General features: G+C 40.8%; 4 protein-coding genes, 2 non-coding genes and 1 pseudogene across 19 annotated transcripts in view; 3 read left to right on the forward strand and 4 right to left on the reverse strand.

Annotated features, from left to right (window-relative positions):
- Positions 1-1338, forward strand: part of NDRG4 (NDRG family member 4) — a 77275-nt gene extending 75937 nt beyond the window's left edge. For all 7 annotated transcript variants that reach the window (XM_027857874.1, XM_027857876.1, XM_027857875.1 and 4 more), the window contains one exon: positions 1-1338. This exon is cut by the window's left edge and continues 1673 nt beyond it. The gene's annotated coding sequence lies outside the window, so the exon portion shown is untranslated.
- A 2853-nt stretch (positions 1339-4191) lies between these two features.
- SETD6 (SET domain containing 6, protein lysine methyltransferase) lies at positions 4192-10128 on the forward strand. Its single transcript, XM_027857912.1, has 10 exons — positions 4192-4304; positions 4406-4614; positions 4769-4855; positions 5088-5249; positions 5344-5485; positions 6636-6830; positions 7403-7523; positions 8505-8685; positions 8848-8990; positions 9132-10128. The coding sequence occupies exons 1-10, from the start codon at positions 4192-4194 to the stop codon at positions 9444-9446; spliced, it is 1668 nt and encodes a 555-aa protein (XP_027713713.1). The 3' UTR covers positions 9447-10128.
- Positions 10129-10677: 549 nt separating this feature from the next.
- Positions 10678-108760, reverse strand: CNOT1 (CCR4-NOT transcription complex subunit 1). Of its 8 annotated transcripts, none has more exons than XM_027857907.1 (49): positions 108554-108760; positions 93366-93640; positions 78071-78178; positions 77137-77235; positions 76043-76111; positions 75904-75958; positions 74425-74628; positions 71764-71932; positions 70096-70222; positions 69855-69965; positions 68005-68175; positions 67439-67566; positions 65152-65392; positions 62897-63016; positions 61866-61988; positions 61474-61625; positions 48933-49083; positions 47571-47772; positions 46258-46386; positions 44735-44859; positions 44145-44431; positions 43509-43587; positions 39660-39896; positions 39420-39560; positions 37825-38004; positions 35329-35445; positions 34656-34766; positions 34152-34229; positions 33738-33915; positions 32750-32880; positions 29725-30021; positions 29108-29248; positions 28901-29005; positions 28021-28140; positions 24553-24744; positions 23078-23220; positions 22154-22262; positions 21872-22041; positions 21303-21534; positions 18630-18878; positions 17679-17842; positions 17314-17431; positions 15300-15401; positions 14769-14942; positions 14327-14476; positions 13425-13605; positions 12656-12788; positions 12158-12292; positions 10678-11805 (listed from the first exon to the last, which is right to left on the reverse strand). In XM_027857907.1, exons 2-49 carry the CDS (start codon positions 93465-93467, stop codon positions 11727-11729), a joined length of 7119 nt encoding a protein of 2372 aa, XP_027713708.1. In that variant the 5' UTR covers positions 93468-93640; positions 108554-108760; the 3' UTR covers positions 10678-11726. The 8 variants fall into 8 exon arrangements, with proteins under 8 accessions (XP_027713708.1, XP_027713704.1, XP_027713706.1 ...); XM_027857903.1 differs by having other exon boundaries at positions 21282-21534; XM_027857905.1 differs by having other exon boundaries at positions 46243-46386.
- On the reverse strand, positions 36090-36231 carry LOC114039981. Its single transcript, XR_003568722.1, has one exon. It is a non-coding gene; the product is annotated as a small nucleolar RNA SNORA46 (small nucleolar RNA).
- Positions 48513-48648, reverse strand: LOC114039982. The gene has a single exon (XR_003568723.1). It is a non-coding gene; the product is annotated as a small nucleolar RNA SNORA50 (small nucleolar RNA).
- A 5669-nt stretch (positions 108761-114429) lies between the features above and the next one.
- LOC114039958 lies at positions 114430-114924 on the forward strand (annotated as a pseudogene).
- A 12821-nt stretch (positions 114925-127745) lies between these two features.
- Positions 127746-143013, reverse strand: LOC114039935 (lysosomal protective protein-like). Its single transcript, XM_027857864.1, is given in 12 exon segments — positions 127746-127878; positions 128897-128999; positions 131462-131551; positions 132005-132167; positions 133513-133643; positions 136084-136233; positions 136769-136853; positions 139119-139210; positions 140701-140850; positions 141372-141506; positions 141651-141762; positions 142844-143013. Coding segments are annotated over 11 exon segments (1365 nt in total). The 3' UTR covers positions 127746-127878; positions 128897-128912.
- Between the last annotated feature and the right edge of the window lie 1166 nt (positions 143014-144179).

Consider the following 144179-nt stretch of genomic DNA (forward strand, 5'->3'; position numbering starts at 1 on the left):
GAACAGTAAGCACTGAAAAGATTACTCTTTTGCCCAGGTCATACCACGATTAGGGAGGATCTTGAGGGAAGGATCCCGGTGAACAGTCTTTCACCACCTGCCTAATGATCAGTTTTGGGCCAGGTGTCCCCTAAGGGACATGCAGTCTTTGTCTCTGGACAGCTCTTCTCCCCTATGCTATTCAGAGACTGAGAAGGCTCTGACCAGGATTCCACGGAGGTGGAGGATGGGGTCAGTGTATGGTAAAGAGACCCTTTTTGTCTTACACCAAGTAGGTCACCCTAGAGTTATGTCCTCTCATAGAAGGGCATCAGGAAGGATGTGCTTTTTGCACAAGATGAGTAATTTTTCTCAATACCCCTTTATCCTATGTCTGGCTAGTGATAGGACTGTGACGTCTGTCTGCAGCTGGCCCAAGCTCTTGAGGTCATGACCCCACATCTTATCCAAACTCCCAGAGTTGGTCCAGGTGGATGGCTTGTGTCATGGAAACAGGAACGGCAAAGGAGTGGTTTCTGAGTGGAATAAGGAAGGGGGGAGATGGAGCTTGGTAATGGGCAGTTTCTTTGCCAGCTCTTGAAGCTGGTGGCCTGAGGTCTCCCTTAGCAGGAGGGCAGCAGAAAGGGGAGCTAAAAACTTAAGCTCGTTTTACTGGAAGCCTAAGGAAATGACGCTCAGGATCCCACAAGCCATTAAGAGTGAGAGGAGACAGGAGACGGTAGTGAAAACAAGAGGGCCTTGGATCCTGGGGCTCTCCCATAGTTCTAGGAGAGCCAGGGTTTGTGTGCATTAGAAAGCACACAGCCAGTTCCACTTTACACACAATCTGGTTTAAATAACGTTAAGCCATCTTCATAACCATCCTAGAAACTGCGAGTATGCTACTTTGTTCCCAGCTCTCCTCCCATGTGCTTCCTTTGAACATTAAATGTGAATGTTTGAAAAGCTGGTAGAAATAATCCTTTTTACTGTAGATAGTGCTGCAATTTTCCTTGGGTTTTTGGTGTGTTCTTTAAGACAAGATATCTATAAATATCTATACATATTATATATACATATATATATATTGGGTGTCTATGTGTGGCTATCTGTTGGAGGTGGTCTGATTATATCTGTTAGTTTGCTTCCTCCCCCCCTCTTTGGTTGAGGTAAAATTTAATGGACTTCCTACTTCTCTGTACGGTGAAAAACCTATTTTTGTGCATTATGGTGATTGATGCTAATATCTGCATTGATGCCATGAGACTCTGAGACGACCACAAATGTAAAATGAATACAAATCCTTGTTGTAGAAAGAATTAACTGTGTTGAAAAACTAATAAACTAAGAAGAGTGTGAGTGTGGTTGTGCCCACGTGCCCCAGGCCAGCGTGCCTTTCGGACGGTCCCCACTGAGGCAGTGTTTACTGCCGGTCCCCAGCGTGGGTGACAGAGATGCATCTCCAGCCCCGGACCTGCGGTGCTGTTCTGGATGGTTTACTCTTGTGCAGAAACACTCAAGGCTCAAAATGGGGCCGATGTATGTGATATCACATCTGCCAGGGCTGACTCACTGTCGGGATCCAGGGAATGCCCAGCCACATTCCCAAACTCTCCAGGTAGCCACAGCCGAAGGCCCAAAATGTTTCTTCAAGATCCACAAGGATAGGGGGCAGCTAGGTGGCGCAGTAGACAGAGCATCGGCCCTGGAGTCAGGAGGACCTGAGTTCAAATCCAGTCTCAGACCAGACACTTGACACCTACTAGCTGTATCACCCTGGGCAATTCACTTAACTCCAATTGCCTAGAAAAAAAAAAGATGCCCACACAACCCCAGCTCTCTCTCTCACACATACACAGCATTAACACAATCCTACTACACTTGCACACCCATTAACCTACATCACAATAGACTGCCATCACACTCGGGAGCTGGTTCTGATCCTGCCTACTCCATCAATTAGGAGTATCAGGAAAACGTCTGGAAGCTTTCTTATAGTCCAGGCATAATTTGCTGTCATGGGTAGCAGAGAACCCTCCTCACTTTGTCTCTCTTTGTATCCCCAGCACTTAGGACAGTCTCTGGCACATAGCAGGCGCTTAATAAGTTTTACGATTAGCCTACCAATAGGGGCAGCTTATCAGGGAAGCCACTTTTCCCAGAGTTGGTGGGTATGAGAAGACTCACAGAACATGTGATGTTAGAACTGATGGCACCTCCTCCCAGGGAGGCCCGGACCAGAAATTACTTAAGATCACGTAACTGGCGAGGAGAACGTGGTAACTTATGTCCCGACCCTCAAGACAGTCTCCTTCCTTCCCCAGTGAGACATAAGTGCCTGGCTCACAGTCTCTTGAACAGAGATAAAAACACCTCAAACACCTAACTTCCCGGTTCCTCAGTTTACCCATTTCTCGTGACCTCCTGTTCACAGGCTGCTGAACCAAGGTTACATAATCTCAGAAAGAACTCATATGTCTATAGTGCTTAAGGTTTGTAAGATCAGTGCAGATGGAGAAACTGAGGCTGAGAGGTTGTGATTTGTGATGGGCCATTCCTGGGGAAGTGAGGCAGTCCGGTGGATAGAGCACCAGGCCTGCAGTCAGGAAGACTCGAGTTCAAATAAGCCTCAGACACAAGCTATGGGACCCTGGGCAATTCACAAAACCTGTCAGTTTCCTCACCTGTAAAATGGGGATAATAATAGCACCTACTGGCAGGATCGTTATGAGGACCAACTGAGTTAATAATTGTAAAGCACTTAGCACAGGCCCTGACACACAGTAGGTGCTATATGAATGCTTATTCCCTTCCTCCACATAACTAGTCGCTGTCTGAGGCAGGATGTGCCCCAAGGTCAGCCCTCATTGTCTGCCTGGTGACCCACCCGCCTTCCAACGAGGCCTTCACTGCTGCAAGATGATGCTTTTACACCTGCCTCACTGACTCACTATACTGACTCACTTTACAAACCTCCCACGGCTCCCCTTCTGTCTGCCTTTCCGCTGAGGCCCTCGCCTCAATATTTCACTGAAAAAACCCCTCCTCCCCTGCTCCTCATGTCACCTCACCCCCACCCCTTCTGACACACCTGTCTCCCATGAAGACCTGGCCCTTCTCTCTGCCACGGCAAACCCCTCTACGTGCACAAGGGACCCCGAGCCCTCCTATCTATCATCCCCACTCACTAATCTTCCCATCTCTCCCTGCTGCCTACAAAGATGCTTGTGTCTCCCCATCCTTAAAAAATATAGGCAGAGGGGCAGTGGGTAGAGCTGTGGCCTTGGAGTCAGGAGGACCTGAGTTCAAATAGGCCTCAGATACTTGACATTCACTAGCTGTGTGACCCTGGGCAAGTCACTTAACCCCACTGCCTCACCAAAAAGCAAATAATAATAATAATAATATTTTATATAGAGAGGCAGATAGATGGTGCAGTGCATAGAGTGCTGGACCCGGAGTCAGGAAGACCTGAGTTTGAATCTTGCCTCCTACACTAGTTGTGTGACCCTGGGTAAGTCACTTAATCCATGTTAACCTATTGCCTCACTTTCCTCATCCATAAAATAAGGATAATAATTGCACCTACCTCCCAGGGTTGTTATAAGATAACGCCTAAAGTGCTTTGCAAACCTCCAAGTTAAATAGTCAAGGTAGAAAGAGTCAAAACTATAAAGGCAAGAAAATCACGGAGAGGACTAAAAGAGGGAGGGACCGAAGGCCTGGAGATTCAGCTGAAGATCCCAGGGGCGGCTCCGCTCCCGGCGGTCTAGGAGGGAAGTCAAGGCACCCGGCCGGGCGGAACACAGGTAAATAATGGTGGCTCGCATCCATACAGGGCTCCGCTGTCCTTCGGTAGTGTCCGGCTCTCAGGGACCCCACTGGGGGTTTCTTGGCAGAGTTACTGGAGGGGTTTGCCAAGAACTTCTCCAGCTCATTTTACAGATGAGCAAAGTGAGGCAAACAGGGGGAAGTGACTTGCCCAGGGTCACACTGCTAGTGCGTCTAAATGCCCAATTTGAATATGTATGTATATATAGAATTATATAAAAATATTTCATGTTATGTAACAATGTTGTATATAACAATATTTAATATTACATGTAATTTATACACATATGTATCTACATACTGATACATCTACACCTACGTACGTATACATATGTGTGTACATACGTGCACACACATAATTTGAGGGGGCTGTGGCCAGCCATGAGGCGAGGTCCTCTAGCCGGCTGCACTGGGAGTGGGGGCAGGGGGACCCACGAGGGGCTCTTGGCAGCCAGTGAGATGAAGCTCTTTGCGCAGATCGAGGTACACAGTAGGCGCTTAATCGGTGCTTGTTGTCCCACCCTGCCCCGCCTTTCCGGGGCACGGGGAGGCCCACGAGCCTCCCATTCTGCCTGGGCGGCCCCGCCCTGAGCAGGCGCAAAACAAGGACGGGCGGGGGAGGGACAGGCGTGGCACGACGAGCGCGCTCAGGAGTTCGCTTTTGGCCCTCTCCGGTCCCCGTACCTGGGGAGGTCCGAGGCCCCTTTAAGAAGGGGCCGGGCCTCGAAGGGAGGAAACCCGGCGGGAGCGCGGCGGCCTCGCGCAGCCACAACAATGGCGGCGGCGGCGGCGAAGCGGCCGAGGGTGAGGAACTGGGCGCTCGGAGCTGGGAGGGGCAGGGAGGGAGCGTCCCTTCCCTCATCTGCGAGAACCCAGGGCCGGACTGGCACGCGCCAGAGGCCGAGGCCTCCGTGCCCGAAGGAATCTGGGAATTCGAGCCCTGGCGCTCTCTCGTTAGGTGGAGGGAGCCTCCGGAGGCGGAGACAGCCCCGTCCCTGCCTTCCTAAACTGGTGCCGCACGGTCGGCCTGGAGCTGAGTCCCAAGGTGAGCCCGAATGGGGCGGGATTCCGGGCGGAGACGTGTGTCTCCATTGGTACTTTAACGAGGGGGCGGGGCCTATGACCCACGAGGCTCAGGTCTCCGAGCGGACCATTGGCTGCTGAGGGAGGGGCTGGGCTCAGGACGCATGTGGCTATTGGAAGCTGCGGGAAGGGGCGGGACCCGAGTGGTGGTGGAAGGGGCGAGGGGGGTGGAGCCTCTGATCCTCGGGTCCCAGAGTCTGGCGGGCTTCAGGTTTCCGTGAGCCGGGAAGGCACCGTGTCCGGCTACGGGATGGTGGCCCTGGAGGACGTGCAGCGCGGGGAGCTGCTCTTCGTGGTGCCTCGGGCTGTGCTTCTGTCCCAAAAAACCAGCACCATCCGGGGCCTCCTGGAGAAAGGTAGGGAGCCTGGGGAGAGACGGGGAGAAGGCTCCCTGCTGGGGCCGGGGGTCCCCAGCGCCCTAGGGTGACCGGGGTCCTGGTTGTCGTGCAGAGCACGGGGCCCTGCAGAGCCAGTCGGGCTGGGTGCCCCTTCTCCTGGCCCTCCTCTACGAGTACCTGGCGGAGGACTCCCCCTGGAGATGCTATTTCTCCCTCTGGCCGGACCTGGGCAACCTGCAGCACCCCATGTTCTGGTGAGAGCGGGGACCAAGCCAGAAGCACCGGTGGGGAGGGGAGTGGGATTCCATTCCATCGTTCCAGAGCCCCTGAAAGTGCCAAGACCTCCCGGTGTGAAGAGCTGGTCTTGCCTGCCGTACACCATCCCTTTCTCCGTCTCATCCTGTCTCTCCTCTCTCCCCCTTCCTGTCTCCTCTCTCCATCTCTCTCCCTAATCTTTCTCACTCTGCCTCTCCTCTCTCTCTCTCCCCCCCTCTCCTCTTCTCTTTTCCTTTCTTGCCCTCCCCCTCCTGCTCCTCTTCTCTTGTTTTCACGATTGTATTTTTCTGGTAAAAGTAACTCTTGGTGAGAGGTGACCAAAGAATATTAAAACTGGAAAAGACCTTGGAGCTCATTCAATCCAACAGTATTTAATAGAGAATGAGATGGAGGCTCAGAGGGGAAGGAAGCCCATAGACCCTCACTACTGCAATTAGCGTATAATACAGTCTGTTTCTCTGTGGCTTATTCTTCTGTTAGATTGTAAGCTCCATGAGGGTCAAGGGCCTGGTCCTTAGCCAGACTTTGTGCTTGCTCTGTGCTCTGCTTGCATTCAGTGATCAGTGTTTGTTGTATTACTGTGGAGAGCAGCCTGCTTTTAAACACTGCTACTTTCCATGCCCCTGATTCTTCATAAAGCAGTGTTTTGCCCTAATGTTTGGCGGAAGGGGACCAAGCACATTGTAGCTGGTTGGCCACTCTGGAGAAACAAGCCCATACCCTCTAATACTTGGAGCCGAGAAACAGGATCACAGATTTAGAGGTTTTAGAGAACTTTTAGAAGTCATTTGGTTCAGTGATCTTCATGTTTATAGATGTGGCAATTGAAGCCCTGAGAGGTTAATTTTCCTGAGCATACACAGGTACTAAGTGGCAGAAACATAATTTTAACCTAGGACTTCCAACCCCAAGTCTGCTACTTTTTCCACTGTACCATGCTGTAAGTATAGCTAAGTTAGTTTGTGACCTGGGGCAAGGCACTTGCTCGTTTTGGGCCCATTTGCCAGTCTGCAAAATAAGGGGCTTGACTCCATGACCTCCAAAGACCCTTGGAGGGCTGCCATGCTATACTGTTCATAGTGGGTGCCTGGGGGCCTAAGGTGTGACCTTGACCCATTCTCCCCTTAGGTCTGAGGGAGAACGGAAACAGCTCCTACAGGGTACTGGTGTGCCTGAAGCTGTGGGAAAGGACCTGGCCAATATCAGCCATGAGTATAGTACCATCGTTCTGCCCTTCTTGGAGGCCCATCCAGATATCTTTCCCCTCCACGCCCGGTCTCTGGAGCTCTACCGCCAACTTGTGGCAATGGTCATGGCCTACAGGTGATCAGCATTCTGGGGAGCTCAAGCTTTGGGGATCCATATGGGATTGGGCCATAAAGATATCTGGGAGACTCCATCCTTGATAGCCACCCACAATAGAATGTAAACTTCATGGAATTAAGGATTATTTAAAATTTTTCTTTTCTTCAGTGTCTAGCACTTAATGCTTGTTGACTGACCTTGGGCTCAGCCTGTATCCTAGAAGTTGTTACCTTAGGGTCAGCAAACCTGCTTAATGATTTTATAACTATTTTGGTATAATTAGTTTCCTTTGTGCTCTTATAGATCTTATGCATTTACAAACATGATTCTGAGAAGGGGTCCATACACTTCACCAGACTGCCTGCCAAAGGGGTCCATAATAAAAAGGTTACAATCTCCTTGTCCAGGCTGAAGCCAAGAAGTTGACTGGGGCTAGCCTCTCTTCATAAGGATAAGATCTCGTGTCTCTTCTGCCCTAGAGGTGATGGGAACAATAGCTCATCTTCCTGTTCCCCATCAAAAATTTGGAGTAGGCCTGTGCTTCACCTTCCTTTGTGGCAACTTTCTTAGCTCTTCTTTCTTTGTGGTAGTTTTCAGGAGCCCCTCGAAGAAGAGGAGGATGAAAAGGAGCCCAATCCCCCTATGATGGTACCAGCTGCTGATATACTGAACCATGTGGCCAACCACAATGCCAATCTGGAATACTCCCCAGTGAGTGGGAACATTTTAGACTAGATAGGCCAACCTAATTAGCGTTCTTGTGCACACTAGCAGTCCTTAGGCTTCAAGGCCGAAATTCTGACTTTCTTTGTAGTAGAGAAGACCCAAGGAATAGGACAGCCTGTCTTACAGAGGCATCACGACTTTAGTGGTCAACAAAACAGCACTGAAATGTAGAATCACAACCACTGGCTTGTCTGGGGATTTCAGAGGACAGGAAGAGAAGGCTCAGAAACGTCAGGCACAATCACGACTTTCCTGGGCTTCATCTTCCTTCCAGCTGGTGTAGGATGCTTTTTGACTTGGGATTCAAGTGAAACGCTGGCTGTCCAAAGTGTGATACAGAACCTGTGTTCCTAGGGCTAGTACGTCCCATTGCGGTTTCTTGCTGTATCCAATTTGACGGATACTGGGGTAGCTGGGGGCGCCACAGTGCACACAGCACGGGACCTTCAGCCAACAAGATGCAATGCCTGTTTGTAAAACACTTAGCACAGTGCCTGGCCCAGTAGGCACTATATAAACGGGAGCTGTTATTTCTATAGCACCTTTCTTAGAAAACGTATAAATGGGCTGCCTGGCCTCCCATTCTATTGGTCACTGTATTCCTCCTGTTGGGTCATTTCTTGCTGTGCTGTGTTTCATTCCTCTTTTGTCCAGCTCATGTTTTTTAAAGGCTGAGAAGCTTCTTTCAAGCATTAGCAAACAACCACCGAAGCAAACTGAACTTTAATCCTAAAACTGTCAAAGTGCCGTTTATCCAAAACCCTGTCTGGCAAGTAGCACCTCGACTTTCCAACTCCAATTTTTACCCTTCCCCATTACTGCTTCTTGCTATCAAATCTTGGGAATAGTTAAATTGACATTTTCCTCGAGATTAACAGAATTAGTAGAGGAACAGAATCGAGCTACCATCAGAAGAGGGAGGTGATGGAACAGGTATGGACCCTCAGCTCTCTGCTTCTTCTGCAGGAATATTTAAGAATGGTAGCTACCCAGCCAATCCCCAAAGGCCAAGAGATCTTCAACACCTATGGCCAGATGGCTAACTGGCAATTGGTCCATATGTATGGCTTTGCTGAACCATATCCTGGGAACACAGATGATACAGCTGACATTCAGATGACGACAGTGCGTGCAGCAGCCCTGCAGGGTATGTACCCCTTCTGGGAACAAAGGGGCTAGGCTACAGGGATTCCCACTTCCCAGAGGCATCACGACTTTAGCGGTCAACAAAATAGCACTGAAATGTAGATTGTAACCTTCCCAAGGAAGAAAGGGATCTGAGAAAATACTCTCTCTACTTTCTATGTAGGAGCCACAACTGAGGCAGAGAGACGCCTGGTGTGTGAGCGCTGGGATTTCTTGTGCCAGCTGGAGATGGTGGGTGAGGAAGGGGCATTTGTAATTGGCAGAGAAGAGGTGCTTACTGAGGAGGAGCTGTCTGCTACACTCAAGGTGAAACCTACAACTGGTCAAACTTGATAACCCAAAAATTTTGAAGTGAACTTGCCTTCTAGTAATTTTAGGAATCTAAAAACCAAGTACGGTTCTTAAGTTGGAAGGAATCCAAATTAACTTTCTATACTCCAATTACAGGTGCTTTGCATGCCAGCTGAGGAATTCAGGGAACTTAAGGAACAAGATGGCTGGGAGGAAGATGATGATGAGGAGGACAGCTTAACACTGACAAATAAGACTATCCCCAAACTTAAAGCTTCGTGGAAGACACTCCTCCGAAACAGTGCTCTGCTGACCCTGCAGGCCTATGCCACAGACTTAAAAAGTGACCAAGAACTACTTCGAAACAAGGAGACCAGGGCCAAACTCAGCTGGAGGGAAGAGCAAGCCTTGCAGGTGCGCTACGGACAGAAGAGGATCTTGCATCAGTTGTTGGAACTGACCAGCTCCTAACCTCTGGCCTCAAACCAGGGAAGCAGATGAGCAAAAATGGCTTCTCACTCGGTTGCTGGGGTCTGCTGGGTCCAACTGCCCAAGTATGGACTTTTATTGCTCTGTTTTTTGTTATCTGTGCTACATAAACTTCCTGAGTTCATGTAATGACTCCACTCTTACTTGGGGGAATGAGGAAGAAGTGCTGTGCTATAGAAAACAAGAAATTACAAGGGGATCATACTACCTACTTTACAGGGTTGGTATGCAAAAAGTGCTTTCTCTGCAGGTGATTGTTAACTGCCTTTAGTGAAAGTGACTGCTTGGAATTCAAGCTGAAGTCAGGGGTTGGCTTCACCCCCCCAGACTTAATGCTTCCGGTCAGAGAATCGGACCTTAGAGGGTCTTAAATCTCGAGCTGAAATAAGTCAGGGGCCATCCAGTTCAACCCCTTCCCTTCATTTTATAGACAAGAAAAATTAGGTCTAGCAACGTTGAGTGATTTGTCCTTGGTAGTCACATAGGTAGTTAAGGGTCAGCAGCAGGAGTTGAGTCCAGGTCTTCTGACTCTCCAGCCAATCTTAATTTTCCTAGGTCATGTCTACCTTAATCTCCCAATTCTAGACCATGAAGTAATGGAATATGTTTATGGCACTGTTTGTTTGTTTTTTAGATTTGCAGGAATAAACTTTTATTCACAGTTGCCCTCGACTTCCAACTATTATAAAGGTAGAGGACCTCTTAATGTCTAGATGGTAGCATAATCGGCTCACAAACATTTTATGTAAGGCCTAAGACTAAATTTTTTCCCCTTCTTACAATGTCCTGCAATGAATCCATCCATACCTAAGGCTGTTAAGGTGGGTGAAGATGTGCAGACACAACGTTGAGGGCTAGTGGACCATCTGGTCTTTTCTGGATACCGAAAGGCACAGTAGCACTGCGCTGAGCATGTCAAGGAGCTTTGCCAGAGTAAAAGCTTTTTTTAAAGAAAAAAAAAAAAAGACTATACATTACCTCTCTGTTCAGTGTCACTATTTGTGGTGACAAATAATGGATACAGGGAGACACTAACTTGAAAATGATTGCTCACTTGAGGTTATCAGTCTTAAAATTTCTAAAATGAAACATAGAGCCAGGGTCCTATTCTAAATACGCCTTATCCTGTGCCGTGTGGCTATTCGGGGCAGGGACTGTCTGTTTTTAATCCTTGCCACAAGCACTGACCACTATTGAGAAAGCCACAGTGGACTAGAGTGCATGTCATGACTTTTAATGTATAACTACAGTGTGCATATACATACAAGAAGTGGGAAAACTAAAGCCCAGGAACTATAAAGGCTACAAAATACAACACATGGACCAATACATTTACAAAACATTCAAAATCCTTACAAAATGGGCTGTATTGGTCCTTTGTTCTTTTTACAAACTGAGACTGTGTGGCCATTGGGGGTGAGGTGGAGGTGGGGGGGCAGTTCATAGATTTGTTTCCCTTCCCATTCCCCCACAATTTACAAGTGTCAGGAAGTAGGGGGAAAATGCTATAGACCTGGTCTGGTTTCTCTTGATAAAGAGCTGACCCTGTCCCATAGGGCCCAAAGTATGTCTTCTCCAGAAGAACCCGGAAGCTATTCCAACTGTTGTGTTCCCTGCTGTCAGCTTTAGGTGGAAAGGGGGAGGGGGGGAAGGAAGAGAGAAAATATAAAGAAAAGAGGGGGGAAAACTGGACCTTAATCCCAAACCCGCCCCCCCACCCCCATTCCACAGCACCCCATATTCCAACACATCCACATTTTTAACAACTTAGTGATTTTAAAGGTCCCCTGTCCACATAAAGAAAAAATAAGTTACATAATATTAAACTGGCTTTTCAATATTCTTTGGGAGTCCGGGAATGTCAGGACAAGGAGATCTGCCCTAGACAAGTGCTTGGCATCAGCAGCTGCCCCTTTATTACAAGCTGAACAGGCGCCAGTTTATCCACCTGCCTTTAACACAATTTGCACAAACCCAAAAAGTCCAGACAAAGGTTTCGGTTCCATGTATTTACACTAGTTCAAAATGATATTCACAGCATCTTCTAAATTTTGGCCAAGAGTCAAAAAAAAAAAAATGTGTTTAAACTTTGGAACGTGCCCACAAAGATGGGAGACTTCCCCGAGGCCAGGGTAGACACCCAAAAACCAAGGGGGCTGGAAAGGTCAGGAAGAGCCAAAAGGATTCTTCAGTCAGTCTGTGAAACTCGGTGGCATGGGGCCCTCCAGGCTGGCACGCTTACAATGCAAGAAGCAGCCCAACTTAACTGGCACCGGTCCCTTCCATCACTTGCTGAGCCTGCTTCTGTCCCATGCAGCACTGTGCGACTGACTGGAACAACCTAAAGGAAGAGGGACAAAACGTCAAGAGAAGTGAGGTCCCTAAGGCACCCAGAGCTACCAAGGAGTCCTGGCACATGTCCCCTCAGCCCCAGCGCGAATGTCTTAGAGCCTGAATGCTGCTTTGTACAACAGGGTGTGGTAAGAGAAATCTCAGTCCTGGTTTATTTACTTCTCCAAGGTTTGAAAACATATGTAATTAATGTTGAGAACTTCCCAATGGGGGCATGAACCCTCCCCGCTCAACCCCAAATACCCAAACCAAGTCAAGTCCAGCAGAGGATGTCTACTGTTCTGCTCCATTCCTGAGTTTTCCCTTCCCAGTTCGGAAATCACACCACACAAGCAACTCACTTTTCAATTTCTGGGGCACAGTGAACAAACTCGTGGTTCCAGAACTTAAATGCTGGATTTTTAATCAGCTCGATGAAGGTAATGAGAAGACCCCAAGGATGTGGCCTATTTACAATCAACCGTTCCAAGAGAACCCTGTAACAGAAGATGGGGGTGAGCGCAGATGTTACAGAACCAAAAGAGAGCACATAGATTCATTCAACTTTTCTACATTACCATTTCTACAACTTGAGTCATTTAAGACTTAATCTGCACTTTCACACAGCAGGGGATCAGGGCTGAGGGTGCGGGATGATGGTCTAGAAGAGAGATTCTGAACCTTGTGTTACAGAACTGTCTGGCAGTCTGGCAAAGCCTACAGACCTCTCAAAATAAAAGATTTTTAAATAACTGGAAGTTAAAGATGTAATTTTTCTCCTATCCAAGTTTATTGATCCCTGTGGACACCCATGGGCCTCAAGTCAAAAACCCAGCCTAGAAGCTTGCACCGAGTTTCACCTGGTGATCTGTTCCTGGATAGCTTCAGTATTGGCCTCTGCAAAGAGGTACAGCATGGTACAACTGAAGTAGTGAGTGTGGCTGTTTGGATACCGCAGCTGATTGGCAATTGCATTCAAGAAGAGGTACCGACCTGGAAACAAGAAGATGTAAGACTCTACGCGCTAACCAAAGGGCCGAGGAGGGGACAACAGGCGCACTGGCAGCTGGTCTTCTGATTTCACTTTATAGAAAGCTTTCAAAGAAACCAGCTAAAATTTGAATCCACAGGCAGAACCGTGGCAGGAAATGAAAAGGGCACTGCATTAGTGAAAGCCTTGATTTGAGCTACAGTTCCAGCATTTACGAGTTATGTGACCATAACTAAGACAACGTGCCAGGGCCTCAGTCTTCCTCTGTAGAACTGGGACAACACGTCACATTACCCATCCTTAGGGAATTGTTGTGAGGAAAGCTCTCAAACTTTGTAAGTGCCTGATCAATGAAGGTGCTAAATAAATTATTATTCACAACAAATGGGCCTAACTTTCTTTTCCATCTGCCTCCTTGCATGTACTGGGAAGGGACAGAGGCTCAGACACCTGAAGGGCTGTTGTCTTCTACAAGTCAACAATGCTTGATTAAAGAAGAATGTTTCCTAAGGAAACCTACACATACCCACATTAGAATTCTGAGTTTCCTCACAGACACATGAAGCCCATTTCCATACTGCCTAACGGTCATCAGTGACTAGAATGGTGACTGACTCTCTCACCCACCATTGACTTACCTTCTGTGTCTAGGTCCACAGCCAAGTTCTGGAAGATGTCCATGTGCGCCGAGTGAGTGATGGTGCTCATGGACGGCGTGCTGCCTTTGTTGTGGATGTGGGCGATGGCCTGAGTACCGACATAGAGCACCAGTGCGTTTATCAGCTGGATGTTGTAGCGATTGCCAGGTTCGTTTGATACCTAGTAAGCAAAACCAGACTTAAGCCTTCACAAAGTATTCTCATTAGGCCACTTTGTGGCGAAAATTTCCAAATCTCTCTTTATTTTTGAGGCATATAGGGAAAGGGGCCACATGATCAAAGCTCTATCCCTGAACAATGTTATTCATTCAAGACTAAGCCACAACAGAATTAAGGGGACATTAACATTCCAAATGCTGGCATCAACCCCTAAAAGGGGGGGAGAAGACACAAAGGAAGGGTTCCAGGAGACAGGAGACAAGAGTCAAGGTATCCCATTTAGCAAATTAGAGTGTCCTCACAAAGCTGGAAGGCAGGCACTGAATGCTGGTATATTACTGGTATAGTGCCTCCTCCACTCCTATGGAGCTAGTACAAATGCTTAAATAGGCATAATGCTCACGTACATTTCATCTGACCAACACTGAAAATAAATCTAATCAGTCTTTCTAATCAAGGCCAAAAGGGGAATGAACTGTCTCCAGGACCAAGGGGGTTCCCCACCTCCTGATTAGGGGCAAAGTTAGGATGATCACTTGTTATAGGGGGGGCTTTTGGTTCAAATATGACTGGGATTAGGTGGCTTCTAGGTCTCTGCAAACTTCAGATTGGATGATTCTGTGAAAGTACTGATTTAAAAGTAAACGCACCAATTATGATCACTGCATGGTATAGTCACTGAGGAGTGAATGGAATACACTGAAGAATTGTGCAAATCTAACCTGTAGGTTACTGCGCAAATCTGACAGGAAAGTGACTGGCGATCGAGTTTTCAGATAGGAATCCAAATCCTTTTTGAACTGAGGAGGCATCACTCCAGTGAAATTAGTGAGGATCCGAGGAGCAATGTTGATTTCACTCAACATGTCCACCTGTTGAGGACAAAGGCAACAAGACCAAATGCTGACATCTTAGCTATAAAGAAAAACAAAGCAGTTCTAAAATGGACCCATTTTAACAGTTAAACTCTTAAAAATTACTGCTGTCTGTGGACACTGAGTACAAAGAGCCTCCCACCACACAGCACTCCCAGAGTGGGAGGACTCATGGACTTGCAATCCAGCATCTTTCACTCATTCATTGAGCACCTGGCTCCAAATGTGGCAGAAGAGTTAAGAGGTGCCTCTTCCCTACTTGTGAGCTGCCACCATTACAGCTTTTTACCTTCAGGTTGGGAGTGAATGGGTCTGGTAGCCTCATGTTTCGTGGAAAGGCACTCAGGATCAGATTCCTTAACTGGATGCAATTGGGTGGGATTACATCACAGAATCCATAGTGGTAGTCACAAAGAAATTCTGGGAAATCATGCAGGAGGACCAGCAGCACTCGTAAAGTACCCTGTATAGTTAGAAAAGGATTTGGGAGAGGAAAAAGTGAAAAAGGTCAGCAGCTTCAGCACCAGGCATTACGGAGAGAGCCACAGGCATGAGCACACAGAAACATTTATTCCTATTCCAAGTTTGATTCAGATGAAAGAATGAGAGCTTACAATCTCACTCAAAAGAGATGAATAATAATTGAGACATATTACTGCTTGCTACCAAGTCGATGACATGTTCAGAACACATCTAGAAATCATTAAAAAGAGGTTGCTCTTTCAAGTTCATCTTGAAGATTCTCCATTTCTATAGGTCCCACTGGCTAAACCAAGTCTTTAGAAGATTCAAAAGTATTTGACAAATCAAAATAAATTACCTTATAGAGGATTTGCATAGGTTTGCTGAGTTCCACATTTCTAAGAAAGGGAGCTAAATACTTGAATAAATCAATCAACAGCTGTGCATACATAGGCCAGCCCTAGGAGACAAGATAAAGACAAGGAGTGATTAACTATGTAAAGCCAAAGCACCCACTTGACTAGACAGCTTTATTAGCATTATAAAGGGATTCTCAAACTATAAATGGATTACTCAAAGGCTAACCATTATTTGATTTGTTTGTCTATCATAAACTATTAGCTTGCCTCCATAACTTAATCCATAATCCCTACTCTGAAAGAAAAAGGTGATTCCAACAAGGGTCTCAAGAAATCCTACTTACAATCTCTGTTCTTTAAAGAAATCTAGCATATAGCTTAAAAGCCTTGGTCAACCAAGTGACTGACCTTTAACTAAGGACTAGTGAGATACTGAAAATTCTTCTTAAGAACAAAAGTTAGACTATCTTAAGCAACTTTCCAATCCCAGTCCCATTTCCCCCTAATACTACGGGGCAACTCTCTCACCTTCGAACCTCTCAATCTAGGCTGTCAGCGCCATTTTCTCTTGGGCCAAGCTCCAGGAGCTAGCATCTTGATTTTCTCTCACTATTTCATCATGAGGACTCCCCTCTCTTCATAGACTGCCTTTATTTACATGTCTCCCTTGATCTTGTTTAAAAAACAAACCAACTAGAAACCTGACTTTACCTACCACACTAGGCTAACAATTTGGTGCTATTCTGTTTGTGGCAAAAGGAAATAGGGCTTATTTCCTTTTGTCTAGTCTTGCATTTTTATCTATTTCCTTACCACTCTGCACATCAAAACTACTAGGCTGATGTTCTGAAGTAAACCAATGACGTCAAGTCAAGGTCCTTCTGGTCTAACCATTGATGATCTCCTAGGTTTGAAGTGGCATAATAGTTTCTCCAAGACCATCCTGATTTTTCTGCCACCACTTCGTCAGTCTCAGTTCCCTAAACATCGACATTCCCTCCCCTCACAAACCGGCTAATTCATAGTCACAACTTCTGTTACTATGCACCTTACTCTCAAGCCCAGATAATTCTTCTAATCTCTTAAAACAGTTATCTCTGTCAGTCTAACTAGGCATTTCCACTTCAATGTCTTATAACTTGAAATGAAATATATTTAAACCTCCAATCCTATCAACATCATCCTAGTCACCTCCTTAGCCAGACTTAAATCTGACTTCTTCTTCTATACAGTATACAATACATTCAGGTAAATGCTTTGGGCTCTCCCTTTATGTTTCACCCACACAACATACTCCTCCCAGCCACCCCCAAAGTCCGACCCTAATTTTTGACTGCCACGCCTCCCTTGCTCAGGTCACACCCCCTTAAACAGAATGGACATGGCATTGGATCTCTAACATCCTCTCTAATTCTAAAAATCCTACGGTCCCAGGACAGAAACTTCATCCTTCTTCAATCTTCATTACGAAGCCACATTTCTATGAACTTGAACACTTCATGAGTGACTTAGCACGAAGTCCCATTCCGCCTTGTACTTTTATTTATCTTAACTGTTTTCGTGTCTCCCCAACTAATTCAGTTTTCCAAAGGCAGAGTCCCTGTCCTATCCAACTACTTTGCATCTACCAAAAAGGCCTTGTCGAACAGAGGAGGTATACAATTTTCTGTTCAAAGAGAACTAAGGGCCAGTAACAATATGATGAAAAGAGCTAAGCTTGGAGATAGAAAAACTGTTCCAATCTGATAATTGCTATGAGTGAATTTGGGTTAAAGTCACCATCTTTCAGCCTCCATTTCTTCATCTGTAAAATATAAATACTACTCCTACATAGACTACATTAAGTTTAATGCAATGAAATAAAATGAAAACCACTTAATTCTACCAACAACCCTTTCAAAGAAAAATCTGCCAACACTACCCCCAACCAGCTAGCTAAGAGAAATCTGTACTAAGTCCTGGCCCCATAATTGATTACTGTCTTCATCTGTAGGAGACAGACTACAGCCACACCTTCTGCTGTGGTGTGTGCGCCAGCATTCTTGCAATAAATATCCGATGTGAGATCAGTTCAAGCCAGGCATACACAAAGCCTGGGGCTTTAGTAGGCCTCAAGATGTGGAATGTATTACTAGAAGAAAAAAGATAAATTCATTAACACACCTTCGCTACAAGCACAGTTTGTAAAAAGTTCAAAATAAATTTTGCAGTGGTACTCTCAAAAGTTAATTTCAGAATATCCGCTAATACGGAAAAGTGGTTTCACCTCTTTACAAGTTATCTATGACAAACTACCAAGATAAATACTACAAAAAAAAACTTACAAAAGTAGTGACATAACCGAAAGGATCTATTAAACATTATGATCAAGCACCTACCAGAAAGCTGTCAGTGTCTGGAAATTAATGGTTTCCAACACATGTTCAGGAGCGTTTAGTTCTAAGAGCAGCATGATGAAAATTCGGTGGTATGGAAGTTGCTGAAACTCATTTTGTCGAACATCGTGATCCTGCAGAAGGACGCCCACTACTATACCAAGAACCTAAAGATGACAAGCACATAAGTACATTATCTCAGAACAAGTCTCCTCCATATAGTTTTCCCCTAGAGCCAGTTTTTTTTAAACTTACATTCTTGAACTTGCACTCCACAGGGGGTGGGGGGGGAGGGGAGAAACTTGGTTAAGTTTCAACTAAACAGCTTGCCATATATTCCTCACGAATAGCGAGCACCTATTAAACAACTTGATTTTGCCTAAACTCTCTGTAGATGCAAAAAACAAAACAAAACACTGGCTCACTGACATGTGACTACCTTGGTTTTATATACTAGTAACAACCTATGAAATTAAATGCAACAGGACGGATTTTACTTCAGGATACAGATTTCTATCTGGCTAAACACACTTAACACTGTTTGAGCTAATGAACCTACATTCATTAACTATATAACCAGTAAGGTCAAGAGCCACACAGAATTCTTAAACCTAGCCTCTGTGAAATGGGAATCAAACGTTCGATACATATTGAGTCTAATAATTTCCAATCTAGAAGCAAAACTTGAAATCTGAACTTTCAGAGATCAGTTTCCCACTATAAATGCCTCATTTTTAAGGAATATCTGTCTATTCACTTAAGGGTTTGACTATTATTGGACAACAAGTGAAATTATTAAAAGCTGGGAAATGATCGAATCCATCAGAAATTATACACTTTCCTTATGGTAACTGTCAGATGACTACCATAACATTCATTAACTAGCCAAAGATAAAGTACATTTTCCATAGCAAACAGTATATGTGAACTGACGGGCCAAGAAGGACAGACAACCTTGTTTAATAGATTGATCTTGGTGACTGTGTTAGTGGCCTCCCCTGAGTGCTTGACCAGCAGTGCAATGAGCCGTACAAATGCATCCAGGTTATGGTAACACTTGGCCCGTATCATCGTGGGGTTGGCAGCAGGATTGTGCTGCTGCTCAGCCTGAGCCCGGTAGCTGATTTCAACACACATTTCAGTGCACAGACGAAAAAACCTTGTTATGAGGTCATCAGTCTTCAGGATTCCTTGCTGGTGCATCTGTTATGGAGACAAGAAACAAGACCTAAATACAAGACAACACAATCCAAAAAGCAGCTTTTTAAACTGCTTCAACATTTCAAAAAAGTCTGATGACTCAACCCACAGATGACAATCACAAGCTCTCTGACTCTCCATAAACTCTCTCCAATAGTTGAGGTGGCCTGTGTTCATCACCTGGAGGCCAGCCTGAGTTTAGCTAGAGAGCCCTTTGTCAGTATTACTGGGAGCCTCCATAAACTGGCTGGACCTGCCAGAAAGTAAGCCCCCTGACACAGAGAATCCAAGGTCACCTCTGCACCACAATTCCAAACACTGGAATGACTTCAGATTTATAGTTTTCAAAACTAAGAAATGTCATTTCTTCTTACATAAAAACCCCCAACTTCAGTTAGTATCAGATTCCACAAGGGAAAGGTTTTTCCACCTGGAATACCCAAGTTACCACTCTTCTAGCTACTAGCCCAAACTTAATGGAGCACAGAAAATATAGAAATTAAAGAGTAGGCAAATATGGCATCTTTAGAATGACAGTTACCTGCCCAACAGGTTATGTAAATTACCAGAAATCAACTTTTAATAGCTTATTAAATCAAGTCCTGTCATCCTGGGAGGATTACAGGAATTTCAGATTAATAGTATAAACTTCTTAGAGATTATTACTGATTTATCATCAAAATGCCTTAGTTGGCAACAATTTTTAGGAACCTCACAAAGTTTAATTTCAAAATGACCTAGTAGGAGGCACCAATGGAAAAAAGTTCATTTTTAAAATTGCATTAATACAACTAGATACATACAATCACAAGAACATAATACAAGCTAAAATAAAAAAGAAGAAAGAAAAATCTAACTGACTCAAACAAGAAAAGGGGCTTGCAAATTATATGGCACACAGGCTAGAGGTGAGGCAGGATCAGATTAAATTAATTCAGTCAATAAAGGACAACTTTTGCCCCAAGCAATACAGCTACAACAAAGAAAAACCCCAGGGACTGGATTTTGTTTTTAATATATTTCAAATGGATAAGCAAGAAAATTGAATAAAGGCAGATGTCAAAGTACCATTCTGCAACTTAACCACGTAAGAAGGCAGGTAACATAAAATGTAGTGTTTGGTTCTGTGTATATTTTGTTTGGAGGGAGGCAGAGAAAGTAGAGTGTTTTGGAAGAAGATACTATTGCTAAAATTAAAGGAACAAAGTAAACAGGAAATGACATTGAAAGAATTTAAATGCAACAGGTGTTGTCTTTTTGAAAAAGAGGACAAGTCAGTGCAAACATGTGATAGGTGCCATATTCATGAAATATAACAAAGGAAATGGATTCTCAGTGCTTCTATCCATACTGAAAGCCATAAACTTGGCAACAACAGCTTCTCATGGGATCCATTTTATTCATCCCCTGGAGGGGGGGAAATTTTATACACGATCCCTTCCTGTGGTCTGAAGAAAAAGTTTACTACAAAGTAGTATTGGCACATAACCTTGTAAAATAAATTACATTTTTAATATATCAAAAAATAAAGCTACATGCTTTATCAATAATCAACACGTGGCCTCATCTGACCTCTACCTGATAGTGTGATTTCTTAACTTGGGAAGTAGAACAAGAAGCCAGAAAGGAAGCTGACAGTTCTATTCCAGAACCTGCAGGGATCTCTCAGCAAAGGGATCCTTCTTAACAAACAGTTACTGGGCAACATAATTAACATGAAGGCTGAGAACACTAACTTGGCAGTTAGACCCCTTGGGGAAAAAAAATGTTAGAAGTACACCACAAGGATAAACAACATGGAAACTTATGTTGTTACGCTGTGGTAATAAAATGAACGGCATTTCTCCTTTTCACTGGTCACTGTCACTCAATCATCAATCAGTCTGCTAACCCCGCCCTCAGCCAGTGCCTATTCTTGACACCTCCAGTTAAAAGCCCCAATTTAGAACATATCTGAATGACATGATCAAAAATCATTCCCTAAAACTAATCTGCTTAAATTTAGTGTGGAATAAGCTAGTTAATTTGCGTGCTTAAAAGTAAATGCACTGCCAATCTTAAGCATTTTGGTTTTGTTTTATTGAGTGCACAGGTTAAGGTTTTGCTTTGGAAAATTTTAACTCAGAAAATTAAAATTAGCCCATAACCCCATTAAGTGCCCTATTTTCCTCACGTGCTCAGGGGCTGCTAAGGATCACACAATAAAGCACACCAGTGGCTAGATTTACTCAGCAGTCTCATTAGCCAGAATTTGATTAGTCATATCTTACCCCTAACAAACTAGGACAATGCTGAAAGTATCCCCACAAACAGAAAAATATCAACATTCCTTGACTACACTAGCTGTTTCCTGGCCATCAGTGACATCGGAAGAGCCACACCCCACTTATGCCGAATAAAAAGCACCTTTCTCTCCAAAAGCTCTACCTGTCCAACAAACGCAGAGAAGGCTTTGGTGCTATCTCGGCCAGCCGCTGCAGAGTGGTAGAGGTTCACCCACTCCCGCAGCAGGTATTCTGCCTTCTCCCGGAGGCCTGGGGGGTCGTCATACTCAGAGGCCTGTGAGATGCCCGAGTGCATCATGAAGTTGGGACCCCCGTGTGCACGGTCGATCATAGCCTCGTAGTTTGACCGCACCACTTCCATCAGCTGGGGCAACCTGGGGCAAGAAATGCAGAGTGAGGGTTGTAGGAAGCATTTCTGATCCCACAAGCACAGCGCCCCAAAGGCAGCAGCCATCTCTTTTCCAATACATTGATCATCAGCATAGTTCTTCCACATTATTGCCTCTATGTTCTCTGGGTGGTCACACACTGGTGAGACTAGCCCCACCACTTAGGCTCAGTTATGCCACTGAGATCAGGGACCGATATAAGGCACAAAGTCTGTCTGGCAACAAGGTTCTCCCGCTTGAAATATGGATCCCTTGCTCTGAAGCCTCCTAAATGTAAACAATGCAGCATAACATAATCAAAAGCCAACTGTGTGGTCCTCACCCTTCTGGGGCATTTCCTCGAGAGTGAGCATTGATCCTCATAAGCGTCTCAATGGTATGAAACAGATCCGCCTCAGTCACGTGGGCCACACTCCTTTCATCCACTAACAGTATCTTCACCAACTGCATAGCAAATGCCACAGCCATGTAGTTCAAACCATTCTCCATTGACTGGTAATAAGGAAACCACAAAAATCAGCAGGGCAGCAGTCTGGGCAGAGAGGCTTCCCAAGAAACAAATTCTCCAGCTTAGTTCAGGTAAGACACACCCCCCCCCCTTTACCTGAGCCAGGTGAAGATCATATTGCTGCATGTTAACTAGATGATTGCGAATCAACAGCTCCACTGCTTCCACATTATACTTATACTCATCCCGACACTCAATCAGGCACCTAAAAAGTTAAATTTGTTTTTAATGACCTGGGATTAGAATACTTGATGGTAAAAAAAAAAAAGAGGCGAAATGAGGACCTCTTTTAGACCTAAAAGGAAACATGTTCCAAATTCAAGAAACTTGGGGTACCAGCAAGTCAACAATGACCATTTTTCAGGCATCTCAGTATAACCACAACAGACTCAGGCCACCTCTGCTCCCACTGGTCTCTGTACCAGGAACAGCTCCCTTCATCTGTTGGGCTCCTCTCTAACCTTTAAACTCCACCTCAAACACTACTTCCTTAATGAATTCTTTGATCCCACCTGGGGTGGAGGGGACAGGCCACAGAATATTTACAAAACCATGTGCTAATTCATTTACCTTGCTTATTTTTCCCCTGTGACAGGTATCATAAAGGAAAGGAGGACAGTGCCTCAATTAACCTTTGTATCTCTCTTTCCACCCCTAGAACCTAACAAACCTCTACCCATGGTAAGAAAAGGAATCTTTGTTCAAAGAATGACTTTACACCAAGACCTGTATACCAGAAGTTTCTGCATAAAATTATTTAAATGCGGAATGCTACAGTCAAAGCATTTGTTCATTCTTAAACAAGCTACAATGTGCTCCCTGTGTGAAAATGTCTATTTTTCCCCCTTTCCATAAGAAACTTAAAAAATTAAATGATTAAATAATTTTCAGCATTTCTGAAAGAGAAGCCAATAATTAATCTGTAGACTGTTCCATTTCACCCGGTACCAAAAGGCTGTCTAGAGGACACATGAAGATCAAGTGCAGTTCAAACTCTTCTCCTGCAATCTGGCTACTGACCTTGTGATCTGTTTGTTACACCATGGAGACCCATACGCACGGCCGTCCTGTAACGCTTTCAGTACAAGGAGGTGACACTCCCGGTAACGGAGCAGCAGGTCAGCATCTGCACCACTCGTGGCATCCAGCAAGCCCTCTACAGCCTATGGAACAGGAATAAAATCAGCACCCATCTACTTAGATCCAGAAACATACCCTCCCCTCAAACCACAATTCATTCCAATGGCTTGTCTATCAGGGAGTCACAAGTTTCTCCCTAACTCCCTTTTGCATGCCTTCTGTTTTACCTTTAAATACTGTTTCCAGCCGGATCAATTTAAACAATATTTGCCTCATAACCTGTGCCTTGCATCTTGTGCCCAAACCCACACATCTTTTCTGTCAAAAAGCACCACCATCTTTCCACAACCTTAGAATCTTTCTTGACTCCTCACTCGCTTACCAATTGTATCCACACGGTTGCCAAATCTTGCTGTTTCTTCCTCCATATCTTCTCTCTATTCATACAGCTACCACTTGGACTGAAGCCCTCACTACCACTTCCCTGGATTGTTGCAACAGCCTCTTAATTGAGTATCATCTGTCTCAAGTCTCTCCCTAGTCCAATCCAACCGAAACATTGCTGCCAAAGTAGTTTCCCTTTTGAGCAGATCTAACTCTGTCAATGATTCCCTCCCACCACTCAGATAAAATCCAATTCCTCTATTTGGTTTTTAAAGCCCTTCACAACTTGGCCCCAACCTATCTGTCCAGACTGATCAAATACTCTCTCCCCTCTTATTCCCTTGTGATCCAGCCAAACTGGACTGTTCCTCAGACACAACACTCCATATATTTGTCTCATCTCTTTGACTTTTGCACTGGCTGCCCCCCGAAACACATTTCTTCTCACCTCCACCCCACAAATGGTTGTGCTTGAGCTGGGATCTGAAGGAAAAGAGGAATCCTGTGTGAAGCCTCTCCTGAACCCCCAACTGCTGCAGCCCTCCTCCCTCCCTACTCTGTATTCTCTTTATATTGGGCATCCATTTAGAGATGTATTTGTTTCCCTGTGAGAAAGGAAGCACCTTAGTGTAAGGCTTATTTCTTTGTGCTTATATCCTTGGCCCCTAGTACACAGTAGCTCCCCAATAACTCTGTAGATTAATTTCATTCCAGTCAGAAAGCCATTTGTCCTCTGTCCTGGTCTAAATTCTCTCATGCCTAAGGCTCTGGCCAAATTATTGACTAACTAATCCCTCCTTATGTATACCCCACAAATCTTCCTAAAGAGAAGATTTTGAAGTCCCTAACTGTACCAATATATCTCCAAAGCTTACCTCTACTTTAAAAATCGATATGGAATGCTTAATGCTTGACTTTATACAGGAGGAAAACTTCAAGAATCGAATTCAAATGTGTGACCACTATTAAGTCAATAACCAGGAAAAGTTTTCATTAGGACAAAGCCTATCTGACTACACCAAGTAGCTGACCTTCTGCAGCAAGCCCAGGGCGGCAATGGCATCCCGAGAGTTGCGCGACATTACAACAGCGTCCAGAAGGCTCCGGAGAGTCTGAGACTGGGGGTTCATGCCTAAGGCTGGAGGGATGGCATGCAGGTGCTGCTCCAATTCCGTGATACACTTTTCATAGATCTGTGCTACATCATCGGTAGCCCAAGCTTGCTGTTATATAAGAAAAGCAGGAAACCTTCATGAATGACAGTGCCCTAACTGTACAATAGTCCCACCAGACACATATCTGCTGCCTTAACACCTATTTTTAAAGGTGGTTTGTCATACTAATATCTAATTAGAAAGAAAAATACTGTTTTATGACCAGAAATAACAGCAGTTTACATTTATGAGGCACTTTCCTCAGAAAGTACTGACAGTAGGTGAGTAATACTACCTACAGTTCCCATTCTACAGATAAAAAGTCCAGGGCACACAGAAGTTAGCTTATCAGGACAAAGTCAGAAAGCTGGTCAAGAGTTGAAGGCTAGGCTCATTTCACAAATATATAAAGAGAACCGCATCAAATGTATAAGAATGTTAAGTCATTCCCCAATAAATAAAATGGTCAAAGGAATCAGAGCTATCCACAGTCATATGAAAAAATGCTCTAAATAACTAGTGATCAGAGAAATGCAAATTAAAACCATTCTGAGGTACCACCCCACACCTATCAGATTAGCTAATATGATAGAAGAAGAAAATGACAAATGTTGGAGGGGATATGGGAAAACTGGGACACTGATGCACTGTTGGTAAAGTTCTAAACTGATCCAACCATTCCTGAGAGCAATTTGGAACTATGCCCAAAAGGCTATAAAATCATGCATACCCTTTGACCCAGTAATACCACTACTAAGTGTGTATCCCAAAGAGATTTAAAAGTTAAAATTTAAAAAAAGATGAACCTATTTGTATAAAAATATTATTGTGATGACACTGAATTAGAAATTGAGGGGATATGATTGGGATGGAATGCTATTGTGCTATAAGAAAAGGCCAGCAGGTATCCCAAAGAGATCATAAAAATGGGTAAAGGACCCATATGTACAAAAATATTTATAGCAGCTCTTTTTGTGGTAGCCAAGAATTGGAAAATGAGGGGATGCCTATCAACTGGGGGAATGTAATAGAATACTATTGTTCCATAAGAAATGATGAACAGACTTCAGAAAAACCTGGAAAGGTTTGTGTGGACTGATGCGGAGTGAAGTGAGCAGAACCAGGAGAACATTGTACACAGTAACAGCCATATTGTGCAATGACTAACTTTGAGAGACTTCGCCCTTCTCAGCAATGCAATAACCTAAGACATCTCCCAAAGGTCTCATGATGGAAAATGCTATCCACATCCAAAGAAAGAACTATGGCGTTTGAATACAGATCAAACCATACTATTTGCCATTTTTTTCTTCTGTTTTGTTTCCTCCTATTGGTTCTAATTCTTCCTTACAACATGACTAAAATGAAAATATGTTTAATAGGAATGTATATGTAAATCCCGTATCAGATTGCATGCTATCTTGGGGAGGTAGCGAAGGGGAGAAAAATTTTAAACTCAAAAGCTTATGGAAGTGATTGTCGATAAATCAAAATAAATTAATAAAAAATTTAAAAACAAAAGAAAGAAAAGATCAGCAGGATGGTTTCAGAAAAACCTTGAAAGACTTACCTGAACTGATGTAAAGTGAAAAGATCAGGAAAACACTGTACACAGTAACAGCAATACTGCACAATAATCAACTGTGAATGACTTAGCTATTCTCAGCAATACAATATTTTAACAATTCTGAAGCACTGCTATCTCCACCTCCAAAGAAGAACTGATGGCATCTGAATGCAGACTGAAGCATACCTTTTTTAGTTTCTTTATTCTTCTTGGTTTTTTTTTTTTGGGGGGGGGGGGGTGTCCTGTGTTTTCTTTCACAATATGACTAATACAGAAATGTTTTACATAATTGTACATGTATAACCTATATTAAGTTGCTTGCCATCTTAAAGAAAGGAGGGGGGAGGAGGAGGAGGAGGAAAAAAAATTTGGAACTCAAAATTTTGAAAAATGAACGTTAAAAAAATTTTAATTAAAGAATACATATGTCAACAAAACTTAATTAAAAAAAAGTTGGTAGCCAGGACTTGAAAGTATGAATTATAACTTCAAGTCCAGTGATACATCCATTACTTTCAGATTAGAAACATTAACTTCTGATGTGGGAAAATTGGAACATTAATGAATCGTTGGTGGAGTTGTGAACTGATCCAACCATTTTGGAGAGCAATTTGGAACTATGCCTAAACGGCTACAAAAATGTGCATACCCTCTGACCCAGCAATACCACTTCGAGGGCTGTATCCCAAAGAGATCATACAAATGGGAAAAGGACCCACATGTACAAAAATATTTATAGCAGCTCTATATGCGATGGCCAAGAATTGGAAATTGAGGGGATGCCTATCAACTGGGGAATGGCTGAACAAGCTGCGGCATATGAATGTAATAGAATACTATTATGCTATAAGAAATGAAGAGCAAGCATACTTCAGAAAAACCTAGAAAGACTTGTATGGACTGATGCTGAGCAAAATGATAGAACCAGGAGAACACTGTACACGCTAATAGCCACATTGTGCAATGACTAAATTTGATAGACTTAGCCCCTCTCAGCAATGCAAGGATCTAAGACATCTCTAAAAGTCTCAGGATGGAAAATGCTACCTACATCCAGAGAAAGAACTATGCAATTTGAATGCAGATCGAAGCGTACTATTTGCTCTTTTTCTTCTGTTTTCTTTTGTTTCTTCTTTCTTGTGGTTCCTCCTATTGGTTCTAATTCTTCTTTACAACATGAATAACAGGAAAATATGTTTAATAGGAATGTATTAGAAGAGCCTATATCACACTGCATGCTGTCTTGGGGAGGGGGAGAAAATTTAAAAGTCAAAAGCTTAGGGAAGCGAATGTTGAAAACTAAAAAGAAATTAATATTAAAAAAAAAAAAAAAGAAACACTAACTTCCTTTATCTAAATCCAAACCCAGGAAAATCATTGAACTAGTGATGGAAAGGGTGGCTAGGTGGTACAATGGATAGTACAGGCTTGAAGTCACCATTTTCTTGAGTTCAAATCTGGCCTCCAAGACACTTGCTACCTGTGTGACCCTGGGCAAATCACTTCACCCTGGTTGCCTCAGTTTCCTCATTTGTAAAATAAGCTGAAGAAGGAAATGGCAAACCTCTCCAGTACCTCTGCCAGGAAAACCCCCAAAAAGAGGTCACGAAGAGTCAGACACTACTGAACCGACTCGACCGCGACAAAGTGATGGAAAAGAAATTTCTTTATCATCAAAATTAAGGTTCCAGAACCCAAGTAATCCAAGAACTAGCTAATGGAATATATTAATATTGACAATGATTAAAGTTTCAGTTCAAGTGAAGTCAACAACTTACCTTCATAGGCTGAGCTAAAAATCCTGTAGGCTGAGTTAAATCATTGGTAGGCAAGAAGCCAGGAACATTACGTGCAAACTCTTCATAAACAGCCAGCTGTTTTGGGTCTACACCACCAACCTTTTTGGAAAAAATAATAATGAAGATAATGATAAACACATCTTCATAAGATGGAAAGCATTCTCAGTCAGGAAAATTACAAAAGTAAAATCTAAAACTGTTACCATTTGAAAAAATAAAGATTCCGCATCTGAGTCACCTACCTATCCACAAATTTAACAAATGGTTATACCAAAGGAAAAGCCTTTATTGGGAATATAAGCAGTAAATCTACTCTGGTGATAGTGGGGGAAAACAATTTGTTTAAAGTCACCAGATTCTCACCTTCCTATCAGGACTAACAGGGAACTAGCACTAAAAACACATGAACACTAGAAGACATGATTAGAGGGAGACAAAAGTAGGAATAAACCAGAAGATAAATTCTAAAAGGTGGGTGACTGGGCAGCTAGGTGGCTCATTGGATACAGCACCAGCCCTGAAGTCAGGAGGACCTGAGTTCAAATCTGACCTCAGACCAAACACTTGACACTTACTAGCTATGTGACCCTGGGCAAGTCACTTAACCCCAACTGCCTTAAAAAACAAACAAATAAAAGGTGGGTGACTTAAAAACTTCAACATTCTTCTAATCATGAGAGGACTTAGGTCAATATCTTCCAAAGCTGCCAACAGTTAAGTCCTTTACAAATAACTTGGGCACAGTAGATGATTCAAGTTAAAAGAGGGCCATTTAACTCCCCTCTCCCATTCCAAATTACCATTCTACTTCTACAAGAAAAGTGTGGGAGGGGAAAGAGACACGGCTATGAATTCTGACCTTCAGTCTGATCTGCTCTGGCATCCGCTCAGCCTGGTACGTCAAAACAACAGGATCACAGTACCTGCGCCCCTCTTGCCTCGCATGTTTTCGAAGTTCAAATTCCTATAAACAAAAGTCTTACTAGGTTAGTTTTGTTAGAAGGTTCTTTTTAGGAAGTACTGCCTCATAGAGAGCTCTTAAAAAGGCAGATGCCAAAGCACTTACAGTTGCTAGCCTCTTGTCCATTTCTGGGCCTGCTTTTTCAACTGCGGTCTTCTGAATAAAGCAGCATGCCAATTCACAATTGTCCTGAGCTAGCTGTGCTGCTGCTTGCTCCATCATTTCCCTCTGCTGGGGGGACGCAGCCTACAAGAAAAGGATAAAACCGTTTTCTTGGTATTTTTCCCACTGAACGTAGAAATTGTTCGAGTAACTGAGTCAAAGCATTTATGTTACTTATATTTTTAAAAAAGTTACTTTATACTAAGAAAATAGTTTAAAACTAAAAATCCTCAACTGTCAATTAAGCAATATTTTAAACAGTAAAAAGAAACTTTCATGAAGAAATCCAGCATCAAAGTTGCAATTGCCAACAGTAAATTTCAAGATCATTAGTTGAAGCTGACTGCTAAATAAGTCAAGACACAGCCGAGACCCCCCCCAGCCTTGCAGCCCCAAAACTAGTCTTCAACATGTAATAAAGAAAAGAATCGATTGTGAAACATAAAACGAAACCTTTTTAAAAAGAAAATGAATCTCAATTTAGATTTAAAGAGAAGTCTTACTTCTCCAACATTAAGATTACTCATTATTAACTTTTATAATCTTATTTCTACACTTACCCGTAGTGCTGTGGCAAAGCTGTTTTTCAAGTTGGTAGCTATGCTCATGAGTAAAGGTTCCCTGCAAGTTATCATAGCCATGCCAGCTGTCAGGTTCCTCATCATGTGATGAGCCGCTATCCGCATTCGCGACTCCTCAGAATCCAGTGCAAAGTCTTTCCTGACAATCTGTTCGCAAGTAGTCATGGCAATCTTAATTGACCGATCCACTACTGGATGTACGAGTTCTTGGACAGCACGTTCAATCGCTTGACGTACACACTGCTTCAACTGGGGATGAGCCTGAAACAATGGAATCTGGAACGAAGAAACATTAAATCAACTCCTAGTTAACTAAAATCAAACCCTATTTACAAATAACTGTAACTCATTCTTTGAATTATTATTTTCAAAGTTAAATTTATCAAATTAACAAATACCAAACAGCAACTGAAAATACTTGTAACTAAAATCACTGGTATACTTCTACATCAAACTACACATTAGGAATCATCTGAAAATACTTGAGTTGTTAGTAACCAAAAAACCCAAAACAAAACAAAAAACAGTTCTCTCTTGGTATGCCATAGTTACAAGTCTTCATTTAAACCAAATTCCAATTATAATGAGGCAAATTTGAACTCACATAAAGCAACTTTTTCTACCTTTTGGTTTTACTGAAATTTGGGACTTGACAAGTAGGATTTTTTTTCTTTCTTTTTTTAAACAAAAGGCAAAGCAGAAAACAGTTGTCTCTTCTTTTTGGGACCATCACACTTTATTAGCCTTACAATAGATAGACAATCCTTTTAAGAGAACAAACGTACCAAGCACCAAAGCTTCTATTTTAAGCCTTTTGCATCATTACCTGAAAGCTCACTCTCAAACCGTAATAATTCAAATTTGGCCCCCTTTATTAAATTTTTGCTTGCTCATGAAAGTCATTTTCAATTTAGTACTGTAACAAACACATAAATACCCACACATTCTGGAAATGATGTAGAAGAATTCAACCTATGAGACAGTCAAGAGCACTGAATTAAAAGTCAGGTGACCTGAGCTCTATCTTGTCCTGCTCTGCTATTAACTAGCTGTGTGACATTAGATAAGTCCCTTAACCTTTCTGGGGCTATTTCCAATTCTGTAAAATAAGATTAAACTAGCCGATCTTGAAGGTTCTACATACAACCCTAAGTATGGCCCCTGGGGGAAAGGGGAATGATATATTTTAAGTACAATTTATTCAAACTGCTCCTTACATTGGGAACATTTTTATTTCCCCATGATGATTAGGACAACTCCGTATAGTATAATCAGAAAAATAAGTACTTTTTACCATAATATGGCAATATCTATGAAGCAATTAAGGGTGTGTATGCATGGGTGCATGAGCATGAGGAAAGGGGTGAACAGAACATGACCATAAGCTTGTGTGACTGTCCTAATCTACAGATTGCCTACCAAACAAACTTTACATTTAGGATTCCAGCTAGAAGCTGAAATCACTAACCCCTACCTCAAAATGAGGATGAAAATTTTAAGGTGAATATATACAAAGATAAGCTCAGTTCCAGGTATCTGCCAGAAGAGGTAGAGACTTAAGACCAGGCTCAGAAGACCTTCTGATTTGGCTTGCCAAGAAGAGCCAAGTGGGAGAGGAGAACCTAAGAACCAACATTAAGTAATCATTTAATTCATCCTGGGGCTCACCTTTGCAAAAAGCATTTAAAATGCCACAATCCATGTTAACTACTCGTTAAATTTTAAAGTACGGAAATGTAAAAGAATTTGTGCTAAAAAGCAGCACAAGGACATAGAATGATTTCCAACTCTGAACTTTAGCTGATGAGACTGAAGTAAGCTGACTGAACATTCACAGGCTATGCCAAGAGCTAAAACACTTCTGGTAGAGCAGTGCAAAGGAAATGGAAGTAGACAGAAACCAGATTTACTGAAAAGCTAGTTACCCAAACATACACAAAAGAACAGATTTAGTTTAGTGTCTTAAATTTATAATGGCTTTTAAAAAAACTGTTCTGGTTGTTCTGTATTTCAGCAGATTACAAATTAAGGTAGAAAAGGAGAGGAAAATTGCATTTAAGCTAATAATACTACCATACTATGCCTCTTGGGGAAAAAAAAGTCTTTTTTTTTTTTTTTAAAAGAAATTCTCATGGTTCTCAATTTAATTCTCTTAAGGAACAAGTTGACAGGGTCACTAAAGGTCACACAATTGCTGGTGCCTCTCAAACTCCTTAAGTGTAGAGACAGATAATATACAACTATTCACACCGGTGACTCAAAAAGAACATGGCCTACCTTACCCACCAGTTTTCTGCCCAAACCAGCCTCCCAATTCAATCTTGCTCCTTGGACTCCTCTTTAACAGATCTGACCTTTTCCTGAATCAGAGGTGAATGACCTAGCATTCTGACCCTTCGGGGTACTCACCAAGGTAACAAGAAAAATAACAAGAGAATATAAATACTTCAGAGACTACTGAGCAAACTGGTCTCCCCCTACCTTCCATTTCCTTTAAGCCCCATCTCTCTTTTCCCATCTCTAAGTTCTACATCTTTCTCCTTCACTCCCCCAAAATGTCTTGGACCATGATAGGGTTGGAAAGGGAAAAACAGAGCAGATGAATTAGGTTGTCCTAAGTACCTTTTGTGCTGACAAGGAAAGGAGGTGGGATAGGAGGGAAACAAAATGGCCTGCCTATGCCCCCTCCCCCAAATAAATTAATCCCTAGCCTCCTATTAACATTATCAAAACTTACAGCATCCCTCCACACTCTGCAGTTCTTCAGCCCTATCGGCAGATAGTACTAAAAGAGAAATTCAGGGAGGAAAGGGTAAAAGAGAAGACTAAAGAGAGGAGGACACTGAACAATATTGTTATGTTTCCAAAGACCTTTATTTTTCTGTTTTGTTTATTGGGGGGGGGGGAGGCCCACACAACAGGGGAGGAGAGAAAAATGCATGGGGAGGGGAGAAAGGGAAGAAAGACCTTTAAAATGCAAAGAAGGGTAATGCTGGCAACTTACCGTAGGATTTAGAGTAATGTGTGGTGCCAGACCTCCCAGTGAATAGACATTGATGTCATGGTAGCTGTACTGAGGCTGTGGAGGAACAGTAGCTGTACAAGTGGTACTGGTAGCAGGTGTGGTAGAAGTAGCTTGATATAAAAAGGGATAAAAACTAAAATTAGAGCTACTTAGAAAACACATCAAGTGTTTTACAGAAGTTCAGTAGCTCCGGATTTGAACAGTCAGAGTAAATTAATTAGCTGGATTGCTAATCTGGAAAAAAGCCATAAAATATCATTAAATCTAGTCAATCTGCCTCCAGAGTATTGACCCACTCTCAGGAATCCTGCCTCCTACACACAAACAGGTGCCTAGATTTAGATGCCCCTCAGGAGACCACTCATAACTTCACCAGAAGAGTTCAAGGCCCTGTAGTCACATTACATCAAGCCACATGGTTAAGCCCCAGGGCTGAGAGGCTGGACAAGGACACAGAGTTGAAGAGCTTTGAGTTACACTGGGAATAATGATATTCTCTCCAAGGAGTCCCCAGACCCCCAGGGGATACCCAATCTGTCTTGCCCGCTAGAACCATCCTAACCCAGAAACAAACCACTTTTGTTCACTGTAGGATGGAGTAAGGGCCCCAGTTAGTTTGAGGAATAACACAGATCCACTTATGACTTTTAAATTCTTATAGACAGTAAACTCTAATTCAACACAGTATTAGGTTTTCTAGTCAGTCAAGTATTTTAGATTGTTGCCGTATGTATACACATGCATAAGTACACATGCATATGTTTTCAACTTTTGGTGGAAAAAAGCAAAAGAAATCTATAGAATCAACACAATTGAATCTTTCCATGAATATTCAGGAAGGCCCATCAGGATTTCAGGATACCCTGAATATCACTATCAATACAATGGATCACTGGGCTTCAGCTATAAAGACTATCCTAACTAGTATAAAAAGCAGGAAAACTCTGCTTTCACTAACTATACTCACTGGTGGTTGTGATGGGAGGAAGTGCCTCCGGCTGCTTGACGTCCTTTTTGGGGGCAGAAAGCTGTTCTTCTAAGTTTTTCAGTCTGTCCTTGTCCTTCAGGAGGCTCCCAGGTTTTAGCTCATTGATGTCCAGGGCAAGATTCTTGCAGAGAACCTCAATCTCAAACTTCAAGTTTAGCTGCATCATTACAGTTGAATTAGATTTCAAACGTCTAAAGTCCAGCTTCACTCACTACCCACTAATTTGTTTCCCCTCTTACAGAGCTTGCAGACTGCCTTCAGAAGCAGGGCTGCACACCACAAAACAATGGATTTTATTCACCTTTATGTACACAATACACAAAAGCATCTGTTTCTTGCATAATGTCCCAAGAGAACAATAGTTTGCAATATAATGATAATAAATACATTTACCTTTAAATCATGTTCTTGGTGAAGCTCAGCTAGTACATTCATAATTGCCATTGTCCAAGGATTTGGTGGCCTGAAAACCTAAAGAAAAAGCAGTAAGTTGACCAAAAAAACCTTATTTTAAAATATCTACCCTGTTGTACACGTGCATCTAAAAGTCCTAATTATATGCAAAGTCTCCAAGTCCTCTTTATATCATAAAAAGAACAGAATATGAAAAAATAAGGAAACTTACCATTGCCTAGGTCTAAGCTCTCAATTATAAGACAGAGGAGAGACCTGAGGGCCAGATCAGAAGTTATTTGCCTAAAGTCATACACCTTCTGTCAAGTATAGGACATATACCCAGACCACCTGATTATCGAGTCTAGTGTTCTTACTAGCATACTGGATACTAAAAAGATACTGAAAGAGAATCAACTCTGATGTCAGTAGCACCTAAAGTTGCAAGGTGGTAATGACTATGATTGTAGCTAATTCCACTAAAAAATATAAAGTTCTTCTTACCACACTCCGAACACTGGATTCTAAGACTTTGGCAACAAAGGGCACCACATACAGCAATTCCTGCTGTCCTTTAACATAAGCTTCCAACAGCAAAGATTTCACATCTAAGTCCTGGAACAAACAGGAAAATAATATTTAAAAGCCTAAAGATACTTCACATGTAAGTAATTTTAAGTATGCATCCAGCACACACATAGCTGAAAGACATCAACAGGAACCCGTAGGAAATAGATGGGGTGAACTTTTTCTACATCTATTACAACCTACTGGTGTTCTTTCCAGAAGAGAACATAACCACGGGATAAAACTGCATTGCAGCCTCACCTACTATAATGTGGAATACTAAGAAGCATGGGGCAGAGATTGTTAGCACATGCCCAGATCTTGAAATTCCAAATGTCTCCTTGCCCCAGAAACCCGCCAATAAACCATAATTCAGACTAAAAAGTTACTGGCAGCAGTTTAGTCAGTAGACTCACATGATATAACATCAAAGGACATCTGGCAATCATTTAGGTGAATTCCACCTTTTCATGAGGTGAGAAAGGCAAATTAACTCTCTTGGGGTCCTATACTCAGAGGGTAGGAGAGAGGGGACTTGATTCCCAGGATAAAGCCTCTATGCCCAAGCTTGAGTAGCAAGTGCTAGACACAGTTTTTAATGGAAACTCACTGTATGTAAGATGGGTTTGTTTTTGGCTAGTGTGATCATCCCCAGCCAGTGGCCCAGGTTCTTCAGCAAGGAGCGGTCTGAGAAGTTGGCTGCTGCTTTATCTGATGTCAGAAGCACCTAAAACATTTTTTTTAAAAAAAGAATTGAGATAGATTTGAAGATGAAACATGGAGTAATGAGAACAATTAATTACTTCTTTACCCTAAAAGACCTTTCAGAACTTAGCCTTATAGGCTCCAAGTGAAATAAAGAATTAGGGTTTCAGATAATCCACCCCCCCAAATCAAGTTCTCTACCACGTAATAATTTTACACAGCATCAGGGAAACATTTCCTTCTTTCAAGAGGAAAATCGTATGCTCTGAAAACTTTCCAGAATTGTTACAGTGACCTGACTTCAAATCTATTTTGAAGAACCAAAGCCAACTCTCCTGAACACAGAGTGGTGCCAACAAAACCTCCTGAGTAACATGTGGGGGAAAAAAATGAATACAGAAAAACTTAACTAGAACAATGCCATTTCAAGTTATCCAGGACATTCTACTGTTCTCCAGAGATCCTGACAATCTCCCTCAACAGTGAGGATTTTATACAACAAAGTGCATAGCTGCTCACCCTGTGCCCATCCTTTCCCCAACCCCTGCAGCTGTGACCTATCTGCCATGATCAAAGCTCCTAGTGGCTTCAGACTTGTCTACTTTGTTCTTTATCTGGGTGTTTCACTGAACCAAATCACACCTGCTTTGAAGCTGCATGCAGCAGTCATGTTCCTTGACACCATCGCCAAAGCACAAGCTGAATGGGCAATTAGCTGTGCTAGGACAGGCACCAAGGGATTTCTCTGGCACTACAGCGTAACCTAAGGTGGTGAAAATTTCCATCAATAGGTTTAAAAAATAGTGCGTTAAGACTGACAAAAGCACCCTCAAAGAAGAAATGAAGTAAACAGACTTGTGTTTTGTGAGCAATACTGATAAGCTGAAACCTTCCTCACACTCTCACACTATTTTCTAATTAAAATCCTTGCAAACGACCAAATTTACACAAGGTGAAGAGCTTAGGGTCTTCTGGATGGACATATATCTGTGTTGTAGTTCCACTGACACAAGTTCTTGGGGGAGAAAAAAGGAACTTGGTGTCTGTGACAGCACCATCTAAAATGAGGTGGCTGAATGAAAATGAGAAAGGCTTGATAGAACTCTGAAAGCAGCAGGGCAGGTAAGACTGAGAAAAGGCTACTCAACTGTTGACTCTGACTCTATATTAAAAACTTTGATAAATAGCCAGTCAAGTACTACAGTAAAATAGGTTTTAAAAGTATCAGACTCTCTGCATCTAGAAAATTTATAATCATTTCCCTCCAAATTCAGATTCAAAATATGTTTGTAAAATATCCTGCTAGTTATGTTTTAATAAAACCTAAATGTAGAAAAAAAATTTAAGTGCGTTTATAAGATAGGCATCTGCATGATACTACAGGAACACTTTAAAAAAACTTTAGCTAAAAGTACTAAGAGCTTATACCAGATATTTAAACTGTAGAACTATCACATGGCTACTTTCTAAATCAACTGCTAAAAGCACAACAAGCAAACCTGAGGCTAGTAGGAACAAAGTTATAAGCAAAAAAAGTTGAATCAAGAAAGGTTGTAAGGCACATAACTGACAAAGGGCTTCCCTCAATCTAACCATTATCTAATTTTGAGATATTAAAATTATAAATCTAAATATACTCATTTTTAAAATAACAATTGAAAAATATTTTTTTAAACACCAGGCTTGGTTTTTAGGAAGAGGAAAAGAAAATTCTAAAGAATTTTCTAATACTTCAATCTTAGCAAAGTATAGACAGATTTATCAAAACTGAATGTTAAGGCGCAGCTAGGTGGCGCAGCGGATATAGAGCACCAGCCCTAAAGTCAGGAGGACCTGAGTTCAAATTCGGCCTCAGACCAAACACTTGACATGTACTAGCTGTGTGACCTTGGGCAAGTCACTTAACCCTGATTGCCTCACAAAAACAAAAACAAAAACAAAAAAACAAAAACTGAATGTTAATTACAAAGTAATTAACCAAAAGGAGACCAATTTTAAAAATGCACATCTAACTCAAATGAACAAAAGACAAAATTTTGTGATATAAAAAGTACGCAGGAAAATTATTAGATATCCTTGAATATTCTCATTACACTAAAGAAATATACATGGGAAGTTATGATATCTGCTATGTCCTGCAAGACCTCTGGAGACCTGTTTATATTAGATGACAGGCAACATTTCTCATCACCTTGGTAGGTATTTAACCACCAGGGGATGATACAAAGAAGGCTTATAAGAAACTATATAATTCTTATTTTGAACCTTAGCTAGAAACAAGGAACAATTTATTCACTTAAAACACAAAATATATTTTAAAAGTACATTTTCTGATTTAAAATAGTATTATAACAGTCACTTATTAATTAAAAGAAGAAATTATGAAGGTTCTACTACTCACTTTAATATTTCTGTAGGTCTCATTCAGAACCATCTTATTAAATTCAGGATTCTTAAGAGTATCAAGAAAATTGGAATAAAGGCTGTGAAAGTTTGGCTCAATACTGACTCTCTTCATGACAAGATATTGTGAAACCCAAGGCATAAACTCCTCTTTCACCGTTTCCTTCAGCTCTTCAACCTGGGCAAAGAGTATTGATACGAAAAACATTTAAAGTGTAAATGGAATAAAACTAGATTATTAAGTGACCCAAATGAAAATTCAATTGTCACCTTTAAATAACTATGAAGCCATTTTCTGACAGGAAAATGCCACCACATGTTAAATGCTATTACCACTGTGTTTATACAAAATGCACTTGATACAAAAAGATTTCAACTGTAATACTACTAGGGCTGATTAGTCAACAAGACCTTAAGAGCTTACTATGTGTATGCCAGGCCCTGCCCTAAGTGCTGGGAATACAAGTAAAGGCTGTAACAGTTCCTGTCCTCCTTTTCCCACTCCTTTTCTCCACCACTTTGGGACATTTCTAAACACACCTGTCAGGTACCTTTCCCCTCTGCCCCTTTCAATTTTTCTGTGCTGTCTTTCCCCATTAGATTGTAAGCTCCTTGAGGGCAAGGACTGTCTTTGCTTTTACTTTCAATTAGCACAGTGGCCAGATCATAGCAGGCACTTACTGTTTGCTGATGACTGAAGAAGTTCACATTTTAACAGGAAAGACCAGTGATTAAGTACATTAAAAAAACACATGCTTAACATTACACTAAGACTTATGGGTCACCCTGTATATAAACAGTGGATGGAAGGTAATCTTAGAAAAGAAGGTGACAACAGCTAGAGATGACTGGAGAACTCTCTGTACCTGGAACACAAAGTTTGAGATCTCAAGTTCTAGAAATCTTTTTGAATTGAAATCTACTTGTTTGTAGGTTGACATATTATTAACATTATGTTCTAAACATAAAACAATTCAATCAGGTCTCCCTATTTACATAAAGTACATATCAGTTATATTGGCCCCGAGTGTAAACTCAGAGAGGAAAATATTCTATATGTATTTCACTTAAAAATGAGAATTATATATACATATATATATATGATAAAGCATTCAATAAATATATTTGATGAGAGTAAAGTAGAAATTGATGACATCTGTAGATGAAAAGTTGGATTTTCTAAAAAGTAAAACCAGATTTCAACAGACCTTGACAAACTTGTGTGTAATAAGTTTTAAATCTATGACAAGTCGGCAGACTCAAAATGACACTGAAGGAAAAAAAGGAATTGGGGTGCCATTCAAATCCTGATTCTCCTACTTCCTACTTGTGTGACTTTACAACCCCTCGAGCCTGACTCTTATCCCATATAAAGGCCTTTGAAGTTCCTATCAGTTTAAGAGTTAGGACTCCATGACATGAAATTGAGTACACATCTCTCAGTCTACTAACTATTTTGCCTAAATAACAAATTTATGATATAGGACATCAGAACCAGAAACTGAAAGTACTCACACACCCTTCCCCTAAGAGGCGATGTTATTAAGGGAAAATTCATGTTCACTATGGACCAAAGAACCAGAGCACACTCACCTTTTGTGTCATATTTGACTGAGAAAGGTTGTTGAAGATGAAAGCAATTTTTTCCTGAACATTTTCTGGAGGCTCCACAATTCTCTCAGTTTGGTCCGTGGCCACCAGCAGGGTATCAATATTTGTAGTATTAATAGATGGCTAGAAGGCAAAGTAAGCAAAGTATACAAAATAGAAATTCACGTCACAATTCCTCTAAGTAATTATTTCACAGCTTAACAAAGAAAGAATTCCACTTACTGGCACATCCTTCTTAAAGCTGACTCCTGTGGGCCTGGTGATTGTGATGGTTTTAGCCACAGTAGTAGTTGTTGAGGTGGTTACAATAGTGCTGACTTGACCAGCAAGAGGAGCTTTTGCTGGAACCTGGGCCTGGGCCTGGGCCTGGGCCTGGGCAAGTGCAATACTTCCAGGGGTGGTAATCGAACCTTGCATTTTCACAGGAGGGTCTCTAGATTGCTGTCCATATTCGATGTACTTTTCAAAAAGCAAGAAATAAGAATGCATTAGGTTGGGGAATATGAGAGTGAAAAGGAAAAGAGGAAGACCACTTAATTTTAACATTTTTCAACATCTCTCAAATTAGCCCCCTTCTATCTTCTGGCCCTACCACCACATGCTGGTAAAGGCTCTCCCCATCTGCTTATGGGGTCTGCCTATCCCACTTCAATCCATCCTCTAGTCAAAAAAGCTTTTTCCTAAAGCTCATGTCACCCTTCCCCACTATAATCAATAAAGTCCAGTGACTCCTTATCACCAGCAAGATCAAATACAAAATGCCCTAGATTTAAAAATTCTTGATAACCTGGCTCCTTCCCTTTCCAGACTTTCTCTACCTTACGCCTCTCTCTATGTAGTTATCCAGTGACACTGGTCTACATGGCTGTTCCTCTCACAAGACAGTCCATCTCCTGATTCAATGGCTATCCCCCATTCCTAAAATTCTCTTTTTGCTTCTACCTGCCAACTTCCCTGGTTTCCTTCAAGTCTAAGCTCCAGCTTCTGCCAGTCCTCCTGAATTCCTAATACCTTCCCTCTGAGATGACGTCCAATTCACCCTGTCTATATCTCGTTTGTATAGAAGTGTTTGTACGCTGTCTCCTCTGATTAGATCGTGAGCTCCTCCTCTTCAAGGTAGGCACTGTCCTTTTCTTTCTCTGAACTCCCAGCACTTAGTACCCAGGCACATTCAGCACTACATATACATCTTTGAGTTGATTTGACAATAGGGTATTTTAATTCTACCCCCTTCACTTCTTGAGCCATCTAGATCCATTCAGAATATGATTCTACCTTCACATCATAATGTCCTTCCCTCTATTAAGGTTAATTGTAATGCTGCTAAGAAAGAGAGGAATGAAAAGCTCTCTCAAACCCTGCTATCAATATAGTAATGACACATAATAGAATAACCCTTTGAAACTGATTATCCTTTCTGCTTACGAAACAAAGTTCAACATTAGAACTTTTAGCAAAATGGCAACCTAATCAAAATGTTTAGTCATTAAGATCTCTTTATCTCTTTTAAGATTTCTTTCAAAAACCTCATATCCAGCCAAAATGAGATTAGTCACAATGACCAAATCTTGGTGCTAGAGAACAAACAAAAAATGTACACACCACACAAACCCCCTCCCCCAGAAGTGGGGATGACAGGTACAGAATAGTTCCTGTATTGTCAGACAGTTACAGGCTGTAACCCTATTAAAACTGTCAGCAGGGCTAAAGCTGGAGATTAAGCCAAAAACAACCTTTTTTTTTTTTTTAAGTTTTGGGGAAAGATGGCAAGATCACTGCTTGAGGTGTACTGGACAAACAGACAAAAGAAAAAAAAGCAGAGTGGATCAATCTTTATATTGCTTCTGTTTTCTCTGCCAAGAAGAAAGACCATTACACTGAAAAATTCAAAACAAAAATGACTAACAAAGAGTTGGTAATTAAAATAAATAAGATATTTAAAGATCACCTAGCAGACCTTGGTGAAATCAAGTCACCTGGCCCAAATAAACTACATCCTTGAGTATTGAAGGTCTGGATGTGATTGTTAAATCAATGACACTTGGGGGAATGGGAGTGGGGGTGGGGGTAAGAATGAGACACACACAAGATGGATGATGACAGCCTGCCAGTGACTTCCAGTCCTTAGAGAATTCTATAACAGATAATTAAAAAGATGCGTAGTGAAAATATAGAAAAGTTAGTAGGGATAACAAAGAGACAGCATGGGCTTCTTGAGAGCAAAGCATCTGATAAAGTGATCTCACACTACGTGGAAGGAAACAATGGAGACCCTTCACAGTACAAGACAGAGAAAGATGGTTTAAAAAAAATTCAAAAAAAGATTGAATGATTTTTAGTAGACTTTCTTTGGAGGGGTGAGGCAATTGGGATTAAGTGACTTGCCCAGGGTCACACAACTAGTAAGTTTCAGGTGTCTAAGGCTGTATTTGAACTTGGGTCCTCCTGACTCCAAGGTCAGAGCTCTATCTACTGCGCCATCTAGCTGCCCCTTTAGCAGACTTCAAAGAGGCAACAGTGTAACATGGCAGCCGAAAGACATAACATAATCTTGGGGTGGATTAAGAAAGGTCCAGCTCCCAAGAGTAAGAAGGTGATGGTCCCATTTGTACCCCATCCTCATCAGAGGACCCGAAATATTTGTTTTTAGTTCTGTGCACCATAGTTAAGGAAGGGGGGGAAAGAAACACAAAAAAGAGCACTTATGTAACAGTACGGGCAGGCATGCACTAAGGCTAAGTATTTTACAAATGTTATCTCATTAAATCCTAACAACTACCTCAGGAGGTAGGTGCCGTTATTATCCTCACTTTACACTTGAGGAAACTGAGGCAGACAGGTTGAGTGACTTGCCCAACGTCACAAACCTAGTATCTGAGGCTAGAAATGAACCTAGGTCTTCCTGACTCCAGGCCTAACTGTGCACTCCCAGCTATCTCAAAGGCACTGATAAGATGGAGAACACCCAGAAAAGTGACCTGGATGGTCAAGGTCTTTGAACCTATGAGAATTGATTTAAGGTGCTGAAGGATGTGTAGCCTTAAGAAAAGGAAACCTTGTGGGAGTGTGAGAGAGTCAGAGAGTGAGAGTGAGACAGAGAGAGAGAGAGAGTATGTGTGTGTGTGTGTGTGTCTGTGTGTATGTGTGACATACAACATGATGAAGCTGCAAAGAAGCAAATTCAAATGTGATGTCAAGAAAAACTTCCTACTAATGAAAGCTGTCCAGAAGAATGATTGGGTTGCCTCAAAAGCTACTATGCCTCCCTTCACTGGAGACCTTCGAGCAGAACCTAGATGGGCACTTATCAGGGGAGCCCTTTCACTGGACTATATGGACTAGACTGCATTGTCTTTTTCTACTCTCAAATTCTATGATTCCAATGGGGAAAACAGAAGGGGCTAAGTAGGTAGAAGAGTACTACAAGAGAATTAACTCACCTACATGAGTTAACAAAACGGACAGCAGGGATTTAGAAATGTATGTATAATGTTTGTGAGAAGTCAAGGCTCAGGATATACACTGGAAAATTTCTGTGCATAGAAGTGAACACTGAATATAGTAGGGGTAGATAACATCACCATGGGCAAGAGTGGAGAGAAGAGACAAAGGACAGTAAATTTTACCTGATCTGAAACTTACTTTGACATAAATATATTAAAGACTGATGGTATTTTAAAACTTTTGCTATTCCACTGCAGTACTGAGTTATAATGGAATAATCCATTTGCAAACAGGATCACATAATTGGATTCTATAAGCACTAATAGATACTAGACTAGTTTGTGCTTTTAATTAGCAAGGCTAATGACCCACCATAAAACTGCATTATTTAAAAAAACATGTAAATATCATAACCCTGAAAAAAAGAGGTCATGAGACATTTGCACATGACTGGAAAGAAACAAATTACAAAGTGAATAACATATAAACTATACACAAAGGGATCAACACAACAGATCGTGTCAACTTGAAATATTGGCCCAACCTTTCAGAATTTTAGATGCTGAGGAAAACATTCATTAGCAGTTTAACAAAGAAGCACTAAAGCCGTTTAAAATACACACTAACCTCCTGCAGATGATGAGGAAACCGCATAAAGTGACTAATGGAGGCCAAGTGCTGACAGTACTGGGGATAGTCCTTCAATCTGTCAAAGAAGAGTCACCTCATTAAAGGAAACAAGGAGCAGGGCAGAAAAGACTTCAGTTGACACTATGACCACAGTCTAGGCCCCCAATCTTACCCAAAAAAGCCCAACTAACTAGCTTTATTGCTCTTACCAATAAAATCATCACAATCATAATAATACGGTAACTTAACTTCCCAGAATGTTATTAAAGTTTAATATTTAACTTCAATTGGCTAGAGACTATTTATGATCTTCACATTACACTGATTTTGGTCACCAATAGGCACTGAAATGAATATATTCAAGATGGCAACATGCAGGAAGAACCTGGTTTTCTGACTTAGATCTATGCTTCCATCTTGGTGTGAAAACTCCTTCTCATGAGGCAAATCAGCCACTTCTCACTAACTTACTGTGAAGAGACACTGAGAAATTCTGTGATCTGGTCATAGGTTTACAAGCTGTATTTGTCTAAGGCAGAACTTGAATCCAGATCTTCCTGGCAAGCCTTCTACATATTCTCTAAAACAACCTTAATAGGAGGGAGAAAATTCCAAAAGAACAAGAACACTTACCTATTTTTAAATCTATCTAGTGCAGCAATCCCAAAAAAATACATTTTGGATTCATAAGGCTTGCGTAAGGCTTCAAGAACATAGCGCAGGGCCAGGCCAAGTGCCATGTAAGTAACCAGTCCTTTTTCTATGATCCCACCAAACAGGCAGGCTGTTATGTGCAGCTCTTTATCAGGGTACTGGGGGAAAAACCGATATTCTTCAAACAAGTTCCTCAGCATACAATTAAACACTTCTCGTTCCCTTTTAATATTGGAGTCCTTAAACCTCTGTAACATCTCTAATACCTGCAAAAACAAAAAACAAATGGTTACCCCTAAAGCTTTACTCAACAAATTCACACTTTTTGCAATAGGGACTACTGAGGCCAAGAAACAATATCTGGTGACAATTTGTGCTGCAGTACAAAGTTCCTAAGAATTTCTACACACAATTTGAGACAAGAGAAGAGACAAAAGCAACCAAAATGCCTAAGCCTTAACGGATCAAGTGGGAGCTGCTGGAACTAGTCAAATGATGTCTATTTTACTAATGGTGAGGAGCTTGTCAGTCTTGTGCCATCGGCTGTACGGGTCACTCTATGTACTCACCTCATCAACAGACATAGTTGGATGAGGTGGATGATTATAGATGCGCTGAAAATAGCTGTTTGCTTCATCATCGATCTCTTTACTAAAGTGCTGGTTCGCCTCTGGCCATACCTGGGACACGTCGGCTATTGAAAAATGAAAAGCAACTCCTGGGCATGGGATTCTCCTAACTTTTTCTTCTCCCCCCACCCCCTCACCCTCAACGCTTGAACACCAAAGAAGAGTTTAAAACTTGGGTAAAAGAACGGACCAATATGTAACTAAATTGAAGAATGATGTGGTTATGTTAATTTAAGCACAATGATAGGCATATAAAACCATATGCTATTCAAGAGGATATTCAAGGATTACACCTGAAAAAGCCTATTCCAAATCCTATTCCTGTAACTATCATCTTTTTTCATGAGCACATTTTACATTCTATTATTGGGTCACTAAGTTCACACTCTTAAGATACTTACCCTTAAGCCTAAGCTACAAATTTATGTTAAGATTTCCCTCTGATGCCTTCAAGCAGGGACTAGCCTATCCAAATGATCTACTCTCTAGACAATACAGAGCAGGATAAGAAGCGGGCATGCCACACAACACGGACATGCAGACATCTTTCACACCAGCTTCCAGGGTGGCCAGCTGATGCAAAGCACTTCTCACATGAAATCACTAATACTGTTCAGCCTAAAGAGGCAAGGGTTCATTTCACATCTTGTTTGGGGCTACAATATCAAGGAATTACTCCTGCACCTTCAGAAGCATTTCATTTTAGGAAGGGAGCACTGATATAAGTGGAAAAAATGCATTCTACTTAGTTAATGTATCAGTACATCTCAAATTCAATTAAAATTGGGTACAACTACATCAAACTCCCAAGCAACAGAATAATTATTAGTTAAAATCTTAAAGTCTATTTTTTGCACCTAAAGTTGTAACTAAATCTACTGAACTTTTCCAAGGAAGTCAATATAACAGCTAAAATTAGCAATATCCTTTATGTGGTTTATCTCATTTCTCTCCTCACCACAACCCTCAGAGATAGCTGCCATAATTATCCCCATTTTACAGATGTAGAAGGTGAGGCAGAGATTCTTGAGACTTGCCCAGAGGCACACTGCTAGTAAAGTCCTTGCCTAGTAAGGCAGGACCTGAACTCAGATCTTCCTGACTCTTCACTAGGCTACCAAGCAGTCCAATTTCAAACTTAAAAAACAAAAATCGCAACCCTAGACTTTTCTCATCTATTCCTAAAATTTACTTTGTGCTCTAACTCACTAACCTTTACCTACAAATTTTTACTTTTAGAAAAAATGAAAAATATAACAAAGGGTTAATTTAGTAACTTATACACCGAACAAACTCAGTGGCACTAATGTCCCCCCCTCTGAAGCACTATCAATTAGCAACTATTTTGTTACCAACTATGCAGGCCCAATAAAACTGACCCAGCCTCCCAAGTGCACATTTACTATGGTCCAGTCACATTCACAGCCACAGACAACACTACCACTTACGAGGTTTCATCTTACTCTGCTGGAATGTAGGTTGGTTCAGTCCGGAGGTGCCCAGCTTCCTCTGAACAAATGGATCATTGTTCACTGCAGGGAGTCCTAGAGCCGCAGTTCCTATACCAGTCAGGCTACCTGTGCCAAGACCACCTACTAAAAAGAAAGCAAATGGTTAGAAGAATAGTTGTGTATGTTTTTAACTATATTCACCTTCCTCAAATTTCAAGTTATGTCACACTCCCACTACTCACGTGCATGGATTTTTCCTCTGAATTTACATGTAAGCAGTTCAAAGATCCATTTTACTGAGAACAACATGGACCCAAATAAACCATATTGTATTTTGGTTTAAGAATAAATTATTTTCACCCTGTTACCTTCTCAGGCTATTTAAACAAATAATGCAAATACACACAAACACCCAGGGTAAGGAGAGGGGGGGGGGGGGGGGGGAGAACGGTGATGGCCAGGATTAGGCCAAGAAAAGGTTCTGGAATTTAAAGTCGATCAAAGGTTTTATGTATCCATCTTGACCTTATTGTGGTATACGGTATAAGACATTGGTCTAACCCTAATTTCTGCCAAACAGCTTTCCAGTTGCGCCAGCAGTCTTTGGCAAAGACTTGTTTCTCCTCAAGTAATTTATGTTCTCAGACTTATAGAATATAAGTTTGTTTTTAAAATTAATTTTTTTGGATTCTTCCTCATCTAGTCTGTTTCATAATTTTTTAAGAAGTCCCAAGCAATTCTGACAATTACTACCTTGTAGGATAATTTGACAATTGAAGTGTCATTACCCTTCATTCCTTTTTCATTATTTCCCTTGAGATCCTAGACCTTTTGCTTATCCAAGAAGTGGAAATGTGAATGTACACATACATACTTGTGTACACACACATCCTACCTCAATGTCAAGACACATACTGGGAAGAGAGAATTATAGACAAGCTAACAGACTCTTAATATGTACAACTGGACTATTACCAATGGGTCAATAAGAAGATTAACTTCTGCGCTGATTGCATACCCCTTCAAGATGACATGAAATTTTTCTTTCAATCAACTTTCAGGGGACAACTACTCAAATGACATGTGAACTTCACAAACTAAAAATGATACTATTATGAAAATATAGCCATCCTGATTCTCAATAGGCTAATTTGAATTAAGATACTTTTAGAAGTTTCTTTTTCTTTATCTTACCAAGTCAGGGAACCACCTTTAATCTCTGGTTCTCAAGTTTACTTAGTTTACACACCACAGCAACTCCATGTGATCATGACCCTCACCATGTACTAATAAGAAATACACGGTTTCTATAAATATTTCTTTACCTGGAAGCTGTGAAGAGAGTCCTCCAATGCCACTGAAGGCTGTCGTCTGATTTGGAGTGGAAAGAGGTGGAAAGGCTTTTGCTGGTGACTGAGGGGTACTGAAAGCAGAACCCAAATTTGGAGGAAAACCTTGCATACTCTGGGTGTGGGGGGCAGCTGAACCTCCTATACTAAGAGATGCCATCCCAGCAAGGGGGTCAATCTAAAAAAGACAAAAGAATATCACTAGGTGCTTCAGCCAAGACAGCTAACAAACTGACATTAGTGCAAATTAAAGCAACCTTGTTCAGAACTTTAAAAAAACTGCTTTTAAACATTCCAAAAATACAATAAGCAGCCACACATTTTACGACTATTAAAGTGTAAATATTCAAAAGCAGAGAGTATGAGGCATTATTTTAGAAAAGATTTACCAAAACTCCAAAACCATAAAATAAAACATACAGAATACCAAGCTGACCACACCAAGACTATTTCACCTGTTACTTTGGTGAAATGCTGTTACATTTAACACCAAGGAATTTTTAAAAACAACCTAATACTCTGAGCCCTCTATTTAGCCCCTTAAAGCACAAGCAAGAAGATAAATTTTTTGGTAGTCAATGATCCATAGACAGCTTTGCTGATAAAAAGTAAAGATCATTCTCAAGAATCTCATCCAAAAACAACAAATCTAATAAAAATTCGGAGGCTTTGATTAACATGGTACAGTGTGTATTGTTTTCTAAGAGGTATTTTAGAATATCTGTAAGAAAATTTTCCAACTTGGAGAGGTTTTTGATTATCACACTATTCTACACCTTCCTTCTGAATTTAGAGTTTGATAGCTAATGAGTCATTCATTCAAGAAAAATTTCTTAAACCCCAGTCTCCCCAATGTAGCTGAGAGAAGAAGTATGTTGCTCTCAGAGGAGAAGGGTGGTCAGTGGCAGGGAGTAACTTAAATGTACCTTGTTTTTAAAAGAGCAGTTCAGTTGAAACCTGAAGAGCCCCAGTTATAACAAGTCCTTATGCTCTAGCACTGTTGCTTGGCCTGAGAAGCTACAAACAAGACATATCAGGTTCAAAGGCAGTGCTCATTCCTCAAAAGTCTAAGCAATTTCTTTATTTAAAAAAAAAAAGAACTTTATCCATTTATCTAAAAAATGATCTCAAAATTTTGCAGTTATACTATAAAGATTAAAAACAATGCTTACAGATCTACTTTTAAATTTGCTTGACATGCAATTAAATTTACTATAATTGAATTCCCCCCCCCCTTTGATTATTACTTGTTGCTTTAAAAATCTACTTTATTTAACCAATGTTGATGGCAAAAAGAGTACCTTCATTGATGGTAGCATGTTTTCAAAACTTATCTACCTGTACAGGAGAAATGGCATCTAAGCTGCTCGCACTAGGGGGACGTCCTTTTGGCATAACTCCTGGTGGTGGCTGTCGAGCCTTATTCATAACATTACTGCAATTGGCAACCATGGTCAGGATAGTCTCTGACAACTCTTGAGAAACACTCCTGAAAAAGAAAGAAAAAAGTCAAATATACCACATAACATTCCTAACACATCTCTATACTTCTGGTTCCCTGAAACACTGAAAACAAGTAGATCAAGTTATGGGTTTTTGGCATGGACCTTTGCCTGTGATGCAGTACAAGAAGATTTATGAAAAACAAGTCATAACTACACTTTTTCTTGAGATATCAATAAATTACTGAGCTTTATAATTTAAGTATAAAGACAATGGATCCAAAAAATCTGAAACAATCCTATACAGTCCCATCTCCACCACTTTGTCAAAATGCATAATCTTTGCATCAATACACAAGCATATTCTACATCCATGTATGACACCACAGAGAAGGTCATTCAAATATTAACAGACTAGAAGCTGATGAGTTTATAAGATTCTCTTGGTAATGTATTAAGCACACACTCCCTCCACCAAGAAAACAGTTGAAAAAGGGTAAGAGCAAACCTACACTTAGAGCTGTGCTCCTAAACCCAAAAGGCTATCTCTACCTTCTAAAAGAAGTTTGTCTCTTTTTCATTTTCACTTTATTCGTTAAGCATTTACACGAAATTATTTTTTACTTTACCCTATTCCCCCTCCCCAAGTCTCAGAATGGTAACGGTTGCCATTGAAAGGCAGAGGTTATCATAAAACTGACTTAACCGGTTTTAACCTCTAAGCTTCAAATTTCAAAGACAAATATGAATGACAGTTTATGAAATGTTGCTCTTTACAGCACTACCTGAGGAATGACATTTTCAAAATCTAAGCCCTGTTTCAACAACCCTCTGAACTAAAAACATAATACAAATTAACATGTAGGAGATTCAAAGGAAAGTGCAGAGGAGAAACTTAATTGGTAAACTTAAAAAAGTTATTTAGAATGAGAATGAACCACAAAGAAAAAATAATTAGGCCATCAACTACATTCAAAGCCCATGCTTTCTAAAGAGATATGTGGTCAAAACACTGGTTAATGGGAAATAGAATCAATAGCTGGGAACAATAACAAGCAAACTCCTAGTTACAGTAACAATGAGAACACTGGTTTTATGAGTGGTGGTTTTCCATTATGGTAATGAAAATGTTGAATTTCTAGATGTTTAAAGGGAAAAGAATGAAGCAAGATACATTGAAATAGTTGGAAATTATTCAAAGGACTTCAAAACAGTCCTTTTCTTACAAAACAGGGATGGCACGATCAGCTAGTTATTGAGTCAAATGATAAATAAAATACCAAATGGAGGGAAACATGAACCAACCAACGAGTAAAAAAAACCCAATAAGCTGTTTCCCATAAGATATAAACATAAGTCCAAGATTACAACCGTTTTAGAACCAAATTACAAAACTAAACTAGAAGAGAAATAACTATCTAAATAATGACACAGCAGAATACAGACAACAAAAACTTCTACCTATTTTGAGAGGAATAAAAGCTTGTTAAGCCCATAACTGTAAAAGTCTACAACTACTTCATAAGTTACCTCATCCTTCAGCTAAATAATAGATAGATTAACATCCAATGAGAAAAAGACTTCCCGCTACAAGACTTACTTTTCACTTGAGCGCCCAGAGGTGATCACTGAAATGGACCACAGAAACAACAGGTTATTAAATTATCTTAGCCTATAAGGAGTTGTTTTTCCTTTCTCCAAACAAATACGAAACTCTCATTATATATTTTATGCATTTGTTTTTCTTCTTTGACTTAATAATGTAAGTCATGGAATAGATATTGAATCAAGTACTTCAACAAAATCAAAAGAAGATAAAAGTGCTGCTACAATCCCTTGACTCCCATACAAAGCAGTAACTTATTTGTCCTCTCTTGTCCTTTCATCACTGTGCCAGTTACTTCTGGCATATTAAATGACCTACATCTCAATTTTTAATTTTTTTTTCTTTGAGGCCCATTCATTGCTGATTAGGCTATGTGTGATCTCAGTAACTTCTCAAATAGAATTCCCTCTCAATACCCTTCTCTAAATTCAGTTAATCTAACATTTTCAACCATTATAGTTACTCCTGAAAAGGTTTTAGACAACAAATGAAGAAATAGGATTCCATTCGGGTAATCACAAATATTGTAAATTTAGGCTTGACTTTCTATTGGGCTTAAAGAGCTTAATGTCTATAATAAAGCAAAAGCATGACAACTAGTCTATGACTAAAACAACAAATTCAAACACCTGTGAGGCAGTTTGCCTGTTATCAGCCATCTGAGTCTCCAAAGGTTACTTCAGTCAAGTTAAACAGTTCAGGTAACAACATAAACAATGATGATACTTTAAATAAAAATAAACTGAAGAGGACATTATTATAATTGAGAAAAATGCGATGCCCTCCCTTCTCTGGAGAATTGGGATTGTTAGCTATAGTCAATGCCCTGGGGAGAAGAAATGTTATGGAGGGTGTGAGGGGTATAACAATAGGGACCCAAAAGCTTTATTGCAGTTTTAAGCTTTATTAGCTTAAACTGCTATTAAATAAACAAGGTTTAATGGCTATTAAAACTTTAAACTACATGAATCTCTGGGGTACTCTCATTTCCAAATACAGTATTAACCGTAAAAAACAATTCCAACAAAATAAAGAGGAGCCCCTAAACATTTTTTTAAAAGGGGGTGGAGCCAAGATGACCAAACAGCAAGAACATATAAAGCAAGCTTCCCTCTACAAAGCCCTTCCAGAGAGATCTAGAAATGCACAAGGCCTCATCTTGATGGGGAAATCCAAGAACAAGTCATAGTGAGCCAGTGACCCAGTGTCCCAGCCCAGGGCCTGAAAAAAGACCCAGGCTATCCACAGGAGCAAGCAGCACTGCGGCAGGTAGCAGTTGCCTCAACAAGCGCAAGTGGTGGTAATGAGTACCACCTGGCAGCCTACCTACCCATTACAGGCCAGACGCTGGGCAGGCTAAGAGAGGACTGAGCTCACATGTGACACTCCTGGGAAAAGAGCAAGCCAGGCTCTTAGCTGTTTGTGCTGAGCAAGAAACAAGTCCAGAAGCCAGCCATAACCGTGGGCTTACTCAACAGACGATGGGGGGATGGGCTTGACTCCAGCTTCTAATCCAACCTGAATCCTGCAGGGGAATAACCAGGGTGGGAATCCCAAACCAAAAGGGTGTTTTCAGCTCAGTCACTCTGAACCTGCAGCAACAAGATCAGCCCAAACATTCTCCTCATAACATGTGCAAAAACTGGCTCAAACATAAAGTCTGAAGTCAGGAATTAGGCTGGAAGAACAAGCAAACAAACCAAAAAATAAAAAGAATCTCACCATAAAAAGCTATTACCATGAAGAGGAACACTTAAGGCACAAACCCAAAAGAAGAGAATGACTCCAAAACACCTACAAGCAAAGCCTCAAAGAAAAATACAGCTTGGGCACAAATTCCACTAGAATTCCTGGAAGAGATAAAGCAAAGCTAATACACCATTTTGAAATGTTTGTATAAATGAAATGGGAGTACCAGAGGGGAAAAAACTGGAAAAGAAAGGAGAGCTATGGAAGAATTAGAATACAAGGTACAAGAGGTACAAAATCTGTCCCAAGCAACAAACTCCTAGAAAATTAGGATAGACCAAATAGAACCTGATGACTTTATATGACAATAAGAAATATTAAACAAAGTCAAAAGAATTGAGAATATGCAAGAAAATGCAATATATCTCATAGCAAAAATAACTGACCTGGAGAACAGATCAAGGAGAAAGCATTTAAAATCAGACTACCTGAAAATGACCAAAATGACCAAAAACAAAAACAAAAAAGGGGGCGAGGGGGGTCCACCTAAATATCCTGTTTCAAGAAATCATAAAGAAAATTGACCAGATCTCTTAGAATTAGAGGGCAAACTAGAAATAAATAATTCATCAGTCACCCCCTGAAACACCAAAATTAAAACTTCCAGGAATATCACAGCCAAAATCCAGAATTTCCAGGTCAAAGAAAAAATACTGCAAGCAACAAGGAAAAAAAGAAGTCAAGCACCAAGGAGCCATAGTCACACGATTTAGCAGCCATCACTGGAAAGGAGTAGAGAGTTAGGAAGACAATATTCCAGAAGGCAAAGGATATAAGCTTATAGCCAAGAATAACTTACCAAGAAACAACGAGTACAAAATCCTAAAGAGGAAAAAAATGGACCTTTAATGAAAAAGGACTCCGAAGCATTCCTTGTGAAAAGACCAGAGCTAAGCAGAAACTATGAAGGTCAAATAGAAGAGTCAAGAGAAAAATAAAAAGGGAAACACGAATTAACAGTCATGAGAAACTAAACAAGGATAAACTGCTTATACTCTAATAGGATGAGACAACACATATATCCCCCCTGAAATCTACTATCACTAGTGCATCATATCGGTAGTATAATTAGACAGAAGGCCTAAGAATGGTTATGTTTTGATATTAAAAGCAGAATGGAAAGAGAGAAAAAAGAAAACAATGGGAAGAAGAGGTGAGGGAAGTTAGGGAAAATTATCTCACATAAATGGAGCGAATAAAAAGAAGTCTATACAAACAAGAAGAAAGTAGTATGGTTGACACTTGAATCTCACCCTCATCTGAACTGGTCGGAAGAGGAAAGAACACAAAAAAACACACAGTTAGATACAGAAATAATTTCACTCAACATGGAAATAGAGAGGGGAAAGGGGACAATGGGGAATTAGAAGAAGAGTATATTAGGGAAACGGTTAGTCCTTAGTCAAACAAACTTTGTATAAAGTGTTCAAAAATATTTACAGATTTTTTTGGTAGTGGCAAAGAGTTGGAAATTGATGGGGTCAATCCCCATCAATTAAAGAATAGCTGAAGAAGTTAAAGTATAAGAAAGCTGGGAAACAATTTTTACAGTGTCTCTGATAAAGACCTCATTCCTAAAATACATAAAGAACTGAGTGAAATTTATAGGAATACAAGTCATTCCCTAATTGATAAATGGTCAAAGGATATGAAAAGGCAGTTTTCAGAGGAAGAAACTAAAGCTATCTAGAGTCATATGAAAAAGTGCTCTAAATCATTATTGATTAGAGAAATGCAAATCAAAACAACCCTGACGTACCACACCACACTTAACAGGAAAATGATAAATGCTGGAGAAGATGCGGGAAAATTGGAACATTAATGCATTGTTGGTGGAGCTGTGAACTGATTCAACCATTTTGCAGAGCAATTTGGACCTATGACCAAAGGGCTATAAAACTGTGCATACCCTTTGACCCAGCAATACCACTCCTGGGGCTATATCCCAAAGAGATCATACAAATGGGAAAAGGACCCACATGTACAAAAATATTTATAGCAGCTGCTTTTGTGGTGGCCAAGAATTGTAAATTGAGGAGGTGCCCATCAACTGGGTAATGGCTGAACAAGTTGTGGTATATGAATGTAATAGAATACTATTATGCTATAAGAAATGATGAGCAAGCACACTTCAGAAAAATCTGGAAAGAGTTGTATGGACTGATGCTGAGCAAAATGATAGAACCAGGAGAACATTGTACACAATAACAGCCATGTTGTGCTATGACTAACTTTGATAGACTTAGCCCCTCTCAGCAATGCAAGGATCTAAGACATCTCCAAAAGTCTCATGATGGAAAATGCTATCCACATCCAGAGAAAGAACTATGGAGTTTGAATGCAGATCGAAGCATACAATTTGCTTTTTTTTTTCTTTTGCTTTGTTTCCTCTTTCTTGTGGTTCCTCCTATTGGTTCTAATTCTTCCTTACAATACAAGTAATGTGAAAATATGTTTAATAGGAATATATATGTAGAGCCTTTATCAGACTGCATGCCAGCTGGGAGGGAGAGAAAATTTAGAACTCAAAATCTTATGGAAGTGAATGTTGAAAACTAAAAGTAAATTAATTTTTAAAAAATAAATAATTCCCCCCCCCGGCAAAAAAAAAAAAAACGATGAACAAGATGGTTTTATAAAAACCTGGGAAAACTTAGATGAACTCATGCAAAGTGAAGTGAGCAAAACCAGAACATTGCACACAGTAACAGCCACACTGTGTGAGGACTAACTCTGAGAGATTTAGCTCTTCTCAGAAATGCAAGGATCTAAGACAAATCCAAAAGATTCATGATGGAAAATGCTATCCACATCCAGAAAAAAGAACTACAGAGTCTGAATGCAGATTGAAACATACTGTTTGCTCTCTCTTTTTTGTTCTGTTTCTTCTTTCTCGTGGTTCCTCCCATTGGTTCTAATTCTTCTTTACAACATAACTAATGTGAAAATGTTTAATATGAATGTATATGTAGAGCCTTTATCAGGTTGCATGCCATCTGGGAGGGGGAGAAAATTTAGAACTCAAAATCTTATGGAAGTGAATGTTGAAAACTAAAAATAGAAAAAAAAAGAAATTACACCATATAAATGTGGTAGGATACTACTGCACTGTAAGAACTGAGAAAAGTGATGATTTCTAAGAAACCTAAAAGACTTGTGTAAACTGATGCAAAGTGAATGGACCAAAACCACAAGAATAATTTATAAAAAAGACAGTAAGGCTGTAAAGCCAAACAACTTTGAAAGACTATGGGAACTCTGATTAGCTTAATGACCTACTACTATTCTAGAGAACTAGTGATAAAATATGCTACCCTTCTCCTGACAGAGAGGGAAAAGATAGAAGAGTACAAAATGAGAACTTTTTTTAAATGGTCAACTTGGAAATTTGCTTTGCTTGATTCTATATTTTTGCAACAAGGGCTTTCTTTTTCTTTTTTCTTAAATTAGTGGGGGTCTGGGAGGGAGGGACAAAAGGAACATTTGATTTTAATTAAAAAAAAAAAAGAAAAAAATTTAAGATTATACTGGAAAAAGCTAAAACAAATGAGAATAAAGCAAAGTTCAGTACACAAATGTTCTAAACAAAGGTTATAGAAATTTGCTCCAAATATTTAACAATTAGGGGCAGCTAGGTGGTGCAGTGGATAGAGCATCGGCCCTGCAGTCAGGAGGACCTGAGTTCAAATTTGCGCTCAGACACTTGACACTAGCTGTGTGACCATAGGCAAGTCACTTAATCCCAACTGCCTCACCCAAAAAAAACCAAAAGCCATACCAAATATTTCACAATTAAATTAAAAGGCACAATGACTAGAGACCAGAACAGAGCTTAGAAAGTTTTAGAAAATTTAGAAAATAAAAAAACCTAAAATCAACTGAAGTACAATTAAACATTAATATTTTACTTCTTGTTTTCTATGAGAATGTGGCACCTAAGTGAATCAAAATAGCAGGTATGAATCTGTCTCATACATGGGAGATAATGTTTGGCATTTTCTCTCTAAGTAAGAGTACTGAAACTAGAGTCATGAAAACCTTAGTTCAGCTCCCACCTTGATGGGCAAGTCACTTAAACCTCTTTCCATCTGTTTCTTCATCTGAAAAATAGGGGTAACAGCATCACAGACCTACCTCATGGGATTGATGTAAGGAATAATTAACACAACAAGTACACAGCTTTGCCAACCTGAAGTTGCTAACTAAATGCTAGCTATTATTGTTGTTATAGCAGAGTAGCAGCTAATAATGCCTAACAGGTTACAAAATGCTTTCCTCATTGTAGGAGTACATAAAACGTGAGCTATCATGACAGAAAGGCGACAAAACTCTAATATGAAACATACGATTGGTAGATTTGGAAGGAAAAAAAGTCCTCATATTTTATTCCCTTCTTAAATGTTGAACACCAAAACCCTAAGACTGTTTTGTTTTCTAAAACTTAGGCAATCCCCCATTAAATCTTTATTTAAAAACCATTCTAGAAACTGCTTATATAGACTATACTTCACATCCTTGTACAGTGAGTTAAGATTTAAAATATCAGTTCTTGTAAATGCTTGAAGGTAGAAAAGCTACAACTCACCTCAACTTATGTTTAGGGTTTTTAAGTCATAAAGAATGCAGATTTTATGTGTCAACCGTGAGTTACCGGTCTGGCTCTCCATAGAAAAATGTGAAGAAGAGGACAGAAGTCAGGAAAAGAAAGGAAGAAGTGAAAAATGCACTCGATTTCTTTCATACATGAAGCTCAATGTATGTCTTTTATAAGGGAACCCTTTGACCAATAAATCATTTAGCATTTGGTTTTTTTAGCTCCAAAATTAAAGGGTACAACGACACCATCTATTAGAACCTTGTGGATAAGAATGCTATCTAGCCTTCCTGCTCCATAGCAAGTCTACTTTCACTGTCTAGCATCATATATTAGAAAACAAAGTAATGGGAGTGGAAGAGAATCTGATCTACTAGATACTGACCATTTCTAACTTTCAGACTTTGTTGTTCCTTAATATTTTCTAAGTTAGTTGTTTCAAATCAAGTCTACAAGCATTTACTAAGTAGTACTATGTGTCAAACATTGTGCTAATTAAGTACAGGGGATACAGCCATAGCTAGCATGTATATACAGCACTTACTATGTGCCAAGCACTGCGCTAAGCATTTGACAAACATGCTCATTTGATCTTCACAATAACCCTTGCAGGAGGGTACTATTACTGCCCCCATCTTACAGTTGAAGAAAATTGAAGCAGACAAGAGATTAAATGATTTGCCCACAGCTAGTGTCAGGCTGGATATGAACTCAGGTCTTCTGGAGCAGTGGAAACCTCGCCCTGAAAGACCTCACATCTCAATGGGGGAGACAACATATACACAATGTTAAGAAAATTCCTCTACAGAAACATTATGAAATGGTAGTTAGGCTTCTAGGCTAATCCATAAAGGCCTATTTAACCCATAATTTAGATAAATTACTGTAGATTAGGGATGAAAATACAGAATGTCTTCAATGACTGAACTTATGTTTAACTCTCTTGAATGCCTGTCTACAAAGAAAACCAAGTTTTGTGTTATGAAATTGTGTACTTTCAGGGGCTTTAGAGATTTATAGTACTCATTCTTGATATCTAACTCCGCTTCAAAAATTACTCCTTGGAGCAGCTAGGTGGTGCAGTGGATAGAGCATCGGCCCTGGAGTTAAGAGGACCTGAGTTGAAATCCGGTCTCAGACCAGACATTTGACATAGACACTTACTAGCTGTGTCACCCTGGGCAAGTCACTTAACCCCAATTGCCTTGCCTCCCCCCAAAAAAATTACTCCTTATTGCAAGGAAGGCATATCATTAGTCTTGCTTAGTCTTTTTGCCTCTTAAAAACAGAAATATGAAGAAGAAGAAGCTGGGCATCAGGTTTAAACAGGTTGGTGAAGGGCCCAGAATTACATGTCTTTTGAGAACGGGTGGAAGGAACTGGGCATATTTAGCCCAGAGAAGATGGGTGGGGAGATACGTGACAGCTGCCTCCAACTATTTGAGGGTTTTGGTTTTTTTTTTTTTGTTTGCCTCACAGGGCACAAGCAGCAATAATGGTTGGACACTGTAAAAAGACAAATTTAAGTTGGATGCCAGGAAAATCTTACTAACAATTGCAGCTGTCCAAGAGCAGAATTTGCTGCCTAGAGGAGCGGTAGGTTCCCCTCCTTGGAGGTCTTCAAAAAGACAATGACCACTTGTCAGGTATGTTAGAGTAGAGAATTGTTTCATATATGGGTTAGACTAGAATGGTCACTAAGGAACTTTCCAACTCTCCTATTTCACCAACTTTCCTGAGGAAGACTGCCAAGAGTGGAATGAGTTGTGGCCTTAAAATAAAAATGGGATTAATAGTCCATTTTTAGAAGAGGCTTTACTAGGTGAGGAAACTTCCTACATTGCCCAAGAGGTGGCACTGTTGCACCAGACCAGACTGAAGTGAAGATGGGGAAGAGAAGGGAATATGCAATATGTGTTAGAGGATGCTCTCATGCCAAGTACTCATTAAAAAATTAAGTGTTTCTATCTGGGATTTGCCTTGCCAGATCCGCTGCCCACTTAACATAAAACTGTCTTAATTTCAGGTACTAAATTTCAGTTCTTTAATCCAAATGTATAAATATGAACAAAGCAACAAGTCATCTTTTTAAATAAAAATGTAAAGTTAACATGAATGGCTATCGCTTGTCCTAAACTGAAGCATTTCAAGCCAACGTTGGCAATTCCTGAACCCTTTTCCAATTCAGTTCAAACTGCTAAATAGCTGTGCTATAACTACATCTACAAACTGAATTATGCATATTGCAGGTCCCTAGTGTTTTTGTACAGGATAAAAAAATGGCATAATGACTGGCCAAAATACCATAGTAGAAACACTTTCTACCTAATCACGGCATGTCAAAATGAGAAAAAAATCAATTACATTAGGAGGCAACACGACAAAATAAAAAAACAAGATCTGGAGAAGACCCCCTAAATTTGAACTTTGGCTGTGCTTTTTGGTCATGTGTGAGAAGCTAAGTAGATCGATTAAACCCTCCCAGGCTTGTTTCCTCATCAGTAAAAAAGGGTTAGAAAGATGACTTCTAAGGTCCTCTACAGTTCAATCTATGATTCTATCATCCAAATGTTCCCAGAGCTATGATCCATAATATAAACTCTAAGTAGTAACTGTGATCATGTGCTGGAAACAGTGCTGAATCTCAAGCCAGGGATCTGAATCTGAATGCTAATTTGACCACTTAATGCCAGTGTGATCATTGGCAGGCCACTGACTACTCTGGAGCTCAGCTGAACTAAATGATCTTTAGGTTCCCTCAAGCTCTAAATCTATAATCAACGCAAGCATTTATAAAATACGTACTACACATACTAAGAGCTGGGTATAAAAATAGACAGAATGAATACATTCCCTATTCATTAGTATCTTAAATTCTAGTGGGCAAGACAAGTACATATATGCGTATAAAGAATAAAAAAAGAAAAAATACAAATAAACCAAAAGTAGTTAAATACAAGGTGGTTTAGAAGTAAGGGCACTAGCAGCTGTGCAATGATAAAAGGCTTCATGTAGAAGGTAATACATGAGCTGTGTCTTAAAGAGAGTGACTCTAAAAGACAGAGGTAAGAAGGACCTTCGTTCCAGGCATGAGCAGCAGTCACTGCTAATGCAGACAGACACCAAATGGAGTATTGTGGGTCAAGAACAGGGGTTGGGGGGGGAAGGAAGCTGGTCTGGCTAACTTGCAGAGCGTGGGAGGATGAATAATATCCAATGAGGCTGGAAAGATAAAAGGCAGAGACCAAATGAGGAAGATAACACAAAATTTTAGATGAGAGGTGATCACTAAGGTGATATTGGTATAAGTGGAGAGAAGGATAAGAAACAAGATCCTTTTAAGACAAAGAACCCTCATAAGGTCAGAGTAATTGGGGGACAGATATTCAAAAGTTGATTAAATGATAGATTATAGATTTTTTAAAAAAACTCTTATTACTTCCAAATACAAACTAAATAAACAGAATTGATCAAAGTTTTCCAAGCAAAGCCCTACTATGAGAAAGTAGGACTAACTGACAATCATCATTTTCAAGAAATGTGGCTAAAGTCCTCAAAAGGTCTGTTTAATATTCACTGTGAAATTTTAACTTATGGGGCAGCTAGGTGGTGCAACGGATAGAGCACTGGACCTGGAGACAGGAGGACCTGAGCTCAAATCCAGCCTCAGACACATTAACACTTATTAGCTGTGACCCTGAGCAAGTCACTTAACCCCAATTCTCTCTCTCTCTCTCTCTCTCTCTCACACACACACACACACACACACACATTTAACTTACAATTTATTTGAAAATAGTCCCAGACATAATGCAAAAAAAGTAAAAGAAGTTCAGCCCCGAAAAAAATCAAAATAGTATTTAATTATTAATATATCTTGGATGAAGACAGTAATTCATTTCTCAGATTTGGAGAATAGCCTTTGCTTTCAAACTGTAAAAGTACTGCGATACCCCAGGCACACTACCACACTGCTGGTGGAGCTATGAGGTGGTATAATAATTCTGCACAATACGGCTATCCTGTCCTTACTGAACCAAAGAGATTTGACCCAGAGCACAGACCAAGGAAGTCAAAGACCAAAAGCTCCAATGCACACCAAAATATTCACAACAAAACATTTTGTAATAGAAAATATCAAAGCAATTTAAAAAACTGGGGAATGTCTATACAAAGCGTTGTACATTAACTTAACGGATATTACCACACTGTAAAAAAAAAAAAAAAAGAAAATACTAAACACTTATTATAACCATGGTTAGGCACAGAAGAGTAGAATGTAGAATACTATCAGCTACACTCAGATATTATCAGTGTGTACGTTAATTTTGCTGAATTGCTCTTCTTTAGTCTCCATTATAAGAAATGGTTTAACAGTTCAATACCTGGAGGGCAGGAATGTATTCAGGACTGACTGAGGTATAACAACCACCATTACAATCTGTTATATCTCCACATTTCAAATACATTTTCCACAGACACTCTTACCCTGCACAAGCTTGCAGACAAGCCAACATTGTTGCCAGCGTTTCTGGAGGAAGTTGAGCACTTTTCGGCTGATCTTTCTCTGGGGCAAGGCCACCCAAGATGGAAGGGCACCGTCTCTTTAAGAAAGTCATACACGCCTGGATGAAGGGCTCCTGAGGAAGAGAAAGTCTCAGTCTATTTGAATTTCATCTCAATTGTTATCAGACAAAAAGATAATGCACTAAGCTACTACAGCTCAATAGGTTCTTTTAGGGGGACAAGGGATGGGGAACTGAACTATCAGACCAAAAACAATTTCCACATCTTCAATGCTATGTAACTAGATCGCTTCTTTAGCAATTTTTCATCACCAGAATTAAAATTCAGAAATGAAAGGAAAAATCCTGCTTTACCCCATGCTCCCGAATTTTATCTGTGAGCCATTTGTCAAGTTTGAGGTATTCCCGACGAGAGGCAAGTGCAGCAAGGTCAATAACAAAGGCAAATGGAGTACCATTTAGCAGCATTGACAAGGCCTAAAGAAAAAAAATTAGAGACTACTAGTCAAAAGATCAGTAACTTTCCCTCTCTGTCTTATGCTTTCTAATCCCTCTCATTTTCACAAACAAGTCTAAAGCATGCTGCTACTATTTTCTTGGCAACAACAAAAACAGTCTGGTACTATTTAGTGGTATAGCACTATGTCTTGCTTACAATAAGAACTAATGTTCTAAATGTGAAAGCATGACACTACCTTCCAACTAAACTTGACCTTGTGCTTTCCAAAATACCTGAAAACCTGCAGCTAAGTGACAGCACAGAGTAATAAGACAACAACTTTTTAATCAAATGATAAACTGAAGCCATAATCTATATCCCATCTAAAACATCTCGGCACATGCTTATTCTAACAAAAGCTCAACTAAAACATCAGAAGTATAAAGCACACCCAGAGAGCAATAATGTTGCAACAAATATAACAACCTTTCAAAAGGCCCTGTTGGTCTTATCAGACCAGCTATGCTACCAAAAGCTGCATCCCAAATAAATGAAAGTCCATAGAACGGCGATAGATACCTCAAAGAAACAGTAACAAAAACATCACACATAATAATAGCCAAAAATTGAAAACCTTCAGATGGCTCAAAGACCACAGAGGCTATAATACGATGAATGGTTAAAAAACTTTAGACCCTCTAGAGGCACACTACTACCATCACCTCATAACAATTAAGAAAAGTTTGCTAAAACTAAGTGTGCAGTATCTGCAGAGCAAAATTAATAAGCTGGCTGACCTAACAAGAAAAAAAAATCTAAATCCTGATGTGGTCAAAGCATATGATGTTGTCCATTATTCCTAGAGGCATTGTTTGTAAACGAATAACAAATGTGAGTAGTATAATAAACCAAAAAAAGCAATGACAAAGTATCATCGCCAACTCACCTTCAAGTCCTGGGCCACATCAAGAATCCGTGACAATTTGGCCTGGTCATACTGCTCCCCTCGCATATACCATTCTGCCATGGCGTGCATGATAAGCTGTCGAATTGAGGGAGACTGTCCCTACAGGAGGGGAAGAGGCACAGGAGCAAGGCCATTTGATCAACAACTATCTCACAGCTCCATTTCAGTTTTTAACCAGAGATCACCTACATGTTAAAAGCATGAGCACAGGATAATTCAGCCCAATAAAGAGTTCAAAATACATGAACATTCTGGAAAAAACCAGAAACTTAGGAGAATCATTAGAAACTGGTTCAAACCTAGTTAAGACAATGAATTCTATCATCTTAGCTGAGTCCCTGCTTAGAAGTTTCATCTCAACTAAAAGGAAGCCTACTACAACAGTAAAATAGAAGCAATTTTAAGGCACAGAAAACTCTGGGACCTGTGGCAAATTCACTCAAGTACCACAAATCTCAGGATAACAAACTTCTAATTCTCAATGACCAGAAAAATAAAACCTAAAATTTTTTTCAATCTTAAAAAAATTAAAGGCTGATCAAACCCGGCCCAAGCACACGATTACAGCATTTATATTATTTCTTAATACTGTTTTAAAGTGTTTGCTCTTAAATTATAAAAACGCCTTATTTATATTGAAACTTTGTTAACCTGTTTAAACTGACCTAGAAGACACTACTCCATTTGTAACAATGATTTTTTTCTCCCTGATAAAGGTCTCATTTCTATAACAGGGAAGTGATTCAGATGTTTACGAATAAGAGCCATTCTCCAATAGATAAACGGTCAGAAGTTACAAATGCACAGTTTTCAGAAAAAGAAATCCAAACTATCAAAAGCCATATAAAAAAATTCTCCAAATCACTTAGAGAAGAAATGCACATTAAAACAACTCTGAGGAGGTTCTACCTCACCCCCATCAGACTGATGAAGTTGACACAGACTGATGAAGTTGACAAAAAAGGAAACACCACATTCTGGTGGGACTGTGGGAAAACAGGCATGTGAATGTCTGCCGGGTGGAGCCGGTCCATCCATTCTGGATAACAATTTGGAACTGGGTCCATAAAGTTATTAAACTGCACATACCTTTGCCCCAGCTACCCCTACTACTAAAGTTGTACCCCAAAGAGATAAAAGGAAAACGACTCATATATACAAAAATATTTATGGCAGATTTTTTTTTTTGGTGGTGGCAAAGAACTGGAAACTAAGGGGAGCCTGTGAATCAAGAAAGAGATGAACAACTTATGGCACACAAATGATAGAATACTGTTGTGGTGTAAGAAATGATGAAGGGCACAACTTCAGAGGAAACTGATGCAGACTGAAGTGAGTGGAACATGAAGAGAAAAATTAATACAATGACAATATTGTAAAAACAAACAACTTTCAAAAGATATCTTGTACTTCTTTTTCACCAGAATGCAGACACATTAAGGGTAAAGTATCACTGATTATAAAGCAGTAAGCAAACTAAAGTTTACACAATTATTTACAGTGCTTGAAACTGTAGTTATTTATTAAACTAAATGAAACTAAATTGTACTTCTAGAAAAAATTATCTTTATAAAGACAGTCTTCAGTGTCTCAAAGTAGAAAGGTCATACAAAAAATAGCTTAAGAGGCTGGGACTAATAGTGACAAGATTTCCTGGCTATTTTGAGAAACACTCTTTTTTTATGTAATTACTATGAAAAAACAACAAAGTATACATGATTTCCAAACTCTACATACACAGTCTTGTTTTGAGAAATGGGCTCAAAGATTAAAACGTGCATGCACATGTAACAGGTAGAATCACAATACATGTTTTAGAACTGTGGGTGGATCCTATTTGATAATGAGTTAGCACAAGGAAGTTGGTACAAGTCGTAGAAAGAGGTGCAAGATTTTTGGAAGCAAGTACAAATACCAGAAACATGGACTATTAAGGATGAGTCAGAAGGAAATATTCAAGAAAATGCTCTGCCTATCAAACATATTGAAAAGTATTCTATCATCAGAGAAATGACATCAGATCTAGAGGTGGTAGGGACCCAGCAAAGAGAGGGCCACCTGCCCAGGATCACAGAACTGAAAGTCTATGTTGTGAATGCAGGAAGTCTTCCTAAGTCATTGAGTACCACCAAGTTTCAGGACATGGATGGAGAATCCATTTAAAAGATAAGGAGAATTTTTCCTGCAGAAAAAATAATTAAGTGAAACAGACTGGCAAAGTGGTGAATTCTTACCTGCCCGTGCCAGGCATAGTGCAAAATAATGGCAGAGTTGGGATGATTTCCAAGGAAAATTGGCATCAGGGTAGAGATGAGCTCATGGCGCAGTGTATGCCAAGAAGTGTTGATCTGTAGTAAGGCTAATACCAACATATCTGGACAGTGCTTGATGGGAAAGCTGAAGAGCTGTTTAACCTGCTCATACTGCCCCACCTCTGCCAGTCGCAAGAGAGATTCAATCAAGTCCAGGCTCTTCCTAACCAAAACAGAAATTAGATGGCATATGAGAATTCACATATAAAAAATTAGTTTTCCAATTTAAAACCACCATTTTCAGCTACTCAAATCAACATTCTATGGTATAAACATATTCCTCTCCTTAAAGTTTATTCATTCATTCATTCATTCAACAAGAGATCAAAATCCCTTACTTCTTAAGCAACTATTTTGGTTAAAGCTATGCTAACATTTCACCATTGAAAGAGGGCATGAAAATCACCTCTACAGCAATGATCTCCAAATCTCTATGAGCCCCATATTTGTCCCAGTATCTCATAGGAAATCGCCTTTTAGGCATTTCAAACTGGACATCCCAAAGACATCCCAAATCCCTTCCCTCTTCCAAGTTGTCCTATTTCAGTCAAAGGTACCGATATCCTTTGCATCTTCCAAGTTTCTAGCTTTGACATTATGCAACATCTCTGTCTCTGTTGCTCCATATCTTGCCATCTCCACCTCCAACATACTTCCGAAATCCAACCTCTTCTCTCCACTTCTAGAATCACTATCTTGGCTCAGCTTGTCATCATTGTTCACCTACATTCTGGCGACAGCTTCCCAACTGGTCTCAGTGCTTTCAGTCTCTTCCCACTTCAGTTCACCCTACACACTGCTAACAATGTGACTTTAAGTGCAAATCTAACCAGGCAAATCCTACTCAAACAACTCCAGTGGCTACCAATGGCTTCTGGGAAAAAATTAAGTCTTCTGCTCAGCTATTAAAATGTGACACAACCTAGCCCCAAACTATCAACATCATTTCTGCCAAACTGGCCTTTCACACACAATATTACATTTGCTATCTTCATCTGCATTTGCCCTGGCTGTCCCCCATCCCTGGAATGTAGGCCATCTGAATCTCTACCTCAGAGTCACTCTTTTCCTCATGTTCATATATTACCTGCTACATGAAGCCTTTCTCAATACCCCAACTTCTAATGTCCACCCTTCCAAACTACCTTATACTTAAATATTTTGAGTTTATTAGTATTTTTTTGGGGCGGGGGGAGGAAGGGGAAAAGGGATGAAGCTATCTCCCTAAACAAAGTGAAGCTAGAAAATTTAGCTACTTTTGTAAGTTGAGAAATAATTAAGTTGCAAGACAGGAGAAACAATCCCTGTTTTACCAACAAATACCCTGTTTTACATCTCAACCCCTCCAAAAAAATTAAATCAGCAGCTTCATCTTCTCAGTTGAAGTGAACCTATGTGCTACTACTAATCAAATGACAATTATGCCACTGTTCTATCTTCACCTTGAAAAAGAAAGAGAAGGGAAGATGATGGGGGAGAGGGGAGAACAAACAAGGAGGGAAAGGAGAAAAGAAGTAATTAACACTTTATTTCAGGAAGTGTGAAATTCTGGCCTCAAATCCAAATAACCACTTGTAAACATTCTCAAATTCCCAACTTTGGAACGAGCTTGACGTCAGGTATTTCAAGAAGATATGGATACAATGCTCACAAGAGGAAATGTGAAGGAAATATCATACAACTTGTCTCTTGGACCAGAAAGAAACAGCCAAAAGTAACACTCATTACGTAGCCCATCTTACAAACAGCAAACTACAAATTTATGTAGGTCCATTATCGCCAGTACATAATGCACTGAATTTGCTGGCTATTAAAAAGTTATGCATTTCAAGAGGCAGCTAGGTGGCGCAGTGGATAGAGCACTGGCCATAAAGTCAGGAGGACCGGAGTTCAAATCCGGCCTCAGACCAAACACTTTACACTTACTATCTGTGAGACCCTGCGCAAGTCACTTAACCCCAATTGCCTTAAAAAAAGAAAATATATTTGGGGCAGCTAGGTGGCGCAGTGGATAGAGCACCAGCTCTGAGGTCAGGAGGACCTGAGTTCAAATCCCGGGCTCTGACACATAACACTCGCTAGCTGTGTGACCCTGGGCAAGTCACTTAACCCCGTTGCCTAGCAAAAACAAAACAAAACAAAAAAGTTATCCGTTTCAAAAGAGAGAAATCCAATTTCCATTGTAGAAAAATAAAGAGATAAGATTTACCATGTGGCAATTTCTCGATTGTCATCCTCTGGTGGTGCTTTGAGGATATCAGTGGCAACTGTGTGACAGGGATAGTCAGCAAAACAGAAGATCTCTGGATTTATCAGTGAATGCTGAATGAAGGAGAGCTAGAACAAGAAAAATACAAACTTTACGGTACCTCATTTAGGACTTGCTGATTGAACTCTTCCAACTGTAAGTATCTTTTACATAAATACGCACCATAATGCCATACTCAACAGTACAAGAAAATGGAAAAATGTGAGTCTCTCCAGAACTCTTCACATTCCTACAAATAACTCAGCTACAAAATCCAAAGGAAAGCACTGCGGTGATTTGCTGCTGGGATTCTTGTGCAAACAACTGGACGGTTTTATCTAAATTGAGCATGCCTTATATTTAAACTGAAGCTATACAGAAGTGTGATCACATTCTTTTAAAGTAAAGAAAGTTGATTTCTAGTTTATAACAAGAATCAAGTAATATAGGTACATAATACTTTATCCATCAGTTAAATACTGTCATTACTTTCTTCTCCTTGTAAAAATTAGGTAATATAGGCTTACCTGGCCCTCTGCATGTTTCCAAGGCCTATAAATAAGGTCCACTGGGAAGACTTCCAAGCCTAGACCTCTCTGAATGCCATATACCACATTCTGAAGTCCTTTGCTGTCACGAATTTGAAATCCAGGGTGGTCCAATTCATAGGTTACTTCCTTGAAATTCAAACTTGGATTCTAAAACCAGGAGGGAAAGATATAAACAAATAAGCCTATAGCACAACTTGCTACCACCATCTGAAATTGGAGTTGGGGGAAGTTTGCAGGGTTTTGTTTTTTTTTCTTATAGTAGTAACATTAAAACACTATTACCAGACCAAGTGAACTCAGTCTAAAGGGAGGCTAGGGGGCAGCTAGATGGCGCCGTGGATAGAGTATTGGCTCTGGACTCAGGAAGACCTGAGTTCAAATCTGGCCTCAGACATTTGACACTCATTAGCTGTGTGACCCTAAGCAAGTCACTTCACCCCACTGCCTTGCAAAAAAAGAAAGGACAGGACAGGAAAGGAAAGAAAGAGAGAGAGGCTAAAGGAGGGAGCCCTCAACTTTAGTAGGAGATAGTTTTCAAATTACTGGACAGACTATAGGAAAGCTGTGACTCTCCAATTCATAGTTTCCATTCATACGCTTTGAGCAGCCTCCATTTTCTCTGTGTCAAAGATCTACCACCTTTACCCTGAGCAGAAAGACACAAAGAATAAAAAAATTCAAGACATCTATCAAGACTAACCATATCATAAAGCTTTCCAATGGTCAAAATGATGGTGTTGAAGATCTAGTCAATATTCTGTATAAGTTATATTACATAATCCTTCTAACCAAAGACTATAACAAGCATTTAAATAAGTGCATGTATTACACTGAATTAAATGATGTTTATATCATCAAACAGAAGCTTAAGGCTCTAATCTGAGTAATAACTAATCCTTTTTTTAAAACAAAAATTCAAGTACAAACTCTTCATGTGAAATTGGCCTTTTTCCAGATGACTATTTTTCATCTCAATTTACAAGAAAACTGCTGCTACACAGCTAACAAGATGAAAAGGAAAGGTTTGTGTGATAACTTTAAGAAATAAGTTTAAAAGCTGGCCAACAGGTGTATGCCATCATGGAAGTAAAAGGGATAGAGAGAAGAAACTAATTGAAATATAAATCTAAATTAAGATACAACCTAAAACCATCATCCCGACTTTTTTTGGTACCAAGAAATCCAAAATCTTCCTATAGTTTAATACTTCATTTCAATTATACTCAAAATGCCATTTAGTTTGGGTCCTTAACCTTCCAGCGTAGTCTGACTATTCAAGGTAGAGTAATATAGTCTGTGACTAACCTAATAGTCAGGGAAATTGAACTATAGGTTTTATAACTTTGGATATTATCCTTGAGAAAACTCCATTCACATCCTCAACTATCTTCAAATGGACGTTTATTATATTGGCAAACTAGGACCTTCTTTTAATTTCAGCATCCCTATCCTCAAAACCTCAATCTTTCTTCAGAGAATGAATTCCTTGGAAGGCTTCCCTGGGTGATTCCTTCTGTTTCTTTCTCATCCTCTTTTCTGGGCACTATCTTCTAGCGCCCAAAAGAAGTCTGCAAAGGTCTATAATACTGAAGGAATAGTCACTGCTATCCAACTGTCTTTGAAATCACTGCTCCACAAACTTATTCCATTATTTACAGTCCTACCTGTTCTGTCACCTAACTTTTTTCTATTTCATTTGCTAGGTGAATGTAGTAAAGGAAATGTGAAAGGGAAAATTTGCTTTGGGAATAAATACAGCTGGTTATTGCTTCCCTTTGGAATCTACTTCACACAACACTTAAAAAGCAGAATGGCAACAAACTCACCAACTCTTTGAGAACATCAATCAAGACTTCAACATTCCAGGTATGGGCCTGTGCTCCATCACTTTTATCTTTTCCATCACTCCATATTCCACTGCCAGGAGCTGAGATAGACTGAAAAAGTGGAACTTTTCATTAACAAACAGAAATGATTGGCAATAATAATCACAGAAGAATTTAATTACAATGAAGAAGCTAGACTATTACAAGTCACTTGGTAAAATGTTTGGTCTCTGATACTCACCTGTAATGGAATGCCATCTGTCAACCCTGAATGAGTCCGAGCCATCATTCCCAAAACCCTGGCAACTTGGGCAGCTGTGACCTCTCGAACACCAAACTGCATGATTATATTGCGACATTCTTCAATACTGAAAGAAAAACATTAACTTCAAAATAGGATGGTATACTAAAAAGTGAGCCAGTCAATAAACATTTGTTGACTGCCTGTGTGCAAGTCACGATGCTGAGTGCTGGAGATACAAAGAAAGGTAAAGGATAGTTCATGCTCTCAAGGGGCATAGTCTAACCATGGAACTTTTTGGTTAATTTTGTAATAGTCAAATAAACGGAAAAGTATGACCAACAATTTTTGAAGGGTGTTTGCATAAATTACATAGCCTAGGTAATTTGGTCCACTTTATATTATTTTAATATTGCTAGATTGGGAGTATAAAATCTACTTAACTAATCATGAGGGAAAAATAACCACAAATGGAAATAATTAACATTGGGAATTATTGTGGGTACAGAGGGATACTGATGTACTCTTGGTGAACATTTTTTTTTTGGTGAGGCAATCAAGGTTAAGTGACTTGCCCAGGGTCACACAGCTAGTGAGTTTCAAGTGTCTGAGGCTGGATTTGAACTCAGATCCTCCTGTCTCTAAGGCCTGAGCTCTACTGTGCCACCTACCTGCCTCCTTGGTGGATATCTAGAAAACGATCTGAAATGGAAATAAGCTGTTTAACTTGTTCATAACCTCTGACCCAAAGGTTTCATTGTATACACTGGAATGAAGGAGATCATGGACATTAAAAAAAAAAAATGCCCATAGACCAGGCCTGCACAACCTGTGGGCCATCGGAAATCCTTTGGCTTGCTACAGATTCAGGAATGGCTAAACAAATTATGGTAGGTACATGAATGTAATGTAACATTACTCTGATGGGGGGGGACAGCTGGCTGGTGGAGAGAACACCAGGCTGGAGTCAGGAAGATCTAAGTTCAAATCCAGTCTCCACACTATCTACCTCATTTGCAAAGTGGGGAGAATGATATCCCCCTATCTGGGTTGTTGTGAGAATCAAATGAGGCAATAACTGTAAAGCACACAGCAAGTGCCTGAAACATAGTAGGCACTATAGAAATGTTGGCTATTATTATTAGCTATAAGCAATGATTCGAGAATACAAAGAAGACTTATATAAACTGACAGAAAGAGAAGAGGAAGCATGAAAAAAAAAACCGCACAGACTACAACAATGCAAACAGAAACTACAACAACAAAATATTTACAATTAAACATTGGGAACTGATAACAAGTTTGGCACCAAAGCAGAGAGACAGAAGGCACCTCCTCCCCCCTTCTTTGCAGAGATGGAGTCAGATTAAGGGTATGGAATAACAAAAAAAAGTCAGACTTGTTCCTAGACTGGCTGGTTTGGCTGAAACATTCCCCCCCCCTTTATTCTTTATTATAAAGGCTGACTCTCTGGCATAGAAAGGGATACATTTAGAAATCTAAAAGGCATCAGTGGTTTGTTTTTGTTTTTTTTAAAATATGATCAAAGTAAAGACAAAGGTGGCAAACTATATAATAGCAGAACACATTTCCGAAATACATAGTAAAAAAAAATCCATACTGAAATTCGTAGGCAATTCTTTTTATAATAATACTATTACTACCAACCTTGCACAGAAGCCATAGCCTACTTCTTGCATGAAGTCTGCCAGAGAGCTCTCCATCATGGTTTTAGCTATCCCTCCAGAATCAGGCAGGATCCTGTCCATTAGAATGTCCCGTTTTTCAGAGTAAAGTAGTGGTGCAAGCACCACGGGACAACGTTCCTGGGGAAAATCTGTCCAAGAAGAAGGATGGTTAAAAACTAATAATAAAAATACCTAGTATTTATAGTATTTATATAACACCTACTATGTGAGCAGCACTGTGCTAAGCACTTTACAAATACTACCTCATTTGACCTTCAAAACAACCTTTGAGGCAGGTGCTATTATTATCCCCATTTTTACAGTTGAGGAAATTGAGGCAAGCAGTGGTTAGGGTTTGACCAAGATCACACAGCTAGTTGCCTATGGCTAGAATTGAACTCAGGTTTTTCTGACTCCAAGCCCAGCACTCTATCCACAGAGCCACCCAACTACCTTAGACAAGTGCTCTGCTGTTGTCCAGTCATTTTTTAGTCATGTACAAAACTTTGTGACCCCCTTTTGAGGTTTTCTTGGTGAAGATACTGGAGTGGTTTGCCATTTCCTTCTCCAACTCATTTGACAGAAAAGGAAACCAAGACAAACAGGGTGAAGTGACTTGCCCAGGACCACACAGTTAGTAAGTGTCTGAGGTCACATTTGAACTCACGAAGTTAAGTCTCCCTGACTTCAGGCCCAGTGCTCTAACCACTGTGGCACCTAGCTGCAGCACCAGACAATTTTTATGTTAATCAAATATTAAGCAAGCCATTTTTCACTTCCCACAAAAAACTTGGCTCCTGTCATTCACAGGTTCTTTGTCAAAGCAAGGCTCTGTCTTGATCAATCCTAGGATGAGTTACTGAGCTCATTTTAAAACCTAATTTCCATGCTTCATGTCAGTCAGTCAGTTCTAAAGCACATATTTTGTTATTTTATTCTAAAGCACATTTACTATGTGCCAAGGACCCTGTTAAAAGCATACATATGCACTCCTCATGTTTCTCCTTTGGAAAAGATGACTCTTGGTGATGGGACACAGCTACTGGGGTCAAAAGTACAAAGTCAGGGAAAACAGGCCCTGCCCTCATATGCTATGTGTTCTAACAGAGAAGGCAATGGGGTAAATACAAGAGAAATAGGAGTATATGGAAAATAAGCTCAGAGGAGAAGGCCCCAGCAGCTAGGGGGCCTAGCAAAGGCTTCCTGAAGAAGGCAGGATCTGAGATGAATCTTGAAGGAAGCCAGGGAAAAAGAGGCGAAAATGAGGAGAGCATTTTAGGAATGGGGATACCTGGCACCCGAAATGGGAAATGGAGCAGCATGCAAGAGGAACAGCAAATAGGATGGAGTACACAGCGGTGAGTCTAAGACGACTGGAAAAGTAAGAAAGGGCCAGGCTGTAAATGCCAAATGTCTCTATTTGATCCTGGAGGTAATGGGAAGCTGTGCTGTAAGAAAATCACTTTGGTGGTTGAGTGGGTGGACAGTAGACCAGTCAGTCACTATTTCAATGCTCTAGATGAAAGGTGGTAACGACCTAAACTGAGGAGGCAGATCTGAGTAAAGAGAAGGATGTGTGAAAAATGCTGTAAAAACAAAAATGTTAAGATCTGGGACTATACTGCACATGTAGAGGAGAGAGAGAGGAGCTAAGGATGACCCTAAGGTTGCAAGTCTGAGTTAGTAGAAGGATGGTAGTCCTTGAGATGACTGTGACAGTTCAGAGGGCATGGTTTGGAGAAGAAAGATGACTCTGTTTTGCACTACTCTAGCCTAACAGTACTTTTTAATAGAGCTTCCATATTAATTTGATTAAAAATGACCAGTCAGTGTTAGTTTGGTAACATTCACAAAAACTAAGATTTGATTTTCCCCATAAGAGAACTACCAATCGATTTCCAATTCAAGAACTGACAGAGAACTATGAATGCTCCTATTTGCTTCCCTTTAACTGAGATGAAATAGTACAACTCAAAATGAAGCCTACAAGCCCCAGGAGACACCAAGAAAAGCCAACATCAATGACAACAACTATGCCCCCTCACCAAGAGGCCCTTTTCCAAAGCAGAAGCATTAAGGGCCATATTCTGAGACTTAAAACTATTACTTTCAGTTTCAATTATCCTAAACTACTAACAGAAAAATAAAATGTGCAGAAAGCCTTAGAACTGATGACAACCTCTCAACTTTCACTCATATTCAGCTTCTCGGGCAGATTTGTTTGGGCTTAACTACAGTTGCTCCCAATGTTCACATCATGTTAAGCACTCTTCTTAAACCTATTCAAAGACCTTTCCTGCTCTTATCCTAAAAGATTTAACTGGAGAACCATATTCCTCCAGTTAAAATATGAATTCCAGTTCCAACATAGGGTTCATTAGATCACTTAACCTTCTCTCCAAGTAAAAGACCCCAGAACGGGAATCACAAGATAGGTAAAGAAGATGAAACAGCACCATCAAGAATTTCTAGCACAAAATGCTCTGCAATGCTTTTAATAGGACATTTAACAAGAGCAGAAGGGTGAATGTCTCCCTTTGTAGGGCCCACCTACTAAATAAATTATTTTTAATCAGCTAAAGTGAAAGTGCCTAAAGACTGCCATTCATAGCAGTCCACCAGACAGAGGGAAGGGTCTTACCTCTACGCAGTGTCTTAAGAAAAGCGTCGATCTGTTCCTGTCCAACCCCAAAAGCTCCCTTCTGCCCAAAAAGGAGATGGGAGAGGAGGAGGTGCAGGACCTCTATGGCAATATCTTGGAAGCCACCTTCTTGATTTCCACTGACGTCTGCGTCAATGTAAGAGCGCAGAAGATCTGGAAGCTTCTGTTTGACAAATTGGGCAGCTAGAACAAGAAATCAACAATAAGCCATTATTTCTGTGCTATTAAAAAAATAAAATAAAAAATAAAAAACCCAAACTCCTAAGAATCCAGTGCTTCTCTACTGCCTCTCAAAACCTCACTCTTCATTTTCTTCTTGGCCCCAACTCTAACACTGTCAAATCAGATCAGAATCAAGCCTGACACTGGCACAGAACCAATTCAATTTAAAGGGCACCACACTCTAAAATGAAGCTATGTTAAAACACCCACAGTCTGGGTTTGGTCACTACTACTTTTTAAAAATCCCCATCCCCTCTCTCTGTCCACACACACAGACACAAATATTGTAAGCTAAAACAAGAAAAGGAAAAGGCAGGTTATCATGAGACACGGTCACTGTGTTGGTTGATTATGCTTAACTGTTTCTTCTTTTGAGACAGCTGGATGATACAGTGGATAGAGGGCTGGGCCTGGATTCAGGAAGATTGAGCTAGAGACTTAATTTGGTTGTGCGACCCTGGATAAGTAAAATGGGTATAATAATAGCATCTACCTCCCAGAGCTGCTGTGAGGATCAAAAGAGATAAAAATTATAAAGCACTTAGCACAGTGCCTGGCACACAGTGAACACTATACAGATATTAGTTATCACAAGGGAGAGTTTACTGAAGGGTGGGGGGCGGGGGTAGGTGATATCTGGGAATGGCTGATATAAAAAACATCAATTAAACAATATTCAAACTGTTGTTAAAAGTTGTCATGGGGCAGCTAGGTGGCACAGTGAATACAGCTCTGGCCTTGGAGTCAGGAGGACCGGAGTTCAAATCCAGCCTCAGACACTTAACGCTTATTAGCTGTGTGACCACCTTGGGCAAGTCACTTAACCCCAACTGCCTCACCAAAAAGAAAAAAAAAAGTTGTCATGGTTGTGTCTTTTCAAAGTATGCAAGCACCACATAGAAGAAGCAGTCTATCAAGCTTAAAGAAACATTTCTAAGTACCATGGCTCCAAATAATCAGCAAGAACATGTGGAAACATGTTTTCAAAATCATCTTCCCACATCTTCTACAGCCTGACTTCCTTTCAAAGTGCTACTGCTAAGAACCAGGGTTATCACAAGGTGATGTGTGACAATTAGGTGACTACTTATTATTTCAACATCCAAGAGGCAAACCAAGGTTAGACAGAAAATAAAACACCTGATTGATTACCTGGGCCTATGTAAGTTCTATTTTACTTTAAAAGAGTAGGAATTCTAACTTCATTAAAGCATTTTGAAGACTTTACTGACTTACCAAAACCTCGTAGATCTGAGCTAGAAGAATTCAAGAGAGCAAGACCAAAAATGACCTGAAACAAAAAGATGAAATTAAAGTAAAAACCTTGATATGTTAATTCCAACTTACCCCACCTTCACAGTCCAAAATCACCTACCTCTTGAACCTTGCTTAACTTGAGAACTTTACTCAGCTGGGCAAATAAGTGAGGTGAAGGCTTTAGACTCTGAAACCAACAAAATTGTGACACATGAATGACTTTATTTAAGTTTCCTAAAACTTCTATCTATTCCTTGATCTGGGTATCAGCGAAGATAAGCAAAACAATTCTACAGAGGGCCTGCCCACAGCAAAACACACTAGAACTCATATTTATGGCCTAGTATCTATCACCCTTAATTTTCAATCAATCACATTTCTTCTCCAAAAAAACTATGAAGAAGGTAGTAAATATGGCCCAGGGTCACAAACTAAAAAAAGAAAGTGTAAGAGTCCAGGTCTTCTGACAATAAGTTCAAAACTCTTTAAAGTCAGTCAAGTTTCCTCTTCTCTTTACAGTAGGAAGTGACTGCAGAGCATGATCCAAACTTTGCAGAAGTCTAGTTTATCGCACAAGCTGCCTGCATTTCATTGAAGAGGGGCATGGTCACAATGCCAACAGTTAAACTACAACGAAAGCTAGTAGGAAAGCTGTGGGAAAAAGCTCTGAATGTGGAATAAGAAAACTGGGTTTGAATTGCAGGTCTTTTCAGTACTAGTACTAGTGTGACTTCGGGAACATCAATCACTATTGTCCAGGAACAAAATTCCCTAATCTACAATATTAAGGGGTTGACCACATGACCCCTAAGGGTCATGTTTAAGATCACAATTCTAAAATCCTGTATCACTTGGGGTGTAAAAACAGCATAATGCTAATGCATTATAATCTAAGATCTTTGCCATCAAGATAATAAACTAGATACAGGCATGAGAAACCTGCAGCCTCCAAAGCCACATGTGGCCCCTCTAGGTCCTCAAGTATGCCCTTTGACTGAATCCAAACTTCACAGAACAAATCCCCTTAATAAAAGGATTTGTTCTGTAAAATTTGGCTTCAGTCAAAAGGCCACACCCAAGGACCTAGAAAACCACATGTGGCCTGGAGGCCAAAGGTTCCCCACTTCTGAACTAGAACATCTGAGAAAGACAAAATGGCTCTTCTGAAAAACCTAATATCCAGTTCACAGGATAATTATAAAGACTACAAACCTTCTGATAGTGCAAAGGATTATCAATGGCATAGGACAGCGTCGAGATAAAATTTGGCTTTGTAATCAGTGATGCACACTCCTGAATCAGAAACTGAGTCTAAAAGAAAGAATAATTGGTAACTATTCAAATTGTTTAAATTATTATTCAAATGCTTATATAACATAAGCACCTGATCTTTTCACAATTTTTTTAAACAAGGGGTATATAAATCTATTTGAATACTTTCTCCTCATTACTTAAAGCAACTTTAAAACATATTCTACATTAGAAAAACAAAACTATAAAGACAGCTAAATAAATGCAATGACCAATACTAATCTTAAACAGATGAGCAAACACTTCTCTTAATACAGAGATGAGGGACAAATCTTTAGTATTTAAATGTAATATTTACAACCAATACAAATGCAATGATACTTTTACTACAAAAAGATATTTCCAATACTTCAGATTCATCACCAAAGGTAATTAAGAGGTAGAAGGTCTCTAGCCTCAAGGAGGTAAAGTCTCCCCTTCCCTTAGCAGGGCATTCCCTCTATCCTCAACAAGAGGAATTAAAGCTTCTTAACCTGTGATGGGGGGCTGGGGAGTGAAGAGAAGTGTCCTACATTCCTTAGAATGATCCCACAGAGTCAGTTAGCACCTACTCCACTTTCAGGTAAGAAAAGCCCAAAAGATATATTTTCCCTGAACTAGATCCAGGACCCCTGAAAATACCCAAGACAGCATCACTGCCTATTCTTTAGCCACTAACACCACTGTCTTAGAGCCATATGAACTAAAATTCCCTACCAATTCCCTCCCAGTTATTAAAGAGGATTATCTTCAAAGCATTTAATTGATTTGTCATTGTCACTGAATATTTTCTGCCCAAACTGAAAACTGTGTGGTTAAAAGAAATATATACAATTTGATTATATGCACAAAGTACCTGATGAAAATCTTTGCCGCTACTTTTACCATCGCCACTGAAATCCACATGAGAAAATAGGCAGCGTAATAAATGCCTATCTGCCTCCGGGCCGTGTCGATTCACAATCTGAAGAAACCAATGAACATGTCTTCATTTAGAACAGGAAAGAGAATACGTTTCTTTGCTTAAAAACCCAAGTCACAAATAATTCCCAATCTACAATAAATACCCAATTATAGAAGAAGCTGAGATGCAGGCCCTATTGACTTTATAAATAATGAAATCTATTTAAATCATTCGGTCATCACTGACAAAAGGGAAAAAAGCTAATTAGGACACAACCTTAAAATCATTTTAATAAACAGGTATAGCACAATTACTCTAATCTTGAAGGTACAGGTAACTTTAAACCAGCAACATTTCACATGGGCCATGTTTAAATAATATCATAATTTTTCTAAATTTGGCTAAATTAAATGTCTTCCCAACCTGCCCTAACTTTTTTAACTCATCTACCTCAAAAAGGGAAGCAAATAGATTTCGTAGTAGACAGAGTTCTGGGGTCTGGAGTGAGGAAGACCTGAGATCAAATCCAGCCTCAGATACTTACCAGCTGTGCTACCCTAGGCAAATCACTCAACCCTATTTGCCTCAGTTTTTTCGTCTATAAAATAAGCTGGAGAAGGAAATGGCAAACCACTTCAGTACCTTTGCCAAGAAAATCCTAAATGGGGTCATGAGGAGTCAGGCTCAACTAAAAAACAATCAAACAAAAAACCTCAAGAAATAAGCTATTGGTCCAAATACAGTAGTTTTAAATGAATTAAAAAGCATTTAAGCATTTACTATGTGTCAAGCACTAAGCTAAGCACTTGGAGATACAAAGAGAAAAAATGGAATAGTCCCTGCTCTCAAGAAGCTCATACTCTAAAGTGGAAGAGATCACGCATTTAAAAAAAAAAAAAAAAAAAAAAAAGGAAGTTTGGCTTCAGGGTCCTAAGGGTACAGTGGTGAGGCCAATGTCAAGGCTGAGACATACTCAAGTTGCATTTGTGAATCAGATGGAAGTGTCCAGGGTCTGGACAGGATACAGAGGCATGGAAGATGGTAAGACCTAAAGAACCTCAGGTCGTCCTCCACTCCACTAGAAGGAAAAGAGTTGTTGATTCCCATCTCATCTTAGCCACCTGAGTGGCCAAGTAGCCCTGTCTATGAGCAGCTTTTTTTTTTTCTTCTTGGGGGGATGGGGGAACACCCCTAGTGCCACTAGTACCTAGGCAGTTAAAAACATTGTTCCTAGAAGTTTTCAGCTGTTCTACCCAAATTCAAGGGAATCTTACATTGAACTTAATATTCAGAAAGCTCCCAAGTCAACTAGTACCCAGAGTCAGGTTTGGAGAGAGCAAGAGACTTATCTATTCCAAGAACTTGGACTACAAGAAGATCAAAGTCAAGAGGAAACTTACTAACAGGACAAGCTGTATGCATGCAAATTAGTTGTCATTTCCCCCGTGCTTCTTTGAAATGATTGCTGACCTTTACACTATATTCACCCTAACATTAAATGACTGCCTCATTTTAGTCTTCCCTCCAAAAAAAATCTAGCCTAATATGCAACAGGAGAGTAACAATCTAGATCATATTCAACATACAAGAAATATTTCATATTTCATATATTCATAAGTTTCTCATCTGCTAACCAGGACCAAACTATAGTATAAAAATATCAAAAAAGGAAAATAACCTAGCAAATCTTTAAATCAATTCTAGAATTCCAATCTCCAAGGTCAACAAGTCACCAAGAGAATGTTGAACTACACACCTGTTTTTCCTGTCTTCTACATCAAAGAAAATGATCTTGGTAAAACAAAAGGGTAGGCTATTTTTTCCTTTCTAACAACCAATTTACATTAATTGCTCCTGGTCTCCAAATAAACACTCCTGTTATTTACTATAGAAAATGTGATGAGGAGCAGCTAGGTGGCGCAGTGGATAGAGCACTGGCCCTGGATTCAGGAGGACCTGAGTTCAAATCCAGCCTCGGACACATAACCCTTACTAGCTGTGTCCATTGCCTAGCAAAGTAAAAAAAGAAAAAAGAAAAAAAAAAGAAAATGTGATGAAGTTAGATTTGAGTTGTATAGCTCTGTAAAACGTGAGAGCTAAAAATTCAGATTCAACAAGTAAAGCTTGCACTTTTCAAGTTGGTTGTAAAGACCAATAACAAAGGTTCTTTGATCACTTCATTTCCTCAGAAAGATCAATCGGAGTCTCTCTACCTTAAATAGGAAAAGCACTAGATTTCACTGGACTTCTGCTAACTACATAGCATTTCAGGCTGAGACCTGGGAAAGACCTTAGCTTAAAAAGGCCAAAGTCTCCCATTGCATCTGGGGCCATCTCCAGTCATCCTGATCTATACTGCACCCTGATCTATATTGCCACTGGACCCAGATGTCTCCGGAGAAGTGAGGCTACTGACTTTGCATAGCCCTGCCTCACTTAACTTGCAAGTCAAGACAACACCTTCCTGATGTCACTGGTCCTCTTTAAGAACAAAGGACAAACAACAACAGTATTTTTGTGACCCTGGACAAGTCACTTAACCCTGTTTGCCTCAGTTTCCTTATCTGTCAAATGAGCTGGAGAAGGAAATGGCAAACTACTGCAGTATCTTTTCCAAGAAAACCCCAAATGAGGTCACAAAGAGTCAGATTGTAATCTAAAAAACTACAAAACTATACACACACACACAAATATATTTCCTTCTACCTCTAAATCTACAGTCCCATGAACTGAGACCCCCCCCCCCCACTGACACTTATTAGTTGTGTCCTAGGCAAAATACTACATCATTGCCTCATTTCTAAAAAGGGGAAATAACTGCACTATCAACCTCATTGTTACGAGCAAAGAGTTTTTAAAAACCAAAAAGTATAATTAATTATAAGTTTATTAATCATTACAATACTTTGGTATAAAAGAAAGGGAAAATATAATCATTGGTACAATAAGCAATCATATCTTCAAAGGAGATGTGCTATGCTAAAAGCTGAATAAATCACAAGAGGAAAAGAAAAATTTTATCTTACTGTTCATATATTAGCGGTTGAAATAGAAGTTTAGACTGGACAAAGACACCACTAATATTTCACTCACAGGTTTGAGAAATACCATAATACAAGGACAGCAAAAATAAGCTGTTAAGAGTCAGCTAAGTGATATATTGGTTAATGATGACTTACAATCAAGAAGACCCACGTTTGAACCCTGCCTTAGTAACTGACAAATCACTTAACTTCACTTCTGTCTCCTCTGCTGGTTCTTCATCTCTATCTCAGACTATGTATGCACCCCAAAGCTCTATTCTGGGACTGTTCTTTTTTCACTCTACATGAAACCTCATTTGGTGATTTAATCAGCTCCTTCTCTAGGCAAATGATCCCCATATCTATACATCCAGCCTTAGTCTCCCTCCTAAGCTGTCTCTTGAACATCTCATACTGAACGCCCTGATAAGCCTCTCAAAAGTAATGTATCCAAACCCTCCCAACTTATTTCTTGTTACTGACAAGAGTGCCACCATTTTCTCAGTCATCCAGGTCATCAGCCTCAGTATCATATTCAATATCTCACTCACTCTCACTCCACAAATCCGATCTGTTGCCAAATCTTGTCATTTTTACCTATACAACACCATATGTGTGTATACAAAGCATTATACATGTATATATTACAGACATATATATTATACATACGCATATATTTCTCCTCTCCACTCACATACCCATCACCCCAAGTTCAGATCCTTACCACCTCTCACCTGGACTACTGCCAAAGTCTTCCAATTGGTCCCTCTTTCTCAATTTACTCCCCATTACAATCTATACTCATCCAGCTGCCAAAGTAATTTTCCTAAAATGTAGATGTGACTGTGTCATCCTCTACCCAATCAGGTTCTGTGGCTCCCTATTATCTCCAGGATCAAATATCACACTCTGTTTGGCATCTGCAACTCTTTGTAACCTGGCCCCTTCCCCTCCTTGCAGTCTTCTTATACCTTAGAGCTCTTCATGGCCTCTACAATCCAGCTTGCATTTCTTCCCCCTAACACTCCATTTGTCCTTCACCTGGCTGACTCCCATGCCTAGACTTTTCTCCCTCCTCTCCTCCATCACTTCAGTCCCCCCACCTTCTTGAGGCCTTTTCCAGTGATAGTCCCCTTCCCTGAGGGACTTTGCTGCCTTCTTAGGATTTTCAACACTTAGGATAATGGCTGTGGCATAATCAGTGCTTACTGACAACTTCATTCATTATCCAAACACACTACATCTAGCTTATAAACAAGTTACATTTACAGCTACTCTTAACAAGTGAATGAATTTAAGCAATTTATTCAAAGCTCCAAAAAGAGCAATTGAAAGTCAGAGATCAGAACTGATTACAAGTCACTTGTTCATACTTCCACCAAGTATTTTCTTAATGTGATAACTTAAAAATAATTGCTGAGTACTTATGCTACGGTGGATAAAAACGTAAAAACTATACTTTTTAAAAAACCAACATGAAGATTGTCAAGGTACGCTGAAGTTGAACAGATATCATCATGCAAAAGAAAATTTAATTTTTAATGTTCCTGCATGTGATAATATGTTCAAATAAACTTTGGTTAAATTTTGCAAATAGGTTGCAACATACCATACATTATTTCGTACTAATCCCCTCAACAACTCAGCAGTTCCTGGGCCAATTCTTTATTTTTTTTTTGGTGAGGCAATCAGGATTAAGTGACTTGCCCAAGGTCACACAGCTAGTAAGTAACAAATGTCTGAGGCCACATTTGAACTCAAGTTCTCCTGACTCCAAGGTCAGAGCTCTATCCACTGCGCCACCTAGCTGCCCCCAAGGCCAATTCTTAATAGCCAAAACACTGGACCCTCACCAAGAAGAACTAGATTGAAGCCCCACCTCTAACACACACTGCCTTTTGTAATCCTGGACAAGTCACTTAAACAGAATGGTCTAGCCTGGTGGTGTCAAACTCAAATAGAAACAAGGTCACTAAATTTTATGTTAGGGTACCTGTGGGCCACAAATTATTGACTTGGAAAACCACATAGTAACATTTATAGTATTTTTATTTATTTTGTTAAATATCCTCCCTCACTGCCCTCTATTACATTTTAATCAGTTCCTACTATTGCAGAGAAGGTGCCAATATGAATTGCTACAAGGCATCTTATCACCTGGGGAGTACCTTATATTAATAAAATGACAGCTCCAATACTATCCCTAAATACAATCAGCAACTCTGCCATAACATGAAAGTTACTATTCAATGAATGTGTATCAAAGAGTTTTGAAAGTCATATAAGTGAACTGGTCAAAGTCCCTTTAATACTTTGATTCATCTGGGATTACAGAAGTGATAATTTAGTTTACTAAAAGTACCTATAGAAATGAACTGGTCCAACCATTCCGGAGAGAAATTTGGAACTATGCCAAAAGGGCTACAATTGTGCATTCTATCTGACCCTGAAACATTGCAAGCTCTGTGTCCTGAAAGAGATCAAAGAAAAAGGAAAAGGACCTAGTTGTACACAAATATTTATAGCAGCTCTTTTTGTGGTGGCAAAGAATTGGAAATTGAGAGGATGCCTATCAACTGGGGAATGGCTAAAAAAAGTTATGGTATATGATTGCAATGGAATACTATTGTGCTATAAGAAATAATGAATTTCCTTTCAGAAAAACCTGGAAAGACATGAACTGATGTAAAGTGAAGTGAGTAGAACCAAGAGAACATCATACACAGCAACAGCAACACTGTGTAATGATCAACTGTGAATGACTTAACTATTCTGAGCAATACAACGATCTAAGACAATTCTGAAGGACCCATGATGAAAAATGCCTCCAGAGAAAGAACTGATGGAGTTTGAATGCAGATCGAAGCATACTATTTTTCACTTCATTTTTTTCATGGGGTTTTTTTTTTGGTCTGTGTTTCTTTTCACAACATGACTAATATGAAAATGTTTTGCATGACTGCACATGTATAATCTATAATAATTGCTTGCCATCTCAAGGAGGGGGGAGGGAAGAAGAAATCTAAAACTCAAAAATTTTTTAAATGAAATGTTAAAATTATTTTCACAAGTAACTGAGAAAAAAATTAATTTTCTTTTTTTTTTAAAGAAATGGACTAGTTCATTCTAAAACTAGAAATCATTTGCAAATTTTAGTTACCTCCTAGTCTCAGAATAGTAAGATGAAGATCATTAAATACAAACAAGTTTGGAGTTTTTAAAAATTTTAGTAGTTTTTATATCCTGGACATTTTACAACAACAAATACAGATTTTAACAAGTTGTTAGGTATACATACATACATACACACACACACACACACACACACACACACACTTAATGTTTAGTTTTTAAAGTCTGTATATATGTGTGAGAGATATTTAAGTTGACCTTTTGACTTAATCAGTATAAGGATGCTTAGTATGGAAACTCCCTCCATTGATGCCTATTGAAGAACACTGCTTAAAATAAAAGGCATTGTACAAAAACATATACAGACATATACCTAAGTTATGAAAGAAGTAGGACTTGAACCCAAATCTCCTGGACTCCCAGAGCCTGCCCTCTCTCCTGCATGACATTCTTCCTCTTTTGGAAGACATCAGACTGAGCCTTTAAATACTACCCTACCCTCATCAAGGGGAGGGAGCAGTATATGGGTCCTGGTGGTATTATTTATAGGGATTGTATTTTGATGGTTGACTTATGTATAGAAAATACAGTACCCAAACATTCACAAGTCAGCTGCTAAATTGGAGATGATTTACTTCCCAATGACATGCATTTCAATTTTTGGAAAATAATTTTTAAAAAACTACTGCTTTCTGCCATAGTCACAAAATAAATCATTGATTTACATAAAACACTCATATCTAATATAGATCCTCTAAAGAACTTTTTTTTAAAGTTTAAAATTAGCTGAGGAAGTTTGGCTTTGAGAAATGTGAGGAGTCTCTTATTATTTTAAATTCATTATTTTGCTAGAGCTTATTTACAATTTAATCTATTTAAAAAAAAAAAGCTTGCACTGCAAATCCTAAAAAACTCTTCCAGGCTTCCCACTAAGCTTTCCAGAGGGGGTTGATAGAACAGGCTGAAGGCCTTCATCCTTTTCTTCCAACATTGGAAGATTACTGGTGGGGCACTCTGGCTGTCCACCTGTACCTCATTCTTGACCATGTAATCAGCCTATTTTCTTTTCCTTTCATATTATACTTGATAATATCTTTTACAAATGTCTTCCTGAGTTCCTTATTGCTTATAAGCCTGTTCACACCCACTTCTTTGCCCTCAGTATGGACACTAATGTTAATTCTTCTAAGGCAGTTGTATTCCATATCTCAATGCCATAGATCAAGTGGCTGACTGTCAGTATTTTTTAAAAAATAAAATAAAAATGGGTCTTCACTTTGTGAGAAGCTTGCTGTCAGCAAAGGAGCCTTGCAATTTTCCTAAGTTGATTCCCCTCCTTCTAATCAATGCTGGACCCACCTTGTTGTCCATCTATACCTTGTCTCAGATGTACCCCAGTGTGCAAGTTACCTGGGCCAAACAATAATTTTGCCCTGATTTCACTATCTTAAAGTGATGATCATGATGTCTGTACTTCTAACACTAGGCTTGAGAATGGCTTGAGTTTGATGGCATGAGACTAGAATGAGTAGGTTTCCCCACTTCTGGTCAATTCTGTCAGTTGAATGTTGAATATCACACAACAAACATGTATTTCACTGTTCTCTTTTGTAGTGTGTTTTAATTCTGACTCCAAATTTTTGCATTTTTACTGCAAAAGCAGTGGTAGCTGTTAGAAAGCACACTTCAATTACATGAAGGATCATTCAAGCCCACAATAAAGCAGGATCAGTCACACCAAAGCACAAAGTAAAGTGCAGCTGAAAATGAAAAAAAATGTGCCAAGAACAAACTATTGTTGCAAAAAGCCTAATTAATCCTCAGAAAACAAGCAAGGCCCTTCAGAGGCCTCTGGCCTCTGGAGTCATTGTTATTGATGCTTCTACAATGCAGTGTAGCATTCTTATAGTTAGAAGAACCAAAGACTAGAATACTGATGATTGGAAAGAGAGTGATTTTTACCGATGAAACTCAGTTTTTCATTCCAGTATGTCCTTGAGAACCAGGTACAATCAGAATATGTGTGTGTGTGTGTGTGTGTGCGTGAGTGTGTGTGTGTGTGCGTGTGTGTATGGTATGAGAGATTTTTTTTTTTACTTTCATTGGCATGAAAATCTTGTCCCTATTGAGGGAATGATAAACTCCGATAAATACACCAATACACTGTAAAGCAGAATTGTTTCAGCCCAAATGGGAACCTCTCCAAAGGGAGGTGAAATGCTACACCACGATCTTGCCACAGGTGATAAATTGGTTAAGAAAGTTACCCAAGAGACAGAGTAAAGCTTGCTTCAATGGCCATGGAAACTTAAAAAATTTGTCTCAACACCAATGAAAACCTTATAGATTATGTAATCAAGGCCAAACTTGGGGAAATTGGACTAGTCAAAGTATGCTTAATCTCAAATATGCTAAAAAGTAGTTTCATGATGAAAAATTAAAGAACATGTCAAAAATTTATTCAACTCAATGTCGAATATAAAATACCAGCTTAGGACTGAGAGGACCTGAGTGTTCTCTCACATTTATTACCTGTGTGACCTCATGCAGGACACTTGACCTTTTCTGAGCCTATTTCCTCCTCTGTATGTAAGAAGAGGAGCTGAACCAGACATCTAAGATTCCTTTCTACTTCACTTCTAAATCAAAGGATTACAGATTCACAACTAGAAGAGTTCAGAAGCCATCCAGTCCAACCCCCTCCTTTTTCAAGTAAGGAAACTGGGACCTAGAGGTTCCTTACTCAAGGTCTTACAAGTAATGAGGGTCAGACATGGGATTTGTGGGGCAGCTAAGTGGCACAGTGGATAGAGCTCTGGCCTTGGAGTCAGGAGGACTTGAGTTCCAATCCGGCCTCAGACACATAACACTCACTAGCTGTGTGACTCTGGGCAAGTCACTTAACCCCAACTGCCTCACCAAAAACAAAAACAGGGATGGGATATGAATTTAGGTCTACTGTCTCCACTCAGTGCTCTTCTCCCTGTACTATGCTTCCTCCACAATCTGTGAAAATGGTGAGCAAAGACAGTATTCATAAATTGTTATGGCTAGAACAATACACATGCATGCACGCACGCGTGTGACACCCAGACTTGAAGGAAAACACAGTAGTGGCATGACACTTGGTTTGGAGTCAAAGGAGCCAAGCTGAAATCCTCACTATCACTTGCTACTTTAGGTAAGTTTGGGAAGAGCATAACTCCCTAGGACTCGATTTCACAGCTATAAAATGAAGCATCTGAACTAGACGCCCCCTTCCAGCTCCAGCTCTATTATCCTACAGTGCTTCAGGGTTATACTCCACCGGCATAATCTTTGCAAACCTATGGTAACTTCCAAAACACCAGGGGAAGATTATTTCACTAAAGATTCTCAGTGAATCCATGTATTATCCCTAATAAAATGCACTAATGTCTCTCACTTTTTACTGTATATCCTTCATCACAAACAAGTAATATAGGCAATATTAGAATATGGATACATTCTACTACCATTAGCCATTCACTCTTACCCATATTAATAATGAGCACGTCCTACCAGCTTCCATTTGCCTACAAGTTGGCTGAATTTGACTTTAACAGCTACAAGTACAAAGTGTTTAACGTGATATACTTCCAGAAGTCTTTCACCCACCCTAAAAACTGATGAAACAAGTAAAAGCAATCTGATGAAGAGGTTGGGGGTCTGAATGCAGCTCTGAAAGAGGTAGCCAGGGCCCAGGGATACACATGTAAAATTATTTCTGGAAAAAGGCACCCAGTTCAAAACTGTTAGTGGGGTTTCTATTTATCAAGGATCATTCAGAGACTTTCAAATGGTTTAGAAAGAGTATCATTCTTTTGTTCTCTTAATCACTTAAACCACCTGCCTTAGTAGAAAAACAACTGTTATCTCATTCATCCTTAACCCATTTCTTCCTACCATCCTCATGGGACACCAGAGTATACAGTTCTTTAGGATGCCATGCTACAGGTTTATTGGAGAAGTTAATCAACAGACTAATAGACCACAGAGCTCTTTCAGATTTGGTTCCTAAATGACTGCCAAAAATCATACACTGATCTTTACTGGACAATTATCTGACAATCAGAACTCAAGCTTAAGCTGTTACCTCTTTTTATGCTCTCCCCTACCCAAGTGAATGTCAAATGCCATCTTGGGATCAGTGTGACCAATTCCACAATAAAATCCAAAGGCAAGAAAAGTCAAATTGATAAGACACTTTCTTCTGCACTGAATGAATGAAAGAAAAAACATTTATTAAATGATTATTATGTGCCAAGCTCTATGCTAAGCACTGGTGAAAGGAGCTTACATTTTAATATGGGAAGACAATACACATAGAAGAAGTAGTAACCAGGAGGTAATGTTTGGTTAGTCAATAAACATTTAACAATCATCTACTATGTGCCACATATCATGCTAGGTGCTGGGGATACAAAAAAAGGCACAAAGTACTTGTTGTCAAGCTCAAGATCTAATGGGGGAAACAACACAAAAACAACTACATGCAAACATAGACAGGATATATTGGAGATAATCAAGAATGAAAAGTCACTAATAGTAAGGGAAATTGGGAAAGGCTTCCTGGCAAAAGGTTGGATTTTTAGAAACTACGAAACGGAGAAAAAGAGGGAGAGAATTCCAGGTATGGAAGATGGCCAGCAAAAACATCCATTAGTCAGAAGACATGGGTATGTTGTTCAAATAATAACAAGAGAGCAATGTCACTGGACTGCAGAAGATGTGGATGTTGGGGGAGAAGAGAGAGGAGAAAGATGTAAGAAGCCTGGGAAGGTAGAGACTGGGGCAGATTATGAAGGGCTTTGAATGCCAGATGATATTTTATTTGATCCTGGGGTAATGGAGAACCAGCCACTGGAGTTCACTTCGGGAGGGATGGGGGGGATATGACATGATCAGACAGGCACTTTAGGAATATCACTGACAGCTGAGTGCAGGACAGACATGGGGAAAGACTTGAGGCAAGCAGACCTACCAGCAGCTACTACAGTAGTCCAGCTACGAGGTGAGTAGGGCCTGCACCAGAATGCAGACAGTGTCAGAGGAAAGAAAAGGATATATGAAAGATGCCAGGAAGGTAAAATCAATAGGCCTTGGCAACAGATTGGATACGGGAGTGGAGGCAGAGGAGAGTAAAGGATGACACCTAGGCTGTGAGTCTAGGTGGGTGACTGGGAGGATGGTGGTACTCAACAGCATGGGGAAGTTAGGAAGAAGGAAAGGTTTTAAGAGAAAACTGAGATCCGTTCTGGACAAGAAAGTTAAAGGGAATTGTGTCTTGTTAGTTCTTAATCTCTGCCTAGTGTTGTCTGTCTCCCTCTTTGGGTTCCTTTTGAAATAATATTCCCTTTAAGGTTAACAAAGTATTTTCCTCAAAACAACCCTGTCCGGTTGAGTAGTTTTGACCTATTTCACAAATGAGGAAAAACAGACTAAAGAGATGTAAAAAAAAAAAAAAAAACCAAAAACCCCTGAGGGAGAATTGTATAAGCAAAACGACAGCATGAGCTATACCATTTAGTTTCTGTGCAACTGGCTGGTGGCCAGGGTACCAAGTGGTAGTTTGGGAAGAGTTGCTCTACCACTAAACAGACAAAAAGCCACAATAACTGTCTTCAAACCATGCACTTCAACTTTCACCGACAGCCTTCCTGCCTCCACCACACTTTCTAGGATAGAGGGCACTTCAATGCCTTTTCCCAAGCCCCAACCCCCCCCCTCCGAAGGTGGTAAGATAAGACACACATAAGCATTAAAAACTGAGACTAAGACAGCCCAGAAAAGCTACAAGAGAACAGAGAATTAACAAAGCCTAGGAAAGTCAGAAGCACTAAAGCTCAAAACAAACCGAGGCTGGCAAAGGAAGCAAAGGACCATGAACAAGTTTTTTAAAAGGTATCTTGTGGGGAAGCTAGGTGGTGCAGTGGATAGAGCACTGGCCCTGAAGTCAGGAGGCCCCGAGTTCAAACTTGGCCTCAGACCCAAACACTTAACACTTACTAGCTGTGTGACCCTGGGCAAGTCACTTAGTTTCCCCTCACCCCCCCAAAAAAAACTATCTTGTTCAAAGCAGACAGGGCAATTAAAAGAGATGAGAATACAGGCACAAGTACTCAAATGCTCAACCCTCATTCTGCTATGGGAAGAACACAACAAAAATGGCTCATGGGCAGATGACCTTCCAGAACACTTCACTACGTATAAGAGTATCCAGTTGTCCTTAATGAATTCACATCATGAAGCCCTGACTACAGCATCCCAGAGAACTGAACATGACTGCTGGGTCCTTGTCCTTAGAGAGATCAAAAAAAGAAATGAAGTTAGTTTGACATAATCTTCTCTTGACTCTGCCATCATCTCTTCCTTTGTTGGTGTTCACTAGCTTCTACATGTGTTAGAATTTTGTCATGAATTGAAGGCATGGTTACCAGTCCAGTTCACAGACAGGACTAGTGAAATATGAAATACAGGGTCTGTATTTAATAGATGGGTAAACTGAGTCTCAGAAAGGTTAAAGACTTGTTCGATGTCATAGCTAATAACCAGGAAAACTAAAACCTGAACCCTACAGTTCTAGCCATCCTTCTATTCTAGCATGCTGAGCTGCCTAAATTCCAACAAAGCATTTAACACAGTTTTTCATCTCATTCTTCAGGACTAGTAGAAGGAGGTAAATTTGGAACCGGCTGAACAGCTAGACCCAAAGAGTAGACATCAATACTAGTTTATTAATGTTAAGTAATAGTTCAATGTCAACTTGCATAAAGGCATGGATGGTTATATGCTTCTCAAAATCACAGAGGACACTAGAAGGGATGACTTATTTCTATAACACTGTGACTTGTAAAAGCTCTTTTCTCACAATTATGTGAGGTAAGAGATATATCAAATACTAAGAACCCTTTTATAGGCTCTAAGATTAAATAATTTGTTCATGATTGCATAAGCTAGTAAGTGACAAAGGCAGGATTTGAACCTAGAGATCCTCTGACTCCAAAACTATCCCCTCTACCCTGGTGCCTCATATATTCAATAACAGAACCTAGGAAACTCATGCTAGAATTAAAATACTGGGCTAAATAAAATTTAATAGGAATAAAAAAGCCTTACATATGCGTTCAAAATGAGAAAGAAATTTCACAAGTACAAAATGGAGATGGTCTAGCTAGATATCAGCTCATCTGAAAAACACCTAGAGATTTTAGTCAACTACCAGCTCAAAATGAAACAACTGTGTGATACGGCAGCCAAAAATCCCAGATACCATCCTTGTCTGCATGGAGAGAGGCATAAGGTACAAAATTACAGAGAGCCACATCTCACCATCCATTGATCTGTAGTAAGACCAGATGTTAGGAAGGCATTATTAAGCTAGAGAGTATCGAGAAGAAGTTAAAAAAAATGGTAAAGGGCTTTGTGACCACACACTATCGAATCTGTTGAAAGGCCTGTGGATACTGAATTGAAGAAGACTCCCGGGGGATGTGAAAGCAGTCTTGAAGTACTTCAAGAACAAAGATTAGAACTACCATCCAGAAGAAGGGCTTGCCAAGGGGTGGTGGGTTCTCCTTCCTTGGAGATCTTCCAGCAGAGGCTAGATGACCACGTGGATATGTTATAATGGGGATTTCTTTTCAATATAAATGGTTTGAGCTAGTGATTACGCTCTGCTTGTCCAGAGAGCTAAATTAGGAACAATAAATGACTTACAAAGAGGTAGACTGAGGTTTAATATTAAAAAAAGTTCCTTACAATTAGAATGGTCCCAAAGAGGGGGCATGCACACACACACACAGACACAGATGCAGAGCCTTCCAGCAAAGACTAGGTCTGATAAGATGCAGAGGCAATGCTTATTCAAGAATAGGCTGGACTAAATTCCAACTTTGCAATATTGTGGTTCTATGAAATCTGAGGCCATGCATTTCTAAATATATCTTAATGGGCTCTGAAGGTATCGCTATATTATAGGACGGTTTAATTATTATGGATATTTATTATGAAAACTCCAAGTCATGTAACCAAAAGATGAAGAAAAATTAGCCAGCACACACTGAGCATATTAAGGCAGGAAAGTTTCAGGAAGATTTCCAATAAAAAATATTTTGGAACTCAAAGAATATTTCATTTGTCACTTACATAGAATAACCGCAACCCCTAATACCAGCCATACACAGGATCAAGAAAATACAGCTACAATCTGCTCAGCTACCACAACAAAAATTTAGTTGCAAACAGAACATGTTGAAAATGCTTTCATTAGTAGAACTGTATAGGCATAACTCAAAGAGGCCACAAATCAAATGAGCTCTAATGCTAGCCAGACTGGCAAAATCTGCAATTCACTTCACCTTTATCTGCTATATCCATAAGGTTCAAAATAGGATATTCATACAAATGTCACTTTAAGTGTAATTTATTCTGTGATTAAATGCAGTAATACAGAAAATATAGTGCTACATACAGTTATAGGTGACTAATCCTAATTCTAAGAACTAATATAGTTCAACAACTTTTTCCAATTTTATTGCTTTAGCTAGAAACAACCCCATCACATATGATGCCAAAGAACAAAATGATTCTGGCAGCCAAAATAACTACCAAAAACCAAAACTACCAAAAGCTCTTGTACTTTTGTCTGTAATAATTATGTAACAAATAAAAAATATAAATTGTCATTTCAAGATTTTTAAATTAAGAATAAGGCAAGTTCAAAAGTCTTAAGTTAGAAAACAAGTGTCAGAAGATTTATACCTGAAGAAAACTATTACGTGTTACATCTTGGGACATGGAGAGAACTCCCTTAAAAATAACTTATGATTTAACATCCACTAAGAGTGCAACCAAGTAAATTGCTATTAAAATCAAAATTAGTAGACTGGCTCTTGAAACCAAAAGGAGATTCAATCACTGAATTCTCAATTTGAACTGTAAGTAGCAAACTAGGAAAAAAGTTGGCAGTAGTACCCTACAACACATAAGAACAGTGAGGTAAGCAGACCCAAAGAGCTTTTCAGTTTCCCCCTCATTTATCAAATGGCACAATCTCCTGTGGGTTTACTCACATGCTGTATTTCCTGCTGGCTGGCTCGGTAGTTTTTCTTGGTTAAATTATCCACCAGGTAGCTGATTTGAGACAAGGCCAGCGAGAGCGAGTCAAGATTCATTGCTGGTTGGGGCGGAAGCAGGCGGCCGAGCCCGGCGCAAAATCACCATTATTCCCCTTTAGTCACCTCAGAGACAGGTTAATTCTTTCTTGTAATTAGCCTATATCTGATTTCTGTAGAATTTCTTCAGTTCTTCTTTACCAAGGATCTTATTCGGTTCTGAAACATGGCACCTGAAACAGATTCAAAATTACAAATCATTTAATTTTTTAGAAATAAAAGTAGCCCACAAAAAAAATCTTTTAAAAAATTGAGTACACTTTACTTCTTTGGCCATCTCCTCAAAAGCAAGCTACTAAGCTGTTTCCCCAGCCAGAATCAGGATCAAACTGCTCCTTCTAAGGATATGTCAATCTACTACCCTGTGACTCCATTCAACATTCCTGTAAACTTAATCAAAATGCCTTTCCCCTGGGTACCACTTCCCTATATGTGTAGAATCCCTCTCTTAAAATTTAAGCTCTGTAAAGGTAGGAAAGGTTTTCCTTTATACATGTATCTTTATCACATGTCCTGTTCTGTATCTAGCCACTGGACCCAGACAGCTCCAGAGGAGAAAGTGAGGTTAAGGACTCTGCACAGCCCTCCCTCACTTAAACCCAATTCATTTTCATGTCATGGCATCGCCTCCCAGGTGTCATGGTCCTCTTCCTGAACGAAGGACAAACAACAACAATATCACATGTATTGTGCTTGACACTTAAATGCTATTTAAATTCATACATCCAGATAAAAGATACAAAGATGGGGCAGGTACAAGGAAAAAAAATAAAAATGAAACCAGATTAGCTTTTTTTTTTCCAAATCTTGATAAAAAAGGATTTCTGCATAATGATAGTCTGTTATGGTTTTCTAGCATTAAGCACTTCGGACTCGGCTGAGACACAGGCAATTTGAAATATCATTGAATAATGATAATAACTCCAGTGTTCTACCAAACAATGTCCTACCATTCACCAAGATTACTGTTTTCCATTATGTTTAACAAGTTAGCTCATTTTTGTTACAATTTATACATAATAGGAAAATATTTATTCCAATCTGTTAGACGTAAAAAAAAAAGAGAGACATTTATTCCACTTTTACTTAAACCTGTTTTCAACCTTGCAAAATTAACAGCCTGCAAAGCAAAGAATATACAATTTAATTCACTTGGCTACCAAAGCATTTCCTAAGAGTCAGATAGTTCTGATTGTTGTTTCCTTTAAAGTTGTACGCAGGACGGTAAAATACCTATTTGAAAAGCAAGGCAGGACCATTAGAATCACATTCCTTCTAACCGTGTAGAAGCTATTCAGTAGAACACAGCAAAACAGCTAAACTTAAAAGAAACCCATCAGTTTAATTCCAGCATCCTGAAGCATCACAGAACTGCCCTGTACAGAGCTGCCCAAGTTCTAGGAGAATTCACTAGCCACCCATTTCCTCTGCTCCCACAGCACTAGGTATGTCTTTATTGCTTTTGTTTTACACACTACTTTACATAACTAGTTCAAAGAATAAAAGGTAAAATCAAGTCTTAATGACTTTGATGGGGACAGTCTTATCCAGTATTGACTCAGAAATGCAGACAATGAAGCAGAGTGCAGAACTTGAGTTTCAGACCTAGTTCTCTATCACTAATTAGCAGTTTAACCTTGGACAAGTCACTTGAACACTCTAGGCCTCAGTTTCCTTATCTGTAAGATGAAAAGTTGGGAGGGAGTAAAGGATAACTAAAAAAAATCCCTTCTAACTAATTCTAAAGAATCCCCAAGCTTCATAATAGAAGCCTACTGCTGCATTACAAAGAGTACATTGTTCAGTAGAAACAAAGCAAATGTTTGTTTACACAGAGTAAAGAGTGGAAATGGGGGGAGATAGGCACAAGGATAAATGCAGGGTGGTGTACAAAGCATTGCTGCCTAAGGGAATAAATACTCCAGCTGTTTCTAGCTACCTCTAAACTGGAATGCAATAAGACATCCTAATATAAAAATATCACTATTATAAGTTAGCAATACCAACACAGGCTGTGTTCAGAAATTGGTTTCAGATCCACTGTGAAACTTCAAAGACATAACTCTAGAAACGTTAAAGACATATCTCTAGGGGCAGCTAGGTGGATAGCGCACCGGCCCTGAAGTCAGGAGGACCTGAGTTCAAATCCAGCCTCAGACCAAACACTTGACACTTACTAGCTGTGTGACCCTGGGCAAGTCACTTAACCCCAATTGCCTAAAAAAAAAAAAAAAGATATATCTCTAGAAACATTAAATTCACATAAGTCTAGTTAGAGCACTGTACCAGTAAAACTTAACTACTGTGTGGTATGATGTGTCTACAGAAAATTACATTTGGAACTTCATATCCAATTATTTTAAATAAGTAGAGAAGAGGAATTGTATTTCAGATTCCTAAATTAACAAGGATATGAACAGAAAACCAATGTGCACTGTAGTATGCTGTGTAAATTGCCACATCTATATATGAAGATAGGCTTATGGCAGCTGTTCAAAGTAACCCACTTATGCTTTAGGGTCTATATTGTCAAGAAGGGATCCATTTTTTTGGAGCAGAGATGGCTCATGAAATTTCAAACTAATCATCAAGCTCCAAGCCACTTCAAAGCAAACACTATGACAGGCCAAAGAAACCACCTGGTTAAGATTCCTGCAGTGTTCAACATTATTAAAATCAGATCTTTCTGAGCCAAACGATATCTTGCCATCTCTTACAAATTAAAATAAATGGTCTTGGGTTCCCCAGCTCTAATACACCTCTCAATTCTCCTACAAAATAATTCACAGCATTACGAAACTGCTTTGATAGTTTATCTATAGGTAAGAAGTATTCTTACGAAAGAGTTTTTTAAATCACCAGTTCAAGACTTTCAACGAAATGTCATTTTCTTAAGACATCCACTTTACAGGTATTAAAATACAATTACTGTATAAAGGAATACCATGCCAAAGGAAAGATACTCAGTATTTTCATTACTAAATGGACAGAGACTTATAAAACTTATTACATATTTTCTCCTTTAATATAATTCACTGGATCCAAAACACAGCCTTGTAAAATGAGACAAGGAAACAGACTTCTTATATTGAAATACTCATCCTAATTTTTGGAACTCAATTATGTACAAGGTACTGAGCCATGCACCCTGTCCTCAGCGAGCTCACAGTCTAGTAGTAAATTCAAGCCATGTCCACAAATAAATATACTATAGAATGGAAAATATGAGAAAGATAAAAGTTCTCACTCAAGGGAATAGATCACTTCCAGATAGCAGAAAAGGAAGGTAGGGTTCATGTTACGTTTTGTTGTTGTTCAGTCACGTCCAACTCTTCGTGACTCCATTTGGGTTTTCTTAATAGAGATAGAGTAGTTTGCCATTTTCTTCTCCAGCTCATTTTACATATGAGGAAACTGAGGCAAACAGGATTAAAAGTGACTTGCCCAGGGTCACACAGAGTGTCTCAGGCCAGATTTGAGCTCAGAAAGATGAGTCTTCCTGACTCCAGGCCCATCGCTCTATCCATTGTGTCACCTAGCTATCCCCATGTTATGCTAGCAAAGCTATTTTTTGCTACTATTCAATTTAATTCAAGGAACACGAATTAAGTACCTGCATTGTACTTAGGGAAATGCAGAGTTTTGATAAGACAATCTATACCCTAATGAAGTTCAGTCTAATAGAAAATGACATATACAACCATAATTCATAAATGCATTAGAGAGTTGGCTTCAGGTTGACATGGACCTCAAATGAACTTTCTACTTGTTAAGCAAAAGGGAACCACTGAAGATATTTCAGCAAAATAACGAGAAATTACATTTGGAAGATTAGTACAATGGGGGTGTGAGGAAGAAATTAGCTGGGGAAGAGGTAGGAAGACCTGTTAGAAGCGGAGTACAGGAAAGGAAGATACTAAGAGTAGGAACAGAAAAAAAGATGGACAAATAATAGAGAGAGAATAGAATGAAAAGAAATATGACCCAAGCTGGTTATGAAAAGGATCACACCAAAGTTTTAAACACAAGAAAATGAGTGAATGGTGCTGTCAGTAAAAAAAAATAGTGAGGTTGAGAGTATGAATAGTATGGTGAGAGTGATAGGACATTTGGACATTCAAGTATTTATGTTATATAGGGAGTTGGATAAATCTATCTGGAGCTCAGAAAAGAGGTTAGGCTGAAGATAAAAGTTTTAGCAATGAATTGTATACAAATTATAAATAAACTACGGGAGCTACTGACATGATTAACAGAAAAAATACAGACGAGAAGACAAATGGAATAAAAAGCTTAAAGAAGATGAGAAGTGGATAGATAGGAGGAAAACCAAAAAAGGGTGATGTGTCTGAAGCCAAGAAGAGAGGAGACTGTTCAGAGAAGGGGATAATTAACAGTGTCAAAAGCTACAGAGAAATCAGGAAGAAATTTGAAGACAGTCATTAGATTTAGGGATTAGGAATTTACTGGTGATATCTGAGATAGTTTCAGGATATGGCAGGGGCAGGGAAGCCAACCAGCAACAAAAGTAGGTAGGCATGACACTGAAATCAATCAGGCAGAGACAGTTTTTCAAGAAGCTTTACATATTTTTTTAAAATCCCCTTATCCCCTTACTCAGCCACCCAGTCAGTACAGGCACTAGAAACAGTAATAAATAACCCTTTTAAGACACCGACTGTTATCTTTCAACTTGAACATTAAGGTTTTAGAACTGATTTGATATAGGATCATCTGAAAATGTGCCTGCTTTTCAACAAGAACACCCAAGCCAATGAATCCTATTTGCATAAAATTTACATCATACCAAATTAAAATACATCAGTGAAATGCTCAACATGCCTTAACAGACTACATGTTTTATTAAAAGGACAGCTGCAAACTGCATCTTAGGACTTTCCAACCTATACTTGTATGCATTCAACATAAGAATGGATGTAATCCCTGAAAAAAGCAGCTAGATGGCACAGCGGATAGAACTTGACTCCAGGACCCATATTTTAGCCACTGCACCACCTAACTGAAATCGGGAAGAACTAAGTTCAAATCTGACCTCAGATACTAACTAGCTGTGTGACCTTGGGCAAGTCACTTTTCCTCACCTGTAAAATGAGCTGAAGAAGGAAATGGCAAACTACTCCAGTATCTTTGCCAAGAAAACCCTAACTGGGGTCAAAAAGTCAAAAATGACTGAAATGATTGACCAAACCTCTGAAAAATACTTCCTTAACCAGAAGCAACAATTACATTAGTTAGGTAAAGAATAGCATTTGGTAAAGTTGAAGAGATCACTGTTACCCTTTAACCTCAGGGACTATACATATCTCTAGTTCATTACAACAGTTAACAGTTACAGCAGGTTGTGTTTGCTCTCTTGGTTAGAGGTCAAAATCTACTTGGCCTTACGCCTACATTTTAACTCTCTTCCTACCCTGCTCCCCACATACATACACACAAATCACCTTCAGCCTAAATGTCTGAGCTATTTTCTGATTTTCGCTCACAAGCTTCATTTACAACTCATTAGGGTACATATAAGTTCATAAAGTTCTAACTCTCACAAATCACATGTGCTAATGAGAAATTTACTCATCCAGGGAAATGGATCTCTCTCCTTTCCCTCACTTTTGGAGTTGGGGTGAGGGATGAAAATCTAGGATAAAATCCTTTTAAGTTTGGCCACAGGATCACAACTTTCAAGTTGGAAAGGACCTTAAAGGTGATCAACGGAGAAACACAGAAGAGAAGACCAATGGAATAAAAAGCTTAAAGAAGATGAGAAGTGGATAGGGATAGAAGGCTGACTTGCCCAGGATCACAAGCTAGTTGAGCTAGTGTCTGAGGAGGGATTTAAACCCAGTCTTTCTGACTCAAAGGTCAATACCCTATCCATTACAACCGTGCGGTCTCATTTATTCTAAAGTTCTGGTTTTCATCTATCCAAAAATTTTATTGGGGATGGGGGTGCCGCTGATAGGACAAATTCCTAATGTCAATCAGTAAGCATTGAGTTGTCGATGACAAATATTTCAACTTTACGTATATTTCTAATATCTCTAATTCTAATCTCTCTCCAACCCCCAAACACCACCTCCAAGTTTCCCTTCCTAGGTCAGTGGATGGTAAGCCATTCTCTTTATTCCCCAAAACAAAAATCTTGGTCTGGTACCTACCCTCTCCACAAGTGCCAGGAACATTCCTGAAGTGTGACTTTCACCAGGTGAACCTGTCCCCCCTTACTCCATAACCTCCAGGAGCTCCCTATTTCCTCTACTTGGCATTCAGAAACACTTAACACTGGCTCTAAATGGCCTTTCTCTTCTTCTCGGCCATTTCTCCCCTCTACACTTAACATTTCATCTCCCGTCTCGAGGCATCTTCACCAGCTGCTCCCCACAGCTAGAATGTGCTAGCTCCTCATCACTGCCATGAGTGCACCTGTCTCACTTAAAATTACTGCCTCTCTTCTAGACTCAAGTAAGTCAAGTACTGACTCCTTTGAATATCATTTACTGATTCCCCAGTTGTTAGGGACTCCCTCCCCAATCACTCTGTATTTATTTTGTATACACCCTGTATTTCTTCAAATACCAACCTGCACTAGGCACCCTGAGGAGAATGGAATCTCATTGAAAGCATGGGCTCAGTTCACTTTTGAATTCGTATTTCCAGCCTCTACCAATGCCTGGCTTAATGTCTGTTAATTGATTAATCCTTTTCATACACCATATTCTCCAAAAATTTTCTCTTAATCAGTCCATTCACCCCCACGGTCACCATTAAAATCCTGGGTCTCAACATGAAACAAAGCATCGATAAACAAGCATTTTCTAAACACCTTATCTGTCAAGCACTATGTTAGGTGCTGGACATACAAATTCAAAAATGAAAACAGCCCAGGGGTGATGAGAATGTAGACCAAGGTGGTTATGCTGTGAGAAAAGGAGATAGATGTAAGATGTTGAGGAGTCAAGCTTGACTACTTAGAAAAGGTCTCTATCTAAATTCCTAGAAATGTGTAAAACAAGTTACTACTTTAAAAATAAAAATTGTACTATATAATAGCTTTTAAAAAAAAAAGTAGAAATGAGTCCTTCGAGGCTTATCTATTAAACAGTTATCTTAACAGTATAACTGTGACACTTTTCAAATTTTTAGTCCTGAACAAAACTACTTACAAAAAAAAAAATCACTGCAACCCTCAGTTTCCATTCCTTTTTTTTTCTTTTAAATGCATACTGGCTATCAAGGTGGTTCCTAGATTTAACTTTCCATTACTAATGGAAGGATAACTATGAATAACTCAAACATGATTGGTCAAAATAACTTACATTCATACATGAAAGGCACTGAATAGCTTATATTTTTTCTAGGTGAGGGAAGGAGTTATAAAGAATAAACATTCTTAGCTGCAGGAATGTTAGTTTGAAATTAAGAATTTGCCAGGAATATGCCATTAAAGTGAATAATCAAAAAATGGCTCTATACAGCAAAGAGAATGTGCCATTTTAAGCATTTTGTTTTGCTCAACTAAAATTACAAACCAGTATTTTTTTTTTTTTCATTTCAAGCTCTACTAACACCAAACCAGATTATACAATTGGCTGGAAAATTATTCCATCTAGTAGTGCTTTGTGAATCTTACCATATTTTGCACAACACAAGGCAGGATGACACAGCAGACACAGGATGACAAAACTGGTCTCAGACTCAAGACCTGGGTTCAAGTCCTGCCTCAGACACATATGGCTAAGTGAGTCAGCAAGTCACTTAACCTTTCAGTGCTGCAGACAACTAAGAAAGACTAAAAGGCTTATCAGTGTATCTGCAATAATAAATGGAGTTTAGGAATCAGTTTTATTTAACAGTAGATAATTTACTTAAGTTCCCTCACATTTTAAAGATTAAGAAATTAAGGACACCAAAAAGGTTAAGAATACTGCCTCTTAAAATGAGTGGGGATGGGAGGGGGAAGAATTGGAACAATTCTAACCTCTAAGACCTCACTATAATATTGAAATGGACATCTAAATAGTATGTTTTCCAGCATTTATTTTTTAAGCTAGATTTTCCAACAACATAATATGTATAAGACTGTAAGATGTCAATAAGTGTAGAGCATTCTTCAATTAATTTAAAAAAGAGTGGTCACTCTAGAAATCCACATAGAGAGAAGCAGGGCAGAACAATAGAAAATAACAGAGTCTGGAGCTCTGGATTAGAATTCACACTTCAAGTAAACATTAGTGACTTTGCCTCAAGGAGGGCTTATCTGTTAAATTCTGACATTACTGTTATTATTTGAATGCAATGCTTTCTCCCTTAAATAACTTTTCTACTTTAAGAAAGGAAAATCTACTTCCTTTCTAAGAGGAATCACAAATTACAACAAAATTAAGTATTAAATGCTCATACTCATCTTAAGAGACTGCCTTTTCACACATTAACATGTTTGTGAAGTTTTCTAGCAAAAGTCAGGATATGAGATAGCACCAGATCAGCGGCTAAGGTAGAATTCAAAACGGGAAATAACAAGATATAATTTTTATTTTATTTTAAGAATGCACACAATGCCAGATACTCTTACTCTCCATGGTAGAAGGATTGGCTGTATGTGTTATAATACCAGGCATTATGGTGCACAGTAACATAAAGGCATCACCTTCAAAACTTGCTTTGGACACACAAGTTAACCATCCCCCTACACTCCAAATCTTTTAGTTTAGTGATGATAAATGAGTTCCTGTCTAGGTGGAAACCTGGACAAATTGCCTTATGATCAGTTTTATGATCATTCAACAACTCAAGTCTTTAATTCTTACCTTCAACTCCTATAATGTCACTGCTCCCACTTCAACTTCCAGAGTCATACTACTCAAAAAGCCATCAATGAATTTACAACACCACAACAGGAGGGAAAGAAAAGCCATTCATAAACAGGTAATACTCAAATGCACTGATTCCTACTAGAGAAGACCATTCTCACCAAAACAGAACAATATCCAACAAACATTTGAGCTCTTGATCTGAGAAGGGCTCCTGCCCTCAGAGAGTTTACCAACTAAAGTCAACATCTAGTTGGGGGAATAAGATCTCTACAGGCAGTATGAAATATTCAGAGGAGGTAAGGTTAACGCCATCATTTCTATATTACCTCCATGGGCAAAGAAAAAGGAAAAAGCCTGTCTTCAAGGAGGTCAGTGAGAGGGGTTGTGAACTGTCCTCAATACAACAGAACACAGACTAGGTCAAAAGATACAAGCAAAACGCTACAGAAACATAGAGGGAGAGCTGATGTCTGTTTTGAAAGAGACAAGGAAGGAACAAGAAAAGTTGGTCATGGGAGTTGTATTTGAGCTGGTTCTTGTAAGATCAGTAGGATTTCAACAGGTGGGGGGCAGAACATGCTAGGCAGAAAGAACAATATATGAACAATGACAGGGAGGAGGAAAAAGTTTGGCTAAAGCAGAGTGTGAAAGGGAGTAGTGAGAGATAAACCCAGAATTAAGATCAGCTCAGATTTGTAGGAGGGCTAATGCAGGGGCTCTTAACCCTGAGACTATGAACTTTTTTTTTTCTTAAATATTTTGTCTTTAAAAATCCTATGTATTTTATTTTATCCATCTAAAAACATACTGAGAAGGGGTTTATAGATTTCACCAGACAATCAATGTCCCAAACATACACAAAAAAGTTTTAAGATCCCCTGCTTTAAAAATCAAGGTAGAACTTGGGTTTTATGTGCTAAGCAACAGAAAGCCCCTGAAGATTATGTAAGCAGAATACCATGATTCAAAGAGGGAAAGAAATGGAGACGACTATGACATATTTTGATGGAACCAAGCATTTAATCTTGCTTTTATGCAAAAACAAACAACAACAATAGCTATCATTTATACAGTGCCTCCTATGTGCCAGACACTTAGCTGGGTGCTTTACAAATATTAACCCATTTATCCTCACACTACCCTATTAAGTGCTATTATCATCCACATTTTACAGTTGAGGAAACTGAGGCAGAGATTAAGTGATTTGCCTAGGATCACCCAGCCAGTAAGTGCCTGAATCTGAAGTTGAAAGCAGGGCTTCCTAACTCCAGGCCCAATGCTATATCCGTCCCGACACCCAGTTGTCCTTTTCTTTACAAGCACTAGTTCAAACAGTTGCGCTGGGGGGCAACCAGGTGGTTCAGTGGATAGAGCACTAACCCTGGAGTCAGCAGGACCTGAGTTCAAATCCGGCCTCAGGCACTTAACACTTACTAGCTGTGTGACCCTGGGCAAGTCACTTAACCTCACTGCCTAGCAAAAAAGAAGAAAAAAAAAGGAAAAAAAGACTATTGGAATGGGAGACTGAATAAGAGAAGTGGAGAGAATAACAGCACAAACTAGGGTGATATCAGTTCTTAAAAATGGTACCTTGCACAATATATTGGGAAGAAGGATCATATTATCACCCACTTCATGCTGGGCTATCGCCATTCATCTGGACTTTTGTCTTGCCACTGGACTTGATGACTCTGGGGGAGAGGGTGAAGCTAAGGGCTTTTCAAAGCTCTTTCTCACTTAAATCCAATTCGCATATAAATTAAAACATCACCCTCCTGATGTCATTGGTTCTCCTCGAGAATGAAGGGCTAACAACACAGTATCAGAGTTAGAGCTAAAGGGGGTTCAAAGGTTATCTAGTATAACCTCTCCCTTTACAGATAAAGAAACTTAGGCCCAGTGAGGTTAAATAACAAGGAGAGGAATAAGGTGAGAAATTAGCATTAGTCTAGAACAGTATTTCAGGGAATAAACATAAAACACCACAGAGAACAACAGTTAATACCCAGCAGAGTCCAAATTGAAGTACGTTCCATATAATGGGAGAATACAATTGGTTGTTTACAAAAATCACGTTGTGCTGGTTATGCCAAGCTCTAGAACATTTCAAAGCCCCTAAGATCCATAATGGCTCAGAGTTCTAACTAGCAATACAAGAAAAAACACGTAGGTGAAGATGACATCTACTATCCAGATTATAAAGAGCAATCTATTGAGCAGTGTGAGCAGTATATACCTCTGGGACAAACACTCTATATGGAAAATGAAGGAACTGGGCCCAGAATTAAAGGGAAGAAAGATAAGCAGGACTGTAGTTGAGAAACTACAAACAACTTCAAAGAGCCCAAGCTTCTCCTGAAACAAAGGCCCAACTTTTTATCAATAGATTTCCAGTAATGCCATACAATTCCATGATAAAGTCACTATCTTTTTTAAAAGTGTGAAAGTTGCAGGTCATCCAAAGAGTAATGAAGAGACGTAATGACAGCAGGCAGCAGCATATTACCAAAGAATCCTCGGGGAACATTAGTGTAAACTGTTAAGGGTGTCACAGCACTGACTGAAAAGGAAGACCTAGGTCAATCAATCAAGTCATGAAGCACTTAAGTGAGGTGGGATGCACTGTGCCAAGAGGTGAGGGTACCAAGAGAAGCAAACACTGAGGAATAACCAAAAGAACCATCCCAAGAGGGTCAAAGGAGCTACAGGAAGGCCCCCAGCACATCAGCTCAACCTCTCTTGAAGGATTTACCAGAGCACAGGGACAAGAGTTTCACAGGCTAAGAAAGTGTGGGAAGGGGTTTCCATCTGTATTATAAAAGGAAGTATTCACATGGATAAAACTTCACAGATCCATGTTCAGTAATAAGGCTGAGAGCAATACAATTTAATACCAATCTGCTCCTAAGAAAATGATAGAAAGACTCTGGGGGTGTGAATCTTTTTTTGAGCGACTCATTTATAAAGCAATATAAAAGTCACAGGTATATTAATATTCCAAAACAATCTAAAGAATCTGGCAAAAATTATTTTAAGTATAAAGTACCAATATTATATATAGACTAGTCACCGTGCATTGTAAAGGCTCCTATTCTTGTCTCAGATGCCAATATATATATTAAAAATTAAAGCAAACAAATTTAAAAGCATATTTTAAACCACAAAAACAATGAAAATTAAGTTAAATTTAAGGTAGCATTGAATCTCAAAACTACCAAATGTCTATCTTGATCCAAACCTCACACCTCTTCTATTGGCATAAGTGTTTCAAAAGCCTTTTCCCATACTACTACATCCTTACTAACTTACAAATAATCACTTACTAATTGACAACTAAATTAGTTGTCTGGGTGAGACAAAGTTTAGCTGTTAATCTGAGGCCTCCTAAATACATTTGTGCAGAATGGTAAATGCTGCAGAAAGTAAAAACTGAGAATACATGGGTAAATTCCAGCTAGAAATTCTGACACCAAAAATACTTCCCTGCAATTTGTTACAGTAATAGATCCCTTGATCCATTTAACATTTTCGGAGATTTTTAGTAACTATGACAAGCACTGAAAGAACCCAGAAATATTTACTCCAGTTTTAAGCAGTAACTATACAATAGTCATAACAAAACTTCCTCACATTCCTGCTTCTCTTCAATTGAAAAATTTGCCCAAAAATCCTTACGAGTCTACTTATAACTACAAGCTTCCTTACACACAACATTGTTCAAAGGCCAAGGTTAGTTTATTTGGTTTCGCTTTAAAATATGATGCACACTTGAGAGGCTATGCAAATGAAAATTTGGTTGATTTTAATGGCCTTTCAGAAAAAAAAAGCACCTCTACCAATTTTATCCTTAACCTTTGCTTTTAAAAAGTTAACCAGAGATTCAAGATTTAAGCAGAAACAGCATTCCTGGTTTTTCTATCTTCATAGCTGAGATTGATGCAAGTCTCAGTAGGATGCCATTTTGAAGTTTCCCAGAAAGAAATTCAGATTGGTTTGAGGACTTAGAATAAGGTCAGGAATGTATCATAAATGTAGAAATTTAGAATGCCAGTACATCAGTCAATACATTTTTTAAAGATTCCTGAAAAATCACATTTTGTTCTATTACCATAAAGAAATATACCAAGTTCCTAAAGAGTGTCATTTCAAAATGGCAGCCTACCACTTGTTACTTCCAGAAGTACAAATATTTTTAAATACTCAGTTCAGTTTAAAAAAAAAAAAACTGCCTAAAAGCATAGTACTAGTATTATACCAAATAAATTTCCTTCTTTTCTAAAGAATGCTACAAATTTCTTGACTTTCTTCCAGATTGACACTTTGTCTAAATTCTGGGAGCTCACAAATTTTAGGAAGTATAAAACTAGGCAATAATATCCAGAACTCAGTATCTGGCTTAACAAAACTGCAATTACACTTAGAGAAAGAGGCTATATTTTTTAATTCAGTCAATGATATTGGGGGGAGGGGTGTTAAGTGGCTACTTCATTTAAGGTATACTTTAAATAACAGATTTGGCATTTTCACTATGCTGAAAAATTCAAGGGATGTGTGTTTCAACTGTCTTCAATCTGAAGCTGACAATGTTGGGAGTCAAGAGAACTTCAGTTATCCTTTGCAGATGTTCCACTTTTGGTACCTAAAACTTACTAAACTTTTTTTAAAGAGTCCAGGACCCAAAGTGCTGTTGCCAAACGAACCGTACGTTCAAGGTAGTTCTACCAAAATTAGAGTTGAGATATTCAAGAAAGGCCTAAAACCTACTGAAGCTGCAGATAAGTAGTTTTAGTTTCAGTCTTCCTCAGAAAAACAATGTAACAAGTTTCAGTCTCCTGAAATGTGAGCTATTAACAGTAACTATGTCACATTAAGCCTCGGCTAATACACTATGTATGGCCAGTCTCTGGAAGGTAAATAATTCTAATCTGGATCACAGAAAACTGACCTCTCCAAAAATTACCAGTTTTAGTTTTTTAAGTTTGCCTCTCCTTACTCAATGTAACCAAAGTATCTACTATTTCTTTTTAAATCTAAAACAAACCCAAGTAAACTAATGATGCCATAGTAAGCAGAGAAAAGGAGTATCACTCAAATTCAAGGGGGGGGGGGGGGGTGTTAGGTTTTGAGATTCCCCTTACCTGGGTCACTTATTACAAGAAAGGGGGGAAAAGTTTCGTGGCAAAGGGATTAAGGCTGCTTTTCAGTCAAACGAATGACAAGCAGTTTTATTTCCAGGGGGTCTCCCTTTTTTGCTTTTCTTCATATCCCCAGAGCCTAGCACACAGTAGACACTTACTCAGTGCCAGGGCTTATTTACTAGAAAAAGCTCTACAGGGACCTACAGGATTGGCACATAGTAGGCCCTTACTAAGTGCTAGCTCACTTGTCTACTATAAAAAGTAAAATCTAGAAAGAGACCTGAAGAATAAACACACACACTAAGTGCCAGCTGACTTTGACTACTATAAAGCAAGGTCCAGAAAGGGACCTCAAACAGTGGCACACAGTAGGCACTTACTGCATGCCAGTTGGCGTGACTACTACACTGGCACACAGCAGGCACTTACTGCATGCCAGTTGGCTTGATACTAAAAAGCAAGGTCCAGAGAGGGCCCTCGAGGACCGGCACACAGTAGGCACTTGGCCCGCCCCCGTGAGCGGGTGGGCACCCGACAGGCGCCCCGGCCCGGAGGGGCAGCAGAGGCTTCGATCACACCGAGGCCTACAAGTGTCCGGCTCGCAGGGCGGGAGCAGGGGAGCTGTGATGCGCCCCCAGCGGGGAGGGGAGGGGCAGCACGTGTGAGTGTGAGAGAATGTGTGTGTGTGTGTGTGTGTGAATGTGAGTGTGAGTGTGTTCGCGTGCGCGCGTGGACGTGGGGACGCGCGGCTGTCGAGGACGGCGTGGGGGCCGCCCTCCTCTCTGGAGTAACTCGGCCCGCCGGGCCCCCAGCGCTGACAACGTGCGCGGCGCGGCGGGGCGGGGCGGCCCCCCCCCCCCCGGGCAGCGGCGCGGCGCGGCCCGGCCCAGGCTCCAGCCCCCAGGCCTTCCCGCCGGGCCACGAGCGGGGAAGAAGTGGGCCGGGGCCCGGGCCCTCCCTGCCCGCCTGCCTGCCTGCCTCCCTCCGCGACCCGGGAAGAGGCGCCTCCGATGGCCACGGGACACCCCCCCCTCCCCCGCACCCCTCCCCCAGCCCGCGTCCGCGTTCCGGAGCTGACGCGGCGGGCGACTCGCCGGGCCCCCGCTCCGGCCGGGCTCACCTCAGGCGGCTCCGGGGGCGCTGGACACAGGCAGGCTCCTGGGTCCCGGGCTCTCCCTCTCCTCGTCCCTCCTCCCCCTTCTCTCGCTCTCTCTTCTCTCTTTCTTTCTCTTCTCTCTCTCACTCCCTCTCTCTCCTCTCTCTCTTCTCTCTCTCTCTTCTCTCTCTCTTCTTCAGTTAACTCCGCTTGTTTCTCCACAAAATGGCGCCGGAGGTCGCGCGCTCACGTCGCGGCCTTTCCCCTCCCCGTTTCCATTTCACCATTCGCTGCCTGCACGGGGCGGGAGGTCCTGTACCTGGACCAATCACGGTTCCAGACCTGTGACTTATATCCAATCAGCGACCCGGGACCGCGGTTTTAAACCAATCACATGCTATCACTCGAGGAAAGTAAGGAAGAAGCCCGGCTCTTTTTATCAACCACCAATCCAAACTAATCTTTCGCGGGCCTTGGCCAATGGCCGCTCACCCGTCCCTCGGGAGCTGGAGTCAGGCAGCTCGCGCCTGCGCTCATGAATCGGGCCAATGAGAGTGCGCCTGTGCTTCGATTTGGGGCTTCTCGGACATCCCGCCTGCTCTTGAGAGCTTCGACCAATAGGGTGGCGGCCCTGCATCCCTGAGCAACAATAAATGAAGGGGGGGAGGACGGGCGGGATGTGGGGAGAATAAAATGACCACAGGCGGGAATTTCTTCTGCACTAACATCGGTTTTCTCTCTTCCCTTCTTTCGAAAGTAATATAGCTCAGGTGTCCCCATTCAAGAGACCAGAGTGACAGTGTGGATTCCCCTCTTCCTCTTCTCTTGGAGTGATGAGGGCCATCCACACTCCCAAGCAACCCCATTACAAATACCTCCTTTTGACTGCTCCCCTCCACCTCCGGACTACATTTCCCGTAGTGCAACGCAACCTCGGGCGCGGGAGGGTGGAAGAACGAGTGCTTGCGCGTTGCATTCTGGGAGACGTAGTTTCCTCAGAGGTTAAAAGTTGTAGGAAGAGTAGTCCTTGGAGCGAGGCATGCTGGGAGCTGTAGTCTGTTGTGCTTTATACCTGGCCTTTAAAGAGAAAGGTTCCAGGCTACCCTAGTTTCCCCTGGACCTAGGCGTCTTCCCCATATCCGGTCTACATGAGGTGCAGGACCTCAGTAAGGGCCTGCTTCTTGTAATGGGACCCCAAGCATCCTCAGAAATACCGACTGAGAGAGAGAGGCAGAAGAAGCCTTGTAGATCAGCTGGTCAAAACCTGAGGTTCGAAGGGACCTGCCCAAAGTCACCGGGCTGGGAAGGGTCCTTTGACTGTGGAACCTCGAAGCTGGAAAGGACGTCAGAGACCCCCTAAATCCGATTGAATTCAACAGGTCCCCTTACTTTACAGATGACCTGTCCAGGCTTAGGCAGATGCGAGTTAGCCGGCGTTAGGATGTGGACCCAGACCCCTAACACCAAATCCTGGGTTCTTTCCCTGACTATCCCACTTCCTTTGTGAGCCCCCGGCCTTCCACCCTTCTGTAAAGCTGGCGCTCGGAAGGGCGGTTGCTGCCAGCCACTGGCCGAGAAACATTTCTGCTCCTGAGAAGGAAGTGTCGGAGAAATCACTCCTACCTACCCCGACGTCATTAATAGTAGATGCTAGGGTGGCTGTAGTCATCCATTCCCAAACGACTGCACAAGGGACAGGACTGAGCACAGAGTGTTCTGTCTTAGGAGACTTTCCTCCCAGCAGCCCACCCCAACCTCTCTCCAAAAGTCCCTTTTCCACAGAGTCCAGGTACAATCTCTTCATTATACATCCTCACTGAGGAAAATTCCTGAAATTTGCTTTCAACCCCCTTTTGTGTTATAAATGTTTCTTTAGCAGGGAAACAATAATAATAACAGATAGCATTTATGTAGTGCTTTACAAATATTATCTCATTTGATCCTCAAAACAACCCTGAGAAGTAGATGGTGTTATTATCTCCATTTTACAAATGAGGAAACTGAGGCAGACAGTAGTGAAGTGATTTGACCATGGTCACACAGCTAGGAAATACTTGAGGTTGGCTTTGAACACAGGTGTTTCTGACTTCAAGTCCAATGTTCTGTACAATGAGCCAGATATATAAACATTTCAGAAGTAGGCAAGACTAATTAGTAGATTCATTAATTGACAACTGGTACCTAATCATTGCTTCAACAAATATTTATCAAGTACTTACTATGACTCTTTGATGCTTCATCACGGGGCAGGGGCAAGAGTCAGTCCTCAGGCATTTATTAAACACTTCCTGCTTACTAGTCATTATGCTAAATATTCCGGATACAAACAAAGGTAGAAACAGTTCCCGCTCCCAAGGAGCTTCCATTCCAATGGGGGAGACCATGTGTAAAGAACTATATACATAAAACACCCCTGGAGAGGAAATGGAATATAATCTCAGAGGGGAAGACGCTAGCAGCTTGGAGGGTAGGGGAAAGCCTCCTGCAGAAGGTGGGATTTGAGCTGCTTGGAGTAAGAGTATTACAGGCAAGGGTAAGAGCTGGCACAGAGGTACAGAAAAAGGGCACAGACTGTCTTCTGTAAGGGACAGCAAGTAGCTTACTGGAGCTAACTCATCGGCTGCATGAAGACAACTGCAAGTATCAGAAGCCTGCAAAAATAACAAGGTGGTGGTTTGTTGTTTTTCTTGTTTAGTTGGGTCCAACTCTTTGTGACCCTATTTGGGGTTTTCTTGGCAAAGATACTGGAGTGCTTTGCCATTTCCTTCTCCAGCCAATTTTACAGATGAGGAAACTGAGGTAAACAGTGACTTGCTTAGGGTCACATAGCGTCTGAGCTCGAATTCAAACTCAGGTCCCGACTCCAGGGCCAGTGTGCTATCTACTGTACCACCTAGCTGCCAGTTTGTAAAGGACTTTAAATGGCAGAATGTGACACCACCACCACCACCACCACCACCCCCTCCTCAAGAGCTAGACCAATGGAACACAAGTTGTGGGAAGTTCTACCAAGATGCAGAGGTTTCCAATTTGAGCCCTGGGAGGAAGAGTGTCTTTTGTCCAAGGACCAGCCTGGCTAAGTAGGATTAAGGCTCATCACCAGCTAAGTGATAACCAGCTAAGCAATGAATTTTTTGGCCATGGTGCACCCATACTATGAGCAAAGCATTGTGCTAATTTCCCAAGGGGGTGTCTTACCCTTCTATTAGACCGTGAACTCCATGAAAATAGAAACTTCATGGAATCTCAACTTTGTATCCCTGAGCAACTAGCATAGTATTGTGCATGAAGCAAATGTTTAATAAATATCTTTGAATGTTTGTTGTTATTGTTGTTATTTGTCCTTCTTTCTCAAAGAGGACCATTCCAGAATGGGTGGACATAGATGGATAAACTAAATGTTAGAGAGGATAAGACTCATTTGTTTAAGATTTAAGTAAGTGATATAGATAAGACTATGTAGGAGAATGAAACCTAGAAGAATAAGGGGAGGTCCCTGCCCTCAGGGAACACACAGCTGGATAGAGCTGTTAGTTTAAATCAGACCCCATACCTGACCTCTAAGTGCCAATATATGGCAGATATTGACCAAGGCTGGATCCCCTTTATAAAAGCAAAAGTATAAATTGTAATTTGCTGTAACACATAGAAGGTGAGATAAGTTTCAGGAGGAAAGGGTCTAAACTATAATGAGATTTAATAGGAAGATGGGAAAGCCTAGGAAATCTTCATAGAGAAGATAGCATCTGTGCTGGGCTAGGTGGATCCTTGAAGAATAGGAAGGATTTTAGCAAGAGGAGATAGAAATGGGGAGGGGAAGTGGGGTGGCATTCCAAGCATAGGTGTGGAAAGATATGAGCAAAGTCTTAGAGGCAGGAGGGAGTATGATGCATGGAGGGCACCCAGCTGTTCCACAGCTATAGACACAAGTAACTCTATTACAGCAAAAAATTAAACAGGCAAAAGAATAATAACGTCTGGCACTTATAGAATGCATTAAGGTTGCAAAGTGCTTTGCATATGTTTTCTCATTTGATCCTCAGGTAGGTGCTATGATTATTATTTTATAGATGAGGAAGCTGAGTCACAAGCTAAGTGACCCATCCAGGCTCACACTCACTAAGTGTCTCAGGTAGTATTCAAATCCAGGTCTTCCAGACACCAAATCCATAACTCCATTCACTTTGACCCCTACCTGCTTAATGATAATAAGCATCATGAAAGAGGTGTATACATCCCTCTTACCTTCTATGGGAATGCAGAGCATAATCTGGGATCAGCTTAACTCAGAGCCTTTACTTTGATTTTGAGTGTTAGCAGATAAAAATATTGATTGAAGTTGGATTCCTTCTGTGGAAGCTTGAAATTTAAGAAGTTTAAATACAATCACTAACTGGACACTAATGACTAATGGTGGATGGGAGAATCCAGTGTAAACAAACAGAATTGAGCTGGCAACAGAAGAGGAAGCAGGAGAGGGAAGAAGCCTGTCTATGTTCTTTCCCAAACTCCAGACTTTGTACTCTGTTTCTCTCTACCATTGACAGATGGATATCTTGAGTCCTTCAAGTATATGGATGGTATCATGTACCAATATACAATAGATACTAAGAGCTCACAACTATACAGGGCTTTAACATCTTTGGACCTCGAAAGGGTGGAATAGATGGTACAAGTATTATCACACTGTGGAAGCATATTCAAAACTTTTTCAGTTCAACTGAAAATATCAAGAAATAATATGTTCTCTAGGCTAACACTCTCATCAGACTTTTCCCTTTGGGAAAGTAGACAGAACAAAAGCAAAGGAAAATTTCTTAGGGAAATGGATTAAGAGTAATAATCCATTTTAACCCAATCTATCTAAATAGAGTAGCCAGCCCAAGTCATTGATTGGCTCCATTACCTGTTACCTAGGGCAAGTATCCTCTTTTCCATTTCAGAATTAACATATCAATCACAGGAAAGAAGCCCTTTCAGTCCTTAAAGGGGGAGGTCTAGGAAGAAATTGTATAGAATAGAGTATTATGTCCAATTTATCACATATATAGTAGTTTGCACGTTGACTCCCCCATAAGACTATGAGCTACTTGAGGGAGGGACTGATTTTTTTTTGCCTTCCTTTGTATCCCCAGCACTTAGCACAATACCTGGCACTGTGAAGACACTTAATAAATGCTTGTTGACTGACAACTAATATTTGTTAATAATAATAATAATAATATCAGCCTTTACATAGAGCCTTCTTTGTGCCAGGAACCATAAAGTACTTTATAAATATTAACTTATTTGATCCTCACAACTCTGAGAAGTAGGTGCTATTATTATCACTGTTTCACAGTTGAAAAAATTGAGGCAGAGGTTAAATGATTTGCCCAGAGTCATACAGTGTCTGAAGCCAAATTTGAACTCAAGTCTTCCTGACTCCAGGCCCAACATTCCACCCGCTGCTCCACAGAGCCTCAGAAAAGCCAAGTGATTGGCAAAGTGGCATATCACTGAACCCTGGTTTTCTAATTCTGAGTCCAGCATTTTTGGTCTTGCTTACTATATATAGATACACTCAGGAAAATCTATACTATCTATGGTCAATGTAACAAGCACTTATTAAGCACCTACTGTGTGCTAAGAACAGAAGAATATGTTTCCCATCCAACAGTTTTAAGGATTTCCTCTGGAACTGACATCAAAAGGAGAAGGAAAATAAGGACTCAGGACAAAAATCTTAGAGGCAGAACCAGAATCTTTGGGAGCCATTCAGAAAGCTGTTTCTTTGGGTCATTTCATTCTGATTTCCTGTTGCTATACTGAATTACATTTGTGTGAACCTGAACTTCATAGCATCATAAATTGTGGGCTTAGAAAACATCTGAAGAGTCCCTTCACCCTCCCCAGCCAACATGGGTCGAGTTTGGACCAAGACTGTGAAGAAGGCAGTGTGAGTCATCATTGAGAAGTACTATACCCGCCTGGGCAATGACTTCCACACCAATAAGAGCGTGTGCGAGGAGATCACCATCATCCCCAGCAAGAAGCTCCGCAACAAGATCGCGGGCTATGTTACTCATCTGATGAAGAGGATCCAGAGAGGCCCTGTGAGAGGTATCTCCATCAAATTGCAGGAAGAGGAAAGAGAAAGGAGAGATAACTAAGTCCCTGAGGTTTCTGCTTTGGATCAGGAAATCATTGAAGTAGACCCTGATACCAAAGAAATGTTGAAACTCCTGGACTTTGGTAGTCTGTCCAACCTGCAAGTTACCCAGCCCACTATTGGGATGAACTTCAAAACACCAAGAGAATTGTTTAATATTTACTTCTGCTTTCTTTCCAATAAACTTGGAAACCCCAAAAAAAGAAAACATCTGAAGAAACCGAGGCTTAGAGAAGTAGTATGACTCCAAGATCACACTGCTACTTTTTGTAGTCACAAAGAACCAGACACCAAGGGGGTGTCCATCAAGGAGAAAATGACTGAACAAAGGCATAGGAATGGGATGGAATATTATTGTACTATAAGAAATGATGAAAGGCATGAGTTCAGAGAAACCTGGAAGATCTGCATGAACTGACCCAGAATAAAGTAAGCAGAGCCAGCAGAACAATTTATACTGTAATCATAAAATTACAAAAAATTAACAAATTGGAAAGATTTCAGAAATCTGATCAAGGTAATGATCAGCCATGATTCTATAGAACTGATTTCTAAGCATGCTCCCCAGACTCAAGATGTAGATTGAAACATACATTTTTGACATAGCAAATGCAACCATTTGCTTTGTTTGGCTATGCATATATCTTATAAAGATTTTGTTGTCCCCCCCACCATGGGGAGGAGTGGAGTGAAAAGAGACTTGAGCTGAATTTTGCAGAAGTCCAAGGAAGCTACAAAGCAAAGGTGAGGACGAGAACATTCCAGGCACAGGGCACAGCTAGGGCAAAATTACAGAGGCAGGACTGATGAAGGACCAGAAAATAAAACAGTGAGGCTAGAGTGGAGAATTCATGGAGGGGAGTAAAATGTAAAAAGACTAGAAAGGCAAGAAGGGGCCTGGTTGTAAAGGGCTTTAAAAGCCAAATAGAGGATTTTATATTTGATCCTAAAGATAATAGGAAGCCATTGGAAGTTATTGAGTTACAGGGAGTGACATGATCAGGCTTGTGCTTTAGGAAAATCACTTTAGCAATTGAATGGAGGACAGATTGGAAGCAGGAGGGATGAGATCAAGGACACGTGCGGAGGGATTTGCCTTGGCAAGGAGAAGAGCTACCTCTATTAAAAACAGGAGCAAAGGAGGAAATTGTGGGGGAAGATTTCTAAGTGATATGAGAAAAAGAGAAAAGGAAAAGAGGTCGCTCTCAGCAAATGGCTTATGTCTTCTCAGTGAAGTAAGAGGTGAGGTTCTCAATTGAAAAGGGGAAAAGGAGTGAAGATTGAGGAGAGATGAAAAGGTTTGTTATAGCTTTGTGAGTTAGCAGGATAGAGAATTGATTAAGTAAGAGTAGCATAATTGCCTTGCTGCAGTGAGAGCCTAGCTGAGATAATGGAACATAAATTTCTAGTGGACCATGAGCATGATTTTGTGGTCCCTTCAACAACACAGGAACAAGAGGGATGGTGGGGTTGTGGGTTTTGGTTTTTGGTTTTTTGGTTTTTTTTGGAAAAGTGAGAATGATGATAGGACAAGGATCTGAGGGAAGGCAGAGACTGTCGCTTTTCAAAAGTGTATCCTTGGCACTTCAAGCTGTGCCTTGTATATAGTAGGTGTTCAACAAATACAAATTTGTTTCATCAAATTTTCTGAGTTTATGTCTTAATCCAAAGAGGAATGGAGATGAATGAGTTAAAAATCATTTAAGATCTTTGAGGTCCTGGGTTGGAAGGGGCTGAAGCCAATGGTAATATTATTGTTATATCCTGAGGTCAGCTGCCCTTTGACTTTTGCCATTACTCTTTCCAAGAGTCTACCCCACCCCCTGTCTGGCCAACATTTGTTTAAAGATGGTTCTCAGCCTAGGCCTGGGTTTTATCCAACATGCAGCGAAACAAAGAGCAGTAGCATCACTTGATTCTACCAGAGGTTGTGAGATGGTGATTTGTCTCCATCCCTTTTTTTAAACCTGGGGTCCATGGACCCTGATTTTAGAAGGTCCATGAACTTGGAAGGGAAAAAAAAAGAAATTACAATTTTATTTTCCCTAACCTTTGGTTTCCTTTGTTAATCCTATATATTTTATTTTACACGTTTAAAAACATGATTCTAGGGAGTCCCTAGGCTTCCCCAGACTTCCGGAGGGGTCCAGGATACAAAAAAAAAAAGTTAAGAACTCCCCCTTTTAATGGATTGCAGCTATGTGGTCAATAGGGATAACTCCCTGTTCTTTCTCCTCCCAACTCCCAAACTGTGAGCCAGAGAGGGAAAGTAATTGAATCATAAAATGTTAACCCCATAAGGGATCTTAGAGATACTTTTATCCAATCCTTTCCCTGTCCATTCTCCACTATACAGAGAGAGAAAGTGAAAGTCTTCCGAGGTGATTTAAGAATGACTTTAAAAGATCTGAAAAGAAGGCAGGTCTTAAACCCAGGTGCCCCTAAATATAATTCCTGATGCTTTTCTCTGCTCAAAACCTATTTTTTTTTTTTTTTTTTGCTAGAGGTAATGCCTCTATTGTTTTGAGTCTAGAGTAAAAAGAATTCCCATCTTAATTCTCATTCCCTAATCTGCTCAATACACTACCCCGCACACCCCGACGGAGCCAGATTAAAGAGTATTGGCAGCCCCTCCCCCCAGCTACCCCAACACCTCCCCCGTTGAGCTCTTCCAGCTGGGCCCACTAGATAAACAGCTGGACTTCTTTAGGATCCAAAAACCAGTGGGGAGAATGCTGCAATTAACTATGAGTGATTCCAAGGCCCTTCAGCTCTAGCCGGAAAGCTGGGAAAAGAGGGCAGTAGCAGAAATTTTCCCTTACCCTTTACCCCTAGACCAACCATTCTTCCTAAGGCTTATACACAGGGTTCTTTGAATCACTTGATAACTCACCTATTATGTGTCTTGAGGTTCAAAGGTATTCGGGATGTGTCAGCCAGCTGTTAATTACTCACTAGGTCTCTCTTTTAATAATTAGTTTTGCATCCAAGGATCTAGAAGTGCCTTCCAACCTCACTAATTGTTACTCACAACAGCCGGGAGGGGAGATAAGTAGTGAGGAGCAAATTGTTATTTAATAGGGGGTAGGTGCAGAGCTAATGACAGAATTCTTAGTTCAGGTTAGGATCTAAGCCATAAAAATTCTTGGAAGAAAAGTAGGAGAACAATATAAGTCCTTGCTGTGGTTGTTGTATTATTATTATTACTAGTCTCATCTGTAGATGGGGGCAGTGGGGTACATAGGAGAGTGGAGTCAAGGAAAGAGGTCAAGATTTAGAGTCAGAGGAACTGGGTTTGAATTCTGCTTTTTTGACCATTGCCTTGGGTAAATCCCCTAACTTCTTGAGGATTTTGATACCTCATCTGTAAAATGAAGGCCCTAGAAAAGATGGATGTGCCTAAAGTCCTGCCACCATTTTATTGTTCTATGCTCAAAGGTTCTTTTCAGCTCTTTGACTTTGGGCAAAGGCCCACCCCCATTCTAATCTCAATTTCTCAAATGAAAGTGTTGGCCTAGATCAGGGGTGGGGAACCTGTGGCTTAGAGGCCAAATGAGGCCCTTGAGGTCCTCAAGTGTGGCCCTTTGACTGAATCCTGGACTTGAGGCTGGCAGGTTCCCCATGCCCCCCAAGGTTCTTTCTAGCTCTAAATTCTGTACAGATGTAGAAAGGGAAAACAGCCTGCTTAGTGCAGAAATGGCTTCCTCCAGAAATCCCTCCCCTCTCTTTCCCTGCTAGCAAGACACCTGGATTCTGATCCCAGCTCTGACTACTGATGCATACGAGACTAGATGTCCAAAGCTGAATTCATCATCTTTCCCCCTAAACTATTCCTCTCCCTAAGGACCCTATTATTGTCGAGGCCACTGCCATCTTCACGATCACCCAAGCTTGCTACCTACACGTAACGTCTTCAACTCCTCACTCTCTCACCTCACATGTCTAATCTGTTGTCAACACCTATTGATTTTACCTTTGTAACATCTTTATATTATGCCCCTTCTCTCTTCTGACACTGCCATCACCTTATCACCTCATATGTGGACTACTGCAGTAGCCTGCTAGTTGGTCTTTGTAAAGTGCTTAGCACAGTGTAGGTGCTCAATAAATGCTTATTCCCTCTTCACACAATAAACTCCAGTGACTCCTTATTACCACTAAGAACAAAGATGAAATCCTCAGTTTGGCTGTTAAAGCCGTCTGTAATTGGAAATTGAGGGAATGCCCATCAGTTGGGGAATGGCTGAGCAAGTTGTGGTATATGAATGTAATGGAATACTATTGTGCTATGCTGACTTCAGAAAAACCTGGAAAGACTTATATGAACTGACGCTGAGTGAAATGAGCAGAACCAAGAGAACACTGTACACAGTAACAACCATATTGTGTGATGATCAACTATGGTAGACTTAGCTCTTCCCAGCAATGCAAGGATCCAAGACAACTCCAAAAGACTCATGATGGAAAATGCTATCCACAGCCAGAAAAAGGAACTATGGAGTCTGAATTCAGATCAAAGCAACTATTTTCACTTTTTGTTTGTTTTTCTAGTGGTTAAAACCTTTTGTTCTGTTTCTTCTTTCACATCATGACTAATGTGGAAATTGTGTTTAACATGTTTGCACATGTATGACCTATATCAGATTGCTTGCTGTCTTGGGAAGGGGGAGGAGGGGGAGGGGGGAAAGATGGAGAAAAATTTGGAACTCAAAATCTTATAACAATGAATGTTGAAAACTATCTTTATGTATAATTGGAAAAAATAAAATACTATGTATAGAAAGCCTTCTATAACCTGACTCCTTTTTACTTTCCTAGTCTTCTCATACCTTATAACACAACCTATTCCCACCTGCTCTTTGATCCAGTAACACTGGCAGTCTTGAGGTTCCTTGAACACCCTACACCCCGTGTTTGGTGTTCTCCACGCCTGGAATTCTCTCCCTCCTCATTGCAGCTATAGGACTTTCCCAGCCTCCTTAAAAACCTAGCTAAAATCCTAGCCTTTTCTTTTCCCCCTTAATACTAGTTACCTCTCTCTGTAATTATCTGTAATTTATCCCGAATATACCTTGTTTGTATGTAGTTTGCATGTTGTCTCTCATTAGACTGTGACCTCCTTGAGAGCAGGGACTGTGCTTTTGTCTTTCTCTGTATCCCCAATGCTTACCACAGTGCCTAACACATAGTAGGTGTTTAATAAATGCTGGCTGACTTAACTATCTGGCCCTCCCCTCTTTTCTACGCTGACTCATGGGCCTTTGTCTCAGTCAGCACCCTGATTCATTGATGTTCTCCCAAAGCCTCCTCTGATTAGTAGTACGAGAAATAACACTATCTAAAATTGGGTCATGATTACTTACAGCAAATGGATTATTGCTCCAACATCTGGATCAGAGTATTTAGAAAAATCTTGATATACTCTCATGTGACCAGAAGGAATATTTATGCCAGTATTTTTGTGTATACATAAAAAAAATTTTTTTGTATGCCAGTATTTTTGTGACCATACGTAAATGGACATCATTGCATTCGGATGAGTAGTTGTTAGGGCAGCATTCCATTTGTTTATTAATAACAAAAAGTCATCCACCCAACTGGTTATAAGCTCCTTCAGGGAATGACTGGAGTTTTATTCATCCATTCCATAGGAAGCAGGTTCTGCCTTCCAAAGAATCACAGAGCTAAAAGGGACCAACCCAGATTTGGAAGAGGCAATCTGACCCGACCTTTGTCTGAAGAGAAATCCCCTCTACAGTATGACCAATTGAATACCAACTACTTACCAAGGCAACAAATTCCTTTTTTGGAGAGCTTTATTGTTAGGATGTTTTTCTATAGATCACAACTCAATTAGCCTCTCTACCAGCTGGAATCATATATATATATATGAATTTAGGAATCATATATTTTATTTAGGAATCATATATATATATATATGTATTTAGGCAATGAGGTTAAGTGACTTGCCCAGGGTCACACAGCTAGTAAGTGTTATGTGTTTGAGGTTGGATTTGAACTCAAGTCCTCCTGAATCCAGGGTTGGTGCTCTATCCACTACGCCACCTAGCTGCCCCTAGAATCATATTTTGAAGGGCTCTAAATGCCAACAGAGGACTTTGTGTATAAACCTAGAGACCATAGGGAACCACAGGAATCCCTAGGGCAGAGGCGTGATGTGACCAGCTCTATGCTTTAGGAATGTTGGTGGTGGAGGGGAGAGATTTGAGGTAGGGTGACACTCCTCAAGGCAAGAATGATGAGGACCGGAACTCAGGTGTGGGTAGAGAGGAGGGCGTGGGTACAAAGGTGTGCTGGTAAATGTTTAAGAGTCTGCTAGGGGGGGGGGGGAAGGGGATGTATGCAGGACATACTTTTAAATTTAATCTGCATTGGTTCTCCGATCAGAGAACCAATCTTAAGTCTGGTCAATCAACAAAACAATAAACTAAGCCCTAACCTGTACTAGCCTTTGCTAATTTCCGAGGTGTAAATGTTCACACTGAAAATTTTACAACTGGCTCTTTGCAGTCAGTAGGAGCCTGGTGCCAGGGCTCAATCACATCCTAATGGCTAAGGAGATGAATCGGGGTAGGGGCACTCATTGACCAACCTAACAGGGAAAGAAGTCAGGTCCTTCTTTGATAACTTCGAAGACCTGATCTGATAGGACACAGGATCGCCGGTACTGGGGAAATAAAGACATCCCTGGGCCAAAGACATCAGCAAAACCAGGAAGCAAACTGGAATATACGACAAGCTACCAATATCTTAGAGGGAAGGGTCAGCCCCAGAGAAAGTGGGAGATATTGAGGAGGTAGAATCAGTAAGTCCTGGCAACGGAGGGAGGAGAGAGTAAGTATGAAGCATTGAGAATGACTCCCACGTGAGCAGGAAAGAAGCACCCACTCACCATGTTAAGCACCAACCAGCACTATGCTAAGTGTTTCACAAATATCTCATTTGATCCTGACAATAACCTTGTGAGATAGGTGTTATTATGATTCCCATTTTACAGTTGAGGAAACTGAGGCAAACAGAAGTGAAGTGACTTGCTGCTAGTGTCTGAGGCCTGATTTCGACTTTTTTGTTCATTTGTTCATGACCCCATTTGGGGTTTTCTTGGCAAAGATACTGGAGTGGTTTGCCGTTTCCTTCTCCAGCTCATTTTACAGATGAGGAAACTGAGGCAAACAAGGTTAAGTGACTTTCCCAGGGTCACACAGCTAGCAAGTATCTGAGGCCTGATTTGAACTTAGGAAGATGAGTCTTCCTGACTCCAGGCCCAGTGCCATCTAGCCTTCCAAATATTATTGTTCAGTCTTGTCCAACTCTTTGTGATCCCATTTGGGATTTTCTTGGCAAAGATACTGCAGTGATTTGTCATTTCCTTCTCCAGTGGATTAATGCAAACAAAGGTTAAGTGACTTGCCCAAGGTCACACATCTCCATTTGAATTTAGAATTTCCTAACTCCAGGTCTCTTCCTCAATCCACTGTGCCACCTGGTGGCCATGGTAGCACAATGCATCAGTGCTCTCAGCAAATACAATTTCATCCAGCAAAGGTTGACCATCACCAGACTTAGTTGATAATCTCAGGGAGATGCCTGAGACATATAGGGGCCACACAGATAATTAGTGTCAGAGGTGAGATTTCAACCCAGGTCTTCCAGACTTAGCCCACTACTCTTTCCATTGAGTTAAACTGTCTCTGTATACCTTGCATGTAGTAAGTGCTTAATAAATAAATATTTTGGACAACTAGGTGGTGCCATAGTGCATAGAATGCTGGGCTTGGAGTCAGGAAGATTCTCCTTCCTGAGTTCAAATCCATCCTCAGACACTTACTAGCTGTGTGACCTTGGGCCAGTCATTTAACCCTGTTTGCCTCAGTTTCCTCATCTGTAAAATGAGCTGGAGAAGGAAATGGCAAACCACTCTAGTATATTTGCCAAGAAAACCCCAAATGGAGTCACGGAGAGTCAGACACTACCAAAAACAACTGAACAACAACAAAAACATTTTTTAAAATGGTGGTGCCCTTGTCAGAAATAGGAAAGTCCAGAGGGGGGATGCCCTTAGGAGGACTTGGTTTTGGAAATGTTTGTATTTGAGATGCCTATCCAAGCAGAGAGAGGGACGGTGATTGAAGGGACAAATTCCTGGAGAAGACAGGATTAAGGAACAAGTAGAGAGATTCTAGCCTTATCATTCCACCAGCACTGCTCTCTCCTCCTTACCACATCCAGCGGCCTCTCCTCCATCCTCATTCTCCTTGACCTCTCTGCAGCCTCCAACACAGTTGATCACTCTTTGCTCCTTAATACTCTCTTCTCTCTAGGTTTTTAGCACACTCCTCTCCGCTGGTTCCCCTCCTACCTCTCTGACCACTCCTTCTCTGTCTCCTTTGCTGGATCCTCACCCAGATTACACCTTCTAACCATTGGTGTCCCTCCCGGTTCTGTCCTGGGCCCTCTTCTCTTCTCCCACTATACTACTTCCCTTGATGAGCTCATCAGCTCCATGGAGCTCTCACAACTACCTTTCCTGCCCCAAACTCCCTGGTGACCTCCAATCTCAAATATCCAACTGCCTTTCAAACATCTCCCACTGAGATGTCCTGTAGACATCTCAAACTCAGTATGTCCAAAACAGAACTCGTTAGCTTTCTCCCAAAATCCTCACCCCTCCTACTTGCCTTATTGCTATAGAGGGTGTCACCATCCTCCCAGTCCCTCAGGCTCAAAACCTAGGAGTCAACCTGGGTTCCTCACTGTCTCTCATCCCCCATATCTAATCTGCTGCCAAGGCCTATTCTCTCTCCTGCAGTCTCTCCCCTGAATGTCCCCTTCTCTCCTCTGATACTGCCACCACTCTACTGCAGACACTCATCACCTCACCTCCTGGACTATTGAAATAGCTGCAGGTGCGATGACCAATATTGATGAACTTAACCCTTCCCAGCAATACAAGGATCTAAAACATCTCCAAAGGCCTCGTGATGGAAAATGCTATCCACATCCAAAGAAAGAACTATGGAGTTTGAATGCAGATCAAAGCATACTATTTGCTATTTTTTTTTCTTCTGTTGAGTTTTGTTTCCTCTTTCTGGTGGTTCCTCCTATTGGTTCTAATTCTTACAACATGACTAATGTGAAAATATGTTTAATAGGAATGTATATGTATGGCCTATATCAGATTGTGCACCGTCTTGGGGAGGGTGGTGGGGAGGAAGGGGGAGAAAAATTTTAAACTCAAAAGCTTATGGAAGTGATTGTTGATAAGTCAAAATAAATTAATTTTAAAAAAGAAAAGAAATAGCTGCAGGTAGGTCTGCCTGCCTCATTCACCTACGCACCAGATAATAATCTGGTCATGTCAGCCCTCTCTCCCTACTCAAGAAATGTCAATGGCTCCCCATTGCCTCTCAGATCAAATACAAAATGCTCTGTTTGGCATTCAAAGCCCTACGTAGGGGCAGCTAGGTGGCACAGTGGATAGAGCACTGGCCTTGAAATCAGGAAGACCTGAGTTCAAATCCGGCCTCAGACCAAACACTTGACACTTACTAGCTGTGTGACCCTGGGCAAGTCTCTTAACCCCAATTGCCTAAAAATTAAAAAAAAAAATACAAAGCCCTACGTAACCAACTCCTCCCTCCTCCCACACTCACCTTTCCGGTCTTCTTCTACTTTGTTCTACCACAGGTACTCTCAGCTCCTGTGACATTTGTTCATTCCATCACCAAGACACTCCATTTCTGGGCCTTCTTTCTGGCTGTTACCCATGCCTGGAACATTCTCCCTTCTCCACTGGCTTCCTTTAAGTCCCAACTAAAATCCATCTTTTAAGGGAAGCCTTCCCAAACCCCTTTTAATTCTAATGCCTGCTCTCCATTAATTATTTCCTATTTATTCTGTATACAGTGTACTTTTTTTAAATATTTGTTTTATGTTGTCTCCTCACAAGGACTATCTTTTGCCTTCCCAAACCCCTCTTTTCCCCTTTATTAATCACTCCCCTATTTATCCTGTATGTGGGAGTGCTTGTATATATTTGTTTGCTGTGTCCTCCCCCTACCAATAGATAATGAGCTCTGTTTGCCTCTTTTTGCATCTCCTGTGATTAGCACAGTGCCTGGCACATAAAAGATGCTTAATAAATGTTGATTGATTGATTGGTGTTTACCAGAAGAAGTCTTCTCCTCTGAGACCAGATCAAAGAGAGAGTAAATAGGTGGCCTATTGAGTTGATTCGAAGTATGGAATTGGGGAGGAGAGGCAGATCACAACAGATGAAGTAACACACTTTTATATTCATCCTCTCATTTTTGTTTCCATATTGTATTCTTGTCTCTTAAAAAAAATAAGTTAGTTGATGAATTTCCTGCACAGATACATAGGTCTCTTTAATTCAGTTCAATTCAGCAAACAATAAGTGACTACTCTATGCCAGCCGCTGTCTTTGGGCAGCTGTTCCTCTTCCTCCACATTGGAATTATTTCTATTTTTGGTTCTGAAGTCAGAGAACCTGAGTTCAAATCTCACCTTTGATGCTTATTACCTATGTGACCTTGGACAAGTCACTTAACCTCTATGAGCCTCAGTAAAATGGGGGTGGGTGAACTAGATGACCTCTGGAGCTAAATCTATGCTCCTATCATCTTATGAACCTCCAATCCCTCCCAAGCTGGTTTCTCTTAAATAATTTCAGGCCATGAGATCCAAGCTGCCCTTTCTATGAACCCTTTGAGATCTGACTAATGCCTGGATTTCCTCTCTTCTGTCACAAATTTGGAAATAGAGTGGTCACCTTCCCCTGAAATTCCAGTTCTTCCTTGTTGGTCAATATCAGGTCCAGAATGTCAGTTTCCTTCCTGACTTCCTCCACCATTTGAAAGAACAAGCAGTGAATATCTGAGCGACTCTTAAACATAATAGACTGTTAGAGTGCCAAGAAAACAGGGCTTTAAGGAGAGTGGTTTGCATTCTTCCTAACTGGGGAAAGAAAGGTTTATGCATCTGATAATTTTGGAGTCTAATTCTGTGTGGTTTGCTGAATGAGTAGGTGAGATGACTGACAAATGAGTTTGGTAGAGACTAGAAAAGGGAATTAGGTCCAAAATTATATAAGAAGATCCCAAACTGCTCCATACTACAAAAGTCCCTCTTTTCTTAACACCCGTGAAGTACCTGGGGTCCCCTTCACACGTGAGTTTCCTGACAGCTACTCCAGATGCAAGGAATAGTGGAGGGCAGCATCCACTCAAAGATCATAGCTATAAGCCCCCACCAATCTATTTCTTTAATACCCAAACAGAGGAAATATTAATTCAAAGCAAAAGATATTCAATCAATGACTAAAAAGATTTCCCCCTTATGTACACTTTCCCGTGGGTCACCACAAAATCAGGAATACACATGAGGAATACTCTTGTCCAGACAACATAAATGTAGGGAACATGTGGCCAGGAAATACCACGAGTCAGGGCAACTCCTTTTTCTGGTAGCTTTCCTGAAGTGGCACTGATTTCTTCCAGCAATATAATCGGGCTGAGATAATTTCTGCTGTTGTTACTGATCACAGCTGGCTGTCTCTGTTGAACTGCCGCTGCTTTCCAGTTATTTTGTATCCTGTTTCCCCCACTGGCGGAAGGGTCTATCAGCTCTTTTGTATGATAGCCTCAGGGGCTTTGTTAGCTCTTTTGAGATGAGGACCTTTGCCAATAATACCTAGCCAGAGAGTAGCCAACCTGCCCACTAATAGCTAGAGAAGCCTTAGTCATTTGAGGCTGTTTTTTGAACTACACTCCTCTGCTGCCACTTGAATCGCACCATTCTAAACTCTTATGTGACAAAAATCCTTTTAACTGCTGCCCTGGTTGCCCACCTGGGTCCCTGAAAATCATTCCTGGAGTTCTCAGTAAAATTACAAAGAAACTGAGTGGAGCTGTGACAAGGATTCCTCTCAATTCCTATCATGCTCTTGGTCTATCACTTTAGGAAGAAGACAAAAGGACTTAGTGTAGCTGATGACCTTTGATCTACTTCCCCCTAACAGCCAAAGCAGTATACATCCTACACCAGTATTTTCCCTACAATACTATATGGCTGCAATTCAGTGAGCTCTGTACTCTCAGAAGATTACAAGTGTTAGGTGACCCAAAGGGCAATGAAAAGATGGACAGTGGGTGTCGGCAGGCTACATAGCCTATACAATGGCTTATGGGAAAGAGGTGGCATAAAAGATATTATCAGGGACGTCAATGACCACAAAAGAAAGGGGTCTGGCTGGCTGTGAATGTAGCGAATGGCAAAGATAACACATAGAGCTTCAGTACTGTACTGGTGTCCTTGAAATGGTAATCAAACCAGAAGAAGCCTTCTACAACACTGGGCAGATAAAAGACATTTCTAAGAATCCCAGTGGAGGAGAGGACATGGAGAAGCCGTAATAGGCATCTTTTGGGGGAAGTACCCCACACCCGGATTAAATTATAAGATGCCCCCAGAACACTGAATACAGTGCACATCACTGATTGAGCCTAAAATTTTACAGATGTGTCTTATAAATAAATACCTTATCTGCCTGAAGGCAGGATACTGGACGAGATGATCTCAGAAGAAGGATTGGTTTTCGGAGGAAGGAGCAGACACTTAACTCATCTTGTGACCAGAACAAGTCCTTGTACCTTTCTAAAATGGGAATAATGGTGTTTGTGCTGCTTACCACACAAGGTTGTTGGGAGGAGGACACTTGGCAAACTGTAACATATTATATAGATGTGAGTCGGGGTGGTAGGGCTGGCTATTATTATCTCTTAAAGTTCCTTCTGTCTCTAAGATCTCAGAGTCTATGATTATGCCTCACTTTTCTCTCCTGTCTTAGGAGGTATGCAGCCTGAGGCACACCTCTGTACATTTGGGGGTGAGGAAGAGATGTTGGGGGGGAAGGGGATAGAAGCTGTCAGAGAGACTCATTCTCTCTAACATGCCTGAGGTTAAATGAAGACCAAGAAAACACTTGGGAACTTCACTTTTTATTGCAGAAATTGATATCTTTTCCAGTCCTTGAAAATTTGCAAAGTATTGTTCATTTGGGTAAGCTGGGATTGCTGGGTGAGCTACCAATTGTGGGAGTTTTTCAAGGACCCCAGGTCTGCTATCTCAAGATTAGCATGGGCAGCCTGAGAAGTATCTATGTGGGAAAAAAAGAGAAACAAGTTAAAAAGAGAGAGAGAAAATCAGCAGATAGGTTTCTATCATGCCCCTGGGGATTGATACTTTAGTTCAGAAAAGTATCCTTTCAAGGCATTGCTCCCATCTTTAGAGTTTCACAATGGTTTGGTTTTTATGTCTATCTCTTGTACATAGAACAATAGATAGGGCTTCAGATGTCCTGGTGGGGGATCTGGTTCTGAGTTCCCATTTTGATACTTTTTCTTGGCAAATCACTGAGTCACTTACCCTTTATGAATCTGAAAGAAGTGGGAAAAGTCAGACTCTCAGAACCTACCTCATAGGGATGTTGGGAGAAAACAACTCCATAAACCCTAAGCCTTCTATAAATGTGAGTCACCATTTCTTTAACATTTTAAAGTTTGTAGAGTGCTTCACAAATATTATCTTATTTGATCTTCGTAATAGCCCTGGGAGGTAGGTGCTATTATTATTCCCATTTTACAGCTGAAGAAACTGAGGCAGACAGAAGTGTTATGTGACTTGCCTAGAGTCACATGGGTATAATAAGTGTCTGAGGCCAGATCTGAACTCAGTTCTTCCTGAATCCAGGCCTGGTGCTCTATCCACTGTGCCACCATTTTATAGGTGAGGAAACTAAGACCCAGAAAATTTAAGCGACCTATTCAACATCACCTGGCAGGTTTGTGGGAGAATTAGGACCTAGATTTCAACCAGTAATCTCAGCACTGAGACCCATCTCCTACGTGGCTCCCTCTCCCCTATGTGTCCCTCCCTTTATCCTCTCCCTTTTTCACTCCTAACCTCTTCCACCACTTTTCTCCATTCCTCCCAGGCTATTCATCCTTTCCCCTTCCTTTTTCCTTCTTACCTGGTCCCAGAGGCCACAATACTAGTGACAGCTCAGGTGTCATCAAAGTGCCATACCCAGGATATGAAAGAGGGAAAGAGCCCCAGGAAGTGAATCCAGCAGCAGAAGCAACCCTCGGCCCCTGCTGCCCACCAGGAGTTCTTACCAGCAGCAGAGGAAGATCACAGGTATGTGGTGTTCCTGAGAAAAGACTCAAACATCTTCAGAGCCTGAGCAGGTCGGTAATGGGGAACCATGAGTCCAGTGCCCTGTGGGTCAGACAGAGAGAGAGGGGTGAAGAGGAGTCCAGGGAGGAGACAAAGGAGAATCCAAATGGGAACGAGGATACAAGCTCCCCCAATGTGGGCTTGGATTGTGGGAAAGTAGGGTCGCGTGGCCAGTGTGGCAGATGTAATAGGGATGAAGCAGTGCTAGGTATTAGTCTCTGAAATCATGCCTAGGGAATGAGAAAAGGTAGGACTAAGCAATATCTCTTGGCTCGGGCTAAGGCTATCCAGGAGATACCAGTAACCCCACAGAAAGATAGCAGCCAAAAGGACCTGCCTGCCCAAGGTCCCACCCGAACCTTACTACATCACTTCAATTCCATTCTGCTATGTGCAGAGAAGACAGAGTGCTGGACCTGGGAAACAAGAACAACGAGATCGAAATCATGCTTACTAGCCATGTGACCATGGGTAGATCATTTCAGTTCTCTGAACCTCAGACAACTTTTGAAGACTAAGTTATAGGAAGTTGTAGTTATGGTCAGTTAGGTAGTCAGTGACTAGAGTGGTTTAAGGTTTCCTGGAAGTTGGGATGACCTGAATTCAAACTCTGCTTTAGATACTTACTTAGCTCTGTTTTCTTGGGCAAGTCATTGAATCTTTGCTAGCCTCAGTTTACTTATCTGTCAAATGGACCTGAGTTCAAATCTTGCTTCAGACACTTAACTCTATAACCTTGGGCAAATCATTGAATCTTTACTAGCCTCAGTTTAATTATTTGTCAAATGGAGATAACCTCTCCCAGGGTTGTTGTAAGAATAAAACAAGATCATGCTATATATATACACACACACACTGCTTTGTGAACCTTAAAGCAATAGATAAATGCTAGCTATTATTAACTTGTACAGTTGAAATCACAGGTTCTGGATAGAATGGATGTGTACAGAGCACTGTGAAAGCTCTGCTCCAATCAGACTGACCTAGTCCCCTTCCCCACACCCCCAAATACCATCTATAACACAAAGAGGTGGATGGTATAGTGATAAAGCTACAGCCTTAGGTACGTGCTGTCTCCTCTAGAGGCAAGTCAATAAAGGATGTAAAATGCCTGACAGTAGAGACTGTGTCATATTTTTTTTTATCTTTGTATTTTTTTTTTTTGGGTTAGGCAATGGGGTTAAGTGACTTGTCCAGGGTCACACAGCTAGTAAGTGTTATGTGTCTGAGGCCGGAATTGAACTCAGGTCCTCCTGAATCCAGGGCTAGTGCTCTATCCACTGTGCCACCTAGCTGCCCCCCTATCTTTGTATTCTTTTCACCTAGTGGTGCACTGCACATAGTAGGTACTTACCAAATGCTTATTGAATTAATTTTAATTCACCTCCACCAGTGGTGGCTTTTGAGTTCTTTTGACCGAGACCTTCCTTGGGTTTCAGTTCCCCTATTTGCCTTATTGAGAACCTTAAGTATATAACCTGTAGTAAGATTATTTTTCTCGGCTCCCATCCTCCTCAGAAATACTCCCATCTCCATAAGATCATAAGGCATATAACCAGAAGAAACTTTAAAGTTCACCTAGCCCCTCGTTCTGCAAGTATAGTCCAGGGACCACTGGGGGTCCTGGAGGTCAAATATATTTTCATAATAATACTAAGATGTTTTAATTTCTATTTCAGTAACAATCTATAGAATAATCAATTGATAAATACTTATTAAGTGCCTATTATGTGTTAGGCACTGAGCCAAACACTAGGGATACAAAAAGAGGCAAAAGGCAGTCTGTTCCCTCAAGGAGCTTACAATCTAATGGGAGAGAAAACATGTAAACAACAAGATAGCTATGACCCACATGAACAAAAGTTCTTTGGTTGGGAGTCCTCAATAATTTTTTCTAGTGTCCATCATATTATATCCTATATATTTTTTAAACTATTTTTATTTCTTAAAGGCAGGTTCAATTCATTGTCTGTGGGGTGCAGATTATCTGTAAATGATTATGATGCCAAAAAACCCAACTAAACACACCACAAAAGGAATTAAAATGACAGCAAAAGAAGGAAAGTAAACATTTCAGGCTCTAGCTTGATCTTTAAAAAAACAACAAAATCAAATTGTAAAAAAATTTAGAAGAGTGTAAAGGGGCCCTGGAATCAAAAAGTTTGAAAACCTCTGATCTAGTCCAATCCTCTCCTTTTACAGAAAAAGAAACTGAGACCCAGAGAGGCTGAGTGATTTGCCCAAGGTCACAGAACCAGTAAGAGCGAGAGTCCTAAATAAATCCAGGACCTTGGGCTCTAAACCCAGATGCCTCCTCACTCTGCTAAGCTGCCTCTGTCCATTCACACCTAGTTCTGATGTTTTCATTACGGGTTCCCTTCAACCTCTCAGAGCCCTTCAACAGTTTGGAAAGATTCTCTCCCTTTGAGCAGCCCCGAGGGGACCAATCATGGGTTCAAGTCCACCAAGAGCTCCAGTGGTGAGCAGGTGACAGAGTACCTTACCTTGACAGTGAGGAAGGTGATTTGCTCATATTCCTTGAAGAATCCAGCAACCTGCCTCTTATAGTACCAAGGCCGGTAGAGAGTCATCACCTGTAAGAACCAGGGAAAGTGGGACAGCCTGAGCTACTGGCCTGTTAACAGCAAATTCCATAAGCATTTGCTAAGTACCTACTGTGTGCTGGGCTCCTTGCTAAGCTGGAGAGGATACACAAAGTCATCCTGCCCCTAGAATCCTCCTCACTCCTTCAAAGCCATCCTTAGGGTTGCCCCAGCCCTCTCCTGAGGCTGCAGCTACCAGGGAGGAGAAGTTGGCTCTTAAGCATTCAATTTGAATTTCTAACCACCTTTCTAATAAATTTCTAAACACCTTTGCAAAGCTCTTCTCTACATCTCCCCCACACCAGAAAGCTGGCTGTCCTTTTGTAACTTCTTTTAGAAATCTGATCTTCCTGGATACAAACATGTTCTAAGCAAGAGGTTCCCATACTTCCTCTAAGCCCTCCACCTTGACCTTCTAACTCCGCCACCCCCTTTCCTTCTTACGGGCTGGTTTAGGAACTCCACAAACTTCTCTGCTCCCAAGAAGTTGCAAGCCATGTCAGTGTCTCCATTGTACACCAAGACACGGATGTTGCTCTGCAGTAACTCCTGGCAGAAGGGAGCCATATCCATGTACTGCCTCTGGTATTGAGAAGTCACCTGGGTGCTGGAGGGAGGAAGACGACAAGGAGGAGCAGACAAAAAAATATAGTAGAGGGAGACTGGGAGTCAAATCAAATCAATATCAAATCAAAATCAATAAACATTTATTAAGCGCCCACTCCATGCCAGGCACTGTGCTGGGAATACAAAAAAAAAAAAAGGCAAAAGATAATCCCTGTTTTTAAGGGGCTCTTAATCCAATGGGGGAGATAACATGAAAACAAATATTTAGAAAGTAAACTATATACAGAATAAATAGAAAACAATTAATAGAGGGAAGGCTAGAATTAAGAGGGATTGTGGAAGGCTTTTTGTAGAAGATGAGATTTTAGTTGGGACTTAACAGAAGCCAGGATGCTCAGTGGTCAGAGCAGAGGAGGAAGAGTGTTCCAGGCATGGGGAAGAGCAAGGGAAAATGACTGGAGTCTAGAAATGTGAGTACATGGAGGAGAGTAAGGTTCTAAAAGTCTAATCCCACAATCACAGGGATAGTCATTCAAATATATGAGGACAGTTATCATGTTTTTAATCTCTAGGACCCTTCCCTTAATTCTCACCCCATTCTCAGTAGCCCAGGAGCCTGAAGCTAAGTGCCCTGAGAATTGTCTTGCCAAATTACTGGCTTTGCCTCTAGCACAGAGCTTGGAGCCACCATCCAGTGAAGGAGCTAGATGCCCCAGCTACTGAAGATGAGGAAGAGAAAGTTCTCACCACCCAAATCCTTAGCACTGACAAGTGGTTCAACATCAGAAATGGATATGGTTTTATTAGTGGAAGTGACAGTAAAGAAGATACTGTGATTGATTGAATGAATGAATGAGCGCTTATTAATCCTTTACTAAATTCTAAGGACTGGGGATATAAATAGAAAATGGGGATTAAAATGACCATCATAAAGACCATGGAACCTTTCCATGTGACTTAAAGCTGAAATCTCCTTCACATGTGACTTCCCCAGTAGAATGTGAGCTCCTTGAGAGTAGAAGTTGTCTTCATTTTTTATTTGTAACCTCAGTGCTTTGCACCTATTATATACTTAATAAAAGCTTTGTCATTAAACTCATTCATCCATTCATCTCTCACCAGTTTCTTTATCTGACCTCAGCAAGTTCTTTCTACTGCAACACAATTTTCCCACTTAGCCTTCCCCCCCCAACACATGTTTGTCTCTGTTGGTAAGCACCAAAGGAAACCCCTGAAGTCCCATTGGGAGCTTCCCCAGCCATGATTGTTGTTTGTCCTTCATTCTCAAAGAGGACTATGGCATCAGGAAGATGATATCATTCTCTTCTTGGTCTTTTAAGAGAGACTTTCTTCCCCACGCACAGAATAGCAAACAACCGCCTCACCTGCAAGGTTCCCAATTGGGAAGGAATACAGGAATATGGACGGCCTGCCTCACGTTGTCCTGGTTCAACCACACATACATAGCTGTGGCACTGATGCACCTGGGGATTCCAGGGATGGGCACTCCTAGAGGCTAATGGCAAACAAGGAAAAGGGTAAAAGATTCAGGAAGGATACACATCAAAAGCCCAGAAACCCCTGGAACTGATTCCTGAGTTGCTCCCTCCCACTCCCCCTACCCCAAGACTGAACCTTCACAAAATCTTATTTGAGATTTAGGGTGCCTTTTAGGGTGCCTCTCCCTCTCTCCAACAACACCCAGGTTTCCTCTTTAACCCCTTATCCCAAGACCATCTCTTCCTCCCCATCTGTGCTCCCATCATAGTAATAACTCATGCAGTGCTTCAGGACCTCATTTCATCCTCATAACTCTGTAAGGTAAGTAGTACACATATTATTGTTCATTTTAGAGATAAGAAAATTGAGGCTCTGGGAGGTTACAAGACAAAGGCTCTTTCAACTACACCATGCTGCCCCCATACATCCAGAGTATAACTTCAGACAGGGAGGAAAAGGCAGAGGCAGTCTCAAGAATGTAATGGACGGTAAGGGAGGGACTGAACATAGGTAACTAGCCACTTTAAAGCCTCAAACCATTCCTGAGAGATACTTCCTGGGCTAGACACTGAGGGAGATTCAAAAGTTAGATGAGACAAGGACAATTCTAGAATAAATGAATGAATGAATGAATGAATGAATGAATATAGCATTCATTAAGTGCTTACTATGTGCCAAAACTCTGTTAGGCTCTGGAAATACAAACAGAAAAGCAAGAAGTCTTGTTCTCAAGGAGCTTACACTATAAGAGTAGGGGGTTATGACACATAGACAAATAAGTATGCTACAAGAATAAAATACATAAAAATTTGTAATAATGGTGTTAAAGAGGGGGCAAACATAAAGTTCTTTGTGAGGTCCTAGGAGGGAAAAGTCATTTCTGGCCTGGGAAGATTAGGGAAAGCTTTCTCTGAGAGGCAGAGTATGAATTGGGCTTCAAAGAATTAGGTAGGTTTGGAACCCAAAATTTTAAAAACAAAAGTTAAAAGAAATTGTTTTCACATGCAACTGGGAAATAAGATATACAGGAAATGGGATATAGAAATCTATCCTGCCCTACAGGAAAATTGAAGGGGAAGGGGATAAGAGAAGGGGGGGAGAAACAGAAGGGAGGGCAGATTAGGGGAAGGGGTATTCAGAATGCATGCCATCTTGGGGTAGGGGTAGGGACGAGATGGGGAGAAAATTTGGAACTCAAAATCTTGCGGAAGTGAATGTTGAAGACTAAAAATAAATAAATTAATTAAAAAAAAAGAATTAGGTAGGAATTTAACATGAGGAAAGGAAGGCATTTCAGGCAAAAACTTTATAAGGGTGTGAATGTCATCCTTAGTGACTTTTCTCTTAGTCTTGTACAACTTTTAGGTCAGCACACATATCCCCTCCCCCCCATCTCTACTCCTATTAGGGCCAAGGTTTCCTTGGTGCAAAATGTTCCCAGTAAACTGCTACATATATTTTTTTTTTCATTAGATCAGGGGTTTTTAACCTAGAGTCCATGAACTTGCCTTTTAAAAATTTTTATAATTGCATTTCAAAGTAATTTGTTTCCTTTGAAATTCTAGATTTATGTCATGCATTTAAAAACATGATTCTGAGAAATCTCTGGAGATTTCACCAGACTGCTAAAGAGATCTGCAGCACAAGAAAGATTAAGAATCCCTCTATTAATTTGATTAGCATCTTCAAATCCACCTGTATACCTTTTTTTTTGGTAAATATTTTTTTCCAATTGCATGTAAAGATAGCTTTCAAATTTCGTTTTTATAAGATTTAGAGTTTCAAATTTTTTTCTCCTTCCCTCCTTCTCCTCCCTCCTTCCCAAGATGTAAGCAATCTGATATGTTATACATGTGTAATCATGTAAACATATTTCCACATTAGTCATGTTGTGAAAGAAGAAATAGAACAAAAGGGAAAAACCACACACACACAAAAGGTGAAAACAGTATGCTTGGATCTGGATTCAGACTCTATAGTTCTTTCTCTGGATGTGGTTAGCATTTTCCATTATGAGTCTTTTGGAGATGGCTTGAATCATTGTATTGCTGAGAAGAGCTAAGTCTATCAAAGTTGATCATCTGTCTGCCTCTTTTTAGGCCAGTGCCTTCTATAGTGCATTGATCTTAAATGTTTGTTGGGATTAAATTGGAATCTCTCCTTTTCCACTTAATGAATCGCAGAAAAGTAAGAAGCACTCTCCTCAAATCACATAATATTAGCACTAAAAGAGATTTTAGAGGTCATCTCATCAAACCCTTTCGTTTTACAGATGCGGACAGTGGTGCCCTGAGAAGTTGGGTGAGTTGAGCTCTCAGGGCTCCCAGCTCTAAATCTGTCCCTCTTTCTGTCACACCAAGACGTCTCCCCCTTGTTCAGGGCTGCTGCCCAACAGGACTGGACACCCCAGCCTGACTCTGCCCTCCCACTTACAGAAGGTCCCTCTTCTTGCTTACCGGCACTGCCACGCTGAACTGGTATTTGCTATACAGGTTGCTCATGTCAGCGGCGTAGCGCTCCTGATATCCTGCAGTCCCCCAATATGGTGAGTGGAGGTTGTAGACATTGAGGCCCACCCCCTGGATCATTCTGTACGCCTCCAGGATCTGCGGAGAGACCAGGTGGGAGGCACTGCTAAACTGCCCACACTTCTTGGCACGGCTCCCTTCCTTCCTTCCATCACTGCCCACCCTAAACCTAGTCATCCCTTAAGGAAGCCACGTCCCAGGTAAAGGTGGGGTGGGATGGAGTGTAGTGGGACTGAGATTGTCTGGTCCATTCTCCTGAGATTACCCAAGAAGAGGTAACACGTACTGCCCCAGCACTGACCAAGCTAGAATCTACAGGATCCCCGAGGCTTTTTTGCCTCCCAAGTTTCAAAAGCTCAGGGTGCCCTCCTAACTCTGGGGTATTTGTGCCAGAGTTTCTAACCTGAGCCTTCCAGTCCTGGGGGTCAGGTATCCCTTTCCTTGGGCTTGGAGAGTCCCCCCACCTTCCCCTGTCCCCCAGCCCAGGAGTCCACGGAAAGAGGGGGAGAGCTAAGAGCCCAGGTCCCGGTTGGGGCTTAGAAGCACCCCGCGCGCCCCCCGGCCCGTCTCCGTAGTTTGCTGAACCTCCCGGGCGGGCAAAGATAGGACTTACGGAATCGAAGCAGGTGTCTTGGGTGCTGTTATAGAAGTTGCAGGCGTCCTCGGAGCAGCAGGAGGTGTTCAAGGAGTCTCAGAGGCTGCGGGCAGAGTGCAAGGGGAGTGAGAAGCGGGGGAGGCGCGCATGGGCTTCGCGCTGTCGCCCTCCCCCAGGGGGAGTTTCCACCGAAGCCAACCCCAGCCACCCTCCAATCCGGAAAGGCCAGTCGCATCCCACCACCTCCTTTCCACAGTTAGGTTACGGGTCTGTTAGACTAACTGATCCTCTAACGCAGCGGCCGCATCATTGGCATTCCACTGGGCTGCAGCCAGCGACCATATTTAACATTATTATTCTTTCTAATGGTATGGATTCGAATCCGTGCGACCACTTCAGGAGAGTCCTTATTCACACTAATTGGGACCTGGCTGTACCTCCGTGAGCTCGGGCAACTCACTTAACCCCCCTAAGCCTCAGTTTCCTCATCTGTGAAATGAGTGGGATTGGACTCTATAACGTCTAAGGCGCCTTTCATTTCTAAAAATGTATGATCCTAGGGCCCATGAGGCTTGAGCTGGGAGATGAGTGTCATTTTGGGGGCCAGGGCTGCTGGGGAGGTCGTTCATACATTCAATGAATCAATCAGGCAATAAGTATTTGTTAAGCTCTCACTATGTGCCCCAGGCACCGTGCTAAAACTTTTGGGACACCCTGTATAGAGGAACTTTTTGTAGGAAGAACAGGAAACAAAGCAGGTGCCATCCACTGGGATATGGGGAACAAATATTTGGTACATGAAGGCAAAGAGATATCACTGGGCTGTTAGAAATGAATGTGGAAAACGCAGGGAGGCTTGGGCAGTCTTCAATGAAGTAATGCAAAGGAAAGAAAGCAAAACCAGGGAACCGATGGGAACTTGGACCACAGCGTTATCAATGACAACAGCAATGATAACACCGACAAAAAAAGCAATCAAAAGTGAATGTTCCCTGGTTACTGTGAATGAGCTTAGCTCCAAAAAAGAGATGGGGGAAGGCACCTTCCCTTCCTCTTTTTCAGAGTTGGGAGATTCCACAAGGGAAACCCAGTATACATTGTTGGTTAGTTTTGAAGAACAGTATTCTTCTCCTCTTTCTTTTTATTCTTTATTATAAAGGATGGCTTTGATGGAAAGAGATGTAAGGGAATAAACCAGTGCAGGGATAGAGCACTGACTGGGCCTGGAGTCAGGAAGACTCTAGTTCAAAGTCACTGGCACATACTTACTAGTTGTTTTACCCCTAGGCATCTTGGTCTCAGTTTCCTCATCTGTAAAATGGGGACTATAGTAGCATACCCTCCCAGGATTGTTGTGAGAATCAAATGAGAAAATATTTGTCAAACACTTTGCTGACCTTAAAGCACTCCATCAGGGCTAAAGCTCTTAGGAAGGAGATCTAAAAACAAGAGACATTAAAAAAGGTTTTAAATGTTTACACCATACAAAGCCACTGTGCTGGGGTATACAAAAATGAATGAAACAGCTCCAGCCCTATTGGAATTTATAATTCAGTAAGGAAAATAAGGCAGATGTGACTATGATGGTCATGGTAACAATGGCTTATATTTATAGAGGGCTTTATAGCTGGCAAAGTGCTTTATATCCATGATCTCCTGGGATCCTCATAAAAACCCTAAGGGAGAGCTCAGGGCAGGATAATCTCCATTTCATAGAAGAGAAAAGTGAGTCCCAGAGAAGTTAAGTGGCTTGCCCAAGGCCATACAGATAGTGTAAACTCAAGAATTCTAATGGAGAACTTCTACCATTCAGTCAATCAATCAACAAGCATTTATTATTTTTTTTTGTTTGTTTTGTTTTTGTTAGGCAATGGGGTTAAGTGACTTGCCCAGAGTCACACAGCTAGTAAGTGTCAAGTGTCTGAGGTCGGATTTGAACTCATGTCCTCCTGACTCCAGGGCCGGTGCTCTATCCATCTCACCACCTAGCTGCCCCATCAAGCATTTGTTATGCACCTACAGTGTGGCAGGCCCTTCTGGGCTTTAGGAATATAAAGGCTCTTTCCATTAAAAGTGGAAATTGCCTTTCATGGATTTATTGATGTTTGAGATGCAGCCACTTTACCTGTTCGGTCCATCTTGGTCCATTCTCTTTCCTCATAATTGCGGTATCTATTGCCTTCTTACTTCTTTTACAAATAAGCCTGTCTGGCTGTCCCTGCCTTTCTTTCAACCAAATGATGCAACTGAGGGCTGCCGCAGATGGGAAAAAAAGGCTCCTTCTGACCTTGCTAAAGTTTGTAGGGGAGAAGGGCAGGATGAGGAGGGAGAGACAAATACTCACTCACAGACCTCCCTCTAAGCTTACTTGTCTCCAATGATGCCATGGTAGTAACTGAACTCAAGGAGCATCTCATCATTGAGCTAATAGTTATTCATTCCGTTCCCTACACCAAAGCCCTGAATGGGAAAGATTGCTTTGTAGGTCCAGGAAGCCCCAGCACAGGCTGCACTGCTTTTCCATCCCAGACTGTCTGTGAAAAAAAGCATTAGATGAAGGGTTTAGAAAAAAAGGGGGGGGGGGGCAAGACTGATTGTTTTGTGTAAATTCTGGGGCTGGAAGAGTAAGTGGTACCTGGCTCAGGCCTGGACAGAATCGGTACCTATATTTACTGGGGTGTACGGGGTGTTCAGGAGAACTAGCAACTTTGGGGTGAGGGCTTTTGTTGTTGAGTCATTTCAGTCATGTCTGACTCCTATTTGGGGTTTTCTTGGCAAAGATACTGGAATGATTTGCCATTTCCTTTTCCAGCTCATTTTACAGGTGAGGAAACAGAGGCAAACAGGGTTTGCCTAGGGTCACACAGCTAGTAAGTGTTTGAGGCCAAATTTGTATTCAAGTCCTCCTGACTTCAGGGCCAGTGTTCTATCCACTGCACTACCTGGCTACTTGGTGTGAGGGCTTGCCAAGCTCTTTTCAGGGCAACTTTTGGTGTCCACCTGATTCACCCAGCTCCTACCTGTAGTTCCCAGAGGCTGTAGTATGTGCAGCTGCCATACCCTTGTAAACTGTCTCAGCAGATGGGCTAAACTAGGTTGAGGGTAACTGATAGGCCTCAAACCTGTCAGTGAGTTAAGGGGACGTCTACCCCAAAGATGTGAAGACTTTCCTCGGTAGAATGGGTGATGAGAACAATTAGGTCCGATGGCCATGAAGGCTGCTAAAGCAGACATTGGGAATGTTTAGCGCTTAGTCAGGCATCAAAGATGCCAAGGTCATCTACTGTATCCCAGGCCATTGCCAGGCATCTTGACCTTTGTCCTGCCACTGGACTTTTTTTTATTAATTTATTTTGATTTATCAACAATAACTTCCATAAGCTTTTGAGTTTAAAATTTTTCTCCCCCTTCCTCCCCACCACACTTCCCAAGACAGCACACAATGTGATATAGGCTATACATAAACATTCCTATTAAACATATTTTCACATTAGTGATGGGAGGAACCACCAGAAAGAGGAAACAAAACTCAACAGAAGAGAAAAAAATAGCAATTCAACTTTCATAGTTCTTTCTTTGGATGTGGATAGTATTTTCCATCAAGAGGCCTTTGGAGATGTCTTAGATCCTTGTATTGCTGGGAAGGGTTAAGTTTATCAATATTAGTCATCGCACAACGTGGCTGTTATTGTGTACAACGTTCTTCTGGTTCTGCCCACTTCACTCAGCATCAGACCATACAAATCTTTCTAGGTTTTTCTGAAGTCAGCCTGTTCATCATTTCTTATAGCACCTGCCACTGGACTTTGATGACTCGGGAAGAAAGAATAAGGCTGATGACTTAGTACAACTCTGCCTCACTTAAATCCAATTCATGCACAAGTCAAGATGTTACCCTTGACATCATTGATCCTCTTCAATGATGAAGGACAAACAACACCTGTACTTACTTCGAAATTGATGGAGGCTGGACCATTAACAATTTGAGCACTGACAGAGGGCACATAGACCCTGCCATAGAAGTCATTGCTGGTGAAGCTAGGGAATTTGGTGAAGAACATAAGGTAATTTGGTAAGGCCTGGCAATTATCAGCCACCACCTATAGACCAAAACCAAATAGTCATAGAGTCATAGAATGTCAGAGCTGTAAGGGACCTTGGAAGATAGAATGTCAAAACTAAAAAATGTCAAAAACTAAAAGAATGTTAGTCCTGGAAAGAAAGAGAATGCTAGAACAAAGACAGATGAAAGGAACCTTAGAAAATAAATTACTAGAACATGGAATGGCAGCTGGAAGGGACCTTAGAAGACAGAATATAAGCTCATTGATGTGAATGTTGGAGCTGAAAGGGGCCTAGGAAAACAGAATATTAGAACATGGAGTAACAGCTGGAGGGGACCTTGGAAGACGGAATGTTAGAAAATGCCAAATGGAGGGATCTGAGCCTATTGAACCATAGAATGCTAGAGTCAGAAGAGACCTTGAGATCATCTAATCTAATCCTTTTTTCCGCTTAGGCTGGGGCCATTTTGTTCTTGCATTTAAAGGAACTTGAACTCTCCTCCTCTCACCCCCACACACATACAGAGGCCCTGTCCCTTTCCCTCATCTCCACTCACCTGCTGATCATTAATTTTGTAGTTCTGGCTAGAGGAGTAGGAATAGCCCACTCTAGCCGGTAACTCCAGGTACAGCACGTTAGCCACTAGATTCCAACAATGGGGGTTCATGTAGAGGGAGCCATCATCATTTATCTGCACAGAAACACAGACAGATGGCATTGGCCTGCACAAAGTCACCCACTCACTGTTTGAGGTTGAGGCCAGGACAGAAAAGGAAACCCAACTCTCATTCTCTCTCCAACCCTCCCCCAGGCCTGGGAATTTCCCCATTCTCACCCTGTAAGGGCCATTCTCTGCCAATAAGCCTTCCATCGATCTGCAGCCAGGGCCTCCATTCAGCCACAGCACCAAGGGGCCAGACTCAGGGTTTCCCTGGGACTCCATAAACCTATAAGGCCAGGAAGAGAAAAATCCCTCTCCTCTGGTGAGATTGGCAGCTCTTCTAAAGAAGGCAGGTTCACAGAGAGGGTTCCCTGTTCCTGAGGATATTGGGGAAGGGAATGGGAACTTGGGAGCTAACCACGGGTAGGTATATATTAGGAAATGACTTAGGATGCCCCCCCTTTTTATTTAACCACCTCCAACACCACATTTGGGATTGGCCTGAGACCTGTGAAGTGGGATAAGTTCCAGGATCTAGACAGCCCTTGTCTCACTGCTGCAGTGATGGAGTTCTTGTCTCCTGGGGGTGGGGTTTTGTGGGAAGTGATTGATTTTTCATCTTTTCCCTCCTTGTCTGTTCCCTTGCATCATGCCCAGCCCCCTATGTCCTATACTTTGTTGACTAATTGAGAATAGGATCAGGAAGTTTTTCTGTTCTATAGGGAAGGGGGTTGAGTTTTCTGTTCTACAGGGAAGGGGGTCACAAGATTCTAGGATGTACATCTGGAAGGGGTCTTCGAGATCATCTTGTCCAATTTCCTCATTCCACAAGAGGAACATAAACCCCAGAGAAGTGAAATGATTTTTCCAAGATCACCTAGCTGGGAAATGGCAAAGCCAGAATCTGAAGGTCCAGTGCTCCTTCCATAAGACTGCAATGTGGCCTCTGACCCAGTGAAATCATAAGGAACTTTAACCAGGGCTGACCTTGGAATCTCCTGGAGTCTTCAAAGGGGTCTGTAAAGAGATTTCTAGGGGTCTATGAACTTAGGAAAACAAATGACCGATTGACATTCACTAACCTTTGACTTCCTTTGTAAGCCTATGTATTGTATTTTATGCATTTAAAAACCCGATTCTGAGAAGGGTCCACAGGTTCACTAGACTACTCCAGGATTCCAGGGTACAAGAAAAGTTCTATTCCATAGGCTTAGCATCCTGGGTGATAACAGAGGCAGAAGCAGGGACCCTGCTCAAGGAGGCTGAGACTCCCATGTTTTGCCCCAGGTAGTGATGCTGTTTAGTTGGGCAGGTCACTAAATCTTTCTGGGGCCAGGGAATCATCCCTCTCATGTCACGGAACTCACCAGTAATGGAAGTATTTGTCAGAACCAGCTTGGAGGTAGCCAGACCACTCCTTGAAGTTGGGTAGATCAGCCAGGCCAGGAAAAGAGGTGATAAGGTCTGGGGCATATTGGCTGGTGCTGAGGCACCAGCATAGGCTGGAGAGGGCCAGCAGGCTGCACAATAGTTGCATGATGACTGACCTTTAGGACTGGAGCACCCCATCAGCTTCTCCCATCTTTATATGCTCCATTGATAACTACTGATAGACATGACCTGCAGGCCAGCTCGGTACCAGTCATTGGGCTGCTCACCTGGGTGGGTAGGTATTCACCTTTAATATCATGAAGATTTGCACAGAGTAGCCTGGTCTTCTGGAGGGGCTGGAGTCATTCTGGGATTCTATGGAGCTTAAGGTCTTGAGGAAAAAGGAGAATCTTCTGGGGGTCCTAAAATCATGGATTTGTTTTTAACCTGGAGGGACTTCAGAGATTATGCAATCTAACATTCATTTTTACCAATGTGCAAATTGAAGCTCGAGGAGGGAGAGTCAGTCAGTCAAGAAGCATTTATTAAGTACCTACTATGTGCCAGGCTCTGTACTAAATGCTGGCAAAAGACAGCTTCTGTTTTCTCAGAGCTCACAGTTTGTTGGAGGAGACACCATGCAAATGACTATATATGTAAAGGATAAATGGGATATAATCTCAAAGAGACTGTGCTAGAATCTGGAAGAGGCCTCTTGCAGAAGGTGAGATTGGAGCTGAGTCTCATAGGAAATCAGATACCCAGAGACACATGACCTCAAGTAGGCAGCTGTGCATCCCTCCAGCGTGTTGACCTGATCCTTTCCCTTAGAAGCAACTTACCCAAGGTGATGCCACACCTGACTTGAACTCAGGTCTCCTGACTCACAGCCAAGGCCCCATGCTGCCCCAGTTGTCCCAGCATACCCCCTCTACGAAATGCAGGGATTGGACTGGGCGATCTCTGCCTGCTTCCTGTTCTGACATTCTGTGACTCAAAGACTTTGCAAGCTAGGGAGTATTATGATTCTGACACTTGACTTAACTCATGCCTCAGTTTCTCCATCTTTAATTGAGGGTGGATCACAACTGTGATGATAATAGGCCCAGGACACAGTCTTGAGCTAACTCCCTCTTGGTTGTCATCGGCTGAGATGGTTTTAAGTCCCTTGATCTCCCAGAGGATGACAGAGTTGTTTTGCCACTTTGGCAGAGGCCACCTCCCTCCCACTCCTGTGTCAGCAAACATAGTGAGCATTTGTTTCAAGCAGAGTTCCAAGGTCAGCATAAGGGAGGAGCCCAAGGGAACAGAATGTCGTTCTTGGGGGACACA

Source organism: Vombatus ursinus, unplaced genomic scaffold (genome assembly GCF_900497805.2).
Source record: "Vombatus ursinus unplaced genomic scaffold, bare-nosed wombat genome assembly UNPS02012515.1, whole genome shotgun sequence".
In the NCBI taxonomy this organism is placed as follows: Eukaryota; Metazoa; Chordata; class Mammalia; order Diprotodontia; family Vombatidae; genus Vombatus; species Vombatus ursinus.

Excerpts from the sequence above, each read along its gene's own strand:
- CNOT1 (XM_027857899.1), bottom strand. The coding sequence starts at position 93,467 with ATGAATCTTGACTCGCTCTCGCTGGCCTTGTCTCAAATCAGCTACCTG. Across the intron at positions 14,477-14,768 it reads CATTCACTCCCAACCTGAAG|GTGGACATGTTGAGTGAAAT; the intron begins GTAAAAAGCTGT and ends TGTCCTCAACAG. Across the intron at positions 11,806-12,157 it reads TGTGCCCCAGAAATTGAAAA|GTTGTTCCAGTCAGTCGCAC; the intron begins GTGAGTTGCTTG and ends CTCTTCCTTTAG.
- SETD6 (XM_027857912.1), top strand. The coding sequence starts at position 4,192 with ATGAGGCGAGGTCCTCTAGCCGGCTGCACTGGGAGTGGGGGCAGGGGG. Across the intron at positions 4,305-4,405 it reads CAGATCGAGGTACACAGTAG|GCGCAAAACAAGGACGGGCG; the intron begins GCGCTTAATCGG and ends CGCCCTGAGCAG. Across the intron at positions 6,831-7,402 it reads GCAATGGTCATGGCCTACAG|TTTTCAGGAGCCCCTCGAAG; the intron begins GTGATCAGCATT and ends TCTTTGTGGTAG.